The 144,179-nt window shown below is 42.2% G+C and overlaps 2 long non-coding RNA genes across 2 annotated transcripts; one reads left to right on the top strand and one right to left on the bottom strand.

Moving 5' to 3' along the window:
* Positions 1-16,995: 16,995 nt before the first annotated feature.
* LOC100586939 lies at positions 16,996-31,907 on the top strand. The gene is made up of 3 exons (XR_178277.2): positions 16,996-17,148; positions 30,498-30,597; positions 31,082-31,907. It is a non-coding gene; the product is annotated as an uncharacterized LOC100586939 (long non-coding RNA).
* Positions 31,908-74,371: 42,464 nt separating this feature from the next.
* On the bottom strand, positions 74,372-142,672 carry LOC101177396. Its single transcript, XR_004030005.1, has 3 exons — positions 142,524-142,672; positions 141,568-141,657; positions 74,372-74,604 (listed from the first exon to the last, which is right to left on the bottom strand). It is a non-coding gene; the product is annotated as an uncharacterized LOC101177396 (long non-coding RNA).
* Positions 142,673-144,179: the final 1,507 nt, after the last annotated feature.

The raw sequence follows: 144,179 nt of genomic DNA, 5'->3' as shown, positions 1-144,179 counted from the left end.
CAGAATGGAGCCAGGCTTATGTTCTGTGTCTCCCGTGGATGAACCATGCAGGAGTCACTCTTTGCCTACATGATATACTGATTAATTTATGGAGCCACTAAGTATGTTTGATTGGTCTTAGGACAAGCTCTGACAACTATCCAGCAACAGTGGAGGGCAGAGAGAATGGCTTTTTGAATCAGACGTCGGTGTCAATACTACTTTTGCCTCTGACTTGCTGGGTGACTTTGCCAAATGCACTTCTCTGAGGTTTAGTTTGCTCATATAAAATGAAGGTAGGAATGCCTGCCCCATGAAGTCGTGAGATTAAAGCAAAAAGCTTTAAGGATTTGGACAGCTTGGACCTAGTAAGTCCTTGATGAATGCTAGCTATAAATTTGTTTTTGAATCACAACACAGTCTAATATGCCTACTCTTCCACAGTGTATCAAGATTAATGACTAATTTTGAGAAGTACAGAATCCCATCCTAACAAATGATCTCTTACAAATTATTTAGTACAACTTATTCTTTTATGGAGGAAATGATTGTGATCCAGAAAGGATCAGATATTTGCCTGAGATCACACAGCTAGTTAATGGCAGGGCTAGGGTTAGAATGCCAGGTTCCTAACATCCAACCTAATACTTTTCCCAGCATCCTTCAAAGTTTAGAAAAGAGAAGGAGGGAAGAGAATTAGCATTTATTGGGGAGCATTTATTATTCATAAATCTTCCTCATAAATGTTATTTAATCATTATAGCAACAATAGAATGTAAGTGATTTTTATCCTTATTTTAAAGTGAACAAACTAGAATTTAAGCTGTAAAGAGCAAGAACTGTGTCCTTTTTTTTTTTTTTTTTCTGTATTCTTAGCAGGCAGAACAGTGCCTGGCACGTAGTAGGTGCCAGTAAGTATTTTTGAATGAGTCAGATAGCTAATAAATGTTAGAGCCATGACTTGAAATGAAATCTGCCTGACTATAAAGCCCATGATTTTATTGAACTGGCCTTAAACTAGGATGTAGAAAAGAAGAAAGAAGAAAAGGCTCAAACGTCTTTGAGAAAGGTTTTAATGTAGGTGGGTTTCAATGTATTGAACTAGGCACATTTCTAGAAATTATTTCATTTATTTTTCACAACCACCAAGGTTAAGTGCTTTCTTTTTTAAACATATAAGGAAACAGAGATGCAGAAAACTTCAGTGATTCTTCCAAGGTAAAACAGTGAGTCAGAAAAATAAGGGCTCAGATTCCAGTTCCAGATTTTCACCTCCATCCTGGACTCTTCTCATCCATCACAGTGGCTTATAGACTGCATCCAGAAGGAGGCTTCTGATGGGCCAGGAACATATCTGGCCTGCCATACAATGGGAGGCAAGCATTGCCCCTCCAGGCTTGCCACTGAATGTTGATCAGGATGCCCAGATCTGTGGTGGCCCTCTAGGACCAGAGGCACAAAAATAGAAAACCAGTAAGTTGAGAGTGGCTGGATACTTGGGAATTCTGTTGGGGCTAGCATCAAATCTGGGAGCTCTCTGCCTCCCCACTCCTAAATTCAATACTTAAGTTCTCTGTTTCTTAAGATTTTATTAGTTGGCATTCTGTTATCTGTAGCCAAAACCACTTCTAATATGCTGTACTTCTCTGGAGTGAGAGTGCAGTAAAGACTATGGCATTTATTGTCCATTTTCTAATGAACAGGTGCTATGGTCTGAATGGTTGTGTCCCCCCAAAATCCATATGTTAAAACCTAACCCCCTATGGTGATGGCAGTAATAGGTAGGGCCTCTTAATTAGGTCACGAGGGCTCTGCCCTCATGAAAGGGATTAGTGTCCTTATAAAAGAGGCCTGAAGTGGCTCCCTCACCCCTTCCACCATGTCACAACACATAGAAGGTGCCATCTATGAACCAGAAAATGGGCTCCCACCAGACACCAGACTGACGGGTACCTTGATCTTGGCATTCCCGTCCTCTAGAACTCTGAGCAATAAATTTCTGTTGTTTATAAATTGCCCAGTCTAAAGTATTTTGCTCCAGTGTCAGTCAAGCTAAGACTATCTTAGTCTTAGCCTAAGACAACAGGCAAATCTTACTACTTCCAGAATTCTCAGTGTTCATATTTTTATTAGTGGGAGGTATTTGTTGGTTGAAAGTATCAGAAAAGAACTGAAGCTAACTTGCAAGAATGAGAGAAACTGTTATAGGAATAAGGGGTGTCTCATGACACTCTTATTATAAATACAGGAATTTAGCTGAGCCTTGCAGTGGCCTAAAACCAAGATCTCAAATGCATTTGGCAATCTGTTTCTCTCCAATGTTTACTGTTCTGTGTGCTTCATACTTCTCTCTCTTTGAAAAAACAGACTTTTTTTCAAAGTCTTTGAAAAATAGACTTTGTCGTCATCTATATTTATATGTAACAAATTTAACCACCAGGGAAGAGACTGAATCTTAAGCCCAATACAAATTTCTAGAAGAGTAGATGTGGTTGGTCACACTTGGATCTTGTGCCCAGTGGTGTAACAACCAGCTCTGCGCAGATCACAGAAGGATCACAGAGTATGAACTTGGCTTCTTGGGGCTAATCCCCATATACCATGTGTATGATGAATCAGGGGAGTTCTGAGAATAGAGGGGCTGGGGAGACAACCCAGAAGGTAGCTATTCTAAAGTCTCATCTCCTCTGTCTTCTTGAGGCATTCAGTGCTAGTTTCGGCTATTAATCAAGGCTAAGTGGCAACCCTGCCTTTACTGCAGTTTGGTCATTCATTCATTTAACATTGAACAGGCTGGATTCCAGGCATCAAGCATGGAGCAATGGACTAAGCTGAGAGTCACTGCCCTCAGAGACCTTATGCTTTCCCCCTTCAGGTATATATGGTCTCCTATATCCTTCTAATAAGTCATCCCTTTACCTAAGCTTATTTCAGATGGGTGTTTGTCACTTCCCATCAAAGAAGTTTTGACTAGTAGAGAAATGGATACTGGAGGTGGAACGTTCCCACTGACAGCCCCCCATAGGGAGTTGTTAGGATGCTGCCATATGGAATTGGGATATTTGCCATCTTTGTTAGGTGGTATGAAAATCAGTTGGTTAAAGAGTTATCAGTTGTCTGCTAAACTCTGCATTTTGTGAACTCAGAGCATTATTCATAAAATAGGAACATTAGGTGACCTGATAGAAAATGTCAAAATATTTCCTACTTCTAATAAGTTATTGATTTTGGCTCATTTGATAGCAGATAGAGAATAGCTGGGTAGGTTTACAGCTTTGTTTAAAGAATTAATTTGTTTCTGCCTATAGTTGGCAATTTGAACCATTGAATCAGATAAGCAAGTGCCTTAAGAATACAGCCTCAATATTTGTTAGTGCATCGATTAGGATATTGGATGTCTGGGAGGATTCAGAAGAATCAGGGAGACCTGATGCTCCAAGATTGCTTCAGCAACTCTGCTCTTGTATCCTTGTGTCTGGAAAAGTTGAAAATGCACATTTAGATGAATAGCAAAGTGGAGACAGCAGCCACATGGTAGGAAATATTAGCTTTGCCCCACTACTCCAGCCTTTTGTTCTTCAAATTTAGAGGCAGAGGCCAATAAGCTAAGAGTTAGAGAGATGTACAGAGTCCTCAGATTTGATACTGAGAAACTGATGCTACAAAAGTAAGATCCAAATTCAAAAATGAAACTTTGGTAATTTTTCTGGTATTGGCTGCCAGCAAACTGAGTCCATGTGTCTTCTGTGCCCTCCCCATGCAATCAGTAGGTCTGGATGACAAAGGACTTAAAACAGTTGTACTGCAAGAAATGTTCAAGCTTGGTAAACAGAGACCTGTGGTTGTTTGTTCAAACATTAAAGCAGCCCTTAGTCCACATTCATGATCCAAATAGAAATGAATTACTCAGGTGGTATAGTCTTCTATAATGAAATCCTCCTCAATTTTCCTCTTGGTTTTGGCACTGATTGACACTGGCCAAAGGAAGTCTTCCCAGTGGGGTAGAACCCAGGGTGGCCTGAATGACTGGGCAAGGAACAAACAGATATCAGTGAGAGTGAGTGATCCAACAGAATCCAGAGGACACTCTATCCTGGTGACTCGGTATCATGTTGCTTCCCCGGCCCTCATTAAGAGAGTCTTCATATCCTTTATTTTCATGACCTTTGGATAATTGATATATTGGGTAGTTATTATTGGGTGCATTATTTATCATGTCTGCAAAATTTCAAGAAGTCTCAGTGAGCTATGTTAAAGAGGAAGAATCAGCATTCACCAGACAACTTGGCTTGAAAATCCCTGGCATCTGGAGTCGGCAGCTGGATGGGGATTTAAGTTTTCTCCTATTGGGAAACTATTGACTTTGGATGAAATGAAGTAATTTGTGCAACAATAATAATAGCTAATATGTATTAATTCTTTACTATATGCCAGGTGCTGGTCTAAAGCTTTGTGTTCATGAGTCATTTAATTGTCCCAACTATCCTATGAAGTAGGTTCTATTACTATCTGCATTTTACATAGGCAGTTAAGTGCCTTGCTTAAAGTTGAACTGAGAATGTATGGTTTGGGTTCTTACCTATTATATTGTATTTCTTTTTAGGTAACTTACCTTAGAGGATTTTGCTTTTTTCCCCCTCCTATCTCCTACTACTGCATGTTCTTGGCAGCCTACTTCCACCAATATTTTGAGGTGCAACTGACATACAACAGCCAGTTCAAACTGATGAGTTTTGACATATGTTTACATCCATGAAAACCTCACTGCACTTCAGATAAGAAGGAACATATCCATTACTCCCCACCCACACTTTTCTCATGTTGCTGTAATCTATCCCTTTCCCTTTTCACTCTAATCCCTAAGTGATCACTGATCTCCTTTCTGTCACTGTAGATCAATTTGCATTTTTGAGAATTTTATGTAATTGATAGCATACAGTATATATTCTTTATTTTCTGTCTTCTTCCACTCAGCATAATTATTTTGAGATCCATCTATGATCAATAATTTGTTTTTATATGTAACTATTATTTCATTATATGACTGCTTCATGTATGGCAGTATGCATCACAGAACAATTATAACTGCTGTGAACATTTGTGTCTAAGTCTTTATGTAAATATGTACTTTAAATAAATATCTAGCAATGCAATGTCTGGGTTGCATGGTAGGTATATTTTTAACTTCTTAAGAAACAGCTTAATAGTTTGCCAAAGTGGTTGTTTTATTTTACATTTTCACCAGCAGTGTTTGAGAGTTCCAGTTGCTCTTTATCCTCACCAACACTTGATATAATTAGTCTTTCTAATGTTAGCCGTTTTAGCAAGTATGCAGAGGTATTTCATTGTGATCTTAACTGGTGTTTTTCTAATGAATAATGATGTTGGGCATCCTTTCAGTGCTTGTTTGTCATCTACATTTCTTCTTTGCTTCTTCAAATATTTTGTCCCTTTTATCTATATTTGGTAGTTTCATTATTATTATTGGTTCTAGCTCTTCCCTTTGGAATTTGCTTCCTTTTCTCGAAGAGGACATTCTACAAATTAGAACACATATGAAGGAGGTACACATGGTTTAGTAGATAGGGCACAAGTTTGGAAATGATCAGGTATATCTGGACATGAATTCTAGCTCCGCTACTTGATGAATTATGTCACCTTGGGCAACTCAGTTAATGTTCCTAAACTTTAAGGTAACTTTTCTGTAAAGTGGACCTAGTGAACCTACCTCGTAGTATTTCTATAAAAAATAAGTGAAACACTCTTCTTTAACAAATGTAAGAATTATTAGAATCCCTTCAATGCCAGATATTCATGTAAAATATCGGAGTGGCATCATGCTTATTATTTCCTATTTTCTCTCTTCTTCCCTTTTGTACATACAATATATACACTTTTCTTTTTTTTCTTTTTCTTTTTTTTTTTTTTGAGATGGAGTTTTGCTCTTGTCACCCAGGCTGGAGTGCAATGGCATGATCTTGGCTCACTGCCAAGATCACAACCTCTGCCTCCCAGGTTCAAGCAATTCTCTTGCCTCAGCCTCCCCAGTAGCTGGGACTACAGGAGTGTGCCACCTATTAAAAATTAATTAATTAAAAATTAGCATGCCTGGCTAATTTTTGTATTTTTAGTAGAGACGGGGCTTCACCATGTTGTCCAGGCTGATCTTGAACTCCTGACCTCAAGTGATCCGCCTGCCTCAGCCTCCCAAAGTGCTGGAATTACAGGCATTAGCCACCACTCCCAGCCTTAAATACACTTTTTGAAAGAGGTTTATTATACATAAACACGCCTGACACACCCCAATAATACCACACCCCAATACTACCTGCTGTGGTACCAGTCTCTCACCAGGGATTCAGGAACCCTCTGATCTGAGGTTCCTCTTCTTTGGACATCCTGTTTTTTCCCACTGCCCTCATCCCTTTCTGAGTCCCTCCTTGTTTATATCTTGCTCAAATAGAAAACAAAAACAAAAACAAAATGGTCATTAAAAAATGTGTGTTGTTTTTTAAAGCAATGGTAGAGAATTCCCAGTCTCTCTGTCCGCAGGGGCTTAAGATACAGATGGTCATCAACAGCTAACAAGAAGGTTTGTTCCCCTCCATTGTGCAAAAAGCTTAGTAGTAGCTCTGTGGACCTCTACTCTTTCCTGTGAGTTTCCATGGGAGCTGAGCTGCCTTTGCTGTGTTCTTGGTGGGGGAAGGGCAGGGTTGGGAGACTCGGGCAATACCTATTGCCCCTGGCTCTCTGACAAGAAAAGAGCAGCTTCCAGACAGGGTTCAACCTGAAAAAAGGCTCCCCTGCTGTGCGGGAATTATTCACTCTAGGATATGCTTCCTGTGCAGTAACATCAAATATTCCCGGTGGCTGCAGAAGCTCAGGATTTGACAGCTTAACTGTTTCATGCCCAGTCTGCATGAGCTACAAAAGCCCCTGCCATACAATGCTGTGCATGTAATGGATGCCCTGTCATGGTGGTTTTCTTCCTCATTCTCATTTCCACCCTCAAACAGGTATTGGGGCCATCTCTTGATGTTGCTCTGTGGTTGATGTCACTGAGGTTTTACATGTGTCATCACTACAATCCTCCCAGGGGCTACTTATTCATGCCTTTAATTCCTGTAAGGCTCATTCCCTGAGTCCTACCCATCCTGGACGAGCCCAACAGCTGGCTTCGTAGAAGGGGCCAAGTGTCCCTTGAATATCATAGTTTCATTTAAAACAACAGGAACAAAAAATGCATTGTCCTCCTAGTGTTTTGGGGCTTAGGGCTTTTCCGTAGAATTTTGGTATTGTCTACTCTGAGGAAATACAACAATATTGTATTGAAAAGGTCAGTGAGATATCTGAGACAGCCATTTCTCTCACTAAGTGGAAATCTAGTTCCTTTAGTGGAGAAATTCACACAAAAAAAGGCATAGATTACAAAGGGCACAATGGAAGGAGAAGTTGCATTAAACCCAGAGTCCTGCAAGATGCCACAGAGAGACTGGCTTAGACTCAAATGCTAATAGCCCTGCTGATGAGCATAGACTACATGAATACACAGAGACTGCAAGGACAACTTATGCACTCTCTCTCCAGCTGGCAGGAGCAATCTTCCTGGAACAGCTCCCTCCTACCTCCCATCCTCTCTGTGCTTAAAAACTTCCGGGAATCTTACTTCCTGCCCCAAACGTTTTCAGACAAATGAATGGATTGAGAAATTACCCTTCACAGAAACTTCAGTGACTTACCTTCAGGCAAAATAACTAAAAAACAAAACAAAATATTAAATTAAAAATTTTTGAGACAGGGTCTTGCTCTGTCACCCAGACTGGAGTGCAGTGGTGCAATCATAGCTCAGTGCAGCCTGGAACTCCTAGGCTTAAGTGACCCTCCCACCTCAGCCTCCCAAGTAGCTGGGACTACAGGCATGTGCCACTGTGCCTTGCAGTAAATTAATATTTTATAGAGCAAAGTGAGAAGACTAGAAAGAATACCAGACAGAGTTTAAGGCACATCCAGAGAGTGAGGATATGAAAGAGGACTTGCTGAGGGCTGAGAAAGTGCCAGACCCTCCTTATGCTAGGCCTAGTCTCACACATCTTCCCCTTCAACCCTCATGACAGTCCTTTGGAATAAAGATTATAATCTTCAGTTTATGAGTGAGAGGATAGAGGCTCACAGAGTTTGGAGAATTTGTCCCAGATAACAAAGTGATTTGTACAGACCTAGGATTTCATCACAAGTCTGTCTGATAGCCAAAGCTCATGGATTTTTTCCTGCATGCTTTTTAGCAACCCCTCTGGTCTCCAGCTATGTGTACGTCAGACCCTGAGGCTGTGCTAGGCCCACCCATACTTGTTTTCTCCATTCTTCACAGTTTTTCTGAAGAGACTCATAAGTGGGTTGGAGCTACTCCTTGGGGAGGTGGAGTTTTCCCTCTCCTCTCCTGGACTCTTGACAGGTCCCCTGAGGGTCACAGGCCCTTGTGGAGGACAGTACCTCCTTACCATGCTCCCACCATGAGGAGCAGGGTCTGAGTCTTCCTGTTTCAGACCTGACACTGCTGGTTTCAGTCATTCCTTCAATCCCTATTTTTTGTTGTTTTGCTGGTAGTGTGTATGTTTGCTGGTTTGTTGGTCTGAGATAAGCTCTGTACTCAAATTTCATTGGTGAATGAAGATAAATGACCTGCCCTGAGTCCACTGACAAGCCCTTCTCCAACTTAGGTTAGTGGTCTGCCCACTTCTTCTTCTTCTTTTTTTTTTTTTTTTTTGAGACGGAGTCTACCTCTGTGGCCCAGGCTGGAGTGCAGTGGCGTGATCTCAGCTCACTGCAAGCTCCGCCTCCCGGGTTCACGCCATTCTCCTGCCTCAGCCTCCCACTGGGACTATAGGCAACCGCCACCACGCCCGGCTAATTTTTTGTAATTTTTAGTAGAGATGGGGTTTCACCATGTTAGCCAGGATGGCCTCGATCTCCTGACCTTGTGATCCACCCGCCTTGGCCTCCCAAAGTGCCGGGATTACAGGCATGAGCCACTGTGCCTGGCCAGTCTGCCCATTTCTTTAAGGGGTTAATTTCCCAGAAGCCTCTCTTGGCAATTTTGAATAAAGGATTCATTTCCCAGAAGCCTGTCTTGACAATTTTGAATATTAAGAATACCAAGATAAATAAGTCACAGTCTTGGCCTACTACTAGTTCCCAATAGGGTGAGGGAAATAAGTACTATCATTCAGTGTTCAATTCAAGAAATGGGAGCCATTCTAGGTATTTCAAGCAGAAGGCATTTTAATAGGGGGATTAGATGTTTATAAAATCATCCCAAGGGCTGGAAGAGTGGGTTGTAGGCTCTAGCAAGGACTTCCAGAGACAGCTACTACCTGTGCTCCATCAGGAAGGGAGAATGTAGTAGCCCAAAACTGTTGAACTACTGAGTTTTAGATTCTTGAATCTGTAACATACCACATACTTGCATTCTAAGAGTCAGAAATCCAGCATAGGAAGCTGTTACTGCTGCTATTAAAACTAACTCTTGATGATTGTAAAACTGTCGATTTGTTACTAGAATATGATGCAAAAAAAAAAAAATTCATGTCTCCACAACTCTGTTCACCAATAGAAAATATCTGAAGCAGGAAGAAACTTTGCTTTGCTTCATATCCTGTATGTGTGTAACTGTTGGTGGAACTTAATTTGCATCCAGAACCTTATCTGCAAGGAAGTCTGGAAAAGGGACTCATAGTATAGAAGATGAGAGTGGATATTGGGGGAATATCTAACAGTGTCTGTCACAAACTTATGCACACTGTGTAAGGCATGGTATGTCACAAAGAAGGAGGAGACCAGTTCTATCTGGAGATTCAAACAAAGTGCAGAGAAAACACTCAGATTGGGCCTTGAAGAATATCCTGTAGAAGTCTGCCTTAAAGAGGGCTAAAGGACATTTAGGGCAGAGTAAACTTATGTGTTAGACAAGGCAAGCATAGTGCACCTAGAACCATCCTGCACTTCCAGACAAGAAACAGAAGGGAGAAAAAGGAGCAGAGCGAACAATGCTATTTGAGTGGGGGCAGGGCCCAGGTCAAGGCAGGCCTCATATAACATGCTCAAGAGCCCAGACTTTCTCCTAAGTGATGGGGGACCTGTGGAAGGATTCATGCAGAAGGACAACAAAATGAGATGCTGTTTTAGTCCATTTGTGTTGCTATAAAGAAGTACCTGAGACTGGGAAATTTCTTAAAAAACAAACAAAAGCACTTTGGGAGGCCGAGGCGCGCAGATCACGAGGTCAGGAGATCGAGACCATCCTGGCTAACATGGTGAAATGAAACCCCATCTCTACTAAAAATACAAAAAATTAGCCAGGTGTGGTGGTGGGCGCCTGTAATCCCAGCTACTCAGGAGGCTGAGGCAGGAGAATAGCGTGAACCCAGGAGGCGGATCTTGCAGTGAGCTGAGATCATGCCACTGCACTCTAGCCTGGGCGACAGAGCGAGACTCTGTCTCAAAAAAAATAAATAAATAAAAATAAATAAATAAATAAATAAAAGGTTTATTTGGTTTATGATTCTGCTGGCTGGAAGAATGGACACCTGGTGAAAGCCTCAGGCTGCTTCTATTCATGGTGAAAGGCAAGGAGGAGCCTACATGTGCAGAGATCAAATTGCAAGAGTGGAAGCCAGAGACAGGAAGAGGGGAGTGAGCAAACTCTTTTAAACAACCAGTTCAGAGCAGTAGTAACAGAGCAAAACTCATTCACCTCTCTCCATGCTGGAGAGCATTAATTTATTCATGAGCTATCCACCTCCCTGACCCAAACACCTTCCATTAGGCCCCACCTCCAACATTGACCTCCAACATTGAGAATCGTATTTTAACAGGTTTCTGGGAACAGACATCCAAACTATAGCAGATGGGTTTTAGAAGGGTCACTCTGGATCCTGTCTGGAGGATGCATTGAGAAGGGGAGAAATCAGAATAAAGGGAACACTTGGGAGGATATTGCCATATAGTAGACTAGACATAGTACCTAAACTAGATCTATGGATGTTGGGATGATGTAGAGAAGTCCTGGAATAGATCAGGAAGTTGACTCAATAGGAGTCAATCAAGCTAAAGAAATTGGGAACAATTATTGCTTTTATACTATGCACCAGACTATTCTATGCACTTTGCATGTATGAACTAAGTAGGTTCTATTGTCAATCCAAGTCTACATATGCAAAAACTGCAGCATAGCTCATAGCTGGCAAATGGCAGAACCAGGATTTGAAACCAGGTAGTCTAGTTTTACAAAACAAATGCTTACTTTGCTCAATCAGTTCCTCTGCTGTTAGTGATAAAATCTGCTTTCCTGTACCTTATGAATCTTCATCCCACTTATTAATTCTGGTTTGGACCAGAATCAGAAGTTTTCATTTTTAACCCAGAAGTTCATGGATGAATTTCTGCAAATCTAGTGAACTCTGAAATGGTAAAGAAATTTTAATGATTTTTTAGCATTTGTGTATTGTTTGCTGGGAAGTGGCAGAAAAGCTTTTCAACAGATTCTCCAATGGGTCTTTGATCTAAAAATATACTTGTGAACATTGCTTTAGAGCAGTGGTTCTCAAAGTGTGATCCTGGAGCCAGTGGCATCAGCATCTCCTGGGTATTGTTAGGAATGTAGGGCCTATCCCAGACCTACTAAATCAGAAACTCTGGGAGTGGGACCCAGAAATCTGTGTTAATAAGTCTTCCAGATGATTCTGATGTGTGCTCAAGCTTGATAACCACTGCCCTAGAGCAAGCATAAACATGAATAATGTGGCAATAGGGTCTGTTCACTGGCCTGGGTGAGACATTCATAGTGGATGTGATATCAAGGAGGGGAGAGCAAAATCATAGAAGGCTGAGATCTTCTTTGGATACTCTCAGGAAGGAAACCCTGAGACATAAACTTTGAACTGAGCCGATTTTTTTGGACAAGGCACTCACGTAGGACTTCCGTGGAGCTCACAACAGGCATTTCTGGGAGATGCTGAGCTCTTGACTTGCAGCTTAGAAGATGCAACCTGTAGACTCACACATCATTCCCCAGTCCCTCGGAGGCTAGCCATCCCCCTCTCCTATACAGTTTCTTCTAGGGCTAGAGTTTAGATATATTGTTTCATCCAAAGTACACAGACCTCTAATGACATTTCACAGAGGATACTTGCCTGGACTCCCAGGGCATTTAGTATCACTGACACCCTAACCACTCACTGTGAGGTGCCAGGGCCCTGGCCTGTACATTTTCCCGGCAACACAACAGCTGTGCACTCTGTGCAAGATTCATCCCTGCAATGCCAGTCTCTTTCAGCATCTTCCTTGAAACACGAAAACATCCAGAAACAACCTGCAGTGCTTGGCAATGGAAGTGGTGAGGATCCCTGTGCCCTACTCCCTTGCAGCCTGTCCTCTCCCAGGTTCCAGGCTCGGCCTTTTTCTTTCTGCTAAGTCACAAAGCTGGAAAGTGCTGAGGGTAGGGAGAGAGCCTGTGCCTGCTGGTTGGCTTGGAAAGGTTCTGGGAATTCATTATGATCTAAACAACTATTCCAGTTATTCATGTGACTCAGCCCCTGAAATCAGGATCTTCTTGTGTCCACAGGGCTGGGTGTTGCTGACTCAGTGCTGAAGAGGGCACCTTGTCAGCCCTCCTAGGCTCCCAACTCCCCCTCTCCCTCCCCTTCCTCCCCGGAGGACACTGAAGGGAAGCAGATGTGTGACTTCTCAGCCTGCTCAGTTTCATTTTTGAACAAGCAACCAACCTCCTCCCATTCTAGCTTCTCACCGCACACATCTGTCAGTCTTCTGTGCATTTTGGTGGGGAAGCAATCACAGTCACTTATGCATCATGCATTCACATATGCATTTAGCACAGGTTTAGCCACACCTACTGTGTGTCCAGCTGATTGCCAAGGGCTCAGATCCAGAGATAGACATGGGCTATATCTGCCCATAACATTGAGGGGTCTAGTGGGGAAAATGCATTAATGGACATTAAGGATGTAATGGAAAAAGCCCGGTAGCAGAGCGCTTTTAGCTCTATAGAGAGCTTTGAGAATGCTGAGCTGCAAGTGCCAACCCTTTTTAGGTGTCTGGCATTCCTCTTCAACAAGCAGCAAAATTCATAGAGTGTGGTTGGGAACTACTTCATCTATGGGAACTAGAGAGAGAAGAAAATTCCAGGAACCAACATGGCACAAGGGAGGGCTTTCTGGAAGAAGGCTGAAGAAGGCTGAAAGGGTGTGGAGACTGAAGTGGCAAGTTTTACAGTTTTCCCCAAGGGCCTTTTCTTTTCTTTCTTTTTTTTAATATTTACAATTTTTATTTGTAAATTTGAAACACATAAAATAAGGAAAATAGGAAGAGAAAAAGAAAAAAATATATATTATATGTATGTATATACATAACCTAGTGTAGTAGTTTGAGCGTTTTTTGTTTTTGTTTTTGTTTTTTGTTTGTTTTGTTTTTCCCTGAATATCTCCTTCTAGGTGAGTTCCATCCATCCAGTTACTCCACTGCAGTACATCATACCTCTCTAGATTTGCAACACAGATGAATTCATGAGATTCCCCATCATCACTGTCTTGAGTTGTTTCCACTCTTTTCTCCATTACATCTCCAATCTTTGTTGTTTTATTCCCCAGTTCCACTGGTGGTGGAAGGTGGGGGGAATCCTCAATATATGGTCAAAAGTAGATTAGTGGCAATAAGATTAAGGGTTAAATTATTTTTTCTTAAACATAGAAGCAGTTTTCCCATTGTCTTTTAATTGCTAGTTGGAGAAATTTTTTAATAGTTTCATTCTTGTCCTTTTCTTAAGTCTGATATACACTATGTACTAGGCACGATGGCCCAATTTTCCCAAAATAGTAAACTGCTTGAGCTTTCCTTCCTCATTTGATGGGGGAAAGGTGGAGTGAAAAAAAGAAAGATCACATGCTGTTGGATGAAAATTAAAGAAAATATTACATGTATAGTATCATATCTCATTAACTACTAAAAGAGCACACACGCACACACACACACACACACACACACACAGTAGGTACAGAAAGCTTAAGTAGCCTCACTGAGTGTGGCTGAGCCGAGATTAGGGCCTGTGTTGTTGCCACTTACAAACTTACTGTACATGTAGGTACATAACGCAATGAGATGCTCAGATCCCATTTTACAGATGGGAAAACTGAGACTTGGAGAAGTTAAGTAACATCTCCAAAGCCATACAAATAGTACATGAGGTGGCAGGGCTTCAGACCCAGGTGTGTCTGAATTCAAAGCCTGGGCCCTTTCTGCCACGCCATCCTGTTTTTGTCCTTTTTTTCTTTCCATTTTTGAGACCAGACTTCATTTCTCTTTAGGATCTAGTCTGAACCTCTATAAACATGGAATCTGATACCATTGTTGTCCAGGATTATGATTTTAATCCATTGCAACATTGGAATTAGAATGCTTAAGCTTAAACCCAAGCATACTTCCTTATATTCATTCATTCATTCAATAAATTTATATTGAATATTCATCGGTTTGTGCCAGACCCAGGTCCCAAGAAAAGAGCAACGAAAAAGACAGGCAGGCAGGGTCCTTTCTCCTTGTGGACCATTGAGTATAACAGGGAGAGAAAAATGTGAAGTAATAGTTACACAACTGATCAGTTTATTACAACTGTAGTAAATGATATTATAAGGATAACTACACTTCCATTGTTTACTATGTGCCAGTACCTATCCTAGGCAATCTACATATATTAATTCATTTCATTCTCATAGGCATATGAAGGAAGTAGAGAAATCAAGGAAAGCTTCTTGAACGAAGTGTCAGCTCAGTCTGGAAACAGAAATTATATTGAGGAGAGGGAGTTGGGGAGGAACATGAGTAGTCTAGGACTGTGCTGGCCAGGTAATCCTTAGGTACATGAGGCTATGACGCATTTGAAGTGTGGCTAGTCTGAATTGAGGTGTGCTATAAAGGTAAAATACATACTAGGTTTCAAGACAGTATAGAAGAAAATATGTATGATAGTGTGTTAAATTTTTATGTTAATTACATGTTGAGATGATATTTTGAGTATATTGGGTTAAATCAAATATGTAATTAATATTACATTTATTTGTTTCTTTTTACTTTTCTTAATGTGGCCACTAGAAAATTTAAAATTAAATATGTGTCTCACATCATATTTTGATTGGACAGTGCTGCTCTAGAAATCTGGGAAGCCTCCGGGAGCAGGTATGTCAGGGGAACAAGAACCCAGAGGAGGTATGGAGAATGATGAGAGAAGATTAAAAAAAAATGCTGAAAGCAAATATGAATTACCAACTTTCTAATCTGCAGGTCAGAAAGGGTCATTGCAACCTTTGCAAGCCCCAGATCTGAGAGGTTGGGGCCCACTGACTTATGAAAATAGTATCATTCTCAAAACCAGCTCCAGCTGTGAGCGAGGGGAGGGTTAACGGCTGTTTTTAAGGCAGATTTTGTAGATGGACGAGGCAAGAATCATTAGGGCAAAACAGTAAATCAAATTGGAGGAACATCTCAGGGTAAAAGTCAATCCTTCAACAATGTCTGGGCCAGCCCTCTAACATCTTCCTGCCCGCCCCTTTACCTCTCTGACTCATCTCCCACTCAGCTTCTTCCCCATCCCTGCCCCTACTCCGGTTACAATGGCCTCTTTGGTGAGCCTCAAACACACCAGGCATGCTCCTGACTCAGGACCTTTGCGCTGGCTGTTCCCCCGTTGGAAACACTCGTCCCCTAGCTATCCTACGGCTATCTTAACTCACGTCATCAATAAGGCCTACCTGACCATCTTATTTAGAACTGCAACTCCAATTGCACTCCTTTACCCTACTCTTGTTTTTCTCTTTATAACTGTTATTACCTTCTAACATATTCAATGATTTACTCTTTTATTGTGTTTACTGTTAATCTCCCTATTAGGAAGTATGTTCTCCAAAGACAGGGATCTCGGTTTTATTTCCTTCATTATCCCCCATACCAAGACAGTGCCTGGCATAGAGCACCTGCTCAATTAACTTTGCTTTTGAATGAATGAAAATGTCAATGGTGATGCTCAGGGCAGGTTTGGTCAATAGACAGGCATCCTCTGTGCACCCTCTCCTCTCCTGAAGAAAAGGACTCTTTTTTCCTCTCCTGCAGTTGGATTTAACTAACCTTGCTTCCTGTTCAGCTTTTACTCCTCAGGGTTCTGTCCTGTTCTGGATCCCACACATAGGCCCCCAAGAGAGTAAAAGAAGCAGTGAATGCAGAGGAAAACGCCCTGGATTGGAAGCTGGGATTCCTTAGGTGCCCTCCTGGCTTAGCAGCAACCCACCTGTTTCCCCAGCTGTCAAGGGTTCCAGGCTCACTGGGAGGCTGAACAAGGTGCTGACCGAGTTCAGAAGAAAAATGGGGGGAAAATCGTTACCTAAAGGGCAGTGGCTCTCCAGGGATGGTCCTTTGACCAGAGGAATCAGCATCACCACCCTAAACCCACAGAATCAGAAACCATGGAGGGAGTCAGCAACGTGTTTGAATACAGTCTCTGGGTGATGCTGATGCACTCAAGTTTGAGAACTGCTGCTCTGGGGGAAAGAAGGGACTTTGTTGGAGACTTGCAGGCAGGGACGGACTTCATAGGTCAGGCGAGAGGACAGGTCCCCGGGAGGGCGGACTAGCACTGGGTTGGTTCCCTGCATCAAAGGCCGCGCAGGGTGGTCCCAACCCCAGTCTGACCTGGGAAGTTGGAAAGGCCAGGGCTCCTACGTGCTCCCATCTCCACCCCAGGAAAGTCCCGGCGGCGAGGCCGTGACCCTCCGCCGGCACGCCTGCCTCCCTGCAGCCTCAGCCCCGCCCGGGAAAAACCGCTGCGACCCGGGGCAGGTCCGTTCCCGCTGCTCGCAGCCGGCGGTCCCTGGCCTGGCGCCCTCGCGCCGCGCTGGTGGGGAGCGCGGCCCCTCCGCCCCGTGGCAAGGTCCCTTCCCAGCTGCCCTGCGCCTCCGCTGGCCCGCGTGAAACCCTCTCTGCTGCCTCGACTGACTGTCGTTTCCGTGTCTTGATTGTGGCCTCTGCCTCTCCCCTTTCCGATTTCGTTCGACTTCTTTCCACAGTTACTAAGCGCCCACTGTGTGCCCTGGAAGGGACTAGATTCAGCAGGTAACGGGAAACAAAGGCACCTGCCGCTCTGAAGTTTCTTCGCATCTCCCTCCATCCTCTGCTCCATCCCCACTCCCAGCATTTGTCCCTTCCCTCCTCTTCTTCTTTTTTTAAAAAATTTAATCTAAAGGAAGCTTTCTTCTGGAAGACCTCACAGTAAAATTAAAAAGCCTACTTTTATCTGACTTCTAGAGAGTTGCAATTAAAATGTACATCTTACCTTGACTCATGCCAACAAGTTAAGCTGTTATCAACTATTAACACCTCAACCAGAATTAGTTCATTAACCTAAAGCAGACAGCTTTATCCTATGGAGGTCACCTACTTGAGATAAACTATTATTCACATACGTTCACTTTTGTGCCACTCACTCATTCAAAGAAAAATATTCAGTCATTCAACTATTTATTGAGCACCTAGTATGTGCCGGCATTGTTCTTGACTAGCACTGGTCAATGGAAATAATATTAACTACCTACGACATTTTAAATTTTCTAGCAGCCACATTAAAGAAAGTAAAAAGACATGGGTAAAGGTAATTTTAATAATTTAACCCAATATGCCCTAAATATTATTTCAATATGTGATCAATATAAAAATTATCAATAAAATATTTTACGTTTACTTTTTTTTAATGCTGTGTCTTTGAAACTGTGTGTGTATGTTACACTTCCAGCACATCTCAGTTCCTGCTAGGAACATTTTAAATGCTTAATAGCCACATTGGCTAGTGGCCACTGTGCTAATCAGTGCAATTCTAGACACTTGGAGAACAGCTATGGAAAGACAAAGGAAGAAAGTCAATAAACTCATGAACAAATAAAATAATCATAAGTAGTGTTCAATGCTAGGAAGAAATTAAAACAAAGTAATGACATAGAATGATGGACATTACCTCATTTAACCTTTTCGATTCCCCCCTCAAGTTGAATAATAGTATATAACAATGTTATATAACAATTTTATAGCTATGAGAACTGAGGCTGAGACACAAAGCAACTTGTCCAAGTGCTTACAACTGGTAAATTCTATGTCCAGGATTCAGATCCCAGCTTGACTGCTGGTTCCCATTACCCTACAAGGCCAGGTCATAAAGAAGACAGAGGGGAGGGAGGAGGAGTTGAATGGCTTTTGGGGTTTAAACTTTTGAGCACTGAACTAGGAATTTGGTGCTGCTGTGTGTTGTTGATTAGGTCTCATGACCTCTCTGGGCCTTCCTCACAGGTAACATGGAAGGCTTGGCCTTCTTCACTGGCCCATTCACAAAGGGAATAAAGAGTTTGAATAAAATAGTTAAACTTTTCATCCTCAAATGTACCTGCTTTTACACAAGTTTTGTGAAAAGCTCAAAGTATTTGTTTCCTTAGTTCAGGTGGACTAGACTAGGGTCTAAAGACAGTGGAGACAACATTGCATAGTGCTAGAAGCAGGGGGTTTTGAGTGGTGCTGGTCATCCTAGCTACAGGACCTTAACTGTTTTGAGTTTCAATTTTCTTTATTTTAAAACAGGTATCTACCTCATGGTATATTTGTAGAAGGGAAATGAAATGTAGCATGTAAGCATTTAACATAGCAACTAGCACATAGTAATCACACAATAAATATTGGCCGTTATATTAATAGCCCCCATGGGTATTATACATTTGGCATTAGAAAGACTTGAATTTGAGTCTTAAATCTATCACCTACAGGCTGTGTGACTTAAACAAATCAATTAATATATCTAGTTCATCTGAAAAATGGGCACAAGAACATTATTTGTACAATCTGCCACAGTGTCTCCATAAATGTCAACTAAGATTCTGTATGTAAATGTGCTTTGCAAGCTGTGAAGTGCTGCGCTCATGTTGATTAATCTTGGTGGTTACTTTTCTGTCAAGGCTTCATACCCAGTCCTTTGCAGATCTGAGCTGCCTCATCATTGCCTTTGTAGCAGAAAACTGAGAACTCAATCTTATTTTTCTTTGTGTTAGCAGCGCTCATCAAAATGTTTTGTGTGCCAGTGTGTCCAGATTATTGAAGTTAGGAGTCAGAGGATCTAGTTTGGCCTCTGCTACACACTGGAGGTATAATCTTAGACCAGTCATTTAACTTCTCCAAGCTGTTTTCTTAGTCCCAAAATAGGAATAGTCTTAATATTTGACTTTCCTACTTGTTGGGGTTATTCAGGATGATAAAAGAGATGAAAAGCCTGTTGAACACCATATATTTCTATAAAGACTGAGGGGAACATTCCTAAGCATTATTCCTAGTAGGCAGCATGTCTTTCCTCCTGGCAGCTCTTAGCCTTGCAAAGCAGCCTGGTAGAACTACTAATGGTTTCCTGCCTAGGTCCCTGCTGTTTCATGCCTCGGTGCTTGTGCACTTTGCACAGGCTGGTTCCTCTGCTTGGAATGCCCTTCTCCTCATTTCCTCATCTTTAAACCTCACTCCTTATTTACGGGACGCCTAAGAAACTCATTTTCCAAAATCCAGCTTCAAAGAGTCTTCTCTCTAAAACCCATTTAGACTCATCCAACCAAACTCAATTACCACCTCTGCTCTGTGTCCCACAGTAACCAGTAAAGACTGCCATCATATTTCTCATCACCCCGCAGTACAACTATTGTTTAATTATTCATTTAATGGCAGCAGTATAGCACAGCAAAGAAGCACATAACCCCTGGAAACTGGGTTCAAATCCTGGCTCTGATACTTAAATAGTTGTGTTGGGGAAGTGACTTACTATCTCTGTGCCTCAGTGTCCTTACCTGTTAAGCAATGATGATAATGATACCTCCTTCATACAATTGTTGCTGGGAAGAGACACATTAAACCCTTAGAATAGTGTCTGGTGCATAGCAGATGCTCTGTAAATCTCAACTTTTATGAATGTTTCTGTCTTATTTGACACCAAGGACTTATCCTCAGTGCCTAAAACAACCCCTGACACACAGGAAGAACTCAACTAATGATTGTTGAACTTATGACTCAGAGAATCCCACATGCCTTGAATTCCTGTGTCTCTATTCAGTCCTCTCCCTTACCCCCTGGATCCTGTCCACTCTCCACTTTTCCTTAGAAACAGGTCTTGCAGCTTCTGCTTTCCATTCAGCATCAGCACTGCTTTCTTGGCCAGGAGTTCCCCCATCTCCTGCCCCGTTTCCTATTTGGCTTTCTGACTCAGATTCTTCCTGTTCCACCCAGCTAAGAGCCCTGCTTCAGACCTAACCTGCTAACACATTGTTTTCTCCACTCATTCTCTGCTTTGAACCCTCCAGATCCCATACTTTCCACTGATTATATCAGACGTCTTCTGCCAGGAGTTTTAAGATCCCCCATGACCACTAATTTATCTTCTCACTGCTTGCCTGGGCCTTTCTCTGAGCTCAGCAACCCCTTCACCATCTTATCCACCTACCTTATCCATCCACCCATCCATTCCGCCACCCAAATTACCCACCTATCTACTACCATCCCTTCAACTACCTACTCACCCATCCACCTCCCCACCCACCTTTCCATTCGTACATCCATTTGTCCACCCAGGCATTAAATTAACATTCACCGTGTATTTATCACTCTCCAGTCACCATATGGAACACAGACTTGGACAAGAAGAAAAGCTGGTCTCCAACTCCTTGTAATTTTTAATCTACAAACGGAAACCAGATAACTGAAGAACTATACTTTGTGGCAGAAGATATTTTGTGTCATATGGGTGCTATCACAGGCTTCTAAATTAAGCTTGAGGGAATCTGAACTTCTAAAAATCATAAGCAAAATTGTGTGGGTGAGAGGGCGTGTGTGATGCCTCTTTATATATATATGGGCGTTTCTCAAAGGAGAGGCTCCACGGCTCTGTGATATTGTCAAAGGGGTTTTCCAGGAAATACCAGGGGCTAGGTGAGGAAAAACCCAGGGAAGAAATAGCTTTAGTTTAGGGTTTTAAAGGGAGGAAAATGGAAACTAACATTTATTTCAGACCCACTATGTGCCAGGTACCACTTCTAGTGTGGCAACCTTAGATATGTCCTTGTTTGGAATATGGGAATGGGTGAGAAACAAGCTGGAGGATGCTAGCCTTTATTGAGTGCTGGGCCAGGCAGCATCATTTTATTTAATGCTTATAGTAACGTTTCAAAATAGGTACAGTCGTGCGCCACATACTGTTTTGGTTAATGGCTGACTGCATATGTGATGGTGGCCTCATACGATTATAATACCATATTTTTATGATTATAAGATTATAATACCTTTTCTGTTAATTTATAGATTCATGAATATTATTGTATTATAATTCCCTATAATATTCAGTAATGTAACATGCTGTATAGATTGTAGCCTAGGTATGTAGTAGGTTACACCATCTAGGTTTGTGTAAGTACACACTATGATGCTTCCACAACGACAAAGTCACCTAAGGACATTTCTCAGAATGAATCCTCATTGTTAACTGTCACATGACTGTATATTATCTGTATCTTACAGAGGAAGACACTCAAAGAGGTAAAGTAAGGCCCACACCCCCACAGCCTCGAGGCATAGAATAAAAAAGATTAGAACTGAGGTCACTTGGGCTCTAGGGCCCATGATCTCTGCGTCCCTCCCAGGGCTTCCTGTGGATCAAGCATGTCACTGTGTAAGTGCTTTACACTGTAAAACACCACTCAGTGTAAGAGAAGATGCTGTTGTCTGTGCTTTGAGAACACTAAAAGGGTTTTACAAGCCTAAGGAATTGCTGTCATTAAATTTTCAACAACCTCCAAAAAGAATGACCTTTTCCTGGAGATTCAGCCCGTGTAAAAGGTCAGCGAATCTTGGTTCTCACCCAGAGAGTGTTATCACAGCAGTTTCCAGGAACAAGGCTGGGTACAGGGCAGTCACTCAACAAGCACTTGTGGCTGGGCCTGTTGGCAGAAAGGAGCCCTCAGCCTCATGCCAGCCTCTGTGCCCCCCCAACCCTGCTGGGAGTTCTGCCTGGGGAGGGCAGGAGAGTGCTCCATCATAGCCAGCAGAGGAAGTGTCACCTCAAAGCCACCCCTTTGCCTGGAGCCGTGGGCCTGGCCAGCAGAATACACACTTCCATGTCCGGAAATTTCTGGAACTTTGAGGAAGCTTGTGTCCAATTCAGCTGCCCACTCAGAGTATTCCCCCTGCTGCCTAATATTTGCCCACTCCCTGCGTGCATGAAGGAATTCAAAATCCCTAGACTTCTTGAAGGGGAAAATTGAACTAAGTCACCTCTAAGTGTCCTTCTAGTCACAGAAAACTGGGATGAATTCAGAGAGAAAATATTTTTTTCAACTGAAATTATTTTCTCCTTGAAAGCAAGGACCATATAATTTGTTGATTTGGCTTCGTCACACCCTTTATCCTCATGCTCCTGTCCATCTCCACGGCCACCACCCTCCTCCAGAACACCACTGTTATTGCCCCAAATCACTGCTTCAGCCTCCTAACAGCTCTCCCTGCATGTGTCTTGTTATGTCCCAGCTGTTCTCAGAAGCCAGACTGGTATTTCTAAATGGATCTCCTATCTCGGGCCTGCTTATAAGTCTTCCATTGCTGTCCTTGATGGATTTCAAGACCTGAAGATTTTGCCGACTGTTTGGGTCTCCTTTCACCTCTTCACACATTGTGCCCTTGTACCCTGTGCTCTGGCCACCTCATCCTCACCCACCCACCTTCCCTGGCTCTTTCCATGTGCTGTTGTCCCTGTTGCCTGCATCTCCAAACCCCTGCCCGCCGTTAACTCTTTTTCAGCCTGCGGGGCTCAGTCACTAACACACAGATGATTCCCTTGAGCCGTCTCCACTGTTTTGTTTTGTTTTGTTTTGTTTTGTTTTGTTTTGTTTTGTTTTGTTTTGTTTTTGAGTGGGAGTCTCCCTCTGTTGCCCAGGCTAAATTGCAGTGGCATGATCTCGGCTCACTGCAACTTCCGCCTCCCAGGTTCAAGCAATTCTTCCTCAGCTTCCCAAGTAGCTGGGATTAAGGCACGCACCACCACACCCAGCTAATTTTTGTATTTTTAGTAAAGACGGGGTTTCACCATGTTGGCCAGGCTGGTCTTGAACTCATGACTTCAAGTGATCTGCCCGCCTTGGCTTCCAGAGTGCTGGGATTACAGATTACAGGTGTGAGCCACCATGCTGGGCAAACCCATAACAGAGGAAGAGGTGCCTTCCTCTGTTGCTACTGCACCCACAGTCCTCTTCACCCCATATTGTAATTTTCTGGTAAGTTTTCTGTCTCTGCCACCGGCTCTAAGCTCTGGGCAGGCTGCTTCTCTGTTTGCTGGTTTGTCATATTCTCAGGGTCTTGCCCACAAGGCCTAAGACCCTCACCTTTAAGAGGTACTCTATGAACACGTTTGCACTCCACAGAGCAGGGATCTACTCAGAGCTCTGGTGAGGTTAGATTTCTTTGCCCCAGAGCTTGAAAGGCCTCACTGCAGAAGGCCCCAAATGTGGAAACCATTAGTGCGTCCTCCCTCTGCTCTTAAGTGAATTTGCTGGGAAGGCAGGGGGCCATGGGAGGCACCTGAATCATATTATAGAGCTTGGAACTAAAGCCAGGCATAACTGAGTGGCCTTCCCTACCCCCAGCCCCTGTTTTTAGCCAGATGACCAGCACCCTGCCCCCTCAGGCACCCTGCCCACCTCTCTGCCAACATGTTCTGCCTGTGACAGCACCAACACCACTGCATAGGCAGGGGCAGTGACATTCAGAGTGGGTGAGGCAGAGAGTCACTTCAACCCTGACATTCTATCTGTCCCTTGTGACTCAGGTTGCCACTTATCCCTGGGGCTTTAGGACACAAGCAGGGATCACCCTTTCAGTAGATATCAGTGATATGGGGAAAAAGCCAGACAGTGGGCTGGGCTGCTGAGTCAGTGAGAGTGAGTTTCCCTGCCTTCCACTCTACCTGAGGTTGCCTGTCTATCTCAAGGGGCGTCTCTTCCCCTCTCTGAGGCCAGTGTGATTCCTGGAATGGATTTAATTCACAGCATGCAGTGGGGATATCCCTTCTCTACCTTTTTCTTTTCTCTCTCTCTCTCTTTTTTTTTTTTTTTTTTTTTGAGGCAGAGTCTCGCTCTGTCGCCCAGGCTGGAGTGCAGTGGCATGATCTCGGCTCACTGCAACCTCTGCCTCCCTGGTTCAAGTGATTCTCCTGCCTCAGCCTCCCGAGTAGCTGGGACTACAGGTGCACACCACCATGCCTGGCTAGTTTTTGTATTTTTAGTAGAGATGGGGTTTCACCATGTTGGCCAGGCTGATCTGGAACTCCAGACCTCAAGTGATCCACCTGCTTTGGCCTCCCAAAGTGCTGGGATTACAGGTGTGAGCCACCACGCCCAGCCCCTTGTCTACATTTTTAAAGGAAAATGATCTAACATGGTTGCGAAGAAAGCAGCCTTTGGAGTCAGACACGCTAAGCTGAATCTCAGTTCTGCAGTTTACTAGCTATGGCACCCAAAGCAAATTGCTTAACCTCCCTGACCCTCAATCCCTCCTCTATAATGGGGGTATAATGCTACCTAATTCGTAGGATTATTGTGATAGTAAATGCAGTAAAGTATGTTAAAGGCTTAGCTGAGTGCCTGGCAAATGGTGAACAGTTCCTAAATGGTACCTGTTATTATTTATACAAGCTGATGTCTTCGTAAATGCTTGATCTCTGGGGAACACCATGTCTCTACATAGACCCCAGGCTCTGGCCTCCAGCTCTGCACATCCACAGTCATATGTTTGTGGCTTTGGAAAATTTAGTTGAAATGTGGTGAGACAGGAAGAAAAGAAAAGGAAGTAAAAGGGTAGTGACTTTTTTCCTTAACTGTCTCAGATGCACAAACTGCTTCCTCAACTCAAATAACTCCTGGCTGTGTTTGTCTGAGCAGAAGCCAGATGCACAAGAGAACACGGGGGCTGTATAGATAGTCCGGAGAGCAGGGTTTTACTATGTCAGGCTTTCTGTCTCAGACTAGAGAAAGCAGAGTCTGGTAACTGAGACTTTGAAATACATGCACTCCTTTACTGTCCACTGAATTGAGACAGGTTCTGTGCTTTGGCTCTTGGTTCAATCTCTTTTCTCCTCTTCATCCAATGCTTCTACTCCTCCAAATAGAGGAAAAACATCAGTGTACTCTTTGGATCAACATGGAGAAGACCTAATTTACTCAGTGTCATTTGGCAAGATGTTTAACCTCCCTTGTAACCTAGCTATCTTTAGCTTCCTTGATGCTATTTTGAAATGTCAAATACTGCTTCCAGAATGGTTCTGATCTGGGATGTGACAGGATGCGTGGGGGTTGGGGGAGCCAACGAGGGGGTGGGGGGAGCTAAGGAGGGGGGTGGGGATGGTGAAGGAGCCTGCTGGTAGAGGGTGAGATAATGTACCAACTTTGCAACCACCAGGATTCTCTCCCTTCTATGGCCTCTGCCACCTCCTCCAGGGGACTGACCCATTTAAGGGAGACATAGGGCATTGAGTCTCACCTGGGTCTGACCTAGAGGGATGTCTGCTTATCTGACTCTGGAGCCAGAACTGGACATCACATTAGCCAAAAGAGAAAACTGACTCTTATGTGCCTGATCCACTCTAAAAATATTTATTCATTCACACACTTGCTCATTTATTCATTCATTAGGTATTTATGAGTACCAGCTATGTGCCAGGCACTGTACTAGGCACTGGGGATACAATAGCTTGCAAAGGTTAATATTCATTGGAATCATCTGGGGAGTTTGTTCAAATGCAGCTTCTCAAGCCCTGTTCCCAAGAGTTGATCCAGGAGGTTTGATGTGGGCCCAGGAGTCCGCATTTTGAGCAAGCACTCAGGCATTCTGATGTAGATAGTCCAGGGTGTACGAGAAACCTTAGCCTGCAGTAACAACTATTTCCTAAGTAAGCATTATCCTAATGCCGAAAGTTTGGGATATAAAAATACCACCACACACCTTGAAGAGTTCATGGTTCACAGTCTCCAGAAAGTGACAAAGAATGCCATTTTAGGGTACAAAGTACTTTGAAAGCAGACATACAAAGTGCTGATAGGGCTGCAGGGAAGAGATATCTTGCTCTGGGAGAGCTAGGGATGCTTTTTTTTTAAAGAAGGGATATTTGAGTTAGGTCTTGAAACATAAGAAGTGTTTTTCAGATAGAAAAAGAGTAGGTGCAGATTGTACTTTTGGAAGATGGACTCACCAAGATATATCTCCCATCCCACATGCTCTTACAATGGGACTGGCATGCTTCCCACAGAGAAGTGGGGGTCTGCGTTCCCTTCTCCTGAATCTGGGTGGGGGCGTGTGACTCCTTCCACCCAGACAGTGTAGCAGAAATGATGCATGAGACTTCTGAGGCTGGGTCACCAAAAGGCCATAAGGCTTCTGCTTGGCTCTTTCTCTCTCAGGATATACCCCTTTGGAACCCTGAGCCAACACGTGAAGAGTCCAGCAACCATGTAGCTGCCACATGGAGAAATCACAGCAATAGATGGAGATGGTGGATAATTCCAGCCCCCAGCCTTTGAGCCACCCCAGCTGACACTGAGTGTCAGCTGTTCCCTCTCAGACGCCTGAATCACGTATTTTTGAACAAAATACATGGCTTTATTTTTTTTGTTTGTTTTAAACCACTAAATTTCAGGGTGCCTTGTTACACAGCACTAGATACTTAGAACAGGCTGGAAGAGCAGTTTAGGAAGAGGAAATGACAGCAGGTGCAAAGGTATTGAGGGTGAAAGGGGCGTAGAAACTATTTTTGAAATTTGGAAGAACCAATATCCTCACACGGAATTTAGAAGTCTTGCTTCACTGCAGACTGACACATGCAATCAAGCTGCCTGTGTGTTTGCCCAAGAGGTGCAGGCTAAGCTTTTTCCCTAGGCCATGTGACCCACCAATTTGGTGCTGCCTCAAATTGGCATACATGATTTTAACTGTCATGCCTTTGCTGAGATGTAATTTTTAGAGTGTGGGCAGCACCTTCTCAATCCCTAGGAAAATATTCATTAAATGTTGAAACAAGTGATTCAGGCATCATCTGGTCTTCCTGCCTAAGGTCTTATGGTGCCAAGCACCGTGCCTGGCACCCAAAGGGTCATACAATGGTGACTGAGCCTGCCTGTGAATATTGGTATCAGCCCTAGAGCCTATGTCTCTGATTTGTGGGCTCAGAGTCTTGGGAATGGGAGGAGTCTTTACAGGTCACCTTCCCAATCATTCTGCCAATATCAAGGGTTCAGTTCTGCTCACACACCTCTTCTAGCAACCTATCCTCACTTATTATGAAGTTCTTTCTTCAACTGGTTCTATATCTTTTCCTCAAAATTCCCACCCATTAAGCCTTGTTCTGTCTTTGAGGAATAGGAATTGGCTCCCTTTTCCTTATGACTACTGTGGGGGCTTTGGGAAATAGAAGAAAAGCATCAGTGTTTTGGGACATAGAGGAAAAACATTAACTTGGCTAGGCCGAGCCACCCACCCCAGAATTCCCTCTCTGGTCTGTTTCTGGTTAGGGTGGGCCGTAAGAGATAGTCTTCCATGAGAGTTGCAGGTTGGATGGGAGGCAGAGGCCACATTATAGCATATGCACACCATCCCCCAGGGATTCAATCACACACTAATCTAGGTGCTGCAGTGAAGGGGATTTGCAGATGTAATTAAAGTTCCTATTCAGTTGATTTTGAATGTGTCAAGTGCAGCTGCACTTGCAATTGTTCTCTCTTCCCTGTGGGTCTTCCCTTCCTGATTGTCTTCTCTGTGGCTTAGCCAGCTTCCCAAATTGCTTAGGATAATTAATAATACTTGAAACAATAATAATGATAAGTTATTTAATTTTATTTAATTATCTATGCATTTATCTATCATTCATCCTTTCATTCACCTATCAGTCAATCAATCAGTCAATCAACCAACCATCTCTCCTGCGATTCTGCTTTGCTGGTTAAGCCCTGACTGATACAACCATCTTTCAGAAGACCTCAATGCCCCAGTCTTCCATCACTAGTTGTGTAGCCCAACTTCCACCAATGTGCCTTATACAATGTGGTTTTGAGTCCCATTATCATTCTGGCCTCTTTCCAAACATGCTGCATTTTTATGCTTGTCCCTCTTACAGTTTATCCATTCAGGAAGCATTTATTGCATTACTGCTGAATGCTGAGGATCATCTGGGGGATACAACAAGAAACAAGACTCACCAGTTCCTGTATTCATGGAGCTTGGGTCCCTAATTCTGAGACCTTATTTTCTGTAGGGTATACTAGTCTTACTAGCACTGGAGGAGGAAGTTTGTTTGACCATCAGTACCATAAGTACCACTCAGTGTTAAGGATAATGTCAGCATCATTATTTGATGACAAGGCTGGACAATAGTTTTATTAACTTCCAGGCATTTAAAAACTAGTCATTCGATATAACCTTCCTAGCAATCATATGATGTAGACATGATCCTTCCCATCTCTCAAATGACCAGAAGACTACATGGCTTTGTAAGTGTGGAGTCAAGCAGTGACCCCAAGTGTATAAGACCCCAGATACCATGCTTGTGGTTGAATGACAAAATGTGGCCTTTTCTTCCAAGGGGCTCCTTGAAGACAGCCAGCTGTCATCCATCTGGGACCCAAGTTTTTTTTTTCCAGGTTCTCTTGTTCCTGTGGCTTTAATTCCGTGACAATCTTACTTTAGTCTCTAGTCCACCCTACAGGGAAGACCCTTTTGCTCTTCAAAGGCTCAGCAAGGCAACTTGCTCAGACAGGAATAAATTAGATATAAATTTTCCCTAGGCCATGTGATACTGAGAACATTCTTTTTTGTAGTTAACAATTTGGGCCTTTGACATATGATGAAATATGAAACATGGGCCACAGTTCTGCTAGGCCTATGGAATTTTAAGAAGAGCCATGTAGCAGACGACAGGAACTAGCAATTGTGAGCACCCACCATGAGCCAGGGTCTGTGTCAATGATAATGATAAAAATAATTATTATTATTAATTATGTACTTTTGTGCCAGATACCACGTTAAACTTTTTACATATGTTAACTAATTTAATCTTTTTAACAACTACATGAATTAATTACTCTTATTATCCCCTTATTACTGATGAGAAAAAAGAGAGGCTTAAACACTTCCTTACATGATATAGTTAGTTAAATAGTTGGGATTTACTAACAAAGTTGGAATTTGAACTCATGCTGTCTGGTTCTAGAGCCTGTGGTCTTGTAGAAATCATGGCGGCCCATTAAAATCATTTATCTAATTGAATCCTAAGAGCCCATGTATGTGAAATGCCATCTCAGCCCTGCTAGATCCTTCCACAGCAAATGCTTTATTGTGGTAACATGTCAGTCCCTCCCTTTACTCAATCAGCTTCTGGCGGGTGAGAGTAGGGGTGCGCAGGGACTGTGTCTGTCTAGTTCACTGCTGTGTGTCCAGGGTTTAGCACAGCTCCTGGCACAACAACATAGCAGGACATCAAGACACAGAAAAGAGTACACATATTTTACAAATCAGGAAACCGAAACAAACCATAATGAGGTCAAGAAGGTAATGAGTGACAGAACTGAAGTTGAAGTCCAGATTTCCCTGAGACTGAATTCCATCAAAAGCTGTCTTTTGATCACATTTTCTTTCCTCCTGTATACTGAGCTCACAGAGCAGGCCCTGTTACATAGTAGGTGCTCAATAAAATGTGCTATTAAATGAACAAAGTGCCCTGTTCTTCAATTCTTCCAATATCCCATTCCTCCACTCTTTATCTTAGAATTCTCTTTTCCATGATGCCAACACACAGTCTAAGACATGTTTTCCGTGCTCACCCTTAACCCTGACCCTGTTATCTCTAGCTACTCTTTAATAATCTGACATTTTTATATCATGTTCTGCATGTGTCCCCAGCCATTTTTGGAAATGCTTGCTATCTGAGTTTGCACCATCCTTCAAGATAATGAGGCCCACCTACATTTTCCCCTTCGGAACCTCTCAATATAGTTTTGGTTTGATTTCTTGGAATCCATGTGCTATAGATGGGGGAGATTTTTCCAACCTACTAAGGCATCAGAAAGAGAGAGTTTCTTGGGTTTTTAGGAGTTGGGGAGCTTTTGCCAAGAGAAATATGGTAACTTCTTGAAATAAGTGGAGCCATGTCATACCCAAAGATTACAATGGGAGAACCTCAGGTAAATGATAAAGTCACAGTAGAGAAATTAAAATTCTTGTGGGTCAGAGGTAGTTTGAATTGCTGGAATGAGCACTAACCCAAAGAGGCAATGCCTGCTAATGAAATGAGCTGTAAACCCATGTTCTCCGTCCTTCCTTCCCTCCTCCCTTTCTCCCTTTCTCCCTTCTTTATTTCCTTCCAGGAAAAACATCCAGGCAAGTAGACAGCATTTGCATCAGCCCAGCAATAAAAAGGACCATATTCTACTTGGGAAAAGGTAAAGACGTTTCATAGGGATGGAGGTGAGTTCAAGGGGGACAAGGAATGGAACTTGCCAAGTAAGTGGAGGCTGGCTCTTTAAGATTGTTCTGAAGGCAATGGGGAGCCATTGATAAGATGTTAGTTAGAGAGTGCTTATGTTAATTCTCAATTTATTATTAAAATACTTTGAATATTTTAGGAACATATTTCGAGTTCTACACATACTTCTTGTATTTTGGTGGTCTTGAAGTCACAGGGCAGAGCTAGGAGTTAATTTCAGTTCCAACTCATGGTATGACTTAGCAAGTGATGTCTTATTTTAGGTCCTTAGTTTTCTCATCTCTAAATGAAGAAAAAGAAAAGCAAGGGATTGGCAAGCTTAACATGCTCAATAGTTTTTCTTTGCTGAACTGTTCCCAGAGGGTCAACCAGCCTTCAATAGGTGTGATTAATAAATTACAAAAGATAAATAGAGTGCCTTGAAAGATTTTATATTCCTTATTTAAATTTTACCTGTCTTTACAGCCTGCCAGGAAACTTGTCATTCAACCCTTCGCAATAAAACAGCTCCTCATGAATGAAGCAAAATAAATCAGAAGTCGTGGGCTTTTAAACTCACTAAATGAAAGCCCAGCATGCATGCAGCCTCCCTCCAAATTAATCACCAGATTAAATGCAAGATGTGCACACCAAATCAATAGCTTGTGACAGAGACCTCCTGCCTGTGCTTCAGGAAAATTCCATTTCCTTTCAGATGTTGTCGCTTGAAATGTCAGGAAGTTTCCATTCATCACCCGCCCTTGAAAATGCCACCATCACTATACTTCATGTTTCCTTGCTTTCTTTCTTCAGAGGAATCTAAGCACCTTGCAGAGGGAGCCCACTCATTGTCACAGACTCTCCTGGAGGCTGAAACAGGGGCAGTCTGCAGAGAGGAGAGGTGTAGAGAGGCCCGATTTAGAAATAAGAAAACCAAATCATAAAGAAGACTAATGTCTTGTTGCAACATCTGAAAGAGACAAGATGAATATATTCCCCTAGGTGGGAAGCTTAGGGTAGTGGAAAGAACATGGATTCAGGACTTTGAGAAACATAGATTTAAATTTTGATCCCCAACGCCTCTCTGCACTTCACTGTTATCTATAAAAAGGGGAAATAAAAATACTATACATTCAAGTCTTAACACCAACGCTTAACTAGTTGTGTAACCTTGGACAAGTTATGTGACCTCTCTGTCTGAGCATCGTCATTTGTATATGAGATCATGGAGGTTAAATGTCCAACCTGTTGTCACTGTGCAACACAAAATAATAATGAAACATTTCATCTCTCGATCAAGGCTAAATCCACTTTCTCTGCTCTTCAAAACTTGATCCTGCCATCACCTTCTCCAGTAACCCCTAGATTGAGTGAGATCCCTTTTTGTAGTGCAAAAATAATAATAATAATAATACCTAAGAAAAACAGTGATAATAACACTAAAAACTAACACATTGATCACTTACTACATGACATGCTCTGGGTACTTTATTTGGATGATTCATTTAGTACTCGTAATAACCTTATCAGTCGTGTTATTATGTTCTATGTATTACAAATGAAGAAACTGAGGCACATAGAGTTTCTACTACCTGCTCACTGGTATCTTAGTCAGTTTGGGCTACTATAACAAAATACCATAAATGGGCTGGCTTATAAACAACAAATTTTTTTTTTTCATAGTTCTGAAGGTTGGGAAGTGCAAGATTAAGGTGCCTGCAGATTTGGTGTCTGGTAAACGCTTTCTCATTGATGGGTGTCTTCTCACTGTAAACTCACAAGAATGGAAGAAGTGAGAAATCTTTCCAGATTTCTTTAATAAGGGACTAATCCTATTCACAAGGGCTCTGCCCTCAGGACACAATCACCTCCCAAAGGCCCCACCTCTTAATGCCATCACCGTGGGGGTCAGGATTTCAACATATGGATTTGGGGAGAACATAAACACTCAGATCACAGCAACTGGAAAGCAGGAGATTGGTCCTATCTTCCCAGAGAATCCCAGGCATCACTCCGTCTTGATTATATGACCATGATATTCCCCTTTCAGCTCCACCAGGCTGGAGGCTTTCCTGAAATAGGGACCTAGTGTAATCTAATTTTGTATTCCCAAAGTTTAGCACAGAGTAAGTGCTCCTTGAATTTGAAATGAAACAAAATTGACTTCTTATGCAAAGGCAATAGACTGTATTTAATAGAAAAGGCTCTGAATTGAGAAGGTGACATCCCCCATCAGAATGTTGCAGAGCTAGACGTCATTTCACATGGAAGATACTCTGCCAGACTGGCACAAAGCAAAGACAACAGCAATGCACACAACAACCAAAAATACAACAGAAAACCCTGCAAAGCCCCAAAAGCCCCCAAACTAGAAAATGTAAGACCCTTCCCTTCCCTACCTAAGCAGAAGACCCTTAATATATGTTTAAAGTGTTAGGTCTAGAAGTTGCCACTAGAACCTCAGTGAATGGTACATGTGATTCTCAGACATGGATATGCCCAGTAAACGGCAAAGGAAAACTTCTTGGGGCTCTAATTCCAGAGTGCTGGCTCGGCCATTCTTAACAAATTCTTGTGTTCTTCTCACATAATCTTGTGTTGAAAAATTTCATGGGGTATTGTTAGAGTTAGGCCTCAGGACTGAGGGCAACTCCCTGATCATTGCAGTCAAGATTCTGATGCTAGCAGTCACAGCACAGGAGAAAAATAAAATCCCTATAAACACATAGAACAAAGCTCAGCTGAATTGATCATTAAAGAAACTCAAACTAAGTAATGAGATAGTTTTTCAACGTTTACAAAAGTTAATACAATTAACAATATCTAATTTCAGTGGGGCTTTGAGGAAACGCGTATGCCTATGTCCTATTAAGTCGGAGTGCAACTTTGGAGTCTCCACCCAAACCTTGTTTCTAGGATTCTATCACTCAGAAATACCGGCACGTGTGCTCACAAATATATTTTCAAGCAGATTCATTCCAGCAACATTTGTAACAGTGAAACACTGGATGCTTCCAAGGTAGGAAAATGGCTTAAAAATTTCATGGCATATTCATGCAATAGTTAGGGAGCAATGAAAACAAATACAATAGGTCTGTATGTATTGACACAAAAAGATGACCAGACTTTAGCAACTAAAAAAATGAACCTTGGCTGCACAGGAGGCCTCTAGCGCTCTGCTCTAGCTCTTTGCCTGCTTGGATTGGTCCTTGCTTGTGCCACACCAGAGAAATAACTAAGTGTCTGTCAGGGATACAGATGGGAAGGGAAAGGAGAATATAATTTTTTTCATTTATATTTTTGATTCCCATCTCATCCTTCCTTTCTTCTATTATAATGTACATGAGTGTGTTAGTGTGTTCAGGCTGCTATGACAAAAATACCATAAACTAGGTAGTTTGTAAACAACAAATATTTATTTCTCATGGTTCTGAAGGCTGGGAAGTCCCAGATCAAATGCCAGCAGATTTGGTGTCTGGCAAGGGCATGCTTCCTCATTGATCTCACCTCCTAGCTGTATCCTCACATGGTGGAAGGGATAAAGGAGCTCTCTTCAGTTTCTTTCATAAGGACACTAATTCTAATCATGAGGGCTCCACATTCATGACCTAGTCATCTTTCAAAGTCCTCACCTCCTTATACCAATACTAATACCAATACCCATACTAATATTTTGAAGGTCAAGGTTTCACCATATGATTTTGGGGGCTGGGGGCACAAACATTCATACCACAGTGGTACACTTTTTTGGGGTTATCACTATTACTTTATTTGTTCTTTTTCAAAGTCCTGGTATCCAGTAAAAGCAAAGCCAGACTCTTGATGTGATGACAGTGCTATGTGTAACACAAGTATGGACAAAGCCCTTTGGTAATAGAGAAAAAAATGTAACAACAACAGCAACAACAAAATCCCACCAGAAAGAGTGGGGAAAGGTGTCACTGAAGAGGGAGACCTAAGATTTTGCCTGGGCCTTGACTAGGGGAACAATGAAGGCAAAGCCTTCCAGGCAGAGGCACACAAGAGCCCAATCCAAGAGGCACGAAACCATGTGAGCTGTGGTGCGTCTGCAGCAGGATGACTTCCTTGGTGTTCAGACAGTCTATTCCACCTTGAGAGGGGGCACCAAAAGCACAGTCTAAGGAACAGCCTGGGTTTAGCTCTAGTGGGGGAGCAGCCATGGGGAAAGAAGGCAAGAAAGCTACAATGGATAGTTTGCACATTGTTTTCATCTGACCTGCTGTGGAATGTGGCTCATAACTCATCTGCATATGCAGCTATTGAGGTGGACAAAGGAAATCCAGCCAGTGGAAATTCCTGGGAATCCATAATGAGGCCCAAATAGGAAATGCCAGTGAAGAGATTTTACTGGTGCCAACCCCAAATACCAATGCTCACGCTGTGTTCAGAGAACCTTCATTGCTTGTCAACTTTAGATGAGACACTTTGGCAAATGGTAAATCAACAATAATTAGGGTCCCATTGATATTATCCTTTCCACCCCTTTGCATCTAACTTGATGCTTCAAGAAGCTTTGAGACAGGGATGATTATTCTAATTTTACAGATCTTAAATTGAGGCTCGGGGAGGTTTGGTAAATTCTTCAAGGTCACACAGCTAAGGGAGACAGGATGATATCATAAAATAATCCTTTCAGTTGGAATGATAAAGACCTGTTTTAAAATCTCTGTTCCATGACTCACTATTTGGGTGACTTTGGGCAATTTACTTTCCTCTCTACATTCATATTCCTATCTGTAGAATGTGGATAACTTTTCTTCACAGAACTGTTGGAAGCATGGAATGAGATTATATATGTTGCCTACTTGCTACCCATATCCCCCTTCTTCTTTAGTGACTCATGCTTAATTCAGGGTGGAGGAGGCAGCACACACACCCTACTAAAACATTCAATTTTCCAGTCTCCCTTGCACCTAGGGGTGGCCACATGACATTGTTCTGGCCAATGCAATGTAAGCATAAGTCTCAGGGAAGGGTATCTAGTCCTGAATAACAAAGCTAAACCTTTTTGGTAAAAGCCTTTCTTCTCCTTTTCTTCCTTCTTGGAATAGGGAAAAGAGACCTGGAGATGCAACAACCATCTTAGAAAAACGATGAGTGGGTCTTTGCTGGTATTGTTGGACTGCTTTTCTTGGACTTCTCACGGCTTGAGACAAGTAGACTATAGGTAGTTGAAGTGATTTGCAGCTCACCGTATTTCTGGCTGGAGTAATTAAGGCTTTGACTCATCATACATACTCAATGAATAGCAGCCATTTTGATCAAGGCAGGGACCTTTCTCTGAACTGTGAGAATTTAATTCTCTGCACCCTACACATAAAACAGCATTAACACGCCCAACCATCCCCACCAACACTACACAGCACTCTTCTCTGTTGTCTGCCTTGCTCACCTCCAAAGTTGGCCACATAGCCCTCTCCACCTGCAGATCAGCATCAGTTTAAATGAGATAACATGTAAAATCCATAGCACAGTGCATGGCAAACAAGTATAAAACAAATGGGATTGTCCTTTTTTGAGACAGAAGGTTTTAAAGCAACCTCTGCAAATGAGCCTTCCTGCTTAACAAACATGTATGAAAAATTGTAGAGGGCACCATGACCTGCAAGATAAAGAAACTGAAGCAGCTTTTGCATGGCATTCAAATCTCCAACCCATGCCTAGAGCTCTGGGCTCCTCTTCCTGAGTCCATAGATAATGTCCCTTCCCCTATAAACTCACAGGAAAGTTTTTGTCCCCATCTGGTATTGCACTCATCTAATCATAGTCATTGTGGTTGCCCTTCCCACTGAAGGTGAGAAATACATCTCATTTTTCTTTGTAAGAATTGTAGATCAGCCTCAGTTTAAATGAGATAACATGTGAAATCCATAGCACAGTGCCTAGCACTGATATTTATACAAAATTTGTATAAATTTATGGGGTATAAGTATAATTTTGTTACATGGATATATTGTGTAGTGGTGAAGTCTGGGCTTTTAGTGTCTTGATTACTGGAATAACGTACATTGTACCCATTAAGTAATTTCTCATTATCCACCCCCCTGCCACCCCACACCTTTCTGTGTCTTCAATGTCTACTATTTCAGACTCTAAGCCCGTGAGTACACATTATTATGTTCTCACCTGTAAGTGAGAAGATGCAGTATTTTTCTTTCTGTGTCTGAGTTGTTTCACTTAAAATAATGGCCTCCAATTCATGTTGCTGCAAAAGACATAATTTCATTATTTTTCTTGGCTGACTAGTATTCCATTATGCATTTATACCACATTTTCTTTATCATTTTTCCTTGACCCCCTAGTAACCCTGCATAGTACAAGTACTCAATTGTTATTATCAAATGACTAAATAAGGTTCTAGTCTATGCCTAGGAGTCTATTCACATGAAGGTTTTAGCTGTTTCCTGAACACAGCTGAGCATTTCTATGCCTCAGTACCATTGCACGTGCTATTCTTTTGGCTTAGAATTCTCTTCATCCATTTTATCCCCGAAGGACTCCTACTCATCCATACACATCACCTCAAATGTCACTTCTTCCAACTCGCTCAGTTGCTCTCTCCCCTATACTCTTAAGGCATCTTATACTTATTTCTACTACAGCATATAACTCACTATTATTGTGATTCATCTACATGCTTCTCTTCCCTGCTAGACTGTGAGCTCTTAAAAACATTTACTATTTTCTTCTGTCAATTGTATTCAATATACATCTGGCATATGGTAGATATTGAGAATTTTGATGAATCTGGTTGCACAAAATTTACAAAACATTTTGGCTTTCAGCTGTTGCCACCCGTATTTCTGTAATGAGACTTGTAATATCAGGGATTATGGGGGAAAGTGAAAGGAAATGATCCTTTATTCAGTGTCTACTATAAACCAGGCATTTTTGTTGTCCAAGTTGCTTCCAGAAGAAGCACGAAACATACTCTCAAAGAGCTGTGATTTCATTGTGGAGATACACTATACTTACACAAATGTTTTAGAGGTTGGTACCTTTGTCACTTTAAATCACACCTCCTGGTGTGACTGACTCACTACACATCCATGGCTTTAAGAATTTCAGGAGTCCCCCAGTGGCCCTATCTGTATTGTGACCTCTTAACCCACAAAGACACCAGAGCCTGACCCAAGCTACCTTAGTCAGATTCTGTTTAATAGAAATACGAAAATTGGAATGAGTTGCTGAAGAGATTGGGAGTTGCTGGGGGAAGAGTCACATTTGTGGCAGTCCTCAAGGGTGAAAGAAAGACCATGAAGAATTTCAAGAAACCAAAATTGCCCTGGGTCCTCCTATCTTGGCAGTTCAGCATTTCCTTTGATTCTCTGAGACACCCCCAGCATTCTTCCAATAAATGTTTCCTTTGCTTAAGCAAAATAAGTCCATTTTAGATGCTTACAAGTTAAAAAAAAAAAAATTATAACCAACATAGTCCAAAAGAATTTCCTGTTTTGTCTCTGAGTTGGTTAGGATTTGCATCAGCTCCAAGTGATAGAAAATCCAAAATAACAATGGCCTAAAAAGAGTACAAGTTTATTTCTCTCAATGGAATGTAGGCAACCAGGTCTAGTTGCCTGGTTGTCAGGGATTCAGGTTCCCTCAGGGATTCTTGTTCCACCAGTCTCAGGATGGAGCTTCCATCTTGTGGACCAAGATGGCTGCTCAAATTTCAGGCATCGTGTCATTACTCTAGCTTACAAGAAGGAGGAAGACATGCTCCTCCCTCTAAAGATGTATCCCAGAAGCTGAACACACCATTTCTGCTTATTTACATAACTCCCATATGCCAATTATCTTCCATTTGCCTCCCCAGACGCACTGCCTACTCCTCGTCATCTGCTCTCTGTCTTTGTGGGTTGGCATGTGTCAACCACATCAGTGGGCTATTGTAACCTTTGGCTTCCATGGTTCTAGCTCAGACAGTAGGGATTCTAGCAGGAGATCAGAAAAAGAGAAGAATGAAGTCAGGGTGTTTATTTTTCTGGATCCCTCCCTCAAGGTTGCATTGGCTGGCTCTGTCCCTCAACTCAAGATAACTGATCCTTGCAAAATGAATGACACTACTTGACTCTCTTTTTCCAGGTTCTGGTAAATCTTCCTTCTCTCCATCCCATGAGGCCCCAAAGGAGTTAACAACAGCCTGGCTGACATGAGCTTTGCTTGCTACACTACTCTTAAAGTTTCTCCATACCCAATCTCAGTCATTAGCCCCTTTATAAGTCAATCTTCTTGGAGTTATTCTACTTTGAATATATCATCTATATTATGTGGGGACTTTGACACATCCATTTAAGTATAAGGATTTTATTATGGGCCATGTACTCAACCTAAAAACTGAAGGCTCTGTTACTAAAAAAGAGGAGGAGCAACGTTATAGGCTAATTAGCAGTCTTTGCCACAGTCCCATCAGTCTTTCATGATCAGTTCTCCTGTTTTTTGTGTCTACTTTTTATAGCTTGAACCTTCTATTCCCTACTCTTAACATCCACAATAGAAGGAAATCACCATCTTTCTTACCTCATACAAGGCTGTAAGAACCTACAGATCCACCTCTATATGGGAGAGTTATAATTGTTGATTAGTCCTGTTTGACCCAGGCAGGGTAGTAAAATCAACATATGCTCAGTGAATGTATGAATGACATGATGAAACTATGTTTGCATTTTTTTCAATTGAAAAACTGGTATATTGTACCACAAAAAGGTTTAACTCCCTTCTAGCTCTGATCTCCAAGTATTATTTTGTCAGTTCTATGTCACAATATTCCATGAGTCATAGAAAGAAATATAGTAACAGTGAAGATTAGAGTCCAGAGCACACAGTCGGGGAGACAGACCCAAGAAGGAACCTGACATGGTGACCCAGACAGAGCCAGGAGAGAAGCCATGAGCTTGGCTCACACAGATTCTGACTGTGAGAAGAGGCAAGAGATGGAAGGCAACTTTAAGAACAGGAAACAAACTCACACATCCAGAGGAAGTGCATAGGTCTGGGCAACGAAGAGCCTGAAATCACGTAGATGGCAAGACAAGAGTCAATCCTAACAAAACCAAGGAATATGATATTTCTTAATAAAATACTCCAGTTTTCCAAGTCAAAACCTGGGTGCTATCTATGATGGCTACCTCTTCCTTAATTTCTATATCCAATCAGTCTTCCAGCTTAGTTGACTATGCTATAAAGATCTCTCATTCATTTACTTTTCTTGATTCCCATTTCCAATAACATAGATCAGGCCAATGTCATCTTTTGCCTGCATTAATGCTACTGCTTCCTGATGGATTATTATTTCCCCCCTAGAGCCCCATTTTCCAAACATCTTTCCATGACATCTCCCCAGAACATAAATGAGACCATGTTATTTACCTGGGCAAACTATTCAATGGTTCTCAGTTCTCCTAGAATAAAGTTTAAAATTTTAATAAGACCTTACGTTACTCATCAATTACATCTCCTTTCAGCCTAATCGCACCCCATTCCTCTATTTCCCTTGTGACACTTCAGCCACACTGAAATGCTTCCAATTCCCAGAAGAAATTAAATTAGCTTTTGCATATGTGTGCTTTACTTCCAACTCCCCTCACTTTCTTCAGCTGATGCTTTCTTTCTTACTCATCCACTGGGACTTTACTCATAAGCCATCCTTACCCACAGAGTTCATCCTGATTCCCCTACCCTTGCTCAGGCTGGAATAGGTATCCCCCGCTTTGGGTTCTCATAACCTCTGGGTTTATCTCGACTGCATTCCTTATCATGATGCATTGTTATTTCCATGTTATTTGCCTATTCCTTTCTGGTCTATGAGTTTCTTAATGACAAAGGCTACATCTCATGAAACATGGTATCCTCAGTGCCTACCACAGAAGCTGACAAAGGAGTTGGTCAAAGCATGCTTATGGAATAAATGAATAAATGAACAAGTCCAGTCATGTGTGGAGAACAGTGGGATGATCACCTTCCTTGTTTCAGACACCATACCTCTACTAATGCAGACCAGCCTAGCGTTTTCATCTTGTTTGGGTGTTGTAACACGACTATCTCTGCCTCCAGTCTTGAGGCTTGCCCTTCCGTCTTATGTATAAATAATAGTGTAATAGTGGAACTTCCATTTCAGGCCATGATGGAATGACAAAAGTCCAGATATATTCTCCCATCATAAACAACAAGAAAACTGGGCAAAAATGGCATGAAACAAGTGTTTTCAGATATTGGACAACAGATAGTGCGATACTTTGATTCCTAAGAAAAGGGGGAAAAGTGAGGTAAGCCCTTGGCCTTCTGCCTGGGATCTCATTCTGAACCCCATGGCAGGTTGAGGAATCCTCAGCAGAGCTCAGCAGTCTCACTAAGTTGAGGACAGAGATTTAGTTCAGGGAGGCTGAGGTGACTCAAAATTGTGGAGCAGAGTTTCAGAGAAGAGAGCTGCATAGAAAAAACACTTCAGAGTCTTTGCTGAATATTAAGTCATGCATGCCTAGGGCAAAACTCCATGAGGCCAGGCAATGAATGGGGAGCTGAAGACTGAGCAATCCCCAAAAATCACAGCAGTGAGAGACATGTAAACTCCAACTAACAGGAGCGGAACGTCCTCACGGATCACCTGGACCTTCAGTAGAGACCACAGAAGTGTCATGACTGGGTGGTGGGATTATCCTTAGAGTCACTGCTTCTCTAGACTTGCCCTAAAAATCTTCAAAACAAGTCTTGGGAGGATCAAACCAATCAACAAGTAACTTATCTAACTGCCAGAAACACTTTAACTTCTTTAAAGGAACAACAAGAAAATCCAGACACTCGAAACACGATATTCAGTATCCAATAAAAAATTACTGGACCTGCCAAAAAGCAGTGATCTGTAATCAGGAAGAAAAATCAATCAGAAAATCATAGAAATGATAGAATTAGCAGACAAAGACTTTGAAACAGCTGTTAAGCTCTGTCGAAATGATAAAAAGTAAACATATATGTAGTAAAGAGATAAATGGAAGATATATTTTAAAAAGACAAAATGAAACTTCTAGAAATTAAAAAAATACAGTGTATGCCAATGAAATGTCTTCTGGAAAGATTGAAAGTATATTATATATTGCAAGAGAAAATATTAGTGAACTCACAGTCTAGTAATAGAAAACTATCCAAAATGAATCATATGCATGAAAATGACTCAAAAAATAATGAACAGTGTCTCAGTGACCTGTGGGACAATTTGGAGTGGTGTAACATAAAGTTCCAGAAGGAGAGGCTGGGGCAAGGGAAAACAGTAGAATATTTGAAGACATGATGGCTAAAATTTTCCAAATTTGATGAAAAATATAAGCTCAATGAACCTCAATTAGGAAAACAAAAACTCCACCAGAGCACATTATAACCAAATTTTTGAAAACAAACACTTTAGAGAAAATCTTAAAAGTAACCAAAGGAAAAAAGACACTATGTATAGAGGAACAAAGATAAAAGGTAAGTACAGACTTCTCATCTGAAACTACGCAAGGAGACAATGGACCATGTTATTTAAAGTGCTGAATGAAAGAACAAAATAAACTGTTGGCTTAGATTTCTAGATCCAGTAAAAATATTCTTCAGAAATAAAATTAAATAAATACTTGGAGACAAATGTGAGCTGGGGTAATTTGTTGCCAGCAGACTTAAACTATAAGAAATATTGAAGGATATCCTTTAGACAGAAAGGAAATTTCAACAGATGGAAACTTAGATGTAGAAAAGAAATGGAGAATGCAAGGTATGGGAAATGTGCAAGGAAATGTAAAATGGGCCCTTCAAAACAAATATAATAATATATTTGCAAGCTTATAATATATGCAGAAGTAAAATGTGGAACAAAAGACAGGAGAGGGAAAATGGAAGTATATTATGGTTTTTATATGTGAAGTGGTATAATATTATTTGAAGGTAGATTGTAATAAGTTAAGGAAACCTATAGTAAACCCTAGAGCAGAGACTGGCAAACTTGTGTAAAGAGCCAGATAGTAGAAATTTTAGGCTTTGCATGCCACATGGTCTCTGTGACAACTACTCAGTTCTGCCATTGCAGCATGAAATTCGTCAGCTAGATAGACAACCATAGGCAACACATAAATGAATGAGTGAAACTGTGGTCCAATATAACTTTATAAAAACAAGTGATGGGTCAGATATGACTGCAGCCTTTAGTTTGCTAACCCCTGCCTTAGAGCAAGAACTAAAAGTAAAATAAAATAAAATACTAGGCTAATAAGACAGTAGTAGAGATAAAATGGAATAATACAAAAGCTTTCGATCCAAAGGAAGGTGGGAAAAAATAATGAAAGGAAAAAGAACAGATGGGACTAATAAAAATACAAATAAGCAAGATGGTACACTAAAGCACCGCATTATTGCTAAATATATTAAATGTGAAGCACCACAGTATTGCTAAATTCAATTAAACCTAGTTGAAACACTCAAAAGGCAGATATTTTAAGATCAGATAAAAAAGCAAAGCTCAACAATATGTTGTCTATTAGAAATCTATTGAAATGTAAAGTCTTAGAATAAAGGGGTGGAAAAAACATACTGTGAAAATACAATAATAAAGCTGGAATGGCTATAATAACAGACAAAGTAGACTTCAGCATAAATGACATGACCAGAGATAAAGAGGGATGCTTCATAATGATAAAGGGATCAATTTATCAAAAGGATACAATAATCCTAAATCGCACCCCAGAGCTTCAAAATTCATGAAGCAAAAACTGACAGAAAGAAGAAATAGAAAATCTACAATAATATCTGGAAGATTCCAATACTTCTTTCTCAGTAATTGATATCATAGATATAAAGAAAATCAGCAAGAATATAGTAGACTCTAACAAAGTTATTAACCATTTTGATATTATTGATATTTATAGAAAATTCCACCAGTATCAGAATATACCTTCTTTTTAAGTGCACATGGAACACTTAAGATATATTATATGCAAGGCAATAAAAGAAGTCCCGGTAAATTTTAGGGTATTTAAACTATTTAAAGTATGCTCTTTGGCTGCAGTAAGAATATGTTAGAAATCCTATTTCTAGGTACATGTCTGGAGAATCCTCAAATATTTGGAAATTATATAAGAAAAAAATATAGTTCTCAATAGCTAATGATCAGAAAATGAATCACAAAGAATATTAGAAGACACACTTTAGTGAATGACAATGAAAACACACTTTATAATTTGTGGGATGCCGCTAAAACGGTGACCAGGGATTTTATGGCTTTGTTTATATTGGAAAATTAGAAATGTCCAAAATCAATGACCAACCTTAAGATGCTAGAAAAAGAAGATTGACTTAAACTCAAATGTGTATCATTACACATTTGAAGAAAATAATACATATATGAACAGAAATTGGCTGGGCATGGTGGCTCACATGGTAATTTCAGTACTTTGCGAGGCTGAAGCTGGAGAATTGCTTGAGCCCAGGAGTTCAAGACCAGCCTGGGTAACAAAGTGAGACCCTATCTTTACAGAAAATAAAAAATAATTAGCCAGGTGTGGTGGTTCACACCTGTAGTCTCAGCCCAGACACGTGGGAGACAGAGGTGGGGGATGGCCTGAGCCTGGGAGGTGATTGAGACTGCAGTGAGCCATGATTACACCACTGCACTCCAGCCTGGGTGACAGAGTAGGACCCTGTCTCAAAAAAAAAAAAAGAGATTATAAAACTTAGAAAAAAAAAATCAATGAATCCAAATCCTAAAGCTGAGTTTTTGAAAAGATAAATGAATTGATACATTTCTAGTAGAGTCATGAACTAGCAGAGGAAGAAGATATGAATGCTCAATAAAAGGAATTAAAAAGGAGCCATCATTACAAATCTTACAGAAATGAAAATGATAAGGTAATATTATAAACAATTTTTATAAGTTATTTACATAAGAGAAATAAAAACATATATCCACACAAAGATTCGTACACAAATGTTCATAACAGCTTTATTGACACAGTTCCCAAACTGGAAACAACCCAAATGACCATCAACAGGTGAATGGGTAAACACATTACTCCTCATCAAATAATTCAACCAACCAATCTACTGAAAAATGCTACCACATGGAGGAACATAAAATACTATTAGATACAAAGGTGTATATACTGTATAATTTTATTGATATGAAACTCTAGAAGAGACAAATCTAATCTACAGTGACAAAAAGTTGTTTGGCAGTTGTCTGTGTCTAGGGGTGTTTGGGGTTGATCAGCTGGCTAGATAGAAAGATAATTTTTAGGTGACAATGGTGGATATCTTTCTTGACTGTGGTGGTGATTACATAGGTATATACATTTGTCAAAAATGATTCAACCATACACTTAAAATGGGAACGCTTTTTTGCATATAAATGATATTCCACAAACCCAAAGTTTCCAGAAGCCTTCCCAAGAGTTCCCAAGAGAGGTGCACTCAAGTTCCTGGCGCTCACCCTATGAACTCATCCACCTCCGTTCTCACCCATTTCTCATTCCTTCATCCCTGCTTCTCATGGCTGTCCCAGTTCTCTCTAGCATATTGCACCAGAAAATCCCTGCATGCTCCTCTCTCCTTTATCTCCCAATGCACCACCAACATGACACTGCTCTGTATAGAGCATTTTACCAAAGTTTTGGTGATAAAAGCTGAAAGTCACATCACAGGAGAGGAAACAATAAGACTAAATGTCAGACAGCATGTCAGTGGTATTCATCCTCCGCCCCTTGAAGGCAGTGACTCACTGCCCCTTTGCTCTTGGCTGCAGCCTCCTTCCATGGGGCTGGGCCCTTGTTCCTTTCTCTCCCAAATTCAAGGACATAAGACTCTGATAGGGGCTGATGGTGGGAAAACTCTCTAGTCCTATTATGTCGTAAAAGGGGAAAATGTAAATCTCATCCTTTCTTGCCTTTTCCCATCAAAAGGAGCCCCAGCACCTATAATTGCATAGCCCCAAAAGCCAACTGGAGTAACTTTTTTAGCAGAACATTTACTTTCTTACAGAAAGTTTTCCTAGATTTGTGTGTTTCACCTGGGACCCTTACTAAAAATGCAAACAACTGTGCCCACACCAAATCCAGTGAAGAAGAATGCCTTGGTTTGGGACCTGGTAATCTGTATTTCAACTAGCACATCCCCTCACCAAATTCTCCCTACTTTGAATTCTTAGACAGCTGAAGACAGAAAAAAAAATGTTGCTTGTTTGGTGGTTACTAAATTATCTAGGTGTATTCTAATAAATGTCCTTTAAGCCAGAGGTCTCTCACCCTTGATTTCAGTAATTGATATTTGAATTCTTTGTGCAGGACTGGTCTATCTCCCAATCTGTCTCCACAGCCCACACTTGGAGCACAAGGAAAGTTTGGATAACCAGCCCCACAATGCTGCACTACAGGCAGAACTACAAAAATACAGTTTTGTCATAAGCCTTCCTTGGGGTTCCTAGATTGCATTTAAAGCTGGTGGCCTGGGAAACATAACCTCATGGTGTGATGTCTGTCTGTAACTCCTTAAAGCCCTAAGTCACCACAAACAATACCACTGCTCTGAACTACAGGTTACTGTAAGTTGCTCATGCCACCAGGAAGTTTTGTGGCAAGTCCTAAAAATGCGAATTATCCTTTGGAACCTTTAGATTGGCAAGATCTAATTGAAGTTATTAGACAAATTTCTGGAAAGATGGTCTGGGTGCGTGCTCTGTCTAGAGCCATAGTATTGCTTAAGGAAAAACCTTGAAATAGCAAATGATAAGACTTTCCTTGAGGTTCACAGATATTATCTACAAATGCTAGAAGCATGCCAAGGATGAAATTTCATTTTATGGGCCTCTTATCAGTGAGCAGACAAAGATCAAGAATCAACACTAAACATGTGGCTTGATGTAAATAAAGTTTTTAAAGCCCTTCTGTTTTCCATTCCAATAATTGCTTACAGCACAATTCTTTTTTTTTTTCTCCAGGTTTTGTTGAATTGCTTTGATTCCTCCTGAGATTATGAATGTAGAGACTGAGGTATAGATGTATTAAACTTAGGCATTAGCCAGAGACCTTTCAGAGGCACACTGTCTATCTGCTCATGAAAAATTATGGTGATCCTCATGGCCCACAGATAACCATACTTAATAGGCATCCATTTAGTCTTTTAAATATAAATATATTTGTACTTTTCTATTGCAAATTTTGAATCTCCCTGAGTACAGTTGACATACAAGTTTTTACTAGCCATGAGAATGTTATGACTCCATGGATAATAATGGCAACTAACATTTATTTAATGTCTCTATGTTCATGCCACCTTATGTATTTATCATGCCCTTCAGTCCTCCACACAATCCTATGAAAAAGGTTGTACGTTCACCTTCATTTTGCAAATGAGGCTACTGAGGAAAAGTTGCCACAATTGTAGATTGAGAGACAGAAGGCCCAACTTCAAAGTACTCATGCCTAACTATGATGCTATACTCACTCAAGAGATATTTGCTGAATGTCTACTCTGTGCCAGGCACTGTGATAGGCTCTGGAGATAAAGCAGTGACCAAAAGAGACAAAGATTTCTGCTCCGATGGAGCTTACATTTTGTCTCACATCTATCATGTGAATTTACAATAATTTACCTAACAAATCTCTGTTGTAGGATGTTTAAACTGCTTCTGATTTAATGACTTTAAAAAATAAAAAAAAATTAACAATGTGAGGGAGAGCATTCTGATCTGTAAATCTCGATGTATCCTAGTCTCTGCTTATTTCATTAGGAGAGTTTCCCAGAATAGGAATTATAAAGGTCAAGGATATGAATACTCATTTGAGTTCTTGATTAATATTGCTAAATAACCCCTAGCAATGGTGTAACAATTTACACTTCCATCACCTTCGGCAGTTTTGAGAATGTCCATTTCACCGCACCCTTTCCAACATTCTTTCTCTCTTTTTAATCATTGTCTACCTGATATCACATTTATAGCTCAGTAACAACAAATATGGTACTTACTTAGCTTTATTTAAAGAAAATGAATTTTCCTTATTCAAAATAGTTGAAGAATGACAATTTGTTTTAAAAACACCTCACTTCCCCTCATAATAAAAAGGAAGAATTAAATACTCACAGCGCATATGAATATCTTTATTCAACTCTCAAATGTGTCTGAGAAACTTACCTGATACGAAAGGCCTTGTGAACATAGAAATCTCTCTGTGGAATGGCTCACAGGCACCTGTAACCATTGTGCCTGTGAGCAAATTGGCTTTTCTTGTGAGGTAGCGACTTACCCACCCTGAAGGAATCTAAAACCATGCCACTCAGCTGGAATGACATTTGATCTGTCCTGTTTTGGAATCTTCCTTGCTTGCACTACCTCTCTTAATTAAGTGCAATTTCTATCTTCTTGGAATTTCCAGAGCACATTTTATGTATCTCTCTTATCATACTTAGCATAGTCAGGTTAAGTATGTACTTTTCGTAGCTCTTGGGCTAGAAAAATAGAGTTAATGGCACCTGCTGTATTATATGTTGAGAGAATTAAATGAATCAATGCACATAAAGCACTTAGCACAGTGCTTAGCACAGAAACACCTTCAACAAATATTTGTTGAATGGAGGAGTAAATAGTCAATGCGTAATAAATCTTAGATGCTGCCAGCTGCTGGCAAGTTGTTCTCAAACCTTAGTGTACGTAAAATTAATTGGGGGGAACTTGTGAGAATGCAGACCCTGAGGCTCCACCTCTAGAGACTGTAATTCAAGAAGTCTGGGGTAGAGGCCCAGGAATCAGGGTAACTCTGAGACGGGTGATCCAGACATCACACATAACTTAGGGAATCACTGATTAGCCTGTGAGCTCTGTGGTAACGAGGAAACTATGATATTCATCTCTAAATGACCCTACACCTATCGGTCCCAGTCCTTGGTATGCAGTAAGTGCTCAAGGAGAGGTAACTTGAATTTCAGCCTTGATGATGGAAGAGAGGTTGTTTCCAGTCCTATTAATACAAAGTAGACAACCGATGGTTCTAGAATGTTTGGACCCTAATCTCTCTCCAGACATGATCTCAAAAATATGGCTGCTGTTGTCCTGGAGCAGAATTTCCCCAAGGCTCACATTCTTCTATGTCCCCCTAAGCAGGACCAAAATTTGAGCACTTTACTATGTACCAAGTGTTTTATTTGATCTAATCCACATGATAGCTCTGTGGGTGGGGAAACTGAGGCTTAGAGGGTTTGTTACTTGTCTGGAGCCACACAGCAAGTAAGTGATGGGAGGGGGGTTCATACTAGGCATAAACCATTGCCAAACCTGAGCATCTTTCCCGTAGCTCCCTAGTGGGATGGAGGAAGGCAACTGAGAAACATCACCCTTGGCCTGCTGGGGCAGGTGAAGTGTGGGTTCCAGTGTGAGTGTGTGTGTGTGTGTGTGTGTGTGTGTGTGTGTGTGTGTTGCCAGCAAATTCCTGATTAGAGGTACCTGCATAAAACAGAGGAGATTTTTTCCCTTGTAAGTAGATACTATAAATACAGGTTATTAAATAACCCTGACTTCATCCCTAACTAACCAGCCCCTGCCAGTTTGCATGCTGCTCATATGTACAGCATGACTCAGAGGACCCTCAGGGAGCAGGTGGGCTAAAAATCTATCAAACAATAATAATTTTCATAGATGGGAGCTCCCCAGCTTCCCAGTTGGGTGTTCAGTTGATCATGAGTCATGAATTTCCTTTTTAGGGTAATATTTACCATAGAGCATGGCTGGTTATAGGGAATACGTAATATCCATTTATCTGATGGGAAACATGTTATTAAAACATTACCTAATGATAGATTTACCTGATAAATAAGCCTTGGGATTAAACAAAAAAGGCTGGGGAGGAGCTAGGGAGTGATTGAAGGAAGCAGAAAGGTGAACAGGAATAAGCCATGGCTTGGTCATAAATAAAGAGGGCATTTGTTCACAGCTGGGTGTTAAAATGATCCTTACTGTAATAATTAGAATAGAGAAGAGAAAGGGAGAGACACAGAAACTGGGTCAAAGATAGATTAAAGGAGGAGGGAATAAGGACGAACAAAAATGGGAAATGGTTAATAACATAATAATAGGCATCTTTGAAATGTATTGTCAGTATGTTCAGGCATTGAGCTAGTTCTTTTACATATATCATCATTTCTACTCTCATGAGAACCCCAGGGAACACTCCCACTACCACCCTTATTTTTGATTCCAGCCAGTAGAGTAAAGCAGTTGAAAGCACAAACCTGGGGGTAGAGCGTCTGAATTTGCGTGTCAGCTCTCTATTTATTAGCCGTGATCCCTGAATTTTTCTGTGCCTGTTTTTTCATCTGTGAAATGAACATAATGATAATTTTGCCGACTTTTAGAGGGTTGTTTATAGGATTAAAATGGTTAATTTAACAATTGCTTACATCAGTGTGTGGCACATTTTAAACAATAAATTCAGCTACTATTTCAACTGCAGCTGAGGAATCTGAGCTCAGAAGCTAAATCACTTGTCCAAGATCACAGAACTAGAAAGTGACAGAGCTGGGATCTGAACCTGAGTCTGTCTGATTCCAGAACACGTGCTCTCAATCTCTCTGCCTTGGTTGATGGCAACAGTAATGGTGGGCACTAGAAATACCACAGAGCATCTTTTCCTAAGGGCACATGATGCCAACACCTGCCATTTGAGTTGATCAATTTTAAATTTGTGGGTTATTTTATAACCAGAGAGTACAATTGAGAAACAACCCTAGAGGGCATCTCATCCAAAGATTGCGAACTGTTAGCCCAGGCGTCCACTCATTTCCTACAGATATGATTTGTTTGGTCTGCACAGTGTTGGCTGGTGCGGAGCTATGAAAGTTTTTGAATCAATTACTCATATGAAAATTGTGAGGTTTCATGAAAAACAAACAAACTAACCGAGAGGTAAATATTCTCTAGAAAAGCTGGAGGATCTTGCAACACCAGACTCCTATCCTTACGTGTAAGAGTCAGGTGTGTTGAGAAGCCTCTGAGTCTGTTTTCGTCACTTTTGGCTGTCTCCTGCATTGGGCCCACTTCACATGTTTATGTCCACATGACTGTCCATGTGGACATCAAATATTGTCAATAGAACCCATGCTCGCTGAACTTCCTCTTTTTAGACTTAATACCTTGTTCAATACATTTTTCCAAAGGTAGGGTCTTAATCCTCTTCCCAGGCTGCCTTCCTCTTCTAAAGCCTTGCATGGATCCGTGCCCCTCTTCCAGCATGTGGCACCGAGAGAACCCGACTCCTTGAGTGGAGACTGACCAGCACAGAGTACTGGGCAACAGTCAACTCACTTCCCCTGAGGCCTCCCATTCGACTGTCTCTTATTAGACCAGCTTCCCCATATTAAGGAGGACTTCCATGTGGCTCTCCTTAGCTTCCTGGTGACAAGGAAGCTTGGGATATTCCAGAACACGAGTCTCTCCCAGGGCCTTCACTGAGCATTGGAGAAGCTTCTTCCCTGAGGTTATCTCTGAAAGTTACAGGGTTTCTCTTCCACTGCAGCCAAGCCCATCTTGTTCAAGTGTTTTCAAGATCACAGTGACACTCACTTAACTTGTACAGCTGCAAACAGTGACACCCAGCTAACTTCAGAGACTCCAGCAGGAGCCTCCAATTCAACAGCTCAGTAATTTCCCATCCCCAGTGAAGACCTCCCTCACGTCAGGCTCTGTGCTTCTGCCGCATTCTCATCAGCAGGTGATGGTAATCTTGCTGATTACCATCATGAAGCTAATCTTGCTTTGAGTACCAGGTTGTCTTGTTTAATCTTCATAACTACTCTGCGAGGCAGGTGTTAAAATCCCTATTCTACAGATGGGAAAACTGAGCCTGAGCAAAGTTAATATCTTGTCCAATGATGAGTCTGTCTAATTTCAAAGCTCCATGTTCTTTACAGTCTAGCAAATATAAAAACTCGGATATATACTACGGAGGAAAGAATATAAGAACATAATAAATCCTCTATAAGGTAAGAGGTAATTCAAAAAGGTGAGATAATATCTTACGGAGAAGACAGCTCACAGAGGACTGAGATAGCTCAGAGCTCCGTAGAGAAGGTAAACTGGAGTAGATCCTTGAGAAATGGGGACAGTCTTTAGGGTGGAAAAGAAGATTACGTATGGAGGCCACAGCAATACACAGTGTCGAATGGGAAAAATCTTAGGATATGTGATTTAGTTTACTTGACCTGGTATATCTTTGCAGTAATAAAGAGAAAGATAAGGCTAGATGACGACTGTTTCTCTAAGGGGCAATGAGCAATCCCAGATGGAGTTGGAGCGGTGGCGTCATAATCATTAGCCCCAGAGAAAGACACTCTCTCCTCCCCCACTTCCTCGTTCTGCTGATGTTGTGTCCTCCTGCTACAGATAGACTTTAGTGTGAGGGTCCAAAGAGGCAGTCATGCATACTAAAAAATGTATGGGCTTTGGAGATTGACTCCAGCTGGGACAAGGAGAGTTGGGAGTTATTGATAGAGAAGGGGGCATTTGACCAGAATTGTGAAGGACAGTTGAGCTGTCAGCACTCAGAGATAAGGGCAAAGGGCATCCCAGGTGGAGGGACCAGTGGGAGCAAAGGGACAGAGGCAGGAATTTAGCAGGCACATTTGGGGAGCAGTGAATAATTTACTGTTCCTGAAACAGACAGTTTGTGTGAAGGACAAGGGGTGTGAAGTAGGTATAAGGCAGAAATGATGGATTTTTAGCAAATGTCAGAATAAGGTCTCCTTTTCTCATCTGAAACACAAAGTCGGCCTGGACCCATTTTGAGCAAGGGAGTGATATTGAAGACTTGGGCAATAGCTGGCAGAATGGATCAAGGAGAGGGAAGGAGACTATAGACAGACACCAAATAGAGAGCCGACCCAACATTTCGGGTGAGATGTAATGAGGATGTAATGTGGCAGTGAGAATGTAGCATTCTTTCTACCTTGGACTCCAGGAATATTGTAGTCTGGTTGTAAGCAAGACATATGCCTGTCACTATCGTCATCTCCTCCTCTTCGCCCTGCCTCTTCTTTTCCTCTTCCTTTTCTTCTTCCTAGTCTTTCTCCTCCTCCTCTTCTTCTACTCTTCTCCTCCTTCTCTTTGCTTTCTCCTTCCCTTTCCCTTTCTCCCCTTCCTCTATCATTATGTACATCTCAATAACCTACTCAGATTTACTTTCACAATTGTTCGCTCATTTGGTTGTGCAGAATGTTTTTCAACTCTATAAGAATTAGAATTGGATTCTACTGGGAGTAACAGAAGACCTAAAATAATGGTAAGCTTCCTTCTCCATCTCATCCTGTAGGCAGCACAGGCCTAGTATGGCAGCTCCCTGATTGTCAGACCCAGGCTTTTTCTATCTTATTGCTCTGCCCTTCTCAACTCATGGTTTCCATCTCATCACTGAAGATGGCTGTTCAAGCTTTAGTCATATCTGTTTTTCAGACAGCAGCATGGCAGAAGAGGGCTGGGGAAGTGTACCCTCTCCCCTTTAAGGACACTTCCTGGAATTTGTACACTGCAGTTCTGTTTATGTCCCATTAGCCAGATATTGGTCCTTTGTGTTTCTTAGTCCTTTGTTCTCCTCTGTGTTTCAGATTGCCAGGCCTAGGGCTCAGGGAGACTGAGAAATGAGGGCTTTATTGCCACTTGCTGGAATTGAGACCTGCTAGCGTGGCAAAGAGAGATCTCCCTAATCTCCCATTTTGAGGACCAGGCAGAGGAAAGTGATTACGTTACTGGCAACACCAGCAGACATTTTTTTACCACTGCCTGTGTAGGACTGTGCCATATGCTCTGGGAAGCATGGAGAGTTATTGAATGCCATATCTACCCTCAAGATGCTTAAATGCTCACAAACTGTAGAATCCCCCAGCTGGAAGGGATCTTAGGGATTGTCTAGTCCAGGCTTCTCTTCTACTCCATCGTAAATGAAGTAGAAGAGAGGCCTGGACTAGATAATCACCTAGTGCAATTATGATGTGCATCTTCAGCGTTGGGGGCTACCATCTGAGCAATTTACTCTGTGAGTCAACAATAGTCATTTCTTCACTGAGTGACATGTGCAACCGTGTAACTTCTACGTAGCTGCTCTGGTGTTTTCAGCAAACAGATCTTGCTTATTCTTCATTCTACAAAATAAAGCATTTGCTATGTGAAGGCAGCTCTCACATCTGTTTTTTGTCCATCTGTCTGTCCTCTGCTTTCCCAACCAGTCTCCTCTTTTCTAAAAGGGGTGTGCCATAAGTTTAAGCTCACATACTTTGGCGCTCTCGGGCCTGGCTCTGACATTTACCAGCTGTGTGACCTTGAGCAAGTGCCTTATACTCTCTGAGCCTTCATTTCCCCATTTGTAAAATGAGGCTAATATTAATATTACTCACCTCGCGACATTATTGTAAGGTTTAAATGAGCTGATGAATGTAAAACACAAAGCCTGACACCAAAGACAGCAGTTATTATCATTACTTATATCTTTATAATTAATAATAATGAAACATCCGGCCCCTCTTCTCTCTTGAGTAACTTGTGATATTAGCTAATAAAGGAAAGCAAACGTTTAACACTTGGGGGGAAATTAGCATAAAAGTGCTGCCTACAATTGTGACCAGGAGCCATACTTTTTTTTGCTCCTTTTACCAGTGCCACTGGATCCCTAATGCTGTTCATAAAAAATCACCTCCTGGGGTCGCCAGTTTGCTGTCTCCATTTGCAAACCCCCTCCTGGGAGGTTCCATCTGTTACAATGGGTATTGGCATTCCTTGGCTAATTTTTTTTTTTTTCTGGTTAGCAGAAGCAGACAGAACACAAATAAACAAACATATTGGAGAACTCAGATTGTATGCCATAGAGAAAAGAAGTCAGGAAGACTGGAATTCTGAATTCCACCTTCCCACCCACTGGCTGGGTGACCAGCGATAAGTTACAGTGCCCCTGTGGGCCTCTTGAGCCTGTTCAGCAACAGCATCCTGTGACTAGAGAAAGGATTTACAATGGCCCGGATTCCCCTGGAATCTCTTTCTTCCCACCTAGGGCTGGTCCAGGTGGGACCAGCATCTGGGCGGAGGCTGGGTACATGCCCAGACAGCCCTGCATGGTCTGTGAGCCAAGCATAGCCTGCCTGCTACGAGGGTGTGATTGCTCTTGTGATTTGGCAATACCCGGCAAACATGTCCCATCGGGGCTGAGCTAAAAATAGGTCCGGTGCATGGGGCCCAGGAAAATCAGCAGCCCAGCACATAGGAGGTTGCCCAACAAGGCATAACCAAGCTGCCACCACCACTTCAGGGGCACGATGACCAAAGAGATGAGGTTTGGCCAATTTTTCCACATGTATCCTCTTTTTTCACCCTCCTCTGGTATCAGGGCCAGTGCCTTCTCACTCTCTTTTCTCCCTCTCTTCTACTTCTGGATAAACTGATTTCTGCAGAGGTACTGAACACGGGCATGGTATAGTGAAAAAAGCTGGTGTTTGGGCATTAGGGGGCTCAGGTTGAAATCCTGGCTGTACTATTTTCTAGCTGTTTGATCCATGAGCATGAGACCCTTTTGAGGCTCAGTTGCCTCAGTGAAATAGTGGCGTTAATTATCCTTAATTATAAAAAATTTTGTGAGTTACTAAAAGCAGTTAGTGTCTAGAGCAAGGTTCTCAAAATTTATCATACATGATAATCACTTGAGGAGTGGAGGAAACTTGTTAAAATAGAGCTAGGCCAGATGCAATGGCTCATGCCTGTAATCCAAGCCTTTGGGAGGCTGAGGCTGGGGCAGGAGGATTGCTTGAGCCGAGGAGTTTGCTCCCAGCCTGGAAAACATAGTGAGACCCAGTATCTCCATTAAAAAAAAAAAAAAAGCTGGGTTCGGTGGTGTGCACCTGCACCTGTAGTCCCAGCTACTTGAGAGGCTGAGGTAGGAGGATCGCTTGACCCCAGGAAGTAGAGGCTGCAGTGAGCTATGATCACACCACTGCACTCCAGCCAGGGCAGCAGAGCAAGACCCTGTCTCAAATAATAATAATAATAACAAAATAAAATAAATATAAAAAACCAGAGGGCTCCACTGTACCACACCCCCACTTTCTGATTGGGTGGGTTGGAGAGCGTGGCCTTCCTAGCAAGTCTCCAGGGGATGCTGATGCTGCTGGTCCAGCAATCATGGTGAGGAGGAGCATGAGGTTAAAGGTCAAGTGTGTGAGCTCTGGGGCTCGACCATGAGAGTTCAACCCTGGGCCCTGCCCCTTCTAGCAGAGTGTCTTTGGGCAAGTTCCTGAATCTTTCTGAACCTTATTTGGAAAATGGGAGAATAATAATTGTTACTTTATAGCGTTTATCTGAAGATTAAGTGAGTTAATTCATATAAAAGCACTTAAAACAGCATCTGGCAAACAGTAAGCTTTGAGTGAACATTAGCTTTTATTAGTATCACAGAGTCTGCACAGGGTTCAGTGTTCTTTTTCTGCTCTCTCCCTGCAGTTATTGCAGTTTCGCTTGAATTTCTGTCTCTAGGCCACCCATCCCAGGGTCTGTGCTCTGAGCCTTGCCCTTCTGCATGGAAAGGCAGCATATATTGGGAGGATCTGGGGCCACCAAGGAGCACAGACTAAATGTTAAAGTTTAGAGATCACAGACGAACCTGAAGCCCTCAGACAGGAATGGGCTTACCCCAGGGTATCTGTTCTGGAGTAGCAAAACTAGAACTTGACCCAGGTTTTCTGTCTTCCCAGCCAGGACACTGCCCATGACATCACGGCCTGAGCCCTGGCTATTCCTGAGAGTGCTTAGGAAACAACCAGCTCCCCACCCCACCCCTACACCATTGGTTGCTTGGCATTTGGGAGGTTTCTCGTTTGATTGTTTGTGCTTGAGGATGACACAGTGGTAAACATTTAACATCTGACTATAAATGACTATTTTCTTTTGGATTTTTTTTTCCCTTTGGGTAATGTCCTCAGAATGGAATTACTGGGTCAAAAAGTACAGACAGTGTTATAACTAAAAGAAAACGAGACTTAACCACTCTCCCAGGGGGAAGAACTCACTGCTCAGAAACCTGAAGGTGGCTGGGATGTTGGTGTCTGAAGCAAGTTAGGGAGTGGAGGGAGAGCTCAGAGCTGAATCTTCAAGTCAGCAGTAGGAGATAACAGTGGCTGGGAGAAGAGAGCCCTGGACTGAGAACGAGATGCCTATCAGCCACTGGTAAATTCCCCAAGAAATGGTGTTTAGACCAATGCCTCTCAAACATTAATGTGCTTAGGAATTCCCTGGGAGATCGTACTAATATGCAGGATAAGATTCAGGAGGTCTGGTGTGTGTGTGTTTTGCCAGGGGAGGGCCAAGATTCTGCATTTCTAACAGTTCTAAGTAAGTTTTGGTAATGCTAATTCTGCTGATCAATGGACCACACTTTGGAAAGCCAATGGTTTAGGTTACCATGCTTTTGCTCATGGTACTTCTCTTTCTAACCCACCAGTCCCACCATTTTTTAGACCCAGCTCTGAAGATGTCCCTGGATTTACCTCACCAGGCTGGGCTGGGTACCTCTCTTCTATGGTACCCTGTACCTATGACTATGACAGCACTTACCTTGCTGTACTAAATTGTCTGTCCCTCTGTCTTCCTAGGGCATGGAGCAGTCTTATTCATCACTGTATTCCCAGCATCTAGCACGATGCCTTTTGTGATGTGGGCCTAATTGTTATTTATTTATTTATTTATTTATTTATTGAGACAAGGTCTTGCTCTGTTGCCCAGGCTAGAGTGCAGTGGTGTGATCTCGGCTCACTGCAATCTCCACCTCCCGGGTTCAAGTGAGTCTCCCGCCTCAGCCTCTTGAGTAGCTAGGACTACAGGCGTGCACCACCATGCCTGGCTAATTTTTGTATTTTTTAGTAGAGACAAGGTTTCACCATGTTGGCCAGGCTGCTCTTGAACTCCTGAACTCAGGTGATCCGCCTGCCTTGGCTTCCCAAATTGCTGGAATTACAGGCATGAGCCACCGTGCCCGGCCGCCTAATTATAATTATTACTCTACTGTGTGAATAGATGGATAGATGGATGGATGAATTAATAAATAACTATAAGGAGAAGAGAACAGAAAGTGATGGGTTAGGAAAAGCATCATGAGCAACCAAATTTGGCTTCAAGATCATTATTATCCACTTGGCATTCTTTGAACTGTATTCACCTACTGACAGCCCGGAGTCAGTGACTCTCCTCTGATCCTTGCCAGCTTTTTCCAGGCCCTGAAAAATGTTGACCCTGAACCAAGGGTGAACTCAGATAAATGAATAAGATCCAGGAAGCTTAGAGATCTTTCACAGGGTGGCTCTAATAAATACCAGAAAACAAATAGCAGGTGTTGGCAATCTTTCTCTTGCCCAAAGAGCTATTTACACAAGTTTCCAAAACAATCCCTTCATCGCTTTACATGCCTATTACATGGTTCTCTTTAGGGAAAGGTCTGGAGTTGGTTAGCTCAGTGGATTGAAGAGTGAGTCCCTGAAAGACGAAGGGTGGTGGGAGGGGGCCTTTTTCCTTCATTTTCTCCAAGGCTGCAAACTGACTCCCCAATCCTGGCCACCGTGCCAATGAATCTTCATCTTAATGATTAGAGAAAGCACGAGTCAGTGCAAACCCGATTCTCCTGCTCAAAATGAAGGCAGTGCCACGAAGTAGAATGAGCTTGAGCTTTGGTATCAGACAACCCCAGGTACAAAAACACACATGCCTCAGTCACTTCCAACTGTATACTCTTTTTTTAAATACACTTTTTATTTTGTAACATTTCAAATCTGTAGAGAAGTTGCAAGAACAGTACAGAAAACTCCTGTGTACATTTTGCCCAGATTCACCAATTTTTTTAATCTCTTTTTTTATTATTATACTTTAAGTTCTGGGATACATGTGCAGAACATGCAGGTTTGTTACCTAGGTACACACATGCCATGGTGGTTTGCTGCACCCATCAACCCATCATCTACATTAGGTATTTCTCCTAATGCTATCTCACCCCTAGCCCCCTACCCTCTGACAGGCCCCGGTGTGTGATGTTCCCACCACCCCCGCCGTGTCCATGTGTTCTCATTGTTCAACTCCCACTTATGAGTGAGAACATGCGGTGTTTGCTTTTCTGTTCCTGTTTTAGTTTGCTGAGAATGATGGTTTCCAGCTTCATACATGTCCCTGCAAAGGACATGAACTCATCCTTTTTTATGGCTACATAGTATTCCATAACAGATTCACGCATTTAGCAGTTTGTCGTATTTGCTATCTCAGTCTCTTTCTTTCTTCTGAGGTTTTTGTTTCAGTCTCTCTCATCGAAGATGGCAAAATTCACTGAAACAAAAATATTAAAATAAAAAGGTTATTCAGACGTCACAAAACTGAATTAAAAGAAACAAGTAAATTTCAAAATGATAGTGTTTATAAGTTGTAGCATTTATATTTTGAAAACTTTAAAGGTTAAATCTGCACTAAGATTTTTGGGACTTTCTGTAATACAGTCATGTGTCACTTAACGAAGGAGGTATGTTCTGAGAAATGTGGCATTAGTCAATTTTGTTGTTGTTTGAACATCATAGAGTATACTTACACAAACCTATGTGGTATAGCCTACTGTGAACCTAGGCTATATGGTATAGCACATTGCTGCTAGACTACAAACCTGTACAACATGTCACTGTACTGTTGTACACATGGCACTTTTCACACAATGGTGAGTATTTGTGTATCTAAACATAGAAAAGATACAGTAAAAATATTATAGGCTGGGTGAGGTGGCTCATGCCTGTAATCTTAGCAGTTTGGGAGGCCGAGGCAGGTGGATCACCTGAGGTCGGGAGATTGAGACCAGCCTGGCCAAGAGGGTGAAACCACATCTCTACTAAAAATACAAAAATTAGCTGGGCATGGTGGTAGGTGCCTGTAATCCAAGCTACTTGGGAGGCTGAGGCAGGGAGAATCACTTGAAACTGGGAGGTGGAGGTTGCAGTGAGCCGAGATGGTGACATTGCACTACAGCCTGGGTGACAGAGCGAGACTCCATCTCAAACAACAACAACAACAACAGTATTATAATCTTATGGGAACACCATCATGTATGTGGCTGTCGATTGAAATATCATTTACAGTGCATGACTGAATTATATAATAATATATAATGTATTTTTTGAACCATTTGAGAGTAGGTTGCCTATATCATGCTCCATATAGCATAACTTTTAATACGTCTGTATATACTACCTAAGAACAAAGGTATTCTCTTATATGACCCCAGGGAAATTTCAGGAAATTTTAAATTAATAGAATACTTTTATATATAGTTCATATTCCAGTTTTTAAAATTGTACCAATAGTGTCTTTTATAGTAGCCTTTGTTTTTCTCCAGTATCTGAAGTAATTATTTGGTATATTTGTTTCTGTTTGTATTCAGTTTTATGTTTTTCCTTGTTGATTTAACTTTGTTTTTTGAATCTGTAGAATATTAACATTCTTCCAAAGTCAAGCTATACAAAAAGGTATACTCAGAGAAGTGTTCTCCCTTCATTCTGTCAAGCTTTGCAGGTAACCAATTTTATTGTTTCCTGATTTATCATTCCTGTGTTTCTTTTTGCAAAAGTAAGGAGATAGATACATATGAGTTTTCTCATTTCTTCTTTTTTTCTCACAAAAGGTAGCATCCTATATGTATACTTTTGTGCTTTGCTTTTTCTCTGGCAGTCACTCCAGGTGCACTCATGGAAATGTTCCTTATTATTTGTTTACACTTGCATATTTGTGGTAGATTATTTGCTGCTTCTCTGAGCTACAAATTATCTGCTGCTCCTCCTAGGGAGAGGTAGAGTCTATTTCCTCTCCCTTGAACTTGGATGGCCTTGTGAACTGTTTGAGCAATAGTGTGTGGTATATGTGATGTTCTGGGACTTCTGCGCTCCGACCTTAGAAGGATCATTGGATTTTGTTTTCTCACTCTTGGAAGGCACCTACCATAGTGTAAAGAAGCTCAGGATAGGCCACTGGGTGATGAGAGGTCACATGCAGAGTGGTCCTGGAGAACAAGAGACTATCTTGTGTGTTCTGGCACCAGCTGAGTGACCTCAGCCTATTTCCTGTGGCCAAGAGAACCACCCAGCTGAGCCCAGTCAACTTACAGAATCATGAAGAATAATAAGTTGTAGTTTAAAGCCAGTAAGTTTTGAGGTGCTTTGTTACCAAGCAATGGATAACTGAAACAATAGTACGCCACTGTAGGTATGCTCGATCTCCCACATTTGAGCATTTAGGTAGTTTTTGCAATTACAAATAATGCCTCAGTGAATGACCTTGTGCATATGTATTTTTGTATTATTGGTTGTGTATCTTTAGGGTAAAACTCTAGAAGTAGGGTTACTGAATTTCACTTCTGAATTTTTTGCCAATCTGATGTGTGAGAAATGGTATCTCAGTGTAGTTTTAATTTGCATTTGTATTAATTATCTATCATTACATAACAAATTGTCCCAAAATGTAGTGGCTTAAAACATTAAAAGATTGCTATCTCACAGTCTTTGTGAGTCAGGAATCCAGGCATTTCTAGCTCAGGGCCTCTCAAAACAGCAGGTCAAGGTGTCTGCTGAGGCTGCAGTCATCTCAAGGGTGACTAGAAAAGGATCCATTTCCAAGCACATTCATGTGGCTGTTGGAAGGCCTCAAGTTTTTTCTGGCTGTCAACTGGAGACATTGTGGGCCTTTCCAGAGGGTGGATCACAACATGGCAGCTGGCTTCTGTCAGGGCAAATGAGCTAGAGAATGAGAGGAGGTACCCAAAACAGAAGCCACAGACTTTTTGTAACCTAATCTGGTAGTGATATCCCATCACTTTTGCAATATCCTACTCATTAGAAGACAGTCACTAGGTCCAGCTCACAATCAAGTGAAGGCAATTATATAAGGGTGTGAATACCAAGAGGTGGAGATCACTGACACCTTGTTAGAGGCTCCCTACCACAGCATTTCTTAGCGGGAGTGGGTCATTTTTGCATATATCTCTGGCATCTATTCATGTTTTTTACATACAATCTTTGTTTTTCCCCCTTGAGATTTGAAATTTCTTTATATGTTAGAAATTATCTGTGATTTGCATTGTAAGTACTTTTTCCCAATTTGTCATTTGTCTTTTGGCTTTGCTTATGGTATTTTGCCATGCAAAAGGTTTTTTAAATTTTTTAAGTAGTCAAATTTATCAATTTTCTTCTTTTATCATATCTTGACTTTGAGTCATAGTTAGTAACCCTTTCTCAACAGTCAGCTTATAGGAAATTTATCCATGTTTTCTTCTAATACTTGTATTATTCACTTACTTTACATTTAGATCTTTGATGTATTTGGAATTTATTTTTATCCATGGTATAAGGAATAGATCTAATTTTATATTTTTCAAATGTCTAACTAATTGTTCCAATACCACTTAGTATAAAGTCCATTTTTTTTCTGATCATTAAAAAAAAGTTTGAAAAAAAGTCCATTTTTGTCCTAATGATCTGAGTTATTACTTTTATTATATTCTTGAACTTCATATATGGTTAGGTTTATTTCTGGACTTAATCTAGTCTATTGGTATGCCTATTCACATAGTAGTGTTACACTATTTTAACCTATAGATGTTTTAATATTTGGTAGGGCTAGTGCCCTCTTCTAGCAATTTCCTTCAGTGTTTTCCTAGCCATTTTTTGCATTCTTATTTTATATAATTTTTTTTTTTTTTCTTGAGATGGAGTCTTGCTCTGTCACCCAGGCTGGAATGCAGTGGCACGATCTGAGCTCACTGCAAGCTCCGCCTCCTGAGTAGCTGGGACTAAAGGTGCCCGCCACCACGCCCGGCTAATTTTTTTGTATTTTTAGTAGAGACGGGGTTTCACCGTGTTAGCCAGGATGGTCTCAACCTCCTGACCTCGTGATCCGCCAGCCTTGGCCTCCCAAAGTGCTAGGATTACAGGCGTGAGCCACTTCGCCCGGCCTTTTATACACATTTTAATATTAGCTTGTTTAGCTTCAGGAAAAAAGTTTTTTTGTATTTTCATTAGAATTACAATAAATTAATAAATTAACAGGGTAGACTGGCTGACTGATGATGTTGAGATGTCTGAACCAAGAACAGAGATATTTTTCTATTTGTTCAAGTCTACTTTTATGTCTTTTAGGTGTGTTTTAGGTTTCTTCATATAATTTCTGAACATTTCTAATTTAAAGTTATGTAATCTTAAACAAGTTACTTCATCCTTCTGAATCTCAGATTTCTCATCAATCAAAAAGGGGATTGTAATATCTTTCTTGAAGACTTGTTATGAAAGGTAAATGAGGTAAATTGCAAAATAAGCTCTGCGTTAATCCTGGTTTCCTTACTCCTTCCCTTGAAGCTCATGCTTGCTCTTAGGCAGGGAGAGAAAGAGAATAATTTGTCACATATATCTAGCAATAACATTGTCTATGTCAGTCAATAAGTAAATCGATATTCTGGAGTTCATCGTGTACCGGGGCCGTGCCAGTTGTTGGGGATATAATGATGAGAAAATCAAACATGATTCCTGCTCTTATAAAGCTTCTGGTTAATGAACCTTTCCTATTTATCATATGGGGTTTTATAAAAGCAAAATGTAAACCCAATTAGCAAGCCAGGCCCTGGAATTTCAACAGATTCTATAATTACATAGCATAGAAAAGTGAAGCCTTTAAATACTTTTATGATCCAGATCCCAGTTTGACTCATCATGCAAGCAGATATTACCTAAAATGAGACAGAATCAGAACTGGAGGGAATACATGAAGGAGGGAACTGGGGAACAGTGGGTCATGATCTGACCAGGATCATATAATTAGTGAGTAACTGAACTGGGATGGGAACCTCGGTATACAGCCTCCCAGGCTGGGGTGCTTTCCAGCACACACCCACTGTCATTCTACTTTCCATCTGCATCTTTTGTCACTGCCATGGATGTATCAGGGTTTCAGTATCTATGCTGATTGTCTAGGGAACATTAGCCAGAAATGAACAGCACATTTCTAAGAAGGACCTGATATCACCAGTCATTATGTCATGAGGCTGCAACTCAATCCCCAAAGAGGGTAATTTAACAAAACTACACTGATATGTAGATTCACGATGTGGACTGAATGAGAAAAAAATTGGAGTTACTCTAGCACAGAGTTTTTCTGGAATCAGACGCAATAATTTACTCTCTGTGTGACTTTTTTCAGGTTGTTTAATTTCACTAAGCTTTATTTTTTTTTTTTTCACCTTTAAAATGAGCTTCCTAGCATGTTTCTTGTGGGATCCAGGGAAGACACTGCTAATTGTTCCCAGTTTGGTTTTCTCCTTCCTCTGTAATAATAGAACTCAAAAAAAAAAAAAAAATAGAACTCATAGTTCTTAGCTGAGCTAACAACTGTCTGGAATGAAGACAACATTTCTTCAGTTTTTATTGTAGTTAGGGATAGCCACATGAATCTGTTCTGCACAGCGGGAGGTCAGCAGAAATGGCATGTCCAGCTTCTAGGAAATATCCTTAAAGTACCAAGGCATGGCCTTCTTTTTCTCCCGTTTTTCTGCTGCCTCCCTTTGGTTGGAATACGGGGGTGAAAACTTCAGCTAGAGGAGCTGTCAGGGACCATGAAGTAACTTTGGGAATGAAGGCCACATGCAAGGAAGCATAAGATAACAGTCTGGGATGCTGTGAGCACTAAACCCCTATCCTTTTTAAACTATGGCTATTTGAGAACTAAGATGTCTCACACAGTGATGGGAAGAAGTCCCGCTAATATTAACTCCTTGCTCTAAGGACAGCTGTCTGCTTGGCTTCCCTTTCTCCTGATTTGAATAATTGCACCTCACGTTTTCTTTGAGGAATGACCTCTTCCTCCAGACTTAGTAGAACTGCCAATTTAAGTTGTATCACCCTTTCCTAAACTGGACTAACTGGACTTTGATTTTGGATGGAACTTGAATCGTGAACAGTGTAACCCAAGCACCAAGAGTGTAAGAATGGGTATGTTCTGGAGGTGGGTGACAAGGAAAGCTCTTTCTTACTAAAGAATATCAATATGGAAATGTAGCAAGAACTCTAAAAATAGAAAATCAGCATGGCTATCAGACTGGATTCGAACAAAAATCATCAATGGAGCTAAAACCATTGCATGAAAAGATGCTGGGAAACAGGATATTCATACAGTCTCCAAGTATAGTACTCTACAGATTAGTTATCAACTACAAAGGCATAAAGCTACATCCCCAGTGGAGTAATCTGGTGAGCATCACTTAGCCAGGTGATCAAAATTTATATCACCAATGATAGAGCATACTATGGGGCCCTGAGAAGGAACATCACCTATCTAGTGTTCATGCCCAAATGGGTTAACCCGAATCGAATCAAGAAGAAATAAGCAGATGGATCCAAACTGAGGGAGATATTTTATGTCAGTTGGCCTAGACTCTTCAAACATTTTACTCTTATGAAAGACAAAAGGCAAACAAACACTACAACTTGGGAATTCTAGTTGAGGAGACTAAAAATAATGATAGTTAAAATACATGATGCTTGATTGAATCCTGGATGAACAAAACAACTTTAAAGGACAGTTTGAAGACAATTGGGGAAATTTGCATCTGGACTGTGTATTAGATTATAGTATTGTATTAAGTTTCCTGAGTGTGAAAACTGTGGTTATGTGGGAGAATATTCTTGTTTCCTTGTTCTTGGAAGCTCCATGCTGAAGTATTTGGATCAAAGTATCATGATGACTGCAACTAGCATTGAAATGGTTCAGCAAAAAAATTGAAAATAAATACACACACATACACACAGGAGAGAGAGAGCACGCAAATGTTGTCAAGTGTGAACCCTTGGTGGGCTGCTTGGTGGCTTGATGAACTTGTGCTCATTGTACTATCCATGCAATTTTTCTGTAGCTTTGACATTTTTACAAAGAAAAAGTCGGGGGAAAGTCTCTCTTCCTCTTTCCATTTATAGAGTGAAACACAAAGACCTTCAGTGCAATGCTTATCTCTTGTCACATGCCTTGGGTCCTTAAAACCAAAAAGCCGGTGGATGGCCAGGGGTGTGTGTCTGCAGCTATCAGCACGGAGCCGAGGAGACTGTCCGCTGCTAGGGGTGACACTTGATGTGACGTCCGTGAAGTCCGTTCAGTCCGTGTATCAGTGGCCTTTGGGACATTCCCAGTGCAAGGAAATTGAGAGCCCATGACAGAAGTAATGAGGCCTGGCCCCTCTCCTTCAGGCTTGTCTCCTACCTCTCTCCTGGCCTTCTACTCTCTGGTTCCTACTTCTCCATAAATAGGTCCTGTTGGTCTCCACCTCTGGACATTTGAGCCTGTTGGTCTCAGAGTCTGTAATGTTTTCCCTCAGGAGCCTTGCATGGCTGCATCTCTCAGCTAAAAGCCACCTCCTCACCAAGGCCTTTCTTGCCCGCAACAGCTAATGCTTTCCTCCACCCCCAGACCCCTGTCTACCCCATTTCACCCTTAGGTTTCTTTCGCAACCTTCATCACTAGCTGAAATTCTAGCTGGAATTCTCTTACTCATTGTCTTCTGCACCCAGATATTGTATTATTCAGGATTCTGCAGAGAAACAGAACCAATATGAAAGGAGATTTATTATGAGGAATTGGCTCAAGTGCTTATAGAGATGGAGAAGTCCCATAATCTGCTGTCTGCAAGGTGGAGACCCAGGACAGCTGGGGGTGTAATTCAGTCTAAAAGTCTGGGGGCCAGAGAACCAGGAGAGCCAATGGTGTCATTCCCAGTCTGAGGGCAGGAGAAGATGAGATCAGATGTTCCAGCTCAAGCAGTGAGGGAGGAAAAAAAGGGGGTGAGTTCTTCCTTCCTCTGCCTTGTGTTCTATTCAGGCCCACAGTGGATTAGATGATGCCCATCCAGGCTGGGGAGGGCTGTTTGCTTTACTAAGTCCACTGATTCAAATCCTAGTCTCATTGGAAGTACTCTTGCAGATATATCCAGAAATAATGTGTAGTCTGGGCACCCCATGGCCCTATCAAGTTGATCCATAAAATTAACCATCACAGATGGGGCAAGGCCTGCACAGCTACTGCTCTTGTGGTGCTTACATTCTAGCAGGGAGGGTGGCATTGGACAAGCAGCCAGGAACATGATAGGGTTAGGACATGGGGAGGAGCTATGGGAGGGGAGGGCAGGCACTTGGGCTGCAGGTTGATGGGATTATTTGCAATCATCCAGGGATGGAGTGATTCCCATCAGGGTAGGACATATACTCTACCTGTTTCTAATAATAAAGCTACAATGAGGAACTAGGTCTCACTGAAGCTCCTTTCCCTAATCCTAGAACACACTGTATCAGGCTTCTGTGGGTGCAGTGCCACTGAAGTTGTCCTCTCTAAAATCACTAACTGGCCTTCCAGCTGCCCAATCCACTGGTCACTTTTTTTAAACTTTACATTTTATTTATTTAATGTTTTATTTGATAAGAATATTTACTCCTGCAAGAAAAAGCTCATAAAATTAGATTAAGTGAAAAAGGTAGTATACAAAACCAAATAAAGTATGCTCTCACTTTCGTCATATATAAATTTATGCTTTTGTTTATTTAAGCATGTAAACCGATGTGCACATTGCAAGGATATGCAGCAAAATCCTAACAGGGATCGTGTGAGGAGATGGAATTATGGTGATTTTCATTTTCCCCTTCATACTTTTCCATGATAAGCATGTATTACTTTTAGAGTCAGGGGAGGAATATTGTTATTTTTAAAGTGTACTGAGTGTGTTCCACTATCTTGCACTATGAACTGACTGTAGCAGCCATTTGTGGATGTGAGATGGCAGCTTAAAGAAGTGGCGCCAGTTCTTTACCTTTCTCTGGACCATGTGACTGCAGCTCCCCCCACAGTGGCAGAGTGAACCTCATGGCCTCTGTTTTGTTCTATTTTCTTTTCTTTTTTTTTCTATTTTTTTTTTTAGATGGAGTCTTGCTATGTCGCCCAGGCTGGAGCACAGTGGCGTGATCTCAGCTCACTGCAAGCTCTGCCTCCCGGGTTCACGCCATTCTCCTGCCTCAGCCTCCTGAGTAGCTGGGACTACAGGTGCCCACCACTATGCTCAGCTAATTTTTTGTATTTTTAGTAGAGACTGGGTTTCACCGTGTTAGCCAGGATGGTCTCGATCTCCTGACCTCATGGATCCGCCTGCCTCGGCCTCCCAAAGTGCTGGGATTACAGGTGTGAGCCACCACGCCCAGACTGTTTTTTTTCTTTTTCAACTGTTACTTTAGAAATGGGGGTATATGTGCAGATTTGTTACAAAGATATATTCCCTGATGCTGAGGTGTAGGGTATAGCAGAACCTGTCACCACTGGTTACTTTTAAGGCCTCTTCTCACTTGATTTTTCTCTGTGACATCTCTAGTATTGATGGTCACTTTTTCAAAACTCTTTCCCTTCTGTGTTTCTGTGACACATTCTCCTGATTCATTAACATTTACCACACTCTTAGTAAGTGCAGGACACTTTTTTTTTTTAATCTTACTTGCAACATCTCACTTGATCCTCACAACAATCTTATAAGCTAGATGCCATTGCTGTTTCCTTTTACCAAAGAGGAGACAGAGGCTCAAATGTGAACTAAGTTGCACAAGCTCACAGAGTTCATAGTGGCAGAACCTAGACTCAAGTCTACTCTTATCTGATGCCCAAGACCATGGCCTTAGTTGGGCTCCATGCCATCATGCCATCTTTTCTTTCCAACCCCTCTCAATCCTTCTTCATCAGTCTCCTTTGTGGGCATTGCTTTCCAGCCAGCTTAGCAAATATCAGAGTTCACTAAGGTTTTATCTTCATGTCTCTTCTTCATAAACTCAGTAGTCTCTTCTTAAATAACCTCAGCTACCTTCAGCTTCGAACTACCTACATGCTGATGATAAACAAATCTTCGTCTGTGACTTGGATGCTCCCAGGATGCTACTGGACATCACTGCCTGGTGGTTGTCTCCTGGGCATTACTATCCCAATATTTTCCAACTTGAACTCATCACTGTTAAATGAGACCTGCTTTTTTGCCTTCCTGTGTTCCCTGTAGATGGTGTGAATATCCATTTAGTTGCCTGAGCCTCATATCCTGCATTCCATCAGTTAGCAAAGCCTGGGAAGTCTATTCTCTCCTCTTTCTCCTTGCTTTATTTGCCCTAGCACTGGTCCTCATCATCTCTCAGGATTGTTCTCCTCATCTGGACCCCTCCAACCCATCCTCCACCCATTCTCTAGAATGTGGAGACCATCACATAGACCATCACTTCATGTCCCAGCTTAAATTTAGGCAATGTCTCTCCACTTGGGATGGAACCCCAGTCCTTGTTGTGCACAGAGGGCCTTCCACCCTTGGATCTTTTATGTTTCATCCAGATATATTCTCATTTGAGTCTTTTACTATGTTTTTGTACCTATGTACAAGTCAGTCTGGACCTTCTGTTGTTTGCCAACTTCAACACATGCTGCTTTACATTTCAAGGCTGCCCACCAGAAGTGGCCCTCCCCCTTACCCTCTCTCCAATGACCATCCACACTTTCTTCAACCTTAGCTCAGTGCCTTCTTTAGTGGAGTTTTTCCTGGTCTCTCTTCCTGATACAGAAATTACTATGTCTACCAGTCTCCCTCCCTGACTGACCCTAGTATACCCTTTCATTCTAACTGGGGCATCTAAGACCTTACTCTCTTCATTGATCTTTCTCCTTCATGATTTTGTGAACTTCTTGATACCGGGAATGATGACTGACCCATTCCAATGTCAAGAAAAATGTCTAACACAGAGAAGGCACTTCAGGTTTAGGAATGAATGAATGAATCAATCAATCAAAGGTAAAAGACTTGAGGTTTAATGATAAGATCAACCATAACAACAACACTGTTGATAACAAACATTTATTGAGTAGTTATTCTGTGCCAAACATTGAACTTCTAGATCCTGCTTCACTCCATATTCCAAGGAGCCAGAGGCTGAAGCCAGCAAGTCAGGCTCCTCTAACATCCTGCCTCCTGGCATGAATGTGAGCATGCAATGTTTAGTCTATTGTTGGTTTCCAGCAAGTCTGAATTTCAAGTCCTTTTGCTGGAGGATTACAACAAATTACTAAGTTCCCAGAGGAATCATGGGTTATTGGCTCCTAATAACAGACAATCAGTATCAAGCTATTATCATGTGTCTAAGCATTTACATGCACTTGCTCAGTAAGCGTCACAATAGCCTTAAGAAGACTATTACTACTATTATTATTTCCTCTTGAAAATGAAGATACAGAGGCCTCAAGAGATAAGGTTATTTGTCTCAGGTGACACATCTAGTAAGTGAAGGAAGTGGGATTCATCTCCCTAAAGTCAATGACTAGACTCCAGAATCCATTTTCACATACCTCTAACTGTCCTTTTCAAAGTTTAGAATAACTGTAAGTATATAGTTTTGAATATTCAATGTGGTCATTGCAAACAGTTCTGAACTTCAAAACAAATTTTTGGGAGGTGAGAATGTGAGTCACATGCCTATGCACAACACACCTCTGAGTTGCCTGTTACGTAAACTCAGATGTCATGATAACAGACATTTTTACTTGCATCAGGTGAGATAAGAAACATGATAAAATATCTTAGCATGAATAAGTGCAGAAGATGTGACCAGGAGTGCTTTGGAAAAGCCATTCGTTCTGGATTCCTAAGTTGTAATCCTCCAGCAAAAGGACTTGAAATTCAGACTTGCTGGAAACCAACAATAGACTAAACATTGCATGCTCACATTCATGCCAGGAGGCAGGATGTTAGAGGAGCCTGACTTGCTGGCTTCAGCCTCTGGCTCCTTGGAATATGGAGTGAAGCAGGATCTAGAAGTTCACAATTTGTACATTCATTTGGCATGAATGCTTGAATCACAAGTGGACTTCAGAATTAGGGCCAGCCTGGGGCTTGTGCTATCCCAACCCCAGAAACGTTGGAAGCTAGAGTCAGAGAGAAGGAGCTGAGAACAGTGGATGAAGTGACAAGTCTGGAATCCTTCAATCTGGGACTAAATTCATGCTCTATAGCCTACTTTCTGTGTGAACCTAGGCAAATTACTTAGCCTCTCAGTTTTATTTTCTGTAAGATGGTGATAATAGTTTCTACCTCATACATTTGTGAGAATTAAATGAGAATATGTCTGTGAAGTTCTTCGTAATAATGAACAACATTTATTGGGAATGTCCAATGCCAGGCATTGTTTCAAGCATATTTTACATGCATTAACTTATTTAATCTTCCCAATAACCTGTAAGGAAGGTACCTGGAAATCAATAGGCTCTCCTGGGACACCAGAGACCAGGGATCCAGGAATGGAAGTAGTCAAACATTCTGACTGTCCCACATAGCAGGTACATCTTGAAAAAACTACTGCTTAATCTATATGCCTGCCCCTCATCTCCACCTTTAATGAGGAAGCACAGCAGTGAATAGGAGCAGATAACTTTAAAGTCAGACAGACTCTGTCCTCATTCTAGCTTTCCCACATACCACTGAATGTCCTTAAGCAAGTTGCCTAAACATATAAACTCATTTATATTATGAGGGATAATCCACTGAACTAAGAGGTGGCAATGATGATTAACTGTGATAAGATCTACAATGATCCTAACTTTAATGAGTGCTCAGCAATGAAGCTGCTACTGTTATCATTTTAATTATTATTTCCCAAATGTAGGCAGTGCACACCTGCAGCTCCACCCTTGCCTCAACTTTATGCAGGTCTCAACATTAATTTCCACTCTCCAGAAGAAATTTGTTTCTACCAAAGATGGATTTTGCTGGAGATCTTATCAGGGAGAGAGAGGAGGTAATTTACATCCCACATTCCAGATCAAGAACTTGGAATCCTCTGTTATCTTTCTTCATATACTTAGTAAATCTAATTTCTGTGCTGCCCCTAAACTAGCTCATCTGTCTACCATGCAAAGCTCCATTCTCCAACTTTCAAATTCTTCCAGGATCCTTTCAGTCTCTCACCGCTTCTTAGTCTTGACTGAATTTTACATCTAAACTCACACATCCTACTCAACAAACACAAAGTGCTTCCATGAATCAGCAGATCCTCCTTAGAAGCTGCTTAACTCTTTAGGGATCTCAGCTCTGCCTCCACCCTAAGCCACCTATTAAAGTTCCTTCTAAACTCACAGAGCCCACCTGAAAGGTGTTCCATTAAGTAAATTTTCTCTATCTCATTCCATTACTACACTCTTCACTACTAATATTGGGTAGTGAAATCACCTTTGCAAAATTATAAGTGAGAGAATTCTGACATAGCTGACTCAGTCTTGCTTCTAACCTCACAAGCTACCTAGTTTCTCATTCCTGCTTGTATGCCAAGCTAACCATGAGAAGAATTTAGTTTACGTTTTAATTTTAAACTAAGGATGATAATAGCCTCTTCCAAAAACTAACCCCTTTCTTGTTCAGTGACTGAAGATGTTTTTGTAAAACGAATGAAAGGCCACAAGGTAGAATTGTGGTGGGGGCCTCAATTATGCTAAGATGTAGGCATAAACTCTAATCGGTCATTGTTTCTTCTGCTAAAATGTAGGTATTGTTAAACTGTAACCAGGCTATGTTTTATAATCTGCCTTTTGGAACTGCTTATTACTCAAGAGTCACATACCCAGTGGTCATAAGATTTATAACATCCACAACTGCCCCTTTAGATAATGTCACTCTTGTAAAATCTGAGACTGGTGTTTGAGATATTTTTTAGACCTTCCTTTCTGATGGACCAACTAGCACCACCTGGACTGGTAACCCATACCAAGAAACTGACTCAACTGGTCCTGTAACTCCCATCTAAGAACTGACTCAGTGCAAGAAGACAGTTTTTTGGTGTTTTTGAGAAAGTCTCACTCTATCGCCCAGGGTGGAGTGCAGTGGCGTGATCTCGGCTCACTGCAACCTCTGCCTTCTGGGTTCAAGCGATTCTTGTGCCTCAGCCTCCCTAGTAGCTGGGATTACAGGTGTGTGCCACTAACACCCTGCTAATTTTTGTGTTTTTAGTAGAGACAGGGTTTCACTATGTTGGCCAGGCTGGTCTCGAACTCCTGACCTCAGGTGACCCACCCTCCTCAGCCTCTCAAAGTGCTGGGATTACAGGCATGAGCCACAGCACCCAGCCAACGAGACAGTTTTGACACCCTATGATTTTATCCCCGATCCAACCAATTACATTATCTATTCTCTAGCCCTGCTGCCCACCAAACCATCCTTGAAAAACCCTAACTTCTGATTTCTCAAGGAGGCAAATTTGAGAAATATCTTCTGTCCTCCTCATTCAGTTGCCCTGTGATTATTAAACTCTTTCTCTGCTGCAACATCTGCTGTTTTCAGTGTATTGTCTTTTTCTGGGAAGCAGACAAGAATAACTCAATTGCATAATAACAGTAGCTTGGCACATAATAAGTATTCAGTAAATGACAATGATCATATTATTATTTACAGATCACTCTTTCTGTTCTTAGTAAAGCAGGTTTCTTACTGACTTTTCTACAAAATACACTTAACTGATAGAGTAATTCTGCATACGTGGGTGTCACAAACATATAACTTTTTAAAAACATGATAGTAGAGTGGCTGATATGGTTTGGCTCTGTGTCTACAACCAAATCTCATCTTGAATTGTACTCCCATAATTCCAACATGTTGTTGGACCTGGTGGGAGACCATCTGAATCATGGGGGTGGTTTCCCCCACACTGTTCTCATGGTAGTGAATAAGTCTCCTAAGATCTGATGGTTTTATCAGGGGTTTCTGCTTTTGCATTTCCTCATTTTCTCTTGCCACTGCCATGTAAAAAGTGCCATTCCCCTTCTGCCATGATTCTGAGGCCTCCCCAGCTATGTGGAACTGTAAGTCCAATTAAACCTATTTTTCTTCCCAGTCTCAGGTATGTCTTTATCAGCAGCATGAAAATGGACTAATATAGTGGGCTTACTCAAGATTTATTCAAATGATGATGACTCTTTCCACAGTTTAACATGTAATGACATTTTTTAAAACTAGGATTTTCTTGAATGTTACTGACTGATAAGTAAATAAAGAAAGTTGAACTGGTACAGAAACACCCTTGCTTGATCCTTTAATAACAAGGAAGACAAAATTATATTAGCTCTTTATAAAGCAGCAAGTGACCATTAGTTTGTTGGATGTAAAACACTGATGACCTGCAAGTGATATTAGCAGTTAGACAAAATCATCAAAATTTCAAATATTATTCTGGTTTCAAAGGATTGGACTATCAAGTCTCATTGAATATTTTACTGATAAACAAACGTGTGTGTATGTGTATAGAACAGATGGAGTGAGTCTAAGCATTTTGTGACTATCCAGGCCACTTACTAGAACAAGTTTTTAACTTTGCCCCCAAGGCTGATGAATCCTATTCTTCACTACTGGAGAAGAGGGAAGGTCTTCTATTCTTGGACAGAAAAGAACTCAACATAAGATCCAACTTTCTTTATTAGAACCACCTGCTCCGGGCAGAAATTTGCAGATCTTGGTAATATGCTACATTTCTAATAAGACTGTTCTTATTCTTTTTGACTTTGGGTGTTTCCAATTCAGGTGTATGAATCCAAGGGAATCGGACTAGGGTAAAGAAAGAAAATACAAGAGACAGAATATGGGGGATAAAAGCATTTATTGAGCACTCGCTATATTCCAGGCATGCTGCCAATTGGTTTCACCTACATAAGGATGTTTAACTTTCATTACATTTCAGGTGATCTGTATTATTATTTCAATTAAATAAATGAGGAAACTGAAACTCACAGAGGGTAAGAGGCTTGCCCAAGTTCTCAGAGGTCTGGAGGGGCAGAGTTAAATTGTTTCTTGGTCTTCTGATTCCAAGGCTATGTTCTCTTGTATGTACTTGGTCTTCTGATTCCAAGGCTACGAATACTATAATGCCTATGAGAGAGAGAAGAGAGGAAACATGCTATGGTTTTCCCTAGTCAGACTCCTTGCATGCCTTTTGGGGAATGTGGGGTGGTGGTAAGAGATCAGGCTTTGGAGAGAGTTTGTCATGTACCTGTAAGGCTGCACCAGTTGTTAAAATAGTAAAAATTGAAATATTTTTATACCAGTTGATAGATTTCTGTTGCCCTGAGTCCCTTGAATATTCTCTCTGTTACCTCAGCCATTCCAGACTCTACTCCAGGATTTTCCATACCTCCCTGTGAGTCAGCAGTCCAGTGGTTAGGTCATTGGACATTAGAGGGCCTTGAGGACCCTAATCCAATTCCTTGGCTAATCTATTCTGATTCATAGGTATCTTTATGATATGGTTTGGCTGTGTCCCCACTGAAATCTCAACTTGAATTGTATATCCCAGAATTCCTATGTGTTGTGGGAGGGATCCAGGTGGAGGTAATTGAACCATGGGGGGCTGGTCTTTCTCATGCTATTCTCGTGATAGTGAATAAGTTTCATGAGATATGATGGGGTTTCAGCTTTTGCTTCTTCCTCATTTTCTCTTGCTGCTACCATGTAAGAAGTGCCTTTTGCCTCTCGCCATGATTCCGAGGCCTCCCCAGCCATGTGCAACTGTAAGTCCAATTAAACCTCTTTTTCTTCCCAGTCTCGGGTGTATCTTTATCAGCAGTGTGAAAATGGACTAATACACTTTACTATATCCATTGTTAATAATTTTGAGTACCATTTCTGCCCCATTCTCCTTCCTCCTCTCTCATGAACCCAGTCCATCTATGGAGATTTCTATCTTTGCTAATATGAGTCCTTGATTTTTGTGGTGCTTTATGTGAAATATGGGTAGAGAAAAGCAGGAGAGGTAGTCCATACAAGGCAGAAGACAGAAACTCAGTTCATCTACATTATAAAGAATTGAGAGGAGATATGGGAAAGAAAATAGCACCTTGAAGGCTGAAGTTTGAGAAAGAGTGCCAGTGTGTTTGCTGAGCATGTGGTCCTGCAACAACAGTCAAATTCAATAAATTAGTAAGAAAGGAAAGATTTCTTGAGACATGTTTTTTGGGAATTGATCTTTCTTAAAGTTTTCAAAGGACATAAGAGAAAATGAGAATTTGTTTCTAATTACTACTGGGTTATGCTTCTTTATATCCTAGTCAATGCAAAGACTGGGCCACATGAAGCTCCGGACTTCTGAAGGCGACAAGATGATCTCTAAGATTCCTTCCAATGTTCGTCACAAACAAAACACCTGAATCAATCCCTCAGAGGTTCATCAACTTCTGTGGGTTCCATAGGTAAGATGACAAGCTATGAGGTCACATGAAACTGATCTCAGTATGGGAGTTACAGTCTTGGATGTACCTACATTTGACTGTGAGTTCTTAAGAAAGTATCTTACCTTTGTTGGTCTCAGTATTTTCATTTGTAAAATAGTAGGTAACATTTATTGCTATTGCTTAGTTTGAAATTGTTTTTGTTGTTACTATTTTTTGAGTTTGACTTGTGCCACTCTACTTTTTGTCTATCATTTAATTAAATCCGTACAGCAAATGTGTGAATTATGTATGATCATTTCCTTTTCACATAGTAGACCTAGAAAACATGAAAGGCATGCTAAGACTCCTTGCTAGACAGTGGCAGAGCTGCAATTCACAGTGTCCTCTCTGCTCCGAATCCAAAGTTTTCTCCTTTACAACATATGGCTTCCCAACCTACCTCAAGACCCTAGACTGGAAGTCATGAGTAAGCTTTTGTCTAAGAGAATGCTTTGAAAAATATAAAATGCCATAGAAATATCAGGGTTTTAAATATGTATTATTAGCTACTCATCTTCTTCTCTGTACTTTTTGTCGTTTCATCAAAATTGACCTTATAGATTTGAGGTGGACACTGGGATGCATCTTCCATATCTCCTTCCTTCCTTCCTTCCTTCCTTCCTTCCTTCCTTCCTTCCTTCCTCTCTCTCTCTCTCTCTTTCTTTTTTTTTTTTGAGACAGGGTCTCACTCTGTCACCCAGGCTACAGTGCAGCGGTGCGATCTTGGTTCACTGCAACTTCTACCTCCCAGTTTCAAGTGATTCTCCTGCCTCAGCCTCCCGAGTAGCTGGAATTACAGGTGCATGCCACCATACCCAGCTAATTTTTGTAATTTTTGATAGGACAGGGTTTCACTGTGTTGGCAAGGCAGGTCTCGAACTCCTGGGCTTAAGGAATCTGCTCACCTCAGCCTCCCAAAGTGCTGAGATTACAAACGTGAGCCACTGCACCTGGCTCCAGATCCCTTTTCAATCAAGAACTTGTTACTCTAGTTCCTGGAGTACTGTCAACCTTTAGGGAAGAGATGGTTGATCCCAAGTCACACTCCTTCCTGGAGCAGCCCACATCCAGTGACTGATTGATACAGGAATATAAAGAGCTCTGGCTTTCTTGGCTTCACTTTTGACAACTCTGAAGGGTCATTTTAGTTCCAGAGCTGTTGGTGGGGTTGGCCAAGGTAGTTTTGGAGCCTGCATCATGCTTTGCCTTCTTACTCTGCCAGTCCTGCTTGTGGCCTTTCCCTCTTCCACAAGTGTTCATCTCAAGGCATTCCCTGAGAACATCCTGAGTGCTAAACACCTTCTGAGCCTGCTTCCTAGGGGGATCCATCCTGTAACAATATTTTGTTATAGTTGGTTCTTCATAAGTCTGACTTCCCTACTGACCTGAAAACTTCTTGAGGGCAGGAAATGTGTCATATTCATTCCTAAGTCACCAGTGCTTGGCTTGATATTAGGTCCAGAAAAAAAAAAAAAAGTTCATTATATGTTCAATGAACCTCTAGGATAATAATAATAAGAGTTAACCCTTATATAGTATCCTCGATTAGCTAAATTCTATATTAAAAGCTTTGAACATATTAACTCAACCCTACAACAATCCTAGAAGGTAATATTATTATTATTACCATTTTACAGATAAATAAAGGCAAGCACCTAATGGTTCGAAGTTCTACCCAAGCTTACATATCTAGTGGTGGATCTGGGCTTTGACTGCAGGAAGTCTGTCTCTGAAATTCACTCTTCTAGCCACTACTCCTTACTGCTTCTTGTATCTGTGTACCTATCAATCCACCACTTTATTGAAGGGGGATAAGAAAGAGCTAGGTAGGAGGACAGGGAAGGATAGGTTTTTTGTTTGTTTGTTTTTTGTTTTTAATTTCAGGGGGACTGGAATTATCACAGAACATTTCTGGGGATGGAGTGTCTGCTTTTTTTTGCCTGGAGTCCAGGCGTGGCATATGAAGAGTGTAGGGCAACAGAGCTCCTCAGGTGACTCAGATGCACAGGCAGGTGTGGGAATCCCTGATGCAGGGGGCAGTTTCAAGTGTGCAGAAGGCACTTACACAATTGCCATAACAGAGGCCCTAAGATGTGAAATGATCTGGCAGTAGCTACCCTGGTAGAGAGAGAGGAGCCAAGAATCTCCCTTGTTTCAGGGTCCTGGTCCAGGGCTCTTTGAGCTGCACTTCCTGAAGTTGGGCCAGGAATCTGCCTTGGGTATAGGGGAACCACATACCTCACACGTGCATCTAGTGATTACTCAGGAAGTGGAGGCTTTGGGACTGACAAACGCTACACCGGAAAGGAGAGGGGAGAGCCCGCCAGGAGGGGGTCGGCAAAGCCAGTTCCCTTAAAGCATTGTCCTTTCCTTCCTCCAACAGGATGCCAGGAGCCCCACAGAAAAGGGACTCATTTGTCTTCCTTCCCAGCACAATAACTTGTTGCTGGCCTTTCTCTTGGGCCTTGCTCAGAGCAACAGGATACAGTCTTTGCCAGGGGAGAAGGAAGGAAGGAAGGAGGGGAGGGAAATGACAGGAGCTCAGGATCTCCAGTCCCCAGCCTGGGCCCCAGAGAGACCCAGTACTGCCAGGCCAGGACCCAGCCTAGGGCTGTCCAGGTCCAGTGGGCCTGGTATGAGGAACAATTTCGTTTTACAGAAAACCTTAATCAGATGTAAGCTGAGTAACCGTTAGAAACTGAGCTATCGTTTCTGAGCATATCTGAGTGGCCTCTCTCCAACTTTTATCTTAATCTCATTTAGAAAAGAAAAATAAATTGGGTCAGTTTAGAACTGTACCTTCTTTCCTTTTTTTATTCATTGTTAAAAAGAAGAAAAGAAGGTATGCATTGGAGTCTGTTTGTTTGCCATGGAAAAACCCTCTTATTTGCTTGATTAAACAAAAATAACACAAGCTACATAGTAAAAATTTTAGCTACATAGACACCACCTTTGTTTTAAGGCTGTAGTAGTTGACATAGCATCTTCTTGCTACTTTCTCCAGCCTTCTCTGTGGACCACAGTGATATATTCAGAAGCCTGGTGGTTAACACAGGAGTTTTCGAACACTTTTCTATTGGTTTTTCACCTGCTCATTGTCTGTCATGCCTGAGGCCTGCAATGGTAACCTTTAAAATTTAAAGGTGAAAGCTGCTGGGCACAGTGGCTCACACCTGTAATCCTAGTGCCTTGGGAGCCCAAGGCAGGAGGATAGCTCGAGTTCAGGAGTTCAAGACCAGCCTGGGTAATGTAGTGAGACTCCATCTCTACCAAAAAAAAAATACAAAAATTAGCCGGGTGCCATGGTGTGCACCTGAAGCCCCAGCTACTTGGGAGGCTGAGGTGGGAGGATTGCTTGACTCAGGATCATGTGAGCCTGGGAGGTGGAGGTTACAGTGATCTGAAATTGTGCCACTGCACTCCAGCCTGGGCAACAGAGCGAGACCTTGTCTCAAATTTAGAAAAAAAAAAAAAAAGGAGGGTGGGGTAGGTGGGGGGAAGCTAAAAGAGAAAAAAAGTGGAGCATTTTTAAGCTCTTTTTTTACAATTGAGGTTGTTCTGGTCTCACCCAAAACCTACAACATCAGAAAGTGAACGTGTGTGGATGGTAGAGGCGTGGAGGGGACTTAGCTGTGGAAAAGATAGCAGTGGGGTGGGTTGTAGAATTGGAATCAATATTGCAATCCACCACAGAGGTATAAACAAAACTGAACAAATCAATGCATATTAATAAATGTTTATTTGTTGCATTTATGAACACATATATATGCCAGACCCTATGCTGGGTGTGGGTTGTACAAAGCTAATCCTGAAGCTTATAGTTCAATAGGTGGCTCAGATGAATGATGAATAACTGAGAGCGTTAGAATTATTTACATAGGGAGAGTCAGCTGTCTGGGAGACTGAGGGGCCCTCCTGAGGAGACTCCCTTACCCTGGCCAAGCACATGGGGGAGAGGGACAGATGAAAGTGAGTCTGAGCTCACCTTCCTCTGTGGGAATGGTTGTTGAAGAAATTTGCACTCCTTTTAGATTAACATTCTAGTCTTGCCTCTAAGACTCTTCCAAGGTGAAAAAAAAAATCGCTATATTCAGTTAAAACATGGGCCCTTGATATGAACTCTGCTGCCTGTCAAAGAGATCACATAATTAATTTTTAAAATTAAAGTTATTCGGATTTCAGCACCGACAATTTAGTGATGAGACTAGTGCTCTCGCATACACACACACACACTCTCTCTCTCTTTTCTGTGTTTCCCACCTGGAGTTGAGATGCAGATGTGAGGTGGTAAAGAGGGCCTGAAGACATTTCTATGATGGGCCCTGAGGGAAGAAGGGGAAGAAAACAAAGTCCCTGGCCTGTGTAGCTCCCAGCCCTGCTGGAGGTCATAGTAGAAAGTAGTAGACTGGGACAAAGTCTAGAGTCAACTGACTCCATCCTCTCTTCACCACTCAGAGTTGCCCTTGGAGAAGATTTCCTAAAAGAGGTGAGAAAAACAGGAAGGGTGGGAAGGAGCGAGAGGGCCAGGGAGAAAGAGGGGCAGAGGAGACACTCATTTATTAAGTGTGCTCTCTGTCAAGCACTTTACACATAGGATTTCTCTTGGTCTTTACTATTAATACATCTCCATGAATTACAAATGCTCATCCTCATTTTCCCTGGGGTGAAAATGAAGGCTCAGAGGGATGGATGATTCATACACAGTCATATCACTGGAGAGGGGAAGAACTGGGATTCTTCCCCAAACCAGCCTCATTCCAAAGCACATGTTCTTTAGATTACCCCACACTTTGGATTAAAAACCCTTTCCTGGCTGATTTTGCATCACCTGATGAAACTGAGATGTGACTGGACGGCAGGTGAACCTCGCCTGGTGAAGAGCCACTCCACTGCCCAGTGGGGAAGGTGCCCTCTTTCAAGTCAACAAGGGCACACTTCCTTTCTCAGAACTTTAATGATTATTTTACAGCTTGTAATTTATCCTCCTTTCTGTAGGTATCTAGTGTTTCTTGATTGTTAAGGAAGGGAGGAAGTTTTGGTTTTTTAAGAGAGAGAATTTTTCTGGCAAATGTGTGGCCCATGAGCCACAGCCTTGGCATCACCTGGGAGCTTGTTATAAAGGAAGAATCACCAGTCACAGTCCTCCAGAATCAGAACTTCAACAAGATCTGCAGATGTTTCATATGTACATTCAAGTTGGTAATGCATGGGATAGAGGACATGATTTAGATTCAGACCCGGGTTCAAATTCCCATTCTACAAATAAGACCTTGGGCAGTTTACTGAATTCCTGTGGGTTTCACTTTCCTCACTCATAAACTAGGAAAGTTGATGCCCATTGCACAAGCTTGTTGGAAGAGTAAGGCAACAACGTTAACTTCAGTGCTGCTACTCAGTATGTCAGTATGCCTTCCATGAATGGTGCTTCTTTTCTGCCCCATCTTCCCTTCCAAAAAAAAAGCATTTCCTCTTCAAGAATGTGCACACTACAGAATCTGTTCTCTGAAATAAAATGCTTCTGAAATACTAATCATATCCATTTGACCAGTGCTTTGCAATGTGGTAGCCACTTGTCATGCATGACTATTTAAATTAAAATTAATTAAAATTAAATAAAACTAACACTTCAGTTTATCTGTTACTCTAGCCACATTTCAGTACTCAGAAGCTGCATATGGCTAGTGACTAGTGTGTTGGACAGCATTGATATTGGACATTTTCATCATCATGGAAAGTTCTACTTGACAGCATTACCTGGACACCTCCTATTTCTCCTGGGCATTTGCTAACCCACAGCTTAACTGCTCATGTAGTAGGAGCCCAATAGGTGCACCTTGGCTTGAACTCTGCAGCCTCCCTTATTGGAAAAGAGAAATGATTTGAGAATCCCAAGATCTGTTTTCCAATTACTGCTCCATCTACTCACGAGATACGTGACCTTGGGTAAGTCACTTTTCCTCTCTGAGCCTCAGTTTTCTCATCTGCAAATTTAGAGGGGAAAAGGTGATAAGAATACCTCATATTAGTCTAGAAGCTTTTTCTTTTTTTTTTTTTTTTTTTTTTTTTTTTTTTTTTTTTTTTGAGAGTCTCGCTTGTCCCAGCTGGAGTGCAGGCGCATCTCGTCACTGCAGCTCCGCCTCCCGGTCCCCATCTCCTCCTCAGCCTCCGAGTACTGGACTACAGCGCCCCCCATGCCGACTATTTTTTGTATTTTTAGTAGACGGTTTCACTGTTGATTTTGCTTTTTTCATTTTTATCTCTTTTGGTAGTTTCAGCAGCCTTTCATCCCATAGGGTGACCAACTCATCCTAGTTTGACTGGTCCTGAAAACTGAAAGTCTCACGTCACAGGAACCCCATCATTCCTAGGCAAACCAGGACGGTTGGTTGCCCTACGTACAGGTCCCCTCCACTTATAAAATCCATGGTCCTGTGCAAGCCTGAGAGTGGTGTGCAAGAAGCCCCGAAACTGCTGCAAATACCAGAGGAGTATGAGCTCAGGCCCTGAAATCAGACAAAGCTGGGTAAGATGCTGATGCTCCCAATTTATTTCGATGCGAACTTAGGCAAATTCCTTAATTTCTCTGAGACTTAGTTTCCCCCCCTGCAAAATGAGAGTGCTAATGGTACTTCTTCCTCCTGGGTGTTGTTGTGAAGATTAATTTAACAAAGCTTTGCAGAATGCTGAGCGCTCTGAACAATGTGAGTAATTCAGCAGACTCTGGAAGGGGGCCGATCTACCTTTAGGGAGACTGATTAGGACGTTCATGTGTAGTCCAAAGTATCTGCTAAAAGAGAGAAGACTTGCTTATGAGCCATTAAGTTCCTCTTATCAAAAACTCCCACAACCTCTGCCCCAGCCTCAATTCGAATAAATAACCGTTCAAACTGCTTAAATAGAGCACATTTCAACTCCCTCTGCCCCTGCTGGGATAGTGACTCTGATGCAGCAAGTTTACTGAAACACAAACTAATCATTCCTGTTGCCAAAGTAGGCTTTTGGCAGAGGTCTGTTAAGAAAGAGAGAAAGAGAGAGTGAGAAAAATGGTCCTGGATTGCTGAGGCAGCACTGTATTTAGACAATTAAATTTGGAAAAGCAAGACAGTTCCTGTAACTACCTCCCACATCCCCTACTCCAAGAACAAAAGGTTTTGTTGAAAGTATTCATATGGATATTAATACTGAAACTTTAATGAGCCCCTCAGTAAACTCATCAGCTAAGTAATTACACCCAGCTACGGTGCTACCAGTGGGGAGGGTACAAAATCTCGCCTCCAAAAATTAGTCACTTGTAAGTTAACCCCACAGTCACGTCAAGCAACCCACACTTGATGGCTGATTCACAAAGATTCCTTGACATCTCTGTAGTTAAAGGGGCCAGATCACCATGGGAAGTCTGCAGAAAGGGAAAAGTTCACATTTACAAAAGACCTTTATGTTGGAGAAGAGTTTTGAGGAAAGCAGGGTTATAAGTCAGTCACTGGGTTAATGAGGGCAGAAAGACTAGTACTGCCAAGCACTTTTTGGGTGCCAAGCAGGCGCTGAGCATTGCACCTGCCTGATCTAGTTTAATACTCACCTAAATCCTGGGGGCAGGGATGTTTCTACGAGGCCCAGGGGAGGAAACTGAGACTCAGGGGATGTGGAGGGCTTTGTCCAAAGTCTCATTGCTAAAGTGGCAGAGCCAGAGTTTTGAACTCAGGCTCTAGGTGAGATTTGAGCCTCACCTATGAAATTGAGATAGAAGAAAAAGATGGGAGTTTTCTTTTTTACTTACAGGAGTTGTTTCAGGGGTTAAATATTCACCTTGGGTTTGGCCTCTACCCTCGGAATGTAAATCCATACAGGAAAGACTCTTTGCTTTCCTAACCCACCCAATCCCTAATTGTCTCTCTCTCAGGCTCACAGTCTACACAAAAGACCAGGGCTCAGACCTCTCATCTACTATCCGGACTGCTATATCTTTGTCCAATCTTTTATCTTTCCTTTTTTTCTAGCTGGTTATCTAGAGAAATAGGAGAGACTAAGAATGAAAGAAAGGGAGCAAATAAGAGTGAATGAGAAAGAATGAAAGAGAATAAAGAACAAAAAAATTGAATAGGAACATTGAAGAAGAGCAAATGAGAGTGATAGGTTAGGCTTTTTTTGTCACCCAAACCGCGTTTGAATCATTGCCCTTACATACACTTGCTAGCTGTAAAATTTTGAGTAAATCGCTCTATCACTCAGTTTCTTTTTCTTAATTTCATAGGATCGTTGTGATGATCAAATAATATTGTCCATGCATTTTCTGTTCCCCGTGAGGCACTCCATAAACCAACCAACCTCCCTCCCTCTTGCTAACTTCCTTCTGGTTTAGTCCTTGAAACAACTCATAAAGCAAGTGGTATTTATATTCTCATTTTACAAATGAGGAATGGGGAGCCTAGGGAGAGGAAATAATAAGGATCACCCAGCAAGTGAATGTCCCAGCCAGAATTCAAATGCAGATCTGTCTTTCTCCACTACTTAGGAAAGAAAGAGCAAGGTTGGGGGTGGGGGGCCATCTGAATGGCACAGGCTTTTACAGTTTCTCCTTTAGCTGCTCCACTGGAGGGCTGTTGAGAAAATTATCCAAATCATGTTAATGAGCAATTGAGTGCCGAGTTTCTCTGAGGGAAGATAACGAACAAAAGCTCTGGTTAGGGCTGGCAGCCAGGAGCTGCGATAGTTATCTCAGCTGATACCACCAAGGGGCTCTCAGTTCAAATAATTAACTCAATTGCCTCCTCTCAGGGGTGAAGTGGGGCTAATAAAACGTAACCACCTAGCCTGTGGGAAAATGACTGTGTGCCCATAGATGAAGTGCTTTCAAGACCATCTGGCACCTAATGGTATCATCGCAGAAGCCTTGGTGAGTACTGGCTGGGCCCAGGGAGAGCTTTGACTCCTTGGAAGGAGCCCACCAGTCTTGATGTTGGCTGAACAGAAGTGGATCTGAATCCAGGATATATCACTCCAGAGCTTAGGATGTTGGATGTAGCTCTCAACCTCTCTTGAGACTTGGTTCCTCCTCTATAAAATGGAGTTAGTAGAATTTACATCCTGGAAAAGGTGTTAGATGGGTATAAAAGAAAGATCTTGATACAGGACCTGACACAAAGCAGTTACTCAGCATACTTGAGATTTCTTCTCCTACAACAGATGTCTTTGGGGAAGGAGAAGAAGAAAGAAATGCAGTCCCCACAGGCAAATAAACTGATTTGCATCTTCTTGTTAGGGAAATGGCAGTTACCCAACTCTAAGATTTGAGTAGGCAAATCACTTTTACTGATGGTGAGTTTTAATGGCTTTAGCCAGTTGGTCTTTTCCTCCCACTGCTCCATTACTACAGAAATGTATTTCCTTTATTCCTTCTGACCCACAGTCCTTGTTGATCGAGAGCTTACTTGAGGCACCATGGTAAATGCTTTCCTGAGATCTCTCATTTCACAGTCATAATAAATGAGTGATTGCATGTATCCTCCAACAACTCTGGAATAGGTGCAATTGTTATCCCTATTTTACAGATGAGGAAACCAAGGCACAGAGAGGTCAAGTCACAGGCCCAGGGTCATTAAGTAATAAGAGGGAGAGTTAAGACTCAAACACAAGTCTGTCTGAGTCCACTGCTCTTAGCATGGCTGGAGTCAGGAACTCTTTCCTGGATCACCCTGCAAACACCACTGACCAGGCTGGGCAGCTCATCTGTTCAGTTCAGTCACTCCTTCCTAGAGTCTGATGTCCTGCCACCCTCACCTCCTGAAAGCAGGTTCAGAGCTTCATCGTCATTCGGAAGTCACTGATTACCTTTCCCAAAGCATCAGTAGGGTTGCCTGACAAAGAAGATTATACTAAAGTTGCCAAACTGAGTCGTGGCCTCTCTCCCCTTGCCCAGCCCGTCTCTGCTCCCTCATTCTGAAGACCCAGGCTTCCTCTTCCCCTCAGTGCTGCATGGCACTCAGTAGGTACCTCCCCCTCAGTGCTGCATGGCACTCAGTAGGTACTTGTCTGTGGCCTGAGCTCTCATCACATTTACAGTCTTGCTATGTGACTGACCACTGGAAAAATCATATTCTCTGAACCTCATTTTCCTTATCTATAAAACCAGCAGGGGGAGAGATGGGGATAATTCCCAGAGAGAAGTAATATAGCTAGAGATTAAGAGCATAGGCTTTTATTTTTATTTTTATTTTTTATTTTTGAGACGGAGTCTCGCTCTGTCGCCCAGGCTGGAGTGCAGTGGCGCAATCTCGGCTCACTGCAAGCTCCGCCTCCCGGGTTCACGCCATTCTCCTGCCTCAGCCTCTCCGAGTAGCTGGGACTACAGGCGCCCGCCACCACGCCCGGCTAATTTTTTTGTATTTTTAGTAGAGATGGGGTTTCACCGTGGTCTCAATCTCCTGACCTTGTAATCCACCTACGTCGGCCTCCCAAAGTGCTGGGATTACAGGCGTGAGCCACCGTGCCCAGCCTCAGACTCCAAATCTTGCTTCTACTAGCTCTGTAACCTTGGCCAATTCAAGTAACCTCTATATGACTCAGTTTACTGTAAAAGGCGGATGCTAGCAATAGTACCTAGTTTGCAGGGGTGTTGTGAGGAGTAGTGAATACATGTAAACTACTTAGAACAACCTTCTAAAGGGCTGTATTCAGGATTCAATAATAATAATAAAACGATTATTACTACTTGTATCCTGTTACAGAATATAAATGTTTCACAGATCTCATTAGCCTCTCATGGAAGCCTTTGAGAGGTTTACCCTACCTCTTTACTTTTGAGATAACAGAGGGCCAAATAATTATTCCAACATCACGCAGCCTGCGAAGGACTAAAAAGGGATGCAGACCCGGGATTTCTCTCCTCTGCAGAGGCAGATGTATGGTAGAGCCTGACATACATCTTAGTGAGTTTCGCTTTCGCTCCACGCCCCTTCCTCCTCCATCTCTGCGTATACCTGAGAATGTCTATGTAATCTAAGCCTTAGTTTCTTTAACTATAAAATGGGTGTTGATACAGCCTATCTATCATCTGGGAATATCTAAACCTTTGCTGCTCAAAATATGAGCCACAGAACAGCAATATCAGTCCCCCTGGAGCTTGTTAGAGATGTGAACCCTCAGAACTGCTGAGCCCAAATCTGCATTTTTAACATGATCCCCCAGGTGATCTGCATACATGTCAAAGTTTGATAAACACTAGACTAAAAGATGTAAAAGTGTTTTGTAAACGATGAAGTCAGGTACACCATGGTAACAGTAATTTGATAGAAATGAATAGCAGCATTTCCTATACATGCTCAGTATTTCCATTCACACGGTCATTACTGGCCACTTGCTCCTAAGGAAGGGAAGGACAAGAAAGTGACCAAAGAGAGGCATTCCCTTGGTTAAGTGAATTGGTTCCTGGGGGAACACGCTTATGTGGGACATATACTAAAAAATTATTGTTGCTTATCTGAAATTCAGATTTAACTGGGTGACCTGTATCTTGTGTTTTTTGTTTTGTTTTGTTTTGTTTTGTTTTTTGAGACGGAGTCTTGCTGTGTCGCCCAGGCTGGAGTGCTGTGGCAGGATCTCAGCTCTCTGCAGCCTCCGCCTCCCGGGCTCAAGCGATTCTCCTGCCTCAGCCTTTGGAGTAGCTGGAATTACAGGTGAGCACCACCATGCCTGGCTAATTTTTGTATTTTTAATAGAGACAGGGGTTTCACCATGTTGGTCAGGCTGGTCTCAAACTCCTGATCTTATGATCCACCCGCCTCGGCCTCCCAAAGTGCTGAGATTACAAGCATGAGCCATCACACCTGTCTGTGACCTGAATCTTATCTGGGAATTATTCCTAAATGGATCCAGTTGTCTTTTAAGTGCAAAGTCCCTGAAGTTTGGAGTATTCATTTAGCTAATCGCAGAGCCCAGCGTTAGGGTCTCTTTTGATCCTAAGGTTACTGAACAATGGTAGGGAAGGGAATCCTATTAGCAAATGTCCCACTTTGTGGAGTACCCATCATTTCCAGTCACTTTACTTAGACAATTACTGCTTCAATCTTGAGCCTTGCTACTCCAAGTGTTGTTATGGATCAGTAGCGTTCCTTGTTAGAAAGGCAGAAAGAATCTCAGGCACCACTCTAGACCTACAAAGTCACCTGCAGTACAGGTGACTAACATGTACGTTAAAGTTTGAAAGGCATTGGGCTAGGCAATTTGGGGTAAGGAATAGTCAAGTATTCCTTGAAAAAAAGAATCACTAGTAGACTTGATTTTTTTCTAGGCTGGTTTAGGTGTACAGCAAAATTGAACAGAAAGTACAAAGTTCCTATATACTCTTCTCTACCTTCACCTAGTTTTCCCTATTATAAACATCTTGCATTAGTGTACTACATTTGTTACAATGGATGAACCAATATTATGTTATTACTAACTCAAGTCCATAGTTTACACTGAGGCTCACTCTTTGTGATGTACATCCTATGGCTTTTTGTGGGTTTTCTTGCAGTGTAAATTTTACAATTTATTAAAATTTAAGGTACATGATAAAACTTAACCCTTGTAATAACCCTGTGAAAGTAGATAATTGAGGTTATTTCTAATTAAATTTTACAAATGAGAAAACTGAGGCTCGGGGGGTTATTTAACTTGTCCAAAGTCACAAGGCTACCAACTGGCAAAGGCAAAATTTAAGGCTAGGTCTCTTAATTGAAATGAATATATTTTCTTCTTCAACCACAATGACTTGGAGAATCTGTTGTCTGTTTTAAAAAAATTATTTCAACTTTTATTTTAGATGCAGGGAGTACTTGAGCAGGTATAGTTAATGAGTATACTGCATAATGCTGAGGTTTGGGATACATATGCTCCCGTCACCCAGGTGTGAGCATAGGATTCAATAGACATTCCATCCTTGCCCGGCTCCATGCCTCCCCTCTTTAGTAGTCCTCAGTGTGGCCTTTTTTTTTTTTTTTTTTTAGACAGACTCTCGCTCTGTCACCCAAGCTCGAGTGCAGTGGCACCATCTCAGCTCATTGCAAGCTCCGCCTCCCAGGTTCATGCCATTCTGCCGTCTCAGCCTCCCAACTGGGACTACAGGTGCCCACCACCATGCCCGGCTAATTTTTTGTATTTTTAGTAGAGACAGGGTTTCACCGTGTTAGCCAGGATGGTCTCGATCTCCTGACCTCGTGATCCGCCCGCCTGGGCCTCCCAAAGTGCTGGGATTACAGGCGTGAGCCACCGCGCCCAGCCTCATTGTTGCCTTCTTTATGAGGACCCAATATTTAGCTCTCACTTATAAGTGACAACATGCGATATTTGGTTTTCTGTTCCAGTGTTAATTCACTTAGGATAATGGCCTCCAGCTGCATCCATATTGCTGCAAAGGACATTATTTCATTCTTTTTTTTGGTGACTGTGTAGTATTCCGTGGTATACACGTACCATATTTTCTTTATCCAATTCACCATTGGTAGGTACCTAGGTTGATTCTATATCTTTGCTATTGTGAATAGTGCTGTGATAAACACACATGTGTCTTTTTGGTAAAATGATTTACTCTCTTTTGGATATATTCTATGGGTTTTAACAAATGCATGACATTGTGTATTGGCCATTACAGTATCATATAGATTAGTGTGTTACTGCCCTAAACATTCCATGGGCTCCACCTGCTCATCTCTCCTTTCTTTTCCTTGAACAAACTACTAATCTTTTTACTGTTGAATACCGTCTTGATTTGTTTACAAAAAAAGAAAGAAAGACTCCATCCATGAGGACAAAGAGTATGTTTCTGATAAAGAAACCGATACTTGCCCAAGGTCACCAAACTAGTAAGTGTAAAAGCTGAGTTTTCAAGTCATGTCTGCCTAACTCCAAAATCTGGGTTTTTTCTTTCTTTTCTTTTTTTTTTTTTTTCCTCTCTAATGTAACCATGCCCTCTCTTACTAGGAGAGGAGACATTTGTACTTTCATGCTATAGGGAGGGTGTAGAGGTCTCCGCAATTGTTCTCTCTAAGGATAGTTTTGGGGCAGGGAGAGGGGATCTGTCTGGTGTTTGGACTACTGAGGCTCCCAAGGGTTCCCAGTGGGCACTTCGGCTGGACCTGTAGGTAAATTTCTAAAATCTCCCACCAGCTGTTCTTTTTTTTTTTAATCACCTCACTCAAACCAGTTATTATTTACAAATGGGAACATAGAAATGCTAATGATCCTGACTGGGCTTGCTAATTACTCCTTAATCAACTGCGAATGGGCCTTCGCTGCCAGCCCTGGGCTGCTGAGAAGAGGGCTCCAGCTGGACAGAGTTAAAGCGAAGCAGGTTGCTGAAGTGCCACTGGCCTTGAGAATAGGAAGCCGTGGAGTGTGGTGGGAAGTGTCTTCTTTGCATGTTTTCTGCTCTGCTCTTTTGTTGTGCTGATGCTTTGGCCCTATCATGAGGTATCCCAAGGGAAGCCAAGGTATTCAGAGGATGTAAGAAGCCCGACAAAGCCATAGTGAACAGTTAGCAAGCAGAGGTTAGTCAACAAATGATGATTGGATCTACACAAAATGTTGGATATTGTGTTGAGTGCTTTCTTCCTGACTCTGTGAAGATTCTGGTTTTGGAGAGAGGACATGGAGGCAAGTAAACCTGTAAGGGAGGAAACTTCAAGGAACATTTATGAGAGAGGAAGTCATGAGTCAGAGGCACCTGCAGGGGGACAGGAGAGAACAAGAAGAAAACACTTACAGGGCATGTTCTAAAATATTTGTTGAATAAATTATCTAAAATCAAACACTTTCTATGAGAGACACTTTAATAATAATAGCTGCCACAAATTGTGTACCTAATATGTGCCTGGCCTGTGCCAGTCCATCACAATGACCATTTGAAGTAGAGGTTTACTGCACCTACTCTGTAGATGCAGAAACTGAGACTTACAAAGGTTAAGGGTCAGACCCACGGTCATACTTCTAGTAAGTAGCTCTGCTGTTTTTCTGATTACAAAGCTTATATTTATTCCATGGCTAGGTCTGCCCTTTTATTTGGTTAGATGTTTAGATGACACAAGAAAAATAGATATTTCAAAACTCAAAAGTTAGAGAAGGGAAAATCCTACATTGCATCAGTAAAGGTCCAGCCGGGAGAGAAACCATACCAGTTATTTTAACATGGCGAATTTAATATAGAGAATTGCTGCCTGGGAGCTCAACAACCAACATGGCAAAAAGAGAATGCTAAGGTATCATGGAGCCAACAACTACAGGAAGCAGCTGCCTCTGGGACTGGGACAACAAAAGAAAGAGGCTGGCATTATTAAAACTTAGAAATATGGGAGAGAAGGCCCTGCAGAGAGGAAACTCAGACTCTGAGAAGGGACACTGCCCGGCTGATGATAGTGTTTCTGAGTTTGGAGGACAAGTCTCATTGGTCTGGGACCCAGATCTCTGAGGAGGGGGCTCAGATTGGTTAGTGTCACTGAGGGGGCACAAGGAGGCTGTTTCTCTGAGTGTTAGAAAAACTGCAAATTGGATTTAACCATTGCTTCTGAAACAACTACTGCTGCCAGGGTGAAGAGACGTTGCTCACGAACATAGGAACGGGAAGTAAACAGAAAGCAGGAAGCAAACAGAAAGGAACAATAGCTTCTTTCTCTCCTCCGGGTGTGCAGCCTCCTGCTGTGGCCCCCATGGGCTGAGCTCAGCAGGTAACTAGCTAGTCAAGCTGAAATGTGGTTTGCAGAGTTCTAGCTGCAGCGTCTCAAAGTACATGTTGTGGTTTGTGAAAAGTATCTGAAATTTAGCATCCAAAGACCTGGAGTACTGCAAAAGCTTTTAATTGGTTTTCCTTATTTCAGTCTTAAATCTATAAACCATGCCTATTGCAACGAGAGTGATTGTCTTAATCGTAAATCATTTCTCTTTGTAAACCTACAATGGATTCCTACTGCACTTACAACTACTTAAACTCCTTGATCGGTTTGCAAGAACTTGCTTGGTTTCCAGTGTCTCCAGCCTTGCCTAAACCACTCTTTCCCTCAATTGCTACATCCTGGCTACAGCAGCCCTCCTGGGGTTCTTTGAATTCACAGAGCTCTGTGCCACATGAGGGACTCTAGACTTGCTGCTCCCTTGGTACAAAATCTTCTTCCCCAATTCTCAGTCTAATTCCTCTTCATTGTTCAAAGCTGAGACTAAACATACCTTTTCCATTCTCTGATATTTCTCTCTCGGCTGGACCTTTATTGATGCAATGTAGGATTTTCCCTTCTCTAACTTTTGAGCTTTGAAATATCTATTTTTATCTATTTTATTGCATCATCTAAAAGTCTAAGCAAACACCCACCTGCTATTTTTCTTACTGCACACTGTATATATTTACGTACAATTTAATGCACTTGTGTGTTTTATTTGTAACTACTAAATATCTATCTCAGCCATTGCATTTTGAGCCTTAGGAAGGCAGAAATCTTGTCAGTTTTTTTGTCTCATAAAACCATGGGTCTGGCATAGAGTCATTACTCCTTAATTATTTGTTAAGGAATTTGTAGGTTTTTATCTAGCTCCCAGATCAATGGTTGTGTACCTCATATTTCTTTTAGGGAATCTTTAAGTTCTTCAGGGGCAGGGACCACATCTTATAGGCCTTGTATAATAATGGGCAAAGAATAAGCACTGATGGGCTGGGCCTGTAATCCCAGCATTTTGGGAGGCTGAGGCGGGTGGATCACCTGAGATCAGGAGTTCAAGACCAGCCTGGCCAACATAGTGAAACCCCGTCTCAACTAAAAATACAAAAAATCAGCCAGGCATGGTGGCGGGCACCTGTAATCCCAGCTACTTCGGGAAGCTGAGGCAGGGGAATCGCTTGAACCCAGGAGGTGGAGGTTGCAGTAAGCTGTAATTGCGCCATTGTACTCCAGCTGGGGCGAGAACAGTGAAACTCAGTCTCAAAAAAAAAAAAAAAAAGAAAAAAAGAAAAGAAAAGAATAAGCACTGATGAAGTCTTGTTGCTTTTTTATTCATAGTAACTAGTCATATACAAGGTCACCTACAGACTGTCCAGGTCTTTGGTGCATTTTCAAGTCTTCTACCTGGAGCTGGTAGTGATCACCTTAGGGGACAAAACAGGGAAACTGTAATCACAGGTAAGCATGGAAAACATATATAGAAGTGCTGAAGAGCATAGGCTACAGATTGCCTGGGTGTGAAACCCAGCCCTACCACTTACATGACCCAGATAACCCTGGGAAAGTTGCTTATTCTCATTGTTTCAGCTTCCTCAACTATAGTGGTAATAATAATGCCTTCTTTATTGGGTGCTGGAGGGTGTATTGAGGTATTCATATTCACAGATGCTAATGGAAAAATACAAACTAAAGTGAATATGTAGGACAGTAGTCCCCACTTATCCTTGGGAAATACGTTCTAAGATCCTCAGTGGCTGCCTGAAACCATAGAAATTACTGAACTTTCTATATATTAGAGTTTTTCCTATACACGTATATCAATGATAAAGTTTAATTTATAAATTAGGTACAGTAAGAAATTAACAGTAATAGCTAGTAATAAAATAAATTATAACAATATTCCAGGATCACTACTCTTGCACTTTGATGCCATTATTAAGAAAAATAAGGGTTACCTGAACACAAGCACTGTGATATAATGCAGCAGTTGATCTGATAACTGAGATGGCTACTAAGTCACTAACAGGCAATGTACCCAATGTGGATACATTGGACAAAGGGATGATTCTCACATGATGAAATGTGAGATTTCATCACGCTACACAGAATGGCACACAAGTTAAAACTTAAGAATTGTCTATTTATATAATTTTCCATGTAATATTTTGGACCACAACTGAAACTGCCAAAAGCAAAACTGCAAATCAGGGGGGACTACTGAACTGTGTTTGGAAATATAAGCGCCTGACAAATATTAGCACCTGCCTCTCAGCTAAATTTTACTTGTAACAAGGAGCTGCCTATATCTTCTGTCACCCTCTTCCAAAATAGAATTGGTTATGCAGTATCCCATGACCTGAAATCTTTATTTTCTATCAACACTGCTTACATGTCAGGCTAAGACTTCTTTGTTCACCTCACCTTCAGGTGTAACACTCAGTTTTTTTATTTGTTTTTTTTGCTAAGGCCATTCTTGTGTGTTAACTTAGATTTTTCAACTGCAGTATATGTTTCTCAAGAGCCACATTTTAATTCTATGTTACTTTTCATTTTGCTAATGAGACTTTTAGGATACAAAGTGAGCTCCACATCTACTGCTTAATTCTATCCCAACACAAGGGGAAAGCCCCTCTTGATATCAGTTTAAGTAACTATGACACTTTTCAGTTGCAGAGAGTATATTTAATTCTTCTAGCTAGTTTAAGCGGGACAGAATTTTTATTATTTTTTTTTTTTTTGGTCAACTATGCAGGAGACTATTATTCACAAATATCCATTTCCTTCCTTTCAAGACTAGGACTTTATCCCCTTCCAAGTTTTAGCTGGGCATTTATGTGGCTGCCTACATTGCAATTTCATTTGCCAGCCCCCTGGCTGATAGATACAGTCCTGTGGATAAATTATGGCAAATGGGATGTGTGTAAAAGTAACGCATGAAGTGTTAAGTCATTTCCTTAAAAGGAGGCTGCTTGCCTTCCATTTCTACTCCCCTACTTCCCACATACTGGATGATGGGAACTGGTGGTGGGAAAAAAGCTTCAGGTGGGAAACATTCTAGAGGTTAATAGGACACCAAGAAAGAAGAAAACTAAGTTATTGAATATCTTTGGTAGATAGAGCTACTATATTCCCCTGGACTGCCTACCAGCTTATAATTTTACATGAGAGAGAAAAAAAACTTTTACTTTGTTTAAGTGTCCATTATTTATCTTGGTAAGTCAGCCAACATATGTCCAATAATGTCCTAATTAAAATATATTAGTATTAAAATAGCTTGTAGAATTGAGCTTTTATAAATCATTCCAAAGCCCTGGGCAATACAGGGATCTTCTATTTTTTTCCTTGGACCTTCTATGAAATGGAAGCTTTGGTTCCAAAACTACCTCAGCACTGCTCTAACCTGGAAGAGCCATGTTATATATGATACAGTCTGTACCAACAGAATGGATGTTCAGTGCCTTGCCTCCTGGTCCCCACAAAGCAAGTGACCCAGCACTGGGCCCTCCACTGATGGGGCTGCAGAAAAACCAATCACCCTCACACTATGTTGGCCACAGATGCAGTAGAGGCAGCAGAAGTGTGTCCCCTCACTCCTCCATTCCAGAATTTGTGCTCCTGCATCTGACTGGCCAAGCCTAGTTCTCACCCATTGCTTAGCTGTGACACAGTCTAGGACATATCTTATTTCTCTCTAGATTTCACACTGGGGATACATACTAGAAAGAAGATGAGATGTATTTTGACTGCCAATCCACCAGATCTGGCATAGTAAACTTTTCAAATCCTGAAGGTATATAGCTAATCAATAGATATTTTTGAGCATTTATGTGTCAGCCGCAACATTAAGTGCTGTGGTTACAGCTCAGTTGACACAGTTGACCCTCAAAGGATCATCTATGCAATTTACAACCCAGTGTGCTAAGTTCTGTGAGGTGATGGGATTCAGGACACGCTACCCCCAAAATATGGCACCTGGGCATACTGAAGAAAACAGCAAAGGCAGGAAGGGGACTCTGACTTTCCTGTGCTCTTCTCCCCTCAAGTGGGTCTTAAAACCTAGGAAATAATTTTTGGCCTTCCCTTAAGCAAATCATGAGACTTCCCTGTGAGAGGTGCCTTTCTTATACCTGGAAGAAGGGAACATTTTGATTTCTGAAGACACAGGGATGCAGAGAAGAATCTGAACAACCAGCCTTGATAAGTTTCCTCAATTTATTCCCATTAGATCATACCCTTTTTTGCCTTATCATATTTCTCTATGGCTGTCTATACTTCATCAAACCTGGCATAAAAATATTCAGATTTAACTGTTTCTTTGGGTCCTCATTTCCTTATGGAGGCCGCCATGTCACATAAAATGTTAAATGTATTGATAAATATATATAAATTACATTAAATAAATGTGTATGTTTTCCTCTCGTAATCTGTCTTTTGTTAGAGGAGCTTCAACCCTGAACCCAGGATGGTGAGGAAAAGGTAGTTTTCCTCCCTTACAGAGGGAAGCCCGCAGCCCTGGGGAAGGCAGAGCAGGGCTGCTCACAGGGGCCATACGTACACATGGGGAAGAGGGTGCGCTGCTCAGGGAAGGATGCACTGCTCAGGGAAGGCCTGGGCAGGTGATGCCTAAAGTTAGTCCTGATGATGATGCACACCACAGCTTTGTGCTTGAATTTGGACTCTGATGTGAGACTGTGTGGAATCCCACTCTATCACTTATTAACTAAAACCTTGTCTGTATGTCTGAATAAAAGGCAACATTTGTTTTTGTTTTTTCCCTCTTAAAAAAAAAACAAAACTATGCTTCAGAAAAGAGGGAGAGACTTGACATTCAACTTTTTACAAGAGTCAGTGTTTCATTAAACAAAAAGATATGACATTACCTTGAAATAATTGTCCATTAGTTGGATGTGTGATGCCTTTGAAAGAAGTCACTCACCCAAGGTCACACAGCCAGAGGCTGGTGAAGCCAGAATTGCACTTTTCTCCATAGCCCACCTCTTAGCTATTAACCACATCATTCTTCTTGCCTAGTGGCTGCTTCTCCCTGGTGCACGTTCCCTGCCCTGTGAGCTAATTTTCAGGCAGAACTTCTGATGCTTAGTACTTTGCCTTTACTGTGTATTTTTCACTCAGCCTGCACCTTTGGCCTTGGTATCGCCCAAAGTCTCAGGCAAAGACTCAGCTCCAGCTCTGGGGCCCTGGGGAGCCCTCTTATGTTCTGGCCCCTTTGCTGATTGATGCTGAACTCAGCCCTTTCTTGAATCAGACATACCCCAATCTGAGCATGTTTTCAGATCAAGAGGAGGAGGCAACACTATAGACCCCAGACATGCCAACAAGCTGAGATGATTCCATCTGTGTGAGGGAGCGAAATTCAAACTCTGTAAACAGCTGGCCTGCTTAGCATTTGTAGGGGCACTCGCAACTCAGTTATAGGCGATTCCCTTCTCCATAACACATCAGCCACCGTTTGACTCATCTGCCACCTGTGTAAATGGGAAGCAATACGTAAGGGATTCCCAAACCTTTCCTCTGCCCCTCCCTGAATTTCCAGAGATGCCCTGACATCACTAGCTTTACCTGTTTATCCACCCTCACTTGTTCCTAAATCCACTTTGAGCTTTCTCTCAAACACTATGAGAATATGATTTGGGGCCTAATCCAGGGCTGGTGAGCCCAGTTCCCAGCCTGCCAGTGCCTTAACTTACCTAGCAGTATTGAGCTGTATTAAAGGACTAAGGCTCACCTTCCATGTTACCCTGAGACTTAGAAGACATTTTCTTAGAAAGTACAGAAAAATAAGCCCGGCTTCTAGGAAGACCGCAAGCTGGAGAGGCAGCCTGAAGGCAAGATTATTGGGATTCTAAAGATGGGAACTGCAGTCCTACTTCCGGTGCCGATAGGCTGTGTGAACTTTTGGCAAGTGATTCCCTCTACCCCTCTTGTTTCCTTCACAGTAAAATCCAGAATTTGGCTAGGTGACGTGAGGGCTTTTCAACTGCTAATATGTATACAAGTCACCTGAGCATCTGTTAAAATGCAGACTCTGATTCAGTAGGTCCAGGGTTGTCCTGAGATTCTGCATTTCTAACAGAATCCCAGGTGAAGCTAATGCTGCTACACAGTTGGAGTAGTAGGGCCTATATATGATTTCAAAAGCTCCCTCCCACTCCTGGTCTCCATGTATCACATATTCTCTTAGTAACAATAACAGCTCCAAAGGGTTTAAATATATGCTTATACACACATTTATTAAATCACACATAGCATAGGTCGTTAAACCATCAAACAATACAGAAATATAAACACAGAACGTGGAAGTGCCCTGGTAACTATACCCCCCAAAAGAACTATTGTTAATGGTGCAAAGTACTTAAGAATATGAGGACCCATACAAAAGGTTACGGCCTTCAGCTGTCCCTACCCAGTGTGCCCCCAGTATGTTTTCTGGAAGGAGTTAAAGTTTCTTCTCTAGCTCAAAGTCACTGCAACACCCCAGTGTGGTAGATGACAAGGTGGCAAGCTTGGGCATAATAAGTGGAGGACCAGAGCTCTTTGTGTTGTATTCTTCTATGGGGATTTAGAGGTTATGGTGACTTCAGAAAGGGATCTTCACAGAGCTAAGGAGGGGAGAATGAAAATACAGGCTCAGAAATCCAGTCACCTGGGGCTTTCCAAATAGGGGCTTTTTCCTCTTTAATCTTTCTGTGGGGCCATTGCCCACTTATTAGGGGGAAAGTTTGGTGCATGTTTTCCCTAGAAAATGTCCTGTGACATCAAAGAGTGACCTAATGGAAACAAGAACAATGAGAATTTCTTTAGCGATGGGGGCTCAGGATCAACTGGGTCCTGGCTATCCAGAGCAGAATCCTTAGCCCAAGGTACACAGGAGAGAGGGAGATTTTATCTTCTGCCACCTCAAGCATGCAGGTGAGAGGGCCAGATGCAGACTCTGCTCTCGCGTATACCCTATCCTATTTAAAATGGTTTCTCCTAGGAGTTTATAGCCTGGAATGTGCTCATTGAATACTTGTTGAATGAATGAGAATCCTAGAAATTTCAATCACTCAAGGAGAATTTAAATGATCATAAGTAAAGATGTTTGCATGAATTCACTTCTGGTTTATCAAGGATTTACTAATAAGGATAGGGCCCTTGATGAACACATTTTGAGGAGACAGTACGGTATAGTAAAAAAGACCCTGGGCTTGAAATCAGAGAGACTGAATCCCAAGTCTACCATTTGTATATTGTTCATCTTTCAGCAAGTGATTGACATTTTTGGGCACTGTTGTCTTCAATGGGGAAAGAATGATTTTTGTCATTCTCACAAGATTAAACAAGATAATGGCTTGAAAGAACTGTATTGAGATGTGCAGATGTCAACACATTATTATTATGGGGCATTAAAGGAAAGTAAAGAATATTCCAAATTACTGTCACTTGAATTGGGGATGGCTTCATGTACAAGTGATGAGGATATTATCTCTCAGCTTCAGTTACAAATTCTTTCACCCCCATACTCTGTTTTGAGACACTAGGCTGGGACTCTACAAACCAAATTCCTTCTTTGTCAGCAGCTCCCTTTTAGGCCCTGCCAACAAAAGGATGCTCGAGAGAGACTGTATGACAGGAGGAGGAAGAAAAGACTGGCTGCTTCCTGTTTGTTTCCGTTTCTGTCACCTCAGCCTGGCTTCTTCACACTGGCAGCAGTACTTCCTTCCAGTTGAGTCCAGTTTGCAGTTTTTCCAATACATGGAGGAGCAGCCTTGTTGCATTCCCTCAGAGACACCAACATAGCTGCTGGAGTTTCCTCCAAAGAGGTCTGGCTTCCAGCTCCACAGAACTCCTCTTCCTAGCCCAGAGCCCTCAGCACCAGCTGAGCAATTTCTATGCATTTGTGACCTGTATTCGAGTGCTCTGGGGCTAATCCTTCAAGTTTCTGCCTTTTAATCATTCTACCCTCTCCTTTTGTTTCCTCAGCAGTAGGGGTTGTAACTATTTCCTGTAATTGCTAACACTTGTTACTCTTTTTGTTATTATAGTTCTTTAGCACTTAGTTAACAATTCTTTATGTCAAATTCTCTCTTAAAAGTAAGCAAAGTGTTTTTTCTGTATCCTGAACTACTGCACAAATGGACATATTAGGCTAGGTTTGGAGAAGAAATAGGAGAACTTGTCTAGAAAAGAGCTCAGGAAACTCCAATAATCCTTTATAAAGGTTCTTTGAAAAATTCTAGAATGTTCCTAAGGTAAGTAGCTTCTGTGATGGCCCCCAATGATACTTACATGCTAGCATTCATGGCAGAATTGATTATGCCACTTCTAAGATTAGGTTATTTAAAAAATCTGTAGCTTCCGTCTTAGGTACTCTCTCTTGTATTGCCAACTTTGGGGAAAACTAGCTGCCAAATTATTAGGTGGTCCTATAGAGAGACCCACATACTGTGGGGCCACAGCCTGCAAACACATCAGAAGCAGATCACCATCCCTGCCCCTGATAGCCCTCAGATAAGACTGCAGCCTCAGCTGACTGCGTACAACCTTGTGTGACCTTAAGCCAGAGACACTCAGCCAAACCACACCCAGATTCCTGACTCACAGAATTGAGATTAAAAACATTTGTTATTTTAAACTAGTAAGTTTTGGGGTAAGTTGTTATGCAGCAATAGAAGACAAATGAAGTTTCTTTTATTGAGAAACTATGGAAGGACGAAAAGAAAATATTTTTCCAACTTTATTTTCCTAATCAGTGAATATAGAAAACTGATTTAAGAACCAGCAGTTGTATATAATTATATTCCATTGATATTCTTTCAGTTTCTAAGATTTTACTTTCTCCAAACCTTAGTTAGTTTCTCTTTCTGTCTTCCTTTTTAGTGAAATATATGCTGTTGGAGAGGAAACTGGGGCAGAGAGAAATAATACATATTTCTAAATAATCTTCTGGCTCTAATTTACCCACAAGCATACCTGAGCTAGGTATTAAATAAAGAAAAACTGTATATTTCAAACCCTGGCTCTCATTTCTAAGGCACTTACAAGTTAATTGAGATGACAGGACACGGACAAAATTAAGTAACCTAAGGAGACCAGGGCTAATCAGGATTCTTGTTTGCAAACAGTGTATTTGTCATGGTAGGTTAACATCTTTAACAGGCAAACACAAAGTATCAATGCTTGGACATTACGTACAACTTATTTCTTGGCATGAAGGGACTGCCAGGCAGGAGGGGCTGTGTTCTATGTACTTATTTAAGAACCAGGAGCTCTGGGTCCTCCCATCTTGTGCCCCTGCCTTCCTCTAAGTGACATCAGTGAGCAGCTGGGGAAAGAGAGCAAATAGCTGATGATGTGGGAAGTTTTTGTGGGCTAGCTCTGGAAGTACATCACTTCTTTTCATATTCCATTGGCCAGAATTCAGTTATACAGAGCCAAAGAACTGCAAGGCAGGCTGGGAAATGTAGTCAGCTGTGTGTCCAGGAGGAAAAGGAAGTGAGGTTTGGTGAACACATAAATGCAGCCACAAACGAACAAATTCTTGTTGAATTCAATAGAAAAAAATATATTGAAGGGGTATTTGCATAGCTAGTGCTACCAAGTAGAGTTGTGCAGGTTTTGTCCTGCAGAAAGTTTCCTGGATGAGGGTGAGTGAAAGCTGTGTTCAGCTTGAAGAAAGGTTTACTTCTTTCTGATGATCTACTAAGAGGGACGTGCCTTTAAGAAACCCATACAAAGGCACTATGTGTGTTAGGACATCCTGTATCTAGCTTACAGAATCAATAAGAAGGCACAAGGGTGAGGCTTGGATATCAAGCAGAGCCCAATGCTGGTCAAGAACAAACTATTACAATGTTGCTGGTGACCCTGCCACCACTGGGCATTCACTGCCATGTGGCAGGACCCTGGCACCCTGGAAGGTGTGTCCTTACATGGTAGAAATGGGTCTAGCTGGCTCTCTGGGGTTTCTTTTATAAGGGCACTTGTAAGGGTGGAACACACATGACCTAATCATCTTCCCACAGGCTCCACCTTCTAATATCATTGCCTTGATAATTAAGTTTTAACATATGAATTTTGGGGGACACAAATATTCAGACCATTGCATCATCTTATTGTTTTCTCAGATCACTCCAGGGACCACTCATCTGGGTTCTCTGAGAAGCAGACAAACACTAGATAGGCTTCAATGTGTGAGAAATGTATCAGGGGAAGTGCCTATGAGAGACAAGGAAAAGGAAGTTGGGAGTGTGGGAGAGAATGCAAGTGATGCAAGTTTGACCCCAAGTACAGAAGAGAGGGGGGATTAATGAAGGGAAATTGGGCATTAAGGGTCTAGATTGCAGTGCACCTCTAAGAGAAGTGTGGCAACGTTGTTGGGGAGGCCTGAGCTAATGTTGGCTCATCAGAGGAGCCCCCGATCTCCCCAGGACCTGACCTATTTTAGTACTCCCGGAGTGCTCGGTGATTGGCTGGGAGCAGCAGTGGGAGCATGGCCCAGACGCAGGTGCAGAGATGGATTCCAGTGCCCAGCAATGAGGGCACTTATGCTCCATGTAGTTGGAGATCTGAGGAGCCCATTGTCATGGCCACCATAGCAGCAATTAGAATGCTCTAAACCAGTGGCTGGACTCAACTGTTTAAAGATTAAGCTTCAGTCATCATTCCAAAGAGTGAAGGGTAAAAAGCTCCCTGGAGGTGAAACCCTGTCTGTACTAAAAATACAAAAATTAAGTAGGGATGGTGGCACGCACCTGTAGTCCCAGCTACTCAGGAGGCTGAGGCAGAAGAATTGCTTCAACCCAGGAAGTGGAAGTTGCAGTGAGCTGAGATCATGCCACTGCACTCCAGCCTGGGTGACAGAGTGAGACTCCATCTCAAAACAAAACAAAACAAAACAAAACAACCTCCTAACCCACGTATCTTTAAAATCATTAATTTCATTAACAAAGCCCTATTTATAATTTCTATTATGATAACTAATAAAACTTCTAGTGTTGAACAGAGATGAAAGTAACTGAAATGGCTCTGGAGTGGCCTTTTGACTAAATGCTGGCTTAATACTCCAGCAGTGTTTTCCTGCTTAGGGTCACTAGACATCCATGGTGTAGAATAAAATAAACTGATATGGTTTGGGTCTGTGTCCCTGCCCAAATCTCATGTTGAATTGTAATGCCCGGTTTTGGAGGAGGGGTTTGGGAGATGATTGGATCATGGGGTTGAATTTCTCCCTTGCTGTTCTTGTGATAGTGAGTAAGTCTAATGAGATCTGCTTGCTTAAAAGTGTATCACACCTCCCCTTTCACTCTCTTTTTTTTCTCTGGCCATGTAGGACGTGCCTGCTTCTCTTTTGCCTTCTGCCACGATTGTAAGTTTCCTGAGGCCTTCCCAGCCATGCTTCCTATACAGCATGCAGAACCATGAGCCAATTAAACCTCTTTTTAAAAAAATTAATTACCCAGTCTCAGGTGTGTCTTTATGGCAATGTAAGAATGGACTAATACACTGACACAGACTTGCAGAGCTCACTGAATCTACACTGAATGACGTTAAAGCACACTGGAGGCAATATAACATGATGATACCCATATATGGCAAAAATAACAAAGGTGGAGCAAAAATGACTAATATCTTGGAATCATCGAGATAATCCAAATACAACACTTTATTATTATATCTTACAATATCACGATTTAGTAGAGTTTTGTAATATTATGGAAAGAAGTCTTTGATGCTATGGGATGACCAGAATTTTCTCATTTCCCTTTGCCAGGATATGAACAGAAGCAAGCAGAGGATGAAGCTGAGGGTGTGCATGGTAAGAAAGGAGGGCTAGCCCTGTATGTGCTTAACATATGCGGTATGTGTATAGATAGGTGGCTGGATTAGGTGTATGCTGGAAGGAAGGTCTGCACCCCTGACTCTGTGCACAGGTGTGTCACAGGTGGGGAGCCAGGAAAACACCAATCCATTCAGGTGCAACTTTTGATTGATCAGAATCTGTGTCAATATCACAATGAATATTTATACACAGCTTTGTTATTTTCAAAGCCTTTTCCTATACTACATTGTCTCACTTAATCCTCATAATCCTGAAAAGCAAGTAGCATTTGTGTCCCCACTTTAAAAAGTTCCTAAGGCACACCTAGTCATTGTAAAGCCTGAATCGAAACTGAGTTCCCAGACTCATGGTCCATCTGTCACCTGTCACCACTAGTTCATGCTGAGGTTACAAAGGCAACTGGGATGTATTCTGTGCTTGCAAAGAGCTCTTCTCTGCAAGAATTCCTTGAGAGCATTTGACACTACTGAAAATTCTGATAAGCTGGAGAAAAAGTACTTTTTCAATTCAGGTTCTGGGAGTGGAGGGGGAGTAGAGTCACAATGAAGGGAAGGTATTTGTGTGTGTATATGTGAGTGTGTGTGTGTGTGTGTGCGCATGTGTGTGTGTGTATGAGAGAGAGAGATTGAGAGAGAGACAGCGCTTGAGAGAGACAGAAGGGGGGCAGACAGCAAGGCATCGCTAGCTACTGTCATAATGAGTTCTTTCCAGGCCAGTGCTTGCTTACCCCCCAGCTCTGATGGAGACACACACTCACTCCTTGGGAGAGGAGCTGAGGTGGGTTCCATGGCTCCAGCAAGTTAGTCTTGGGAGGCAGAAACCTGGAGACACTAGCTTGGTGGTTACCACATAGGTCCAGGCTTGGATCCCAGCTCTGCCTGTGACCTTGGGCAAGTTTATGGACTTCTACACTTTTAGTTTGCTAATAATCCTAGCCTCCTAACTCCTCCCTCTTGTCTCCTCTCTCATTCCCTTTCAAAATTACCATGTCGTACCCAGGAGTAATGTTTTAAAAATGTTAATCTACTGGGTGTGGTGCTGCATGCCTGTAGTCCCAGCTACTTCGGAGGCTGAAGCAGGAGAATTGCTTGAGCCCAGGAGTTCAAGTCTGCAGTGAACTATGATCAGACCGCTCCAGACTTGCAACAGAGACCCTGCCTCACTTTTTTTTTTTTAATTTTAAAAAGTGAATCTGATCAACTCAGGACTCCTGAAGCTTCCTCAATATTGTCATCAGTAAATAAACCCCAAAGATTTCTCATTGTACTTAGAACAAAATCTCATATCCTTTTCTCATGGAAAGGATTATGTGATCTGGCCCCTGCCTCCCTCTATACTTCACCACCCCCTTCACTGACAGTTCTCCAGCCTCACTCTCTTTTTTGTAATTTACCCCAAGCAGCCACCTCTTCCCTACCTCAAGGCCTTTTTGCCTGCCTGCTTCTGGGGACTCCCTTTCCCTTCTTTTTACCTGGCTAATCCCTGCTCATTTTTTAAGTTTCAACTTACCTTCCTAAGAGATGCCTGCCCAGAATACTTTGTTTGAATCCAACTCCTCAACCCCTTTCTTTTCCTTTGAAGCATTTAGCATGATTTATAATCCTGCATTTGATTGTGCAATTCCTTATTAATCTCTGTCTCCTCCCATAGGTTGTAGATCCCTTGAGAGCAAAGAGTGTTTCTATTTTCTTCCTTTATGTCTACTCCTGGAGTCAGTCACAGTGCCTGGTACGTAGAAGGTCCTCAAGAAATACATGGTGTATGAAGGAATGAATGATGGAGAGTCACATGTAAAGCACCTTGTCAGGGAACTTTAGCAGATTTTTCTAGTCCTGTCCCCTCCTAGTGGATACAGCCAAGCACCATTCTCAGGATTGGGTACAGACAGCCCTCACCCCAATTATCCACTACTGGGCAGAAGGCCCTGACCATGACCCTGTGGGTTAGCCAGATGCAAAGCCCCTGAGGCTATGGAACCAGGCTGAGCAGGTCCAGTGGCAGCCCTGCCACCCCAGAGCATAGGAGTGGCCTGGAGGGAGTGGGGACAGGTTGCTGGAGAGCAGGTCCCCTGGGTCCTCATCAGACTCAAACCCTCCCTGTCTCTTTTTCCCTACTGCAGAAAGCTATTCTGCCCTGTCCAATACCAATGGATTGGCTGCTTGTTTTGTTGTATGTGCTGCTAGGCAACTGGCCTGTTTTTGCTTATTTACCTCCCCTGGGCCATTTCACAACACTTTGTAATAGGCTGTGCTCTCTCTGCTGCACATCTGGTTTGGATTGAGCCTGTCAGAGCTCCCTCTGCGAGGAGAGCTAGTACTTTCCCCAGCAGTCACCAAGACGGCCCCTGGGGGCTCTGGCTGCTCCTTGGTGCTGGACCCCTCTAGGCCTGCCCAGCCCCCATTCCCTCTTCACCCTGCACCTCCCAGTCTTTTTCAACAGTTCACACATTTCAAAGCCTGAAGAGGGGAAATTTTGAGATGGAAAAAACTGACAAGTGTTCAAGGAATATTAGAGGAGAAAGGAAACTTAACAAGAATAAAGTTTGAGTCCCAAACCCTCTCCTCCTCAAACAGAGAGGAGAACTGACTTACCCAACGGGACAGAGAGAGAAAGTGACAGACTCAAGACACTGCTTTCCTTGATATCACACTCCCCAAACTGCAGCTGTCTCATCAGCAAAACCACCCCGCAGATAGAGAGGGTTCATTTGGACATTCCTGGGTTTGAAGGAAACAATAGGTTTGCCCTTCTCCCCATCCTACCTGAAAATTTCAAGTGGGGTTTCTGTAAAGAACCAAAAGAGAATGAGAGGTTTGATAGATGTCATCTTAGAGACACAGGGAGAGAAATGAAATTTCCAACTTTTTTACCTACCTGCATAGAACATGTTGGCCAAAGCAGGGCAGGGGCAGGTGCAGGTGAGTGAAGGAAGGCTGGGAACAAACACAGGGCACCTCTCTCTGCAACTCCCCCATTGTTCTGGCAAACACATTCCGTACACAGTAAAATCCAAAATTCTGACGATGACTTGCCTGGCCCTGTTACCTCTTTGACCTCATCCTCCCCTTCACCCACCCTGGTACATTCAGCTCCAGCAATTTGTGCCAAGAGAGCAGAAAAAAAGGTTTTCCTCGTGTGAAAGCAACCAGTGAACAGAGCAAGGACTGGATCACACACCCCTTTGTTCTGTTCATTGTTAGTTCTTGTACCTAGAACAGTTGTGCACAAAGATTGGACTCCACAAGGATTTGTTGAATGAATGTATGAATGAATGAACAAATGAATGAGTCTGTTTTTCCTCCCAGCTTTTTCACATGATGATATTTCCCTATACTTCCCTCTCACTTACAACATAAAATGCTGATCTGTCATCCTACAGTGTAAATCTCTCATGAGCATCCCTTTATCTCTCTGTTCCGGGTCATTGTGCTCCTGCCCATTTTTGAGCTTCTGGAATACAAGCTGTGCCTTTGCCTGGAATGTCCCTCCCGGTCTGACTAGGCATCTTCTGATGGGGTTTGACCTGGTCGCTTCTAACACTAGGATGGACCGCTTGGCAATTTCTGGATACCTTTCTGTGGTTTGTTATAATGGTAATTGTTACTTATCTGGCTGCTTCACGTTGATTAATTAGTGACGGATAAGAAAACCAGATGGCTAGCTGTGTTGTAACGGCGAGCAGTCCGTGATCTCCATCCTCTAAGGTTTTCTAGTGATTCTTTTTCAGGTTTATTTTGTTTGTTTTTGACCTTAAATATAGATCACAAGAGTGTAGAGTGATATGCAAAGCAGAATTCTTGATTTATATTTTCTCCTCAAACTTTCATCTTCCCCAGTTACCCACAGTGCATGGTAATACCATCCATGTAATTTCTTAAGACAAAAAAGCCTGGGACTTAGCAATTGATCATGAGTCTGTCTTTCTCTAGACGCAAGCCATCAGCAAGTCCTATCCATTCTACCTGCATGGTACCCCTCAAATTCATCTTCTCTCTACCTCCATGGTCCAGGTTCCCGGCATTCTTGTCTGCACCGCTAACTCTTGATTTTTATTCTCCATTGTCCAGCAAGTGATTGGAATCATGTTTTAAAACAAATTTGATCATGTTGCTCCTTTGCTCAAAGATGCCCAAATGGCTTCTTGCTGCATGTGGGATAAAAAGTCAGGCCTTTACCTTGGCCCTGGAAGCAACACTCTGGCCCCTGCTAACTTCTCCAACTTCAGTTGGTACCATCCTGTTCTCCACTTCTCACTGTGCTATAGCCACACCAGCGCTCTTTCTGTTCCTTGAACTGGGCAAACCATTCCATTGCCAGAGCTTTTTCATCACTTGTTTCCTCTCTTTGGAATATGCTTCCCTCCAGTCTTCACATGGCTGACTCATCTGGACTTTCAGATCTTGAATTAAATGACACCTCTTCAGAGAAGCCTTCCCTGACCACTCCATTTGGAATAACATGACCTCCCTCCCCTCTGTACACACAGAGTCTTACTCTCTCATATCATCTTGTTTTAAGTTTTTCCTAACATGCACCACCAGATTTTCTATCTGTTGTCTCTCTTCCCCCAGTCAGAATGAATTCTATCAGAGCAGGAACCACTGTGGCTCCAGCACCTAGACATATAGTAGGCTCTCAAAATGTTTGTTGAATGAATGAATAGAGGAGTCAATAGTAACCTGAGAATAAACTGAGAGTCAGGCATCCTGGGTTCAAATCTTACCTGTCTGCTCTCAAGCTATGTGACTTTGAATATGTCATGTGTGGGCTCTGGGCCTCCCTCTCAATATCTCTAAAATGAGATCTGATTTAATGATCCCTAAAGTCCTTTACAGCTTCCAGATATACTCTGATCCTATCAGCCTTTCAATATTGTTGACCATAAAAAATGGTCAAAGACACTGATGACAGCAATGACCCCAGCTATAGTTGAACTATTTTTTTATCCCATGCAACATCCCAGGTTACATTTTATTTATGATTTATATTTAAGCATCATATCCAAAAAGTATTTGATGCAGCTCAAGTTTCAGACCCACTTCCCCAAAGAAGTCCTTACTTGCACCGTTTATACAGGGAGAAGAAGAAGTGCTCCCATCTAGGTTGCTGTATCAGAATGGACTGTTCTGACTGCAAATGGCAGAAACCTAACTCAATTCACCTATAACAATGAAGGAAATGTCTTGGCAGCTCTTGAAATCCATGGAAGAACCAAATGATCCAGGTGCTGGAGGGACAGCAACAGAGCTGGACCTCAGGTGCTGCTGGAGCCAGAGGCTCAAATCTCACTAGTGTTCCTTCCAACTTCGTCTCTGTCTCTATCAGTGTGTTGATATTCTTCTCTCTCAATACAGCCTGGTTATTTCCACATGGTCCCAGCGCAGCATTTATTACACTCTGTATTAACTTATTTATTTGTTTTCTTGCTTACTTTCAGTCCCTCAGTACAATAAAATTTGTTGAAGGCAAAAATCCTATGCATTTCTGTATCCCTTGCACCCAGTGAAGTGCCTGGAGCACAGAAGGTCCTCAATAAATATTAATTGCATAAATCAGTGGCAGAAAACATAGCAACAAACTTATTCAGTGTTTAATATCCAACAACTTTAGTTCCTGGAAAAAAGCTAACAAAACTCTCTAGGGTTCTGCTCAAAAAATAAAATGAGTTAATGAGAAAAACAAATAAAATCTCAGGGAAGGGACTCTTTTGTCCAACTAGGCCATATGCTTACCCTTGGACCAAACAGTAGTAACTATTGAATGTGATAATGTCTTTGCCTCTGTATGAAGTAGGGGAGGAGAATCTTTTAGAAAAAGTCATAGCAGGAAATCCCAGAGGAGTCAACACACTCACAGAGTTGCTGTGGAGATGAAGTGAGCCATTGCAGAAGAGGGTGCTTTGGAGAGCTATTATGAAGTTCCCATTTTTGTAGGTCAAAATTGATCAAATATTGGCAATTTTATATATTTCCACTTAATGTAAAAGTGTTAAAAGTGTTACATGGATGTAAGATATGACTAATTTGGTTTCAAGTCAGCAGAATAAGAAAAGAAAAGCATGTTTTTAAGATGAAGGGTTGTTTCCCTTTTATAATGATGGTAGCTAAATAGGGTTAGCATGTGCTAGCTTTATGGGGAACAGTGCTACATGGGTTATCTCATTTTTTTTCTTCCAACACTTCCATGAGGTAGGTACTAATAATTACGTCCCCATTCTATAGACAAAGAAACTAAAGTTTCAACGAGATTAAATTATTTGCTCCAGATAACACAGTTCAAAAAGTGACAGAGCCAGGAATTGAACCTAGGTTTCTTGGCCATTTGTTACACTATGTTACACAGAAGGAGTCAGAGGTTCAGCTCCCCTTTGAAGCTAATCCACTACTACCAGGAAGAATGAATCTTTCCTTTTCCTGTGAATCTACAGACCTGGGTTTACTCTGCTTCCAAGTCATTTGCATGGCATTATAAGTAGTAGAGTATGTGTGACCCATGGCCAGACACATCTCCTTGAGGGCCTATCTTAATCACTTTTGCCCTCATGATGAGCCTTACCTTCCACTCAGCCTGTGAAAGGTACTCACCAAAGGTTGATTGAGGTAGGCAGAAGACAAAAGATAATTTGCTATCACAAAAGGATGTAGTCCTTGGTCTGCAAGGACTGCAAGTTCCAGGGTGGTAAGGGAGATGGAACAATGGGAATGGCAGGGACAATTACAAAGACAAAGCTCTCATTTGTTGAGAGTCTATTAGTTTCAGAAAGTTATGTCAAGTATCTCTAGTTTTTCTATTGCCTTTCGAGGTAAGTGGTGGTATCTCCAGGTCTTACTGCTTGAGAGCTACAGATTCGTGTTATTTCTAAACTGTAAACATCTCTGTGATACCAAAGCTGGGCCACGAAGACGTGTTTGCTCTAATTAGGATCACACAAATCACTGAACCTAAAAACTATCCACAGCTAGAATTTCACAGAATTCCATTCTGGGCAGGCCCCTAAATTTCTCCTGAATTCAAACCTCGCCCACACTCCAGAGCCCTACAACTGTGTCAAACAAATGCTTGACTTGATTTTATACATGAACTTGATCTTGAGCCATGGAATTTCAGTGCTGTGACTGCAAGTCTGGAATTTAAATATTAGCCTTCCCGACCAAGATAGCTTTGATCTCTCAAGTTTACACACATAAGTATTGATAACATGGCTCGAATCGCAAGCAAGAACACCAGGGCTGTAGCCCATGGCTGCCAAATGTGTGCATGTGTACATAGATCTCTACTGAGATCAAAACAGACTTAGGTTACACAAGTGCTTATCTGATGGAGGTGGGAGCCCTGCACATGGGCAGAGAAACAGAGCTTACTTTCATGCAGCCGCTCTTACTCGCTGCATCCTACAGGACAGACTTAAGAGTGAACTGTAGGTGAACTCTGGCATGACCAGGCCATTACAATATGGCCCAACATTCCTTAATTTTCTAAAATCTGATTTCTCATTTGGGAGTGGCTGCCATCGTTAGCTACAATTTGAGACGGACTTTCGCTCTTGTTGCCCAGGCTGGAGTGCAATGGCGCAATCTCAGCTCACCACAACCTCCGCCTCCCAGGTTCAAGCAATTTTCCTACCTCAGCCCCCGAGCAGCTGGGATTACAGGCATGAACCACCACGCCCAGCTAATTTTGTATTTTTAGTAGAAATGGGGTTTCTCCATGTTGAGGCTGGTCTCAAACTCCTGACCTAAGGTGATCCGCCCACCTCGGCCTCCCAAAGTGCTGGGATTACAGGTGTGAGCCACCGCGCCCGGCGGTTAGCTACTATTTGCCAAGTATCTGTCTTGCACCAGGTACTTTATGTGTTTATATAATATTAATATCCACATATATTTATATTAATATACTATTAATATCACATATATTTACATTAATATAATATTAATATAAATACATTATAAGATATACAATATGTTATATATTATAATCAATATGTTATATAATATATTAATTATATAATGTATTATATATTATATATAATTATATAATATATAATTATATAATTATAATTATATATTAATTATATAATGTATTGATTATAATATACAATATAGTAGATCAATACATTATATAATATATTAATTATATAATGTATTATATATTATATATTATATAATTATTATATATTATATATAATTATTATTATATATTAATTATATAATGTATTGATTATAATATATAATATATTGTATATATTATAATATATATTGAAGTTCCCATTTTTGTAGGTCAAAATTGATCAAATATTGGTAATTCGATGAACTGGCCATGTTTCTCACTGCTCCTAATAAATATAAAAGTATATATTTACCATATATACCATATATAAATATTTGTATATACTTACTATGTATTATATGTCATATAATAATGTCATATATTAATATATCAATATAAATATGTGTTTAATATAATATAAATATTATGTTATAGTAATAATGTTATATGAACATATAGCATAGCTGGTACAAAAGAAATACTTATTACTATGTAAAAATTATACATGGCGGCTAGGTGCAGCGGCTCACGCCTGTAATCCCAGCACTCTGGGAGGCCAAGGCGGGTGGATCACGAGGTCAGAAGTTCGAGACCAGCCTGCCTAACATAGGGAAACCCCATATCTACTAAAAATACAAAAAATTAGCCGGGTGTGGTGGTGAGTGCCTGTAATCCCAGCTACTTGGGAGGCTGAGGCAGGAGAATCGCTTGAACCTGGGAGGTGGAGGTTGCAGTGAGCTGAAATCATGCCATTGCGCTCCAGCCTGGGCGACAGTGTGAGACTCTGTCTCAAAACAACAACAACAGCAAAACACTTTTACATGGCAGCAACTATTCTATGAGTTTTACACATCGGTCATTTCATCCACATATCAGTCATATAAAGTTGCTACTACTATTATCTTTATTTAGCAGATGAAGGAACTGAGACACAGAGAGTTTAATTAGCAAGAGTCACACTGAAAACAAATGGCAGAGCTAGGATTTGAGCCCAGACATATCTCTTTCTGTCTCCCTAGGAGCCTGGTGAGGTAGATGTAGTCATTTAACAGAGAAGGAAAGTAAGTCTAATTAACTTGCCAAAAGTTACACGACCTGTTTACGGCAGAACCAAAATTCAAACCCAGGTCAAAATTCAATACCATGTTTTTCTTTGGACAGCCTGTTTTTGCATGGCCTGATTTTTGTATGGCTGGTGAGCTGAAAATGGCTCTTACACTTTTAAAGGATTGTTTTTTTAAAAAAAGAATATGCAACACTGATCATATGTGACCCCCCAACCAAAGCCCAAAATATTTGCTACCTGTCTTTTTAGAGAAAAAGTTTGCCAACCCCTCCGCTATACTGTCTCCTCTCCATATTGGCCTGAAGTATTAGGTTGGTACAAAAGTAATTGTGGTTTTGGTCATTGAAAGTGATGGCAAGAATCGCAATTACCTTTGTACCAACCAAATACTTTATGAGGATCAAATGAAGGTGGGAATGTATATATATAATTTGGGGCAAGTTACTTCCCCTTCACTGGACTTCAGTTTCCCCACTTAGAAGGAGAAGTAAGATCAACAAGCCTCACTCCAGTTCTAATCTGCCCCAATGTAAGGTGTTATTCTGTTGCTGTACTAAACCGAAGTATTACTTTTTCTATTCCACCTCCTGTGTTATTACTTGTCACCTAACTTATTGCAAGGAATTCAGACATTATTATACTTCAATGTTGGAAAAAACCATAACCCCCAAAATAATCCCTGGAAGCTAAAAAAATGCTTCACCTCTAAAACATCAGCCCTTCCGTGATGTGCTCTGAACGCAGACACCTTCATCTTTGCTTATTCTCCCAGCCTCTCTGCATTTCAGGTTGCTTATTACCTCAGAAATGCTTGCTTCTGATTCTCCCAATCTCCCCTACTCCCCTCCTTCTCTCCCAGTTCTCCATGGTATTTAACACTAGCAAAAGAAAAAAAAAATCAAGGCAATCCACCCATTTTCCTCCAATTTGTTTCCTAGTGTCAGATGCACACACTTTCCCTTCTCGGGATCCATTTCTTCTCTTGAGCATGGCCTCCCACATATTCTAAGAACAAAGGCAGCTCCTTCTAATCCTCTGATCTCCTTTATCCTTCTCTTCCTCTCTCAGTGGTCAAGGCAGCCTTGCCCATTTACAGATTTGCAATCTCTCCCAAAGTCCCCTTCACAATCTCCATCCACCCAAAAAGAAACCTAATCTAGAACTCTCCGCAGGACACTAAGACCTCACTCTGGTCTTGAGCACTAGCCCAGCGCAAGGGCTGACCAGCAGCCACACCTGCTCCTCACTTGCCCTTGAAGGAAGACAACAGCACTGTGGTGAAGTAGATGCAGCCTCCATGGAGCCCACGGCTCTGGTTTGTCTTCGTCTTGCTCAAGAGAGAGTAGGCTTCTGCTTCTTCCGACCCTCACCCTCATCTCTGTAGGATGGTTGCAGTAGCCTCCCAAGGAGACCCCTGCCTCTAGACCCCTTCCCTTTCCTCAAATCGTTCCCCACTCTGCAGTCATAGGAAGTCCATACTTAACTGCCCTTCATGGTCCCCTGTGCCTGCAGAATAGTGCTCCCTGCCTTAGCTCTCCATGAGCCAGCCCCTGCCACTCTCTCAACACATTTTTATTTCCTACCATGCTGTCTCTCATTCCCTATGCTTTTGCTATGCCAAAGTACTTAGAATATTCTAAGTGTTCCACACAAAATGATTGCACATTCTGTCCCTCCATGGGATGTCCTTCCTCAACTCTGCTTTCCAGAAAAAATCTGCATATCCTTCCAGTCCATGTTAGGCTATTCTCACATTGCTGTAAAGAAATGCCTGTGGATGGGTAATTGATACAGAAAAGAGGTTTAATTGGTTCACGGTTCCATAGGCTGTAAAGAGAGTATGATGCTGGCATCTACTTGGCTTCTGGGGAGGCATCAGGAAACTCACAATCATGGTGGAAGGCGAAGGGGGAGCAGGCACAACACATGGCCAGAGCAGGAGCAAGAGAGAGAGAGTGGGGAGCATGCCACACACTTTTAAATGACATCTCTCACGAGATGTGAAAACTCGCTATCAGGAGGACAGAACTAAGGGTGTGGTACTAAATCATTTATGAGAAATCCACCCCCATGATCCAGTCACCTCCCACCAGGCCCCACCTCCAACATAGGGGGTACATTTCAACATGAAATTTGGGTAGGGACACACATCCACAGTATATCACGGTCCATGCAGAATACCTTTCATTTGCCCCTCTAGATCCATACATTACCTTTCCTCATCTGCTCTGTATTCAAGAGGTTGATCTATGGGGACTGAATTGGTGGGTTCTTGAACCTTCTGCTTCTGGTTGGATTTGGCCAACAGGGAGCCACAGGAGACCAGAGGGAGGGAAAAGAGGAAGGCAGGGAGTACGATATTCCTTTGATACGCTGTTTGCAATGTCACTGAACTGGCCATGTTCCTCACTGCTCCTCCTAAGGAAAGCAACTCTACAGGACAGTTCAGCAGCTATTAAGAGTTGTGAGAACAGTTCAGCAGCTATTAAGTGCCTACTCTCTCTTTTGTGATTCTTCTACATCTGCACCTTTGCATATAAGCCCTCCTTGAAATCTGCTATTTCCTGGGAGCCATCAGACTGTTGCAACCCTGATTGGGACAGAGTGTGACCCGGCACAAACCTCAGGGAGCTCTCTGAAGGCACATCTGCTATAGATTCTGTTACATCACCTGCTGCTGGTTTGCTTCCCTGACTTCCCCACCAGACTGCTTCATCTCACCTTGTCTTGTAGATACGCAAGAGGCCTACCCACATTTAGTGAGCAGCTATTATGTGCTGGGCCATGGCCTAAGCACTGAAGATTCAGAGATTGATAAATGATAATTCCTGACCTTGCAGATCCCTGACTCTAGTGCAGGAGCTGAGACTTGAGCCCCATTTAACACTGTGGCTCTCAAATCCCAGATCCACCACTGACTAGCTGTGTGATCTGTGCAAGTCATCTCTCTGAGCTTCAGTTTCCTCATCTGTAAATGGAAATCAGGGCAGCTACCTCGGAGGATGATTGTGAGGATTAAAGTAGTTAGCATAGTGCCTGGCATACACTAGGTACTCAATAAGTGTCCATTATTATTTTTATCATAGCAGGTGCTTAGTGTATATTAAATGAATAACTGAATGTATTATCTCATTTGGTCTCCATAGCAACCCGTTCTCTACCCTTCCCCACTATATCCAATCCAAGTAGACATGGAAGGAATTTCTTTCTCCATTTCACAGATGAGAAAATTGGGAGTGAGTGAATGAATATATAACCCACCAGCCTGCTCTGCCTCCCACCTTCTCCCAGAGGCCACAGTGAGGCTATTTGTCCAGGGAACTGCGAGCCCTGGGCCCTGGAGGAGTCATCCTGGCTTTCTGTCTTACTTTCTGGCTCCAGAGGACTTGTGCCAGTAGCTCACCACAATTTACTCTGTGCCTAACACAGTCTGGGGTTTAGGTGCTCCTGAAGTTTGTAAACACTGGGGTCTGCCAGGCGCTGTCCCCAAAGCCCCAGCTTCCCAGAACCGGTGGCCCCAGTTCCTGTTCAGCTGCTGCTCTTTCTGTAACTCCTTTGCAAGTACCACTGCCCCTTCTGGTAAGTGCAGGGGCCAGGAGGCAGGTTCTACTTTCACATTCACTACCACACCCACAGGAGGGAGATTTCTTAAAGTGGAGGGGAACTTTCCTTTTGCTGTAGGCCCAACCTCAAGCCTCCTCCTTAACACCTCAGTTTTTTCAGGGGATACTTAGTTTCCCACTGAAGCTCAGGAAGGGTAAGACCCCACAACATCAAAACTTGAATCTGCCCCAAAAACACGGGAGTCCCTGATCCCCGCAGAGACCCTACCCTGCGCTTGGCACGTTTGATGTATACCCTCGTGTACTCTCTCCAATGCCCCTGCATGGCGGGTATAGCTTCTGAATGACAGCTGCGGGACTGAGGCTCAGGGCAATGGAATGCCTAGTATTGGAAGGTTCGAATAAGAAAAACTACACCTTCAAACTTTAGAAACAGAGTTGGAAATCACTGCAAAACAAAAGTCTCTAAACAGAATGAATCTTTGCTGCTTCTGTACCATATGCACAGCCCTGCTACTTTGCTTTCTATGAACTGCATGTCTATTTGTGTCCATATCTGTCTCCCCTACTTGACTATACCACCTCAAGGATGGAGAAGATGACTCACTCATGTCCCTCTCCCCATCCCAGCACACAGCCTGAGGCAGGAAGGGACGGTTGACCTGAGAAGCTGAAAGCAGACCATCGTGCCTGGTGGTAGGGGGTCAGCGTAGGAGAGATGCGGGGCCAGGTCACACAGGGTCTTGTAGGTCATGGTGAGGAATCAGGATTTAATTACAGGTGCAAATGGAAGCCACTGAAGGCTCTTGAGGAGGGCCCTTCCTTCCATGTTGTAGAAAGATAATTCTGGCTCTAGGATGAAGAATGGATTGGAAGGTGACAGAGGAGGAAGCAGGAAGCCCAGTTAGGAGCTATCACAACAGTCCAGGCAAGAGCCAGGGATGTTTTTTCAGGACTGTGGTTCCCAGGCTTCAGTGGGCATCAGGATCACCTGGAGGGCTTGTTAAAGCACAGCTCAGGGGCCCCAACCTCAGGGTTTCTGATCCAGTAGGTCTGGGGTGAGGTCTGAGTGTTGAGTTTCTATGAAGGTGAGATGCTGCAGTCCCCAAGAACCACTGCTTGAGAAAAGAAGAGGAAGAAAGGGATAATGTGTAGTCTTGTTCTCAAAGAGCTTTCATCTCTGTGAGCACGGTGTGAACAGTGCAATTCTAGAGAGCCAGATGGATGTCCATTGTGGGAGCCCAGGGAGGGACATCTCCCCAGTATGGGTGTGGAGGAGAGGATCAGAGGAAGTGTATTAGTTCATTCTCACGTTGCTATAAAGAAATACTCGAGACTGGGTAATTTATAAAGAAAATAGGTTTAATTGGCTCACAGTTCTGCAGGCTATACAGGAAGCATGGTTGGGGAGGACTCAGGAAACATTCAATTATGGCAGAAGGTGAAGGGGAAGCAGGCACATCTTCACGTGGTGGAGGAGGAAAGAGAAAGTGCACGAAGTAGGAGGTGTTACACACTTTCAAACAACCAAATCTTGTGAGAACTCTGTCACAAAACAACACTAGGAGACGGTGTTAAACCATTAGAAACCACCCCCATGATCCAACCATCTCCCACCAGGCCCCACCTCCAACTCTGGGGATCACAATTCAACATGAGATTTTGGTGGGGCCCACAGCCAAACCATATTGGGAAGCTCCTGGAAGAAGAAACTCTTGAATGGAGTTATACTAGTTAACTGGGACTTAACCAAGGGAGGGAGGTCCCTGGAAAGAATGAGAAAAAGAGGATCTTCAAGATAGAGGACACAGCTTGAGCACAGGCAAGGAGATTAGAAATGGCAAGACATGTTCAAGCAATTGGGGCTGAGAGATCCAAAATGAAGATAGTGTATGTAAAAACTGTGTCATGAATGGCTTTGTATTTCCTTTAGACTGAGAGGTTTGAACTTTATCCTGTGGAGCAGTGGTTTGTAAACATTTTTTAGTGCAGGAGGTTGGTCACAGACCTCTCTGAGAATCTGATCAAAGTTAATACTCACACAAACAGAACTAGGGTATACATTTCAGGTCGTTCACGTATTTCCTGAAACCTATCCATGATCTTCAAATAAAGAATCCCTGCAGTTGGCCAGGTGTGGTGGCTCACACCTGCAATCCCAGCACTTTCGGAGGCCAAGGCAGGAGGATTACTTGAAGCCAGGAGTTTGAGACCACCCTGGGCAATATAGCAAGACCCTGTCTCTACAAAAAAACAGAAATTTTTTGTAGAGTGTGGTGTACTGGTGAGTGCCTGTATTCTCAGCTATTTGGGAGGCTGAGGCAAGAGGATTGCTTGATGAGCCCAAGATGTCAAGGTTGCAGAGAGTCATGATTGCACCATTGTATTCAGCCTGGGCAACACCATGAGACCCTGTTACAAAAAAAAAAAAAAAAAAGAAAAGGAAAGAAAAGAATCCCTGCAGTGAATAATGGGTTTTAAGGGGGAGGGCAGCCTAATTGGATTTTTATTTTAGATGGCTCTTTTTGTGACTATGCAAAGAATGGATTTGAGCAGGGGTAGTGGGGCACAGAGAAGCTGGGGTCTAATAGTCTGAGTGAGAGATAATAAGTGGTAATGCAGATGGGGGACCAGGTTAACAACTGTAGGCAAGGGTTAAGTTGGTGAGTGTCATGATTAGACTTACTTTTCAGCAAGGTCACTCTGCTCAATTCAAAAAGCATCAGTTGAGAGCTGAGCTCAGAGTCCTTCTTTGCATGGCTTGAATCTAGGCTGATGGGCAATGTAGGCCAGTCAAGCAAGAAAGAACCTTCCCCACCCTCACCCCACATACTGGAATCTGCTGGTCATCAGTCAGTTGGGGCCCAGATATCCCATGCCTGTGAGGGCTGGAAGCCAAGGACGTGAAGGAAGGCAGCACTCTGACAAGCTGGGGAGAGGCCACAAGGGCAGAGTGGGGTGGTTAGTTCCTGGGAGGCAGCCAAGGTGTCATTCCTTCCAAAGCTTTTGCAATAGCCAGAGGAAGCAGACAGAGCTCAGATGATTATCTCCGTTGTACAGATGGGAAACTGAAGGCTAGGGAAGGTAAGGACTTGCCAAAAGATGTGTAAGAAACACCAGGGCAGAACTGGGACTAGAACCCTAAGAACATTTGACTCCTATGTCTGTGTCTTGCTTTAGGCTGGCCCTGGGGCAAATTCTGTCTTGCCCACTTCTGGTAGCTCTAAAATCCTGTAATTCTGTGATTTTAAATGACTGAGCCCTAGCAAAAGGCTCTCCACCATTCCTTTGGGTTATTTTATCTGTATCTGCCGTTCTACCCCAAGATCTTCTTCTCAACCACCTGTGATGTTTGGAAGCGAGCCATTTGGCCTTTCTGGCTTGAGTTTTCTTTTCATTTCTAAAACAAGAGAGTTCCTCTAAATGCTCCCAAAATATTTTTCTTCTCTGAGTGGCAGTTGTTCAGCAATGGCTTCTGAGACCTTAAATTTTGCCCCAGCTTTGTCATGATTACATGATTCTCAATAGCCCAACTCCTTTTGTATATAGATACCAGGGAATAATAACAGTAATAATTAATATCTTTTCTTCCTTCCCCATGGGCCAAGCGCTAAACTAAGCACTTTGAAGCTTCAGAACAACTTTACAAGGCAATTGCTACTCTTGCCCCCATTTTAAAGATGAGTAAACGAGAAAACACAGAGAAGTTATATTACTTAATGTAAGGCCATCAGCTAACCAGCGTTCGTATGCAAGCAGCCTGTCTCAGGGTTCATGCTCCATATCCCTAGGAGCTGAGTAGTGAGGGATTAAAAGTGCAGGGAAGGTATGAAAACAGCCAGGTAAGCTCTCTGTGACAAGAGGCTCACTACCCCTCAGTGGCATGTTCTATCATTAACCCCATTTTGCAGGTTGTGCTATGAAATGGTCCCTCCTACCACCTGCAGGGGGGCACAATTATAAGATGTTTCTAGTGACTTGTGGAAGGAATTGTCAGATTTGGCAAATAAAAGTACAGGACATCTGGTCACATTTGAATTTCAGATGAAGTTTGTGTGTCCCATGCAACATCTAGGACATACTTTTTCCAAAAAAGTTTTATCATTTATCTGAAATTCAAATTTAACTGGGTATCCTATATTTTATCTGACAAATCTATTTCCAGTGCAACAGAATAAGGACAAATGATGGTGATTTCTTTCCCTTTACAAGACTTGAATGGGTGTGATTACTGCTTTGCTCAACTGGTGTAGAAGGTTGACATGAAAGGCTTGGCTGAATCAGTTTCAGGGAATGGGGATGACCTCTCTGCTCATCTCTACTGCGAAGTCCTTTGAAGCCTCCAAAATCACCACCGAGGGAACCTGGAACAGCCCTCTAAACTGGAGCAGAACTCCCCGGAATGATCTGGAGCAGGTCTTGCTCACTGGCTGGCTGTGTCCTTGGCTTAGTTTCCAAAGCCTGGCGCGCAACTCGGAAGCTACTTTAAACAATAATCTCCCTCCTTCTCAACTTCACAAAGGATCTCCAGGGTCCTTCTAGGATGTTTGGGTCTCCAAGCACTAATTCCTGCTTCTTTTTGAAACTTAGTAACCTCTTCTGTGATAATCAGAGAAAAAAGAAGAAAAACCTGCAGCAGACTTTCAAAAGATATAACCCATTCACTCCCCTCAACCAACACCGCCGTCTCACCATCAGATGTCATAGTAGTCATTCCCTTGGGTTTTCCTGCCAGTGAATATTACAGAGTCCTAGAAGAAGAATAACAAACCTCAAAGGATTGCCTGGTTTTAACAACATATTGTGAATTCCCAAAAAATTTCCCCCAGGAAATCTGTTTTGAAATATACGTGGGGTTACTCCACATCACAGACATCTGTGCTGAAACTTGCTTTCCTCATGGCTGGCATCCCAGACAGACCCCTTGGCTGGAACAAACTTTCATCTCCTTGTCACAACCTGACCCCAATCCTTCCACCTCCCCATCTTCCCCACAAAGTCACACACCCATGCCCTGTGTGGAGTGGTTTCTATCAGCAGAGCATGTTTGAGCTCACTGGGAAAGTGGCTTCTCTCATGATTTTAATCTGCTTTGTCTTCCCTGATTACCAAGATGTCCCAGACCAAACTACATTTAGATGAAATGCATTTGGGTGGGTGTACTCTGCCTGCCTCAGCAGAAATATTGTAGCAGCCACCCAGCGCATAGCTGAGACATGCACAAAATGCAGACCAGCATCTCAAAGCAAAGGGAACTTTATAAGGTGTATTATATTAACATCCATAAATATGCACATTTATAGGCATCCTGTGTAGGCCTCAGGCAAAGGCCATAGTATTTTTTTAAAAAGGAAAACTCAGCTAAAAAGGACTGAGAACAGAGCAAAACCAAACCCTTCTTGGGTTTTTTAGCTTTGTGGTGTGGATAGGAACTTTTCCTTCCTCCTTGCCCTTCCTTAAGTACAGTACATCTCACTGTGGGATTGTAAAGGACAGGGTCCCAGCTTTTTTTCTGAATAACTTCTTAATGGAAGCTGCTAAACTGACTTTATCAGCCAGACATGACCTTGACTATGTCAGCTGGAGCCAGAATATCCTCATCACCATTATCTTCATCATCCCATGGCTAAGAGTCATTGATCATTTATTTTGTGCCAGAAATTTTGCTAAATATTCTGCATGATTTATCTAATTTAATTTCACAGTGATCTTCTATTAGAGGTGTAATTTTTTTTTTTTTTTTTTAGATAGAGTCTTGCTCTGTTAGCCCAGGCTAGAGTGCAGTAATGACTCACCGCAGTCTTGAATTCCTGGGCTCAAGCCATCCTCCTGCCTTGGCCTCCCAAAGTGCTCAAATTACAAATGTGAGCCACAAGGGCACCCCAGAGGTATAATTTTTAGTGCTCATTTTAAGAATGAGAATATTGAGGTTTAACAAGATTAAGCGATATGCCCAGGGTCATATAGCTGATCAAGGGGAAAACTCGTATTCAAATTCCAGACTGTGCAACCCAAGGCTGACACCCTGAACAACAGTGCCTATTGCTCCCCAGGGATTGATAGCAAGGCAATTCTGGTAACTTCTGGGCCAGGGAGATTAAAGAGACTCATCCTTTAAGGCCCCCACTCAGAACCTTCCTGTATGAGTGGAGTGGATCCATCCCTCCTTTTTTTTACTTCTCTGGTCTAGGAAGTTATTTCTAAGAATTTGAGCTGTTTTGAGGAGACAAGAGGACATAGTGGGGCGGGGAAAAACCCAAAAACTTTGATGTGAGACAGAGCTAGATTTATAGCATGGCCCAGAATCATATGAGTTACATGAAGTCAGGAAACTAAATCTTAGTTTCCTTGCCTCTAAAACAGGCATAATTATATTTGCCTCATAGGATTAATAGGATTATTAACTAGAAAATCCTAGCCTCCTGCTATAGTTCGAATGTTGGTGTGCCCTCCACCCCCAAAATTCACAGGTTGAAACCTAACTCCTAAGGTGATAGTATTAAGATGCAGGGCCTTTGGGAGGTGATTGGGTCATGACGACTCTGCCCTCATCAATGGGATTAATGGCCTCGTAAAAAGAGGCTTGGTTTCCACCACCATGTGATGACCCAGTAAGAGGGTGCAATCTATGAAGTAGAGAGCTCTATGAAGCTCTCTATGGCTCTATGAAGCTCTCTGTGAATCTATGAAGTAGAGAGCTCTCACCAGACATTGAATCGCTGACACCTTTATAAAGTCCATGATCTGGGACTTTCCATTTGCTAGAACTGTGAACAATGAATTTCTATTGTTTATAAATTACCTAGTCTAAGGTATTTTGTTATAGTAGCCAAATGGACTCAGACACCTGCATTCAGGGATCCAATTTTTTTTTTTTTTGAGTACCTGTTATATACAGAGACCTTTAAGGCCTTGACAAATGTTCATTCTTATCTTTCAATGACAGGATTTCTAAATTACAGGCTTTTATCCCCAGGACCTAGCACAGAGCCTGGGAGATAATATGTGCTAATTAAATGTAGAGCATATGATACTGTCATGAATTAATAAATGAATGCAATAAAAGCCCATCCAGTTTATCTTTCTGACCTCCTAGACCACCACTCCCCTCCAGCTGCATATGACTAATTTGGTATTTAACATACAAGCCACGTCTTTCCCAATCTCAGCCTCGACACAGGGCTCATATGATTCTCTGTGTCTTGAATGCCTGCCACACCCGCTTTGTTGGCCTGGAAAACTACTTAAGAGTTTTACTTTATGAAAAATGCAGAGTGAGTCTGCTCCTACTCCGTATGTCAGCTCTTCAAGCAGTTGAAGTCAGTCCTCATGACTCCCTTCCTTGTTCTACAAATTAGTGCTGCCTTCCAAGTCGAATTTCCCTCCAATAATTGTTATTGGAAATGGCCTCTGAATCCCATACTATTTTGGATACTCCCTGTTTTTCCAGTTGCCTCCTATTCATTCATTCATTGACTATTTATTGAGCACCTACTAGCTGTCACATGAAACAGATTTTTTCCCTAGACTATAAGCTTATGGAGTTTACATTCTGATGAGGGGAGCTGAACAACAAACAAAAATGTACTACGTATGTCAGCTGTTGACGTGTTGTGAAGGAAAATTAAGTGGGGAGATGAGGAGGGAAGGAAAGGGGAGGATAGACAATTTATGTAGAGTGTGGTCAGGGGAATGACCACAGTTTGAGCAGGGGAATGAAATGAGGGAGCAAACCATGTGGCTGTCTGAGGGAAGTGTGTTCCAGGTGAAGAAGAGAAGCAAGTGCAAGTGCCCTTAGGCAAGAGCGCTTTGGAGAGTCTGAGGCAGCAGCACCAGGAGGCAGGAGAAGGAGCAATTGGAGATGAGCTCCAAGACAACTGGAGGCAGATCATGCAGGGCCTTGAGGCCGGTGGAAAGGACATTTCTTTAAATACGACGGAAATCCAATTCAGAGTTGATTTAAATCCCCTGAAAACTTCTCTCTGGGGCTCTGCAAAGTTGAGCTTTTAGAGGAACAATGACGGGAGCAGACAAAGCTGTGGGAGAGTGATTGCAATGACTGCAGCAAGAGGTGATGGTGCCAGAACCAAGGTGGCTATGCTGGAAATGTGGAAGATGCACACAAATTCTAGATGCACTTGGAAAGTGGAGCTCATTGCATTTGGTTTTCTGTTTGTATTTTTCCCCAGTTTAATTGAGGTATGTTTGACAAATAAAAATGGTATAAATCTAAGGTGTACACAGTGATGATTTGATATGTGTATTAATATATATCATGAAATGATTATTACAATCAAGTTAACATATCCATCACTTCATGTAGTTACTGTTTGCGTGTGTGTGTGGTGAGAATACCTCAGATCTATCCTCTTAGCAAATTTCAAGTATGCAATGCAGTATCATCAACTGTAGTCACTGTGGTATTCATGAGATCCCCAGAACGTATTCATCTTATAACTAAAAGTTTGTACCTTTTGACAAATGTCTCCCTATTTCCCTCACCCCCCTCAGGCCTTGGCGGTGACCATTCTTCTCTCTACATCTAAGAGGTCAATTTTTTAGATTCCACATATAAGTGAGAATACATAATATCTGTCTTTGTGTATCTGATTCATTTCACTTAGCATATTATACTCAACATTTATCCATGTTGTCACAAATAGCAGGATTTCCTTCTTTTTATGGCTTAGTAACATCGTATTGTATAAATTTGTATAGCATGTCTTTTTTTAATCCATCATCTATTGACAGACATTTAGGTTGTTTCCATATCTTGGCTCTTGTGAATAATGCTGGAATGAACGTGGAAGTGCAGATACCTCTTTGAGACAGTGATTTTATTTCCTTTAGATATATACCTAGAATGGGATGGCTGCATCATATGCTAATTTTATTTTTAATTTTTTGAGGAACCTCTATACTGTTTTCTATAGTGGCTATACCAATTTGCATTCCCATCAACAATATACCAGGGTTCCCTTTTCTCCACAATCTTGCCAACAACACTTGTTAAGTCTTGTCTTTTTTTATAATAGCCATCCTAACAAATTCCAGTTAATGTCCCATTGTGGTTTTGATTTGTATTTCCCTTATAATTAATTATGTTGAGCACCTTTATACACCTGTTTTACATCTGTAGATCTTTGGAAAAATCTCTATTAGGTTTTTGTTTGTTTTTGAATCAGGTTATTTGTATTTTTGCTATTGAGTTGTATGAGTTCCCACTGCATTTGTTGGAGAATTAGATGTGGGGCATGAGAGAATGTGCGCCTGTTTTCTTATTTGTAAACTAAGGATGATATTTTCACTGCAGGGTTGTTAAACTTCATGGTAGATGCTCAAGGAATGTGAATTTTCTCCTTCAACTGTCCAGTGCTGTGACCAGCAGTGGTTGTAAGACCACTGATTGTGGTAAATAATTCGAGGAATGGATAGGGGAGGGGAGATGATGAATTTCAAGTACCTGTGGTATCCCCAAGGGAGAGGTCCCATTGGATAGGGGTAGCTGAAAATTTTGGATATAAGCTTCAGATATAGTTTTGGGATAAAAGTTCAGGGGATGTCAAATAAATAGTTTGAGAGATGAAACTATTGGGACAAGTTAAGAACAGTCTTTTTCCATTTTCATAGCAATATTGTGTAATATTTATGGAACTAATATAGATCTTAAAGAGGGAATCATCAGATCACTAAAAGAAGTATGCAAAATCTGGTATCAAATGAAATGAAAGGATAATTATTCCAGAACTTTAGGCTAAGGGAAGTCAGGGAAGAGTGTGCATCTCCTGAAAGTGTAGTATAAAGAAAAGCTGAGCAGCTAACATATATATTAGTCATCAAGAAAAGGAAGACAGTTTAGGCAACACAGGTGTAAATCAAAGAGGTATGAGTTCTTATCCAGGACTTTCCCCCTACAGTAACTACTTGTTTTTTTTCTTTTTTCTTTTTTGAGATGAAGTCTTGCTCTTGTCGCCCAGGCTGGAGTGCAATGGTGTGATCTTGGCTCACTGCAAGCTCCGCCTCCCGGGTTCAAGCGATTCTCCCGCCTCAGCCTCCCGAGTAGCTAGGATTACAGGCACCCACCACCACACCTGACTAATATTTGCATTTTTAGTTGAGACAGGGTTTCTCCATGTTGTCCAGGCTGGTCTTGAACTCCTGACCTCGTGATCTGCCTGCCTCGGCATCCCAAAGTGCTGGGATTACAGGCATAAGCTGCCATGCCTGGCCCACTACTTGCTTTTTAAAAGATTGGCCATGTAATTTTCACTGGTTTGAGTCAGGGGGATAGTACATCCATTTGGTCAGTGCTTCTGCATCTATGGATGTACTGATGGTGTTCAGATACATAGCCTGTGATTCCTGAATGATGATACAAACATGGTAAATTCCACACACAGTGTTTGCATGTTGGGAAGGCTAGTCGCTTCTCCTGCTGGCTTATTGGTGTTTTCTCCATCATCTCAGGTGCCTGGGGATCAGCAGAATGGGACTCTGTTCTGGCTCTGTCATTGCCCAGTGGCATCTGCAAGCTGAGATAATTGCTCTGCTCTCCATGCTTGCATAGCCATGTATGGTTCTGGACCAACACTGTATGAAGGTCACAGATACACTGTGATTCCAGAAGAAGGGGACCAGGTGAAACGGGGGGGTTGGGATTGCCTGGAAGACTTGTCTTGCTTTGTCACCCAGGCTGGAGTGCAGTGGTGTGACCTTGGCTCACTGCAAGCTCTGCCTCTGGGTTCAAGCAATTCTCATGCTTCAGCCTCCCAAGTAGCTGGGATTATGGGTGTGCACCACCACACCTAGCTAAGTTTTGTATTTTTAGTAAAGACAGTGTTTCACCAGGTTGGCCAAGCTGGTCTCGAACTTCTGGCCTCAATGAGCTGCTCACCTTGGCCTCCCAAACTGCCGGGATTACAGGCGTGAGACACCATACCTGGCGCCTTCCTCCCTTCCTTATATTACAAGTCTTTTTTTTTTTTTTTTTTTTTTTTTGAGACAGAGTCTTACTGTGTCACCCAGGCTGGAGTGCAGTGGCACAATCTTGGCTCACTGCAACCTCCGCTTCTTAGGTTCAAGCAATTCTCCTGCCTCAGCCTCCTGAGTACCTGGGATTACAGGTGCACACCACCATGCCTGGCTAATTTTTGTATATTTTTTAGTAGAGACAGGGTTTCACTGTGTTGGCCAGGCTGGTCTCAAACTCCTGACCTTGTGATCTGCCCACCTCGGCCTTCCAAACTGCTGGGATTATAGGCGTGAGTCACCATGCCCCGCCAACTCTGTCTCAAAAAAAAAAAAAAAAGAGAGAGAGAGAAAGAAAAGAATGGGCTGAAAAAAACGGGGATTTTTTTTTTTTTTTGTATGGGGAATAAGAAATGCAGGAGGAATATGATAATGTCTTCAAAGATTTTAAGGGCAACATTTTGGAGGAGAAATTGACCTGTTCCTCATTCACACTGACTAATATATTTATATTATGTAGCACATCTGTATTTATATAGATTTATATTTATAGATATAATACATAAAAATAAAATATTTCTAATAATTTTTGTTACCCAACAATCAAAAGAGCTCCCCTTGGAGAAGTCTCCATATTCAGGATGACTGACTGAACCCTTTGAGCTTGGGCTCAAGTGTGGGATCTGAGATTGAACTGGATAAACAACACCCTCTCGTCTTCTCGCTCCTTCTCAATTTCTCCCCTTCCCTATCTCTATGGTCCTCTGTTTCTATCTTGGAGGAACAAAACTACATGAACTTTTTCTAAGCGGGAGTCAGAACTTAGGCCCCTTTCCTGTCAAGATGCAAACTGTCACTTTGACCCAAGATAATTCATAACTCTTCCAAGTGCTTAATAGGGGAGTCAAATACTTCTCATTCCTTGAGGCTACTGAGGACCATGTGGTGACTGACCTCATCTGGGCACCGAATGGCACCCCAGCCCCCAACGATTCCTTCTCTCTGGTGTGGCCCCAGGTCATGGCCGATCAATTTTGCTTTGAGGGGAGGAATGTGAGCACGTCCTCCACGAAGGTCCGGAACAAACGCTATGTTGTTCTTTCATGACTGCCTTTGCTAAGTGGCTTGTGAACTGAGCCCTTGACACTGAAGCCGGACATGGCTGGGGAAGCTAACTACACAGATGAGCAGCCCCTCTAAGACAAAGGGGAAAAGTGCAGTGGGTAGGATGGAGAGGGTGAGCTGTGTCTCAGGAACTATGGAACTATGCAGCAGTTTCAAAGCCAGAGAACCTAACAGGCCTTATAGTCTTCTGACCACTTCATTTTACAGGTTAAGAAACTAATGGTCAGAGAGACGTGACTGCCTTCAAGTCATGCACGAAATCAGCTGTTACGGTCAAATTAGGGTGAGGCAAATGAGGCACCTACATGACCCTAAGAGGACCCCTCCTTAAACCCTGCACCCCAGACCCCTCACTCAGCTTACCTAATCTTGGCCCTAAGTCGTACACCACCCAGGCTGCATAACACTTGCCAGTCAAAGACCTTCTCGGAGATTATTATGATATAAATGTTTGTGTCCTCACCTGGTTAAAATTCATATGTTGAACTCCTAATCCCCAATGTAAATGGGATTAGTATATTTATATTAAAAAAAAAAAAGGACCAAGGGACCATCTTTGCCTCTTCTGCCATGTGAGGATGTATAGAAGTTGCCATCTATGAGGAAAGGGTTCTCACCAGACACTGAATCTGCCAGCACCTTGATTTTAGGTTTCCCAGCTTCCAAAACTGAGAGAAATAAATATTTGTTGTTTATAAGCCACTCAGTTTATGATATTTTGTTATAGCAGCCCAAATCGACTAAGATAGAGTTTCTATCCATAGAAGGTGCCATGTTTTCTGGCAGATGAACCTGTCCTCATCGGAGTAAAGAAGGGTGTCTGCCTACAAGCAGCCAATGGAAGTCTGGCAGGCAGCTGGGGAGAGCTTGTGTGGTCCACTGCCCTATTGGAGCCTGGGTGATTTCACTGGATGATCAGAGTCTGTCTTGGAAATTTGAACCGTCAATAGGGCAGAGTTTGTAACAGCTGAGAGATGAAGTCAAGGGCATTCTTTCTCCCCAATTCTTGTTGCTTGTACTGTCCTCAGCACATTCCTGTGGTGGAAGGGAGAGAGAGGTGACCAGTCTTATGCCTCTCCCAAGTGGCTGTTGTGCCGCTCACTGTTCAGATTGCTCCCTACCTCATGGGAGAGTGGAGGCGCAGTGGTGGGGGGAACTGCCTCTCCATTCATTCGTTTAACAATTATTGAACACCTCATTATTGCTAGACACAAAGGTCATTAACACTTGGTCCCTGATATTAGGTGCTTGCACATTAGCAGGGGAGACAGAGGCAAAAAAAGAGATAATTATATTGCCATTACCACTTAATAATTATAATGATGAAGAAAGGCCACAGATATTGTTGGGACACCAGGAAAAGATACATATCCATATGGAAAAACTGGGAATGAGTGCAAAACAATGCTTCCTGGAGGAGGTGTTGCCTCAACTGAGTTTTAAAGGGATGAGCAGGACTTCTTCATTCACCAAGTGAAGAGCAAGAGAAGGGTTTTCCAGACTTGATCAAAGGACATGGCTGAGAACCAGCATGGCAAGTGTGGAGGTACTGCAGACAGTTTGGTAGCTATATGAATTTTAAGTGAGGCGGGGCACAACAAGAAGGATGCTGAACATGGTTAGCCCAGCTAAGGAGCTTATACCTCATTTGCCAGGCCAGCTCTCACACACACTGGTAGTCAAGGCCAGGCACGGAATCTCAGGACAAACTTTATTTGGCCCATAGAAGGTTTTACAGAGTTCTGAGTTTGGATGCCTTTAGACAGCCAAGCTCCATTTCACTGCAATCCCCACTGCTCCCCATTGCCCACCTATGGACCCGGCACTCATTTCTGTTTCCTCCTGCCTTCTGTAGACTCTAAGGATGTGGTGCCTGCTCTGGGGAGTGGGGAGTCTCTGAAGGGTTTCCACCAGGTGATAAGCATGATCATGCCTTTGCTTTACAAAGCTTCCCTTGGTGGTGATGCAGAGGAGGATGGAGGTGTGTCCTGGAGACAGACGAGTCCCTTTGGAGGCTGTTGCAATAATCCAGGCAAAAGATGTCAAGGGCTTGCAATTGTGTCCTGGGAGAAAGCACAGTAGGCATGGCAGGATAACCCCACCATCACCCATTGTGGACCCTTGAGGCCTGGGGAAATATGGAAGAAGGTGATGGGCCTGGCGCTAGCAATTCTACGTCCAGGACCACTTTAAATGACAGACTGTTGTAAGCACCCTAACCTACCGAGCACCTACTATACCCAAAGGTATGACATTCATAGTCTTCTGTAATTATCCCAACAACCCTGTGGAGCTATTGCTGCCCCTCCCTGCACTATTCTAAGGCTCAAAGAGCTTTCAAGCAGCTCCCACAAAGGATCCTTGCTAAGCAGTTGTCCTGGAATTCAGACTGAGAATTACATGATTGCAAGGCTGGGGCTTTGTTCACTACAAGATACCTGTGTGGGTTTATCCTGTTGTCATCAGAGTCCAGAGGCCATCAGAGTGGTATTTGAGGAGTGTGACCCAGTAGGGGATCAGTATGGACTTTGGCAATTCCCTGACTGAGAAAAAAAAAACTGACAGAAAACTACCCAAGAGGGCAAGATGAGAATGTGCATTTGGAGCTTGTTTATTTGGCTAGGAGTCTTAGTCCATCTGGGCTGCTGTAACAAACACCATAGACTAAATTTATTTCTCATGGTTCTGGATGCTGGGAAGTCTAGGATCAAGGTGCCAGCAGATTTGATGTCTGGCAAAAGCCTATTTCCTTATTCATACATAAAGCCTTCTAGCTGCATCCTCACGTGGTACAAGGGGCTAGCTAGCTCTCTGGGCCCTCTTTTATAAGGCACTAATCCCAGTCGTGAGGGCTCCACCTTCTAATAGCATTACCACGGGGGTCAGGATTTCAAAATATGAATTTTGGGGGACACAAACATTCAGACCACAGTACTTGGCAAACACCCCTCTACTTTTTCCTCAGAAAATTAGGAAAAATTTCAAGTTTACTTACACATTAGAACACAAATGCCAAAGCAAGACTAGATGTTGTACTTTGGGGTCTGCTGGCTATAAAATCTCTGAAGGAGAAACCAGGCTGGAGAGGGCCTCAAGTGGACTGGCCTGGGAGCTCCAGTCCCTAGCTCTGTTCTCTCTGTTCCCCTCCACCGGCTTTAAGGAGAATTAGAAAACCACCTCTATGTCCCAAATGCCAAGCACTCAAAGTCAGTGGTTCTCAAAGTGTGGTTTCCCAACTCGCAGCATCTACACCACCTGACAACTTGCTTGACCAAATTCTCAGGCCCTACCCAGACCTCTTGATATGGTTTGGTTCTGTGTCGCCACCCAAGTCTCACCTTGAATTGTAATCTCCATAATCCCAACGTGTCAAGGGCGGGACCAGGTAGAGTAATTGAATCACAGGGGTGGTTTCCTCCATGCTGTTCTTGTAATAGTGAGTGAATCTCACAATATCTAATGGTTTTATAAGTGTCAGGCATTTCCCCTGCTTGCACTCATCTTCTCTCCTGCCACCCTGTGAAGAGTTGCCTTCTGCCATGATTGTAAGTTTCCTGAGGCCTCCCCAGCCATGCAGAACTATGAGTCAATTAAATCTCTTTTCTTTATGAATAACCCCGTCTTGTGTATTTCTTCATAGCAGCATGGAAATGGACTAACACACTTCCTGAATCAGAAACTCAGGGGATGAGGCCCGTCAATCTGTGTTTCAACAAGACTTCCAGGGGACTGTGATGCGCGCTTAAGTTTGAGAACTACACGAGTAAGTGATAATAAATATGACAACATATTTTTTTGAATGCTTTAATGAACCTTATCTATTTTCATTGCAATGCCCTGGGCTTCCTCCAAATGAGTAAAGAATTTCTGCAAAGTCACTTAGGGTTCAGCAGAATCCCAGGTGCGGCCAAAGAATGTGCATGGGCAGGTAGACCATCAGTAGGTTAGAACTCCAGTTCTGTGATGGCTTTGAAAAAAAATTGATGTTGCTTGATCTGATCTCAGCTTCCAGGGCACCTCTTCAGGGAAGGCTTCCCTGAGCTTCCTGGGCTAAGGTAGAAGCTCCTGTCACATTTTCCCAGAAGCATTCCAAATTTCTGCTCATCGTCACAGTGCTCATCATACTGCAAAAGGTCTACCTGTTTAATCATCTGCTTCCTTCACCTCACTATGCTTTTTTTTTTTTGAGATGGAGTCTTGTTCTGTTATGCAGGCTGGAGTGCAGTGGCTCCATCTCCGCTCACTGCAAGCTCTGCCTCACGGGTTCATGCCATTCTCCTGCCTCAGCCTCCCGAGTAGCTGGGACTACAGGTGCCCGCCACCACACCCGGCTAATTTTTTGTATTTTTAGTAGAGACGGGGTTTCACCGTGTTAGCCAGGATGGTCTCGATCTCCTGACCTCGTGATCCTCCCACCTCGGACTCCCAAAATGTTGGGATTACAGGCGTGAGCCACTGCGCCTGGCCACCCTAATCTTAGTGAGGGCAGAGACTCTGGTATTCTTGTCCTTGAATCCCTGGAATCTAGCAGAAGGACACTTAGTAAATATGCATTTAGTTAGTTGAACACCAAGCTCACCTTTGCCTGTGGGGCCTTATCATGCTATCCCTTGGCCTGAATTCTTCCTCCCCAGATTCTCTGTGGCTTGTTTAGCTTCTCAGTCCAACCATAGCTGTTAGGTCATCATCTCTTGACCACCCAACCCAACCCGGGCACTACATTGGTCTCTACCATCCCCGTCACTTTGTATTCGACATGGCACTTGATCGCTATTCCATAGTCTACTGATTATTTTATGTTCTGACTCCTACTTCCTAGAGTGCAAGTTCCCTAGTCAGGGGCTGGTCTATCTGGCTCAACTCCACCCTCAGCACATTAAATCCCTCAGTAAATGATTTTTGAATGATGCGTGACTTTTTACTGACTCATTTATCAAAACACTCAGACGTTATCTATGTATGATCATTTTAGAGATGGAAGAAAATAAACTCAAGAACTGGTGGTGACTTGCCCAGGTCACACTGCTGGTGGGTAGCAAAACAGCAGCTAGAATCTATAGCTTCTGGCTTTCCAGCCAGTCCTTGTTCCACTACATTCATTACTTCTTTGCTGGACTGAAAAGCTTAGGACTTTTCCTGTAAGTAATACGGAGCCACAGAAGATCTGAAGTTTCAAGGAAGTGGTAGGATGGATTCTCTTTTACTATAAGGTAAGTGCCTCCCTCTCCCATTTTGCCACATTGACTAATCTTATTTCAAAAGCATCTGTTTTTCCACCTGGGGGTCACAAAGTTACTGCCTCACGCCATAAATCCACTGTTGGCATTTCCTTGCAGCTGTGTTAGTTGACAGCTCTGCATCACCAGCTCTGTGAAGATGTGGGAAAGCTGGTGCTGTCAGACTCCATCAGCAGAAGACAAGCTGTGATTGCTGATGGTTACACTAATGTACCTGCACTGTCGGGGAGGCCCTTCTGCCCTGTCTGGCATTTCCAGGGAAAGGTACAGTGGAGATAGAGACGTCACTTCAGGAAGCAGCTGATGTATGTCAGAGGATTAATATGACCCTATATCAAGTTCGAGTTTTGGTCAATCAACTCAGAGCCTCATAAACTTTAGAGAAAGGTAGCCCCTTTGCTGTTACTTTGGCCCAAAAGAAGAGCACCAATCTTCATTAAAACATATTTGATAACTGCAAAAGGGGGAAAGGATTGATTAAACCAACTGTAGTACTTTCATAGGATGGAGTATTATGTGGCTATTAACATTTGACTTAAAAATAGGTAGAAATAACTGGATTCTTACAATAAATTGGTTAGAAAAATTGGTTACAAAATGTAAAGCACCATATGAGCCTATTTTTGTTTTGGAAAAGTATAGATGGATAAATGAATGGGTGGATGAATATAAAGATCATCGATATGTAAACAAATGTATAGTTAGATGGACAGACAGATGATGAAGATAGAAAGCCACTAAAGAAGGCGTGGAAAGGCCAACATAAATATGTTAATAGTGGTTATATCTGGATGAAGGGATTAAGAGCAACTTTAAAAATCACTTACCTTTATTTCCTGGTTATTTAATAATAAACTTATTTGCTTTTGTTAGCGCAAAAGCATAGCTATTAATAACAACAATTCTAATATTCGAAATCAAGAGCTCATCTTTTACCTATGTGTCCTCTTTATACCCTCTTTACTCTTGTTACATGAATGTTCATAATACCCATTCATCCATCCATCCATCCATCCATCCATCCATCCATCCATCCATCCAGGAGGCAGAGTCTATCTGGACTTCAGGATGGTATTTAAATAATCCCCCAAGAAAGTTTTATATTGATTTCAGGTCCTCTCATGCCTCTGGACTATTTTATTCTTCTGGTTGTTGTTCCTATTCTAGACCATGGAGCACCTTTCTATATCCCATCATGCCACCCTTTGTACTCCTGGTCAATTTCTACTCACGATCTAAGACTTTCTTCAGACCTCACCCTTCCCTCTTTCCTCTTGTTGCTTTCATCTCCTCCTTCTACTCCCTCCTCCCCCATGGCCTTTGTTCTCCAATTGCATCTTGTACTTTGTACTCTATTTGAAACTTTCCAATATGTACAGTTATTATCTATGTACTTGCTGTCTCTTGATTAGACTTGGTGCTTCCTGATGCAGAGACTATGTCTTTCATCTCTGCACTCAGGGCCTAACTGCCTAGTAAAAGCTAGTCTGCTTCTCTCACCAGTATGTTTCTGCCAGCCTAAACAAGATTGACCAACAACCTTGATACCATTCATTTAATCAACAGGCACTTACTGAGCATCTACTATATCCGAACCACAGAGATTAGTAAGACACAGTTTCTTCCTCCAGGGGCTCACAGCCAGGTTGGGGAGGCAGACATGGGCACATGAAAAAGAACCATAAACAGGCCGCCATAGGATGTCAGTGTCCTATTTCAGCCTCGAGAGTGGGCCTTCTAGGAGTTCAAGAGACCCCTATAGGCTGTCTGGACAGGAGAGAGACTAGATGGCAGGGGGAGGCAGTTAAGGTTTGAAGAGAGACTTCAAAGAAGAGAAAGATTTAGACAAACACAAGAGATGAGGGATGACATTCCAGGTAGGGGGCACTGTGTGGCAAAGGAGCAGAGGTGGTGGGCTCCTGGCTTGTTATGAGTGTCCAGGCTGTGGTTGCTGAAAGGGCATCAGAATTAGTGTTAGCCCCTGGGGTTATGTCTAGCTAGTATCATTTAGAAGCAGTGCAACTTCTCAGAGCCTCAGCTTCTTCACCCATGAATCAAATATTAAATTATCTGCCTTATCTGCCTTATAGGGAAGTTGGGAGGATCCAGTGACACACGGTGTGTGGAAATTTTTTGTAAATTGTAAAACAATACACTTATATAATTCAGAGAATAAGAATAATCAATAATATGGCTAGAGGAAGGGATTTATAAGGAAAGGAAAACACTTGGGCATGTTGGAATATTTAGAGCAGGGTTTGGGGAAGGCCTTAAAGATTATGACTCTGACTTTTCCATTTAGCTCTCATGATCCCCAGTACCATTTCTCTTGTGAATTCATTGATCTGGTCCAGCCTGGGTTAGGTGCCCCACCTCATGTTCCCAATATCCCACTTACTTAGCAAGATAGCCTTTTAATTTCTGTTCACATCTATCTTCCCAACCAGGCTGGGAGTTCATTGAAAGCAGACATCTTGCTTTATTTATTTTGCAGCCTCGGTGTCTAGCACATTATCTGGCACACAGTTGGGATTCAGTAGATGTCTGTTAGTGATAACTGTTTTAATGGCTACTCTTCATGAAGTGCTTACCAGTTGGCAGTCATTTTGCTAAGCACTAAACAAGAATTTGCTCATCATCACAACAACCCTTATTCCCATTTTGCAAATAGAAAAAGTGAGTCATAGGAGGCTTAAATAACTCAGTCAGTTTCACTCAACACATGAGCATTGGAGCTAGAATTTAAGCCGAGGTCCTGAGGTTTCTGAGTGCCATATGTTTCTTGTGAATTCATTCACTCATTCATTCCACCAATAATGATCGTGTGCCTGTCACGTGCCAGGAACCATTTCAGGCTGAAGGAATGTGTCTGGAAGAAGTGATAAATGGGATATCAGATAATCCCATGCTCGGTGAAAATGTGAAACGTATGTGTGACCAAAGTACAGAGCATCCCAGAGGTGTGGGCAACTCAGCTGTGGGTGGGGGTGGAGAGAAGGCTCCAAGAGAAGAGGAAAAAAGCCAAGGGCGTTCCATCCAGGTAGAAGAAAGGGCAAGCGGGAGGACACCAGGGTGGGGTGTAGCAAGTTGAGTCTGGATGTTGCAGTGAGTCTTCCTGGCTAGACAGTGTACTTCTTGAAGGAGGAAACCGTGTCTTAAACATCTCCACTTTCATAACCCTGCACAATGCCTGCATCTGGTTGCTCAGTGAAAGCTTGGTGGATGACTGAGATGGGTTTCTACATTTTGAAAACAGAGAGCAAACCTCAAATTTCAGAAGAACACTAGAAGGCTGCAAGAGAAAACGACTCCAATTTGCAAGGGGCGGCCAAGCACGACCAGAAGGAAATGAATTTGTGTATTTACCAAGAACCTCTTTGCTTGGCTCAGAATATCCTCAGATCCCCATCTCAAACCTGCTCTCCTGTTAAGATAATGCAAGACAAATTCTGTCTAAGGTACTTTGGGTTTTGCAAGTTGCTAGGATATTAATATATTTATCCACAACCACAGACACTTGGCTCAAGAACAGCCCACTCAGCCCTCACTTGAGGCTAGATCATGGGGATTCAATCAACATGAGGTCCTGAAGGGGCTTTTAAGTCAGCCAGGGACGTGGTCATTGCTTGGAGGTACCATAGCTGAAGCTTTTCTCCAGGTTTTGTGATAAGAAGTTATTTTTGTTAAGTTGATTTGCTTTGGCCTCTTTTGAGGCTTCATATTCAGTTGTGATTTGCACCTGCCTTTTTTAACCTAAAAACACATATGAAGGAGAGGAATGGAGGCATATTTTCCCACTCCACAGTCCCTGGGCTTCCAAAATGGGGATGTTTTGGGTCTAGATGTCCTCAAGGAAAATAGGACACTTGGGTTTCTGGGCTCATTACATGGATATGAAGGAAATATGGCCTAGAACCTGTTGATATTGTAGCCCAAGGTCACATACTAGAAGACCACTACCTCTACAGTGATTTCAGTGGTGGGCGTGAGGAGGGGAAGGGAACAGGCAGGGCTGTCTTTTGTTAAACTATAGGATATAGGGATGACTCATGACCTATACAGGGCCAAGCATTTAGCTTTCACATGCCTCAAACACAAATCAATTTGACTACACAAGGGGAAAGCAAAATAAACTCACTTCCTGATTATTTTTTCTTTGGAGGGGGTCTTGCCTTGTTACCCAGGCTGGAGTGTAGTGATGCAATCATGCCTCACTGCAGCCTTGACCTCCCAGGCTCAAGAGATCCTCATATCTCAGCCTTTCGAGTAGCTGGAACCACAGGCATACACCACACCAGGCTAATTTTTTTTTTTTTTTTTTTTTTTTTTGTAGAGACAAAGTCTTGCTATGTTGTCTAGGCTGGTCTTGAACTTTGGGCTCAAGCAATCCTCCCTCCTCAACCTCCTAAAGTGTTGGGATAACAGGCATGAGCCACCATGCCCAGACCTATTCTTTTTTTTTTTTTTTTTTTTGAAGAGCTGCAACCTTCTGTTGGCATCACCAACAAGCATCATTTTTTGAGGCTCTCTTCATGTAGACCCTGAGACTACAAAGGCCAGCACTGGCTCCTACCTATCATGGTTGTATAATAAGTCACAAAGGTGTCCCATCCCACATTCCCACAGAGATGATAAAAAAAGAATCTTCTCTCTGACTAAACTTATTACTTGAATGGATAAGTGATCGTCTATCAAATTATTGGCAGCAAGGTTGGCTTAATATCAATACTTCTGAAACTTTATTTTGAGCTGGCAACTACAAAAATGTAATTGTCTCATAGCCCATAACCCTTACAATAGCTCAAGTTTTTTTCCTGGTAACTTTAGTAATATAATTAGCAATTAATGTAACCTGGAAGATTTATTGGCAAGTTATATCGCTCAAAACTGCATGTTTATAGTTAAAGTTTTAACTATAATTTAAAATAATTCTGTATAATGAAATGGGGAATATATATGGGAATAAATTCTATGCCATTTATTTCAATTTGAATTTCCAAATTGTAATGTTTCCCTTTGTGCTATAGGAATAGGATTAAATGGGATAAGACTAGAATTTATAAGGGCTGTATATGAGGGGAGGGCAGAGATGGAACAATGAGGGTTATGATGAAAGTGAATAGCAAAGAGTGAATTCTGTATGTCTTTGCTGTGGCACTGAAGTGAAGAGATGTTAGCTTTGGCTGTTCACAAAATAGGACATCATGATTTTCAGTGTTTGAGAGAAAATTGTTGGAAAAAGTTTGCAGTACTTGACATGTATTTGCATGCACAAAATAAAATTATTTGTCCACCTTAAAAAAAAACTGCATGTTCCATGGCACTTCACTAAAATATTTATTAGTGGACAGATAACTCCTACTTTAAAAAGTGTTCAGGTCTAAATCATTCGACTATACTCAGTGGTTTATATGAGCTTTCCCCAAAGCTTCTTTTGCCAAACAGAGTCCCCCAAGAAGATCGTATGTGTAGAGGAGATCAGTGATCTGACTAACTCTGTGCTTGGTTTTGGCTATGAGGCTGCACAGAATCAAATGAATCATTCATTGATAAACATCATGAGGGTTCTTATAATTTTTTCTGAACATCCTGATTTATGTCTCATATTTTGATTTTAACATTTTGAAATCTTATAAAGACATAAAATTATGGTGCTTTTTTTTTTTTTTTTTTACCATCACCAGTGATGCCTCCAGGCCCCTTCTTTTATTAAAGCCTAAAATGAGCCTTTTTATGTTTTTTACAAAAACACAACAAAACAAGATTCTACTATCCCAGTTCTGCTCTTGTTGAATTTAAGACACAATCTCTGACCTCAAAGTGGCCATGCAGAAAGGGCAGAAAACCATTTTCTGCACTGCACCTTTACCAGTGGAACCTGGAGAAATAATACATACTCATATGAACTCAGGCGTGTTGTAGCAGCGTTGTCAGGTCTGGTATGTTATAGAAATGTCTCTTAAATGTAACAAACCTGCACATTGTGCACATGTACCCTAAAACCTAAAGTATAATAATAATAATAATAATAAAAAGAAATGTCCGTTAATCATATAAGTATAAATAGCATGATAGGCCCACAGAGCAAATCCAAAATCATCCATAACTGGTCTCCTGCTAGTTTCCAGACATGATTTACATACATTTCCAGACATGATTTACATATTACAAAATTCCAACTGCTCCAGCCCAGATGGAATTTTCCCAGTGGTGAACACCTCTTCTACATCACCACCTCTGCCCACCTCTGCCCACCTCTGCCCACCTCTGCACACCTCTGCCTCCTTCAGCCCCCTTCTTATCCACCCTGACCCAACCCTCTCCCTCCTTATATGTATTCACTCATTTAATCGCTTATTCATTTGTTCTTTTTATTGATGTCTACATCTATCCACATCCAATATCCACATCCAACTGGCAAGCAAGTGGCATCTGTTTCCTATTAACCAGAGTAGAAGTCTAAGCACTTGTGCCCACTGCATGTTGGTATTGAAATTGCCACGAAAAACACAACACGGTCAAGCACTGGATGGAATAGGACTTTACTCACACAGAGAAGAGACAGAGCAAGATCTGCTTCAGTAGTGGGTGTCAGTATCCCATGGACAGCAGGTCCATCCCAATAGCTGACACAGGCCATTGAATGACCCCTCTTATGCTGCAGCAGAAGGGCCCATCCCTTGCCTGCAAAGGACAGATACAGTAGTGAAGTTTCTAAGTGCCATGTGATGCACGCCCTTAAGCAAAGCAAAAGAGTACAAACAGAAAAAGATGTTCCCACAAAAGATGGTAAGTCCAGCACAGGCTGAGGATTCTTTATTTCTTGGTAAGGAAGTCTTCCAGGCCCAACGCGCATTCTTAGGTGGCCAAGCAGGGGCGGAAAGATGGCATGCAAGAGACTGCCTTTCCCAACACACATCCCCACCTTTATCCACATTTGTGTCTGCACCCGTATCTATCCGTATCCATTTCCATATCCATATCCATATCCATGTCTATGTCATCTCCCAGGTTGCTATCACTGGTTTTCAGTTATATTCATCTGCCTGGTCTTGATTCATTTATTTTGATGGTGGATTTTTTTTCTCCTATATTTGACCATGAGTTTCTTAGAGATAGTAGCGTGATTTACTGATTTCTGCATCTTACACTAGCACACAATAGATCCTTAAGGATTTGAAGATATTGGGGAAAGTAGCACCTTTGTCAGGCATTGTTCTGGCCAGTTAGGCCGCACCACCTTATTTTAACCCTGGTTACCCTATGACCGTGTCTCACCTCTGACCTTTGCACTGCCTGTCCCCAGATCTGCCTATGGTTGGCTTTTTCTTTTCATTCTTATTTAAATTCAAAAGTCATTTTCTCTGAGAATCCCACCCTGACCACCTGATCCAGGAATCCCAACCTGATTCCCCCACAAAGTTATTCTATATCCCAGCATCCTCTTTCATTTTCCCCATGACACCTATCAATGCCTGAAGTTAGCTTTTTAATGAATTTATTGATTTGTCTATTGTCTGTTTTCTCCAGCCCCTTTCCCAATTAAAATATAAGCCCCATGGTGGCAGGGGTTAGCTTGTCTTTTCTGCGGCTGTATCTACAGCTTAGAGTAATGTCTGAAACACACTAGGTGCTCACTTATCATCCAGTGAAAGAGTAACCTCAAGCAGAGGCTGTTATTATACCAATTTTTTTTTTTTTTTTTTTTTGAGATTGGGTATCGCTCTGTCACCCAGGCTGAAGTGTAGTAACATGACCTTGTTTCACTGCAGCCTCCACCTTCCCAGCTTAAGCAATCCTCTCACCTCTGCCTCACCATTAGCTGTGTCCACAGGTGCACCCAGCTAATTTTTTTTGCATTTTTGGTAGAAATGGGGTTTTTACCATGTTGCCCAGGCTGGTCTCAAACTCCTGAGTTCAAGAGATCCAACTGCTTCAGCTTCCCAAAGTGCTGGGATTACAGGCGTGAGCCACCATGCCTGGCCTATAGCAGTTTTGGAGATGAGGAAGCTGAGGTTCATGACAAGCCTCATGTCGACAGATCTGAGATCCAAAGCCCTTTTCAAAGCCCGTCTCTTACAGGCCGAGAGACTGCCATTCACCAAGCACAGTGGATACGTTGATAGAAACATGATGCTTCTACTTTGATCAGACTTTCTGATGTTTCTCTTGTTCCCTTGTCTATTTTGAAACTGTAGACAAACAGGCATGTGAGTCTCTAATTCCAGAAAGTTTTATTTACTAGCATAATAATAAAAATAATAGCTTCAAAGTATGCTAAGAACTTTGTACACACTATTTCACTTAATCCCCACAACAAGCCTATTACAAGGATAATTTAATCTCCTTTTTACACATAAAAAAATAAAATTCAGGAAGATAAAATACCCTACCTAAGGTCAGTGGTATCAAAGCAAGAATCAGAAGATACAAGCAGTAGCTGAATGTAGTGGCTCATGCCTATAATCCTAGCACTTTGGAAGGCTGAGATAGGAGGATTGCTTGAGGCCAGGAGTTTGAGACCAGAGTGGGCAACATAGTGAAACCCTGTTTCTACAGAAATGAAAAAAAAAATTATCCAGATGCATTGATGTGCACCTGTAGTCTTAGCTATTTGGGAGGCTGAGGCAGGAGGATGGCTTGAGCCCAGGAGGTCAGGGCTGCAGTGAGCTATGATTGCACCACTGCACTCCAACCTGGGCGACAGAGTGAGACCCTGTCTCTAAAGAGAGAGAGAGAAAAGAAAAAAGATACAAATGGCTTAATTTGAGAAGTGTTGATAAAAGACTAAGGAAACGAAGATTCAAACTCACATCTCTTTGCCTAACCACAGTGCTAGAGTAAACAGTCCCTAAAGGCAGGCTCTGAACTGGGTACCGAGGATACGAAGACTCATTCCCTGACCTCAGCAAGCTCATGGTCTAGAAAAGGAGGACCCAGTTTGGACAGGAAAGAAACCAGGCACCAAACAAGGGGAAGAGGAGAATGGAGAAGGAGGGCTGTGGAGACATGCTGGGCTCCTGCAACCTTAGTTGGGGTAAATATAAAAGGGACTGACCTTCTAGTTTTTCAGTGTAACACCAGAGCTGTAGAGGGAGAAGGGCCACTAGGAGATTCCATTTCAGTGATGTAGCCAGCAGGAAAGCCTACATAAGTGAGAGCCTGGAGAAGTATCTGGCTACCCTGGACCGTGGCAGGAGGGAAAAAGAGGAGTCACTGCAGGGTGGATAGAGTGGTCCTTAGATTTAGTTTTTACTTCCCCTCCCAGCCTTGAGCCAGCTGCTGTGACTCATGGCTCTTTGGCTGCAGGAAACTCATTACAACCTAACTTTCTGCCTAGGTCAATTGGTTTTGGTTTCATTTTCTAGTCTGGAGTATGATCATGCTGTCTATTAAACTTAGAAATTTCCTTGACACTTTCAGTTTCATGCAGAATGAAAAAGAAATGGTCTTGTGACAACGTGATCACCTTGCTGAATGTTCTAGAGCTAACCAGCCGGACAAGGGACAAGGGCTTCCTTATCAGGATGAAGTCTCGGTCTGTGAAGCCAGCAGTCCCAATATTTGAAAAAGAAGTTGTCTCAGTCAGTGTTCTAGCAAAAAATGGATGGTACACTCAAACTATGTAACTTGGAGGGAATTTAAGGAAAAGATCATTTACTTAGATGCAAAGGAAACTCTGGGGCTTATAACAGCAGGGAGTCATTATCTTCCCTATCTCTTAAAAGGCAAGAAGAGGGAGCAGTCCCTGGAAGAAAAAGAGGGGAGTTGTAGGGAGAGGGCTCCCAAAAAGAGGCTGCCTTCATGAGAAGAAAGCAGCCAAGCCCTAGCAAAATCCTAAAAGGAGGGAGCAGGGAGAATAAATCCCCCATCCTCACTCTCCTGCCACTCCCTGCATCTCTTGTTGGTAACTTGCAAAGGCTGGGCACAACTGGAAGCTAGAAGGCAAGGGAGATCATTGATGGGGCCCATGCAGATCAGCCTCCTAGGGTGCAGAGGTGGGTACAGAAGGGTAGGGAGATCTGGAGAGCCATGGAAACTCATGTAACATGTAACAATAGTTATGGCTGGTTGATAATAACTATACCAAGGATGTCGATTGTGGTAGACAACTGTCATTGACTACTCAGGATACATCTGGCCCTTTCAAAGCACTTTTATGAACTAGCTCTTTTGATTCTTGCAGCAAGCCCTTAAGGTGGGCACTGTCCTGGACCCATTTTCCAGACAGGGAAACCAGGGATGAAAGAGGTTAAACATTAGCTGGGAAATGAAGGAGTATGAACTCAAACCCAGATGGCTGTGGTTACAGATCCAGCTCTTGTCCACTGGATGGGCCCATTTTACCCAAAATGATAACTGAGGAGGTAGATCCTCAATCATTGCTGAAGGGTAGGGACATGAGTATGGCCTGGGGAACAAGAGGAAATAGTTCCATAAGCATTGTTTAGCATAAATGAGATCAAACAAACATGCTTCATTTAAAAGATGTTAAAATATCACCCAAGAGGGTGGGGTTGGGGAGACAGAACCAGAGAGAACAAGTGAGAGCGAGCAAGATTGAGCATGCATCAACTGCACATAGGATACGAGCCAAATGTCTAATTATAGCTGATAAGGCCCCTCCTGATCTGTGCCCTGCCGACTCATCTTTCCCTGTTCCCCATGGGGCACTGTGTCCCAGCCAAAAGAAACTCTACTTAGTTCTCAAAAT

The sequence above is a fragment of the Nomascus leucogenys genome, chromosome 5 (assembly GCF_006542625.1).
Source record: "Nomascus leucogenys isolate Asia chromosome 5, Asia_NLE_v1, whole genome shotgun sequence".
In the NCBI taxonomy this organism is placed as follows: Eukaryota; Metazoa; Chordata; class Mammalia; order Primates; family Hylobatidae; genus Nomascus; species Nomascus leucogenys.
Note: the sequence above shows the minus strand (reverse complement) of the source record. Positions and strands in the feature narration are given on the sequence as shown.